The sequence below is a fragment of the Octopus bimaculoides genome, chromosome 4 (genome assembly GCF_046866305.1).
Source record: "Octopus bimaculoides isolate indiv1 chromosome 4, ASM4686630v1, whole genome shotgun sequence".
NCBI lineage: Eukaryota > Metazoa > Mollusca > Cephalopoda > Octopoda > Octopodidae > Octopus > Octopus bimaculoides.
In genome coordinates this window covers 15,704,117-15,826,012 of record NC_142931.1, presented here as the reverse complement: position 1 = coordinate 15,826,012, position 121,896 = coordinate 15,704,117, and the positions used below count along the sequence as shown (strand labels likewise).

At 35.0% G+C, this 121,896-nt stretch overlaps 1 protein-coding gene and 1 non-coding gene across 47 annotated transcripts; one reads left to right on the top strand and one right to left on the bottom strand.

Moving 5' to 3' along the window:
* Nucleotides 1–2,098: 2,098 nt before the first annotated feature.
* On the bottom strand, nt 2,099–2,170 carry Trnah-gug (transfer RNA histidin (anticodon GUG)). The gene has a single exon. It is a non-coding gene; the product is annotated as a tRNA-His (tRNA).
* Nucleotides 2,171–2,398: 228 nt separating this feature from the next.
* Nucleotides 2,399–109,635, top strand: LOC106877139 (dual specificity protein kinase CLK2). Of its 46 annotated transcripts, none has more exons than XM_089350332.1 (17): nt 25,309–25,390; nt 27,691–27,792; nt 50,782–50,912; nt 62,115–62,361; nt 76,927–77,023; nt 79,400–79,466; nt 85,549–85,587; nt 88,134–88,250; nt 89,402–89,492; nt 89,694–89,769; nt 90,675–90,769; nt 90,924–91,053; nt 92,781–92,863; nt 93,308–93,387; nt 95,755–95,845; nt 101,848–102,157; nt 108,730–109,635. In XM_089350332.1, the coding sequence occupies exons 2-17, from the start codon at nt 27,760–27,762 to the stop codon at nt 108,753–108,755; spliced, it is 1,713 nt and encodes a 570-aa protein (XP_089206458.1). In that variant the 5' UTR covers nt 25,309–25,390; nt 27,691–27,759; the 3' UTR covers nt 108,756–109,635. The 46 variants fall into 46 exon arrangements, 44 of the variants coding, with proteins under 44 accessions (XP_089206491.1, XP_089206460.1, XP_089206469.1 ...); XM_089350333.1 differs by lacking the exon at nt 95,755–95,845 and adding an exon at nt 94,651–94,738; XM_089350334.1 differs by lacking the exons at nt 25,309–25,390; nt 27,691–27,792 and adding an exon at nt 2,415–3,450.
* The last annotated feature ends 12,261 nt before the right edge of the window (nt 109,636–121,896 follow it).

Below are 121,896 nucleotides of genomic sequence, written 5' to 3'. Positions count from 1 at the left end.
AGGACACGGCAAAAACGATACCGTTTTTATTCCGAAAATTCCGCTAACCCCAACAGACTGCGCCAACCGTGTGCGGAAACTTCAGTTCCCTCTCAAACTCAGCTTCGCCATGGCAATTAACAAAGCACAAGGTCAATCGCTGAAAGTTGTCAGATTGAGCCTTCGAACGTCATGCTTTTCACATGGTTGTTCCAGAGTTGGCGATACAGACAACTTATTCATCTATGTTCATGAAGGAAAAACCAAAATTGTCGTCTATAAAGCAGCCCTATTGTAGTTACTCTTCTACTGCAATCTTGACATCTATGCCAAACTGTGGCTATTAGCAATCAGGCTTTCTACAAGCATTTCATTGATATATATGGGATGAAGTGGTGAGAGTGGATCTTCAGGTGTTGGGCTTCACAGAGGGAATAACAGGGGACACATGAAGCTAAGTAAAATCATGTCCTTGCATACAGGCATGTCCTTTGCATCCTTCTCCAGTTGAACATTCATAATTTTGTGGGTGCCGATAACACATAAAAAGCACCCATACTGGTACCACGTAAATGCAACGTAAAAGCACCCAGTACACTCTGTAAGGTGGTTGGTATTAGGAAGGGCATCTCATCATAGAAACCATGCCAAAACACACATGGAGCCTAGAGCGCTCTTCTGCTGACCAGCAACTGTCAAACCGTTGGAAAACAGACATTAAATGATGATGATATATATATAAAAACTTGCACTTCCTTTTCCGAGCTGAGATTCGAAACCGAATCTAAGGATTCTCGCTCGTCTGATCCACCACTGACCAAACAGGTACGAAAGAAATTTCTTTGTCCTGGCAAAAAAGTGATGGATGGATTTGTCTTCGATCTACCACCTGAGCTGTGTTATTTAAGGTTCAAGTGGACAGGAGGTGACTTACATAAGTAGAAATTACTCCTGTGGTATGTATGTCCTTCTAGCTGTCATGACCATTATAAATACAGTGAGATAGCCATCAAGCGGCAATCCGTCAAGAGACTGCAGATAGCCATCACCAAGTGAACTGTCAAGAGACAAGCAGACAGCCAGCAAGTAACTTGTGCCAGTCAAAGCAGCCAACATAGAACCATATATTCAGCATGAACGACCCAACACAGTCGCAGAACATAAACAGACACCACCGAATGACCAACGCACATACAGACACAAAACATGTCCGGTTCTACCTCATTTCATCGACACAGTATTTCTCCTGTTTATTTTCTTCTTCGCTATCTCGAAGCAAGTTGGTAATGTCATGTAGTGAATTTTTTGATGTATACAACAAGTAAATGCGAGTGTCTATTAAATAAATTATTTAAACCACAATCCGATGCTTTCCCATTGTTTTACTTTGATGTTGTCCACGTGCCTATTTCTTCTGCTACACTATCCCGCTACATATATGTGTACGTATGTCTTTGTGTTCGTCCCCTACTACCGCTTGACAACTGGTGTGTTTGTCCCCCGTAACTTAACGGTTCGGCCAAAAGAATTCGACAGAATAGGTAACAGGCTTTAAAAAATAATAAGTTAAGTGCTAGGGTTGATTCCGCTGAGGTCGACTTTGCCTTTCAGGGTTGATAAATTAAGTACCAGTTGCGTATTAGGGGTCGATCTAATCGACTGCCCCCCCCCCCCCACCTCCCCAAGAGTTTCGGGCCTTGTGCCTAGAGTAGAAAAGAGTATTAGTCTTCCTGCAATGGCGGCGAGCTGGAAGAATCAATAGCACGCCGGGCAAAATGCTTAGCGATATTTCATTTGTCGTAACATTCTGAGTTCAAATTCCGCCGAGGTCGATTTTTGCCTTTTATCCTTTCGGGGTTGATAAAGCAATACCAGTCGAGCACTGAGTCGATATAATCAGCTGGCCATTTGCCATAGCCAATATTGTTCTGCATCGCGACACAGTAAACCATTTATTAGCCCGATGGCAACCTAGACACCTTCAAATGACACTAATTACGATTGAAAATACAGTAGCAAAAAATCCTTTGAAAATCCAATTATAATATCGTGTGTCCCTTGATTTCTGCCATATGGAGAAAAAAAAATTATTTAAAAAAAGCTAAAATTATAGGGAGGCTGCCGTGACCAGGATTCGAACCTGGGTTACCACGGCCACAACGTGGGGTCCTAACCACTAGACGATCACGGCTATGAACCTCCCATCATCAAGCGCTTTACTTTTAATATATGAATTCATTTCCCTGAAGTAACGTCTTTGTGTTGATGTTTTTATATTTATTTTTTCAACTTTATCCTTTATGACAGAAACAAATTGCTTTTACTGTATAATTCAGTAAAATAACTAGATATGATTAGTTTTCTGATTGCTAGTTTTATTATAGTCATCGTACAAATCGTTAAATGTTTTTATATATCTTCTTTCGTTATGTATCAAGCTTCTTTTTTGCTTATCGTAAACGTTCATATTAAATTCCTTCGTGATATTTGCAGAAATATTGTTTGACTATTACTGTATAGAGCTTTCATAGTTCTTTTTGAAGTATTCAATCTTGTTTGACTTCTTCTAAAATTTGCGACATATGTATCAAATAATTTCCCAGTCAGTAAATCAATTTAACGATTTTAAACCATCTATTGTATACATAAACACACACACATTGAAACAGACACACACGTATATATATGTAGTTTCTCCTTTTTGAGTTCGCACGGTCGTCCCTTACATATATATATGTATATGAGAACTGCTGTCTATCAAGTATATAGGAACGAAGACGGAACTGTTTATATTATTCCAATGCTGTTTGACAGAATATGAACTAAAAGAACAATTATTTTTCTTCTGAATCAGTTTATCGGTTCATTCCGGACTAGAAATTTACAAACATTTTCCACTACTATTCCAAGATAATATTACAAATTTCAGTTAATATAATATCACATGTCTTTGGGCATTTTATATATTTTTCATTAATTTTTCCCCCAACATTCCTGTTGTTCGTTTCTGTAACTCTGTGGTGTTTATTTTATATATATTGCCTAAAATAGCGGTGTTTCAACATTTATATTATGATTGCGTATAAAATCTGGCTTCTATGAAGTTGGCCAAAAATATTGTCGCTGGAATATATATCTGTACCAATTTTGTTTCTTCTTCTTTTTACTGGCGTCAATCATTTGGGCTTGCGACCATTCTAGGACACTTCCTTACCGGATTATAATCGATCGATCGATAATATATCGAACACACCCTGTGCTTAATTTCAAATCTGATGCTTGATCTTTTTTTATCCCTCCTGTATGTGATTAGCCCACCAATGATTAGGGGTCATTTAGTATTTTGAGAAATACGAAGCAAAACATGCTAACGTCTGGTGTCCAAATAGAAAATCGGAATTAGATAAAAGATTAACCCTACCAAAAACCAGAAGCAAAGCATACAAAATTGCAAAAGGAACTCATGTGAAGGTAAGCAATACAAAAACTATTAAGGAATTTATTTGGGAGTTGTCTGTGTTCGCGGTAAAATCAAATGTAGTTTATATGGTTTATCATACTGGCACAACGCAACCAATCTGAAGAATCAAGGGCAATCTTTGACGAAATCCGTCTCAATTAAAATTAAAGCAACAATAATGTAGAGTGTCCAACATTATCTTGACCATCCTGAATGATCGAAATGATCAAGTAAATGGTTACGGTTATAAACTACTGTTTCATTTCTCAACACAGTCTAGGAAACCTATTCGACCAATATTGATGAAAATACAAAAAAGTAATGCATTTGGAAAACTAAACAAAATTGCGATTACGTTGGAAGTATATCTGAAGAGAAAGTTATAAATCGAAAAGTATGTTTTTCTTGGAAAGATGTAAACTTATTTCTTTTGAGTATTCGGGATAGCCAAGTTACTTCGGTAAATTTTCAGATTAATACCCGCACGATTACCTAACGCTAACCTTAAAACCCTAACCTTAACCCTAACACTAACCCTAAACCCTAACCCTAATCCTAATTCTAACCTTAACACCCTAATCCTGACCCTAAAACCCTAACACTAACACCCTAGGGAAAATCGTGCAAGTGTTAATCTGAAAATTTACCGTTACTTCTTTGGTACATTTTGCACTATTGTTTTTTTTTTTTGTTTGTTTTCTTTATTCAATTGACGCTGCTTCGATCACAGATTACCGAAATGGTCATATACCAATCGATTGAATCAGTCAAGTATGTCTTGCATTTATTTCATTGACAACAATGAACGGAGTTAGTCAACTTTGACAGCATTTGAACTCAGAACACGAGGAGAGGGTACGAAATATTGCCTCTGAAATGTATCTATCATAACATTAAAAAAAAAAAGAATTAAAGTTTTCTGTAAAACAATTTTTATTTTCATATATAAGTTGTAACAGTAAAAATTTGTAACGGTAGAGGTTGAGTTTGTGACTGTTGTGATTGATTTGCCAACAATAAGATGGATTTGGTATACATTAGGATGAAATGTTGGAGCCGTAATCAGTTTGTAAGGATTGGTTCTTTGTTGATTGCCATTATGTAAAGATGAAAGAACAGTGATTGAAGTTGGTAAGAAAATATTTATTTTTACTGTTACATTGAATACACCTTGCCTCGACGGGCAGGTGATAAAATCCTAGAGCATGCAAAGTAAAGTTAGATGTGGTAGATTTTCCTTATATAGTTTTGTGTACACGTTTTCTTAGCAGTAATCCATAGATAGCGATAGAATGATGTTGTAAGAGAACAGAATTTGAGCTAGTGAAAGTTGTAGGGTCGTGGGAGGTTGTCTCATAGTTGCTGACAGTAAATTTCATTTCTCCCTCTGACCATTGTCTTTAGTAGCTGTCTTGCTTGTGTTCATGATTCTAGTATTCCGCTCCCTAACTGATGGTAGCTGTCTCTGACTCGAGTTATAATTCATTAACTAACTGATTGAGTTTTCATGAGCCGACTAACTGAATTGTCACCAAGTAACTAACTTATTTCTTTATTTGTCAATGAATGACACACAGGAAGGGGACAATACAAAACATTTAGATTTGGGAGAGTTATGACTTAATGGAAATCGGAAAAATGAAATCGAGAATCATATAAAAATTTCTGTGATTATATTTTTGGTTTCTTTTCAAAGCCATTTGCAATCAAATATTCAGTTCACCAGGGCTGCCCTCTGTCCCCACTTCTGTATGCATTGGCTCTTGAGTCACTACTGTGGAGGTTGGAGGTGACGGGGGGGGGGGACACACACGTGATTTTTGTTACAGTAGGAAAGCGACGGCATATGTGGATGATGTCACCATCATTGTGTCTGATGAAGGGCAGCTACCTTGTGTAGAAGTAGCCATCAAAAGATACGAAGCGGTGACAGGAGCAAAAATTAACCAGGAAAAACCAGTCAGCTTGCAATTCGGCTACTGGAGGGGCAAGTTGAAGCCTCCCAACAGCATCATGGGACATTGGACAGAGGACCCAGTTAAACTGCTTGGAGTCTGGTTTGGTCCAGATCTCCAGTTGGAGAAAACTGGCGTGAAGTCACGGGTAAGGTGACGGCCATAACCCAGACTTGGTCTGGGAGGTCGCTATCCTTGCTAGGGAGGGCAGAGGTTGCGTAGATGTTTATAGCATCTGTGATAACCTACCGCCTAACCATTGTGCCTTGTCCTGGTTTGTGGCTGAACAAGTTGGAACGGATCCTTTTCCACTTTTTGTGGGAGGGGAAACCATCACTTGTGAGGCATTCCATCTGCTGCCAGAAACCACTAAAGGGTGGGTTAGGGATGCCTTGGCTGATGATGCGCATGTGTGCGCTGAGGCTGAGACACCTCTGGCTCTACCTGGATGGTGAACGTGTGTGGTCACTGCATGTCAAGTTCTTCCTGCCACATTTGACGTCCCTGTGGGTCGTAGGAGCATGGATCATGTGGAGACCAAAAACCAAGTGACTAACTGATTTTTGCTTGGGAGTTCTTGTTTTTATAATTATCTAGAAGGATAGACATATCATTGAGAACAATAGATTTAATTGGTAGTCTTGTTATCTTAATTCTAGCTTTTGTTGAAATAGAAGAGGTTAGAAGGGTCAAGTGGTGAAGACATTATTTCGGCTTAGCTAAGGCATCTGGCAAATGTAAACTGTCACAGAAAGAGAAAAGTTCTGTTGAAGTGTTAATTTAAATTTGGCTATCTAGGATTGAATCCACTTCATGCCTGCAAGATCTACTACAAATATATAAACATGTACATCTTTTAGAACTTTGTCATTTTATAAGGTTTTGCTGACAAATTTTAAAATTTATATAAACATTTATTTACATGAAGAAAATTACCGGAGAGCTTTTGTCAAATTCTTCCAAATATTGAAACCATTTGTGGGGAATTTTGTGTTTTTTATCACAGCGACTGGTTGCATACCAGAAGAAAAAGACAAAGTTACCATAGGCAGGATTTGATCTTAGAATGTAGGTGTCGTAATTAAATATTGTGTATGCATTTTGGCCAAGGTTCTGACTCTACCAGTTCAACGCTGTCCCCGTTGATTGTTGATCCTTCCAGTAACTGAATATTTTGACAGGTTTAGACAACAGGCAAATTTGTATTCCTGCAAGGTACCCAAGATGTGAATGGAATTATAACAAATTAACTGGATTGATTAAACACATCTCCTACAGAATATGTCCCCGTGGCAATCTTTGAAATCATCTTATTGTAGTTGAGTGACAGTAGCTGTCATTGAATATGTATCTGAACCACAAATGTAGAGTTGCCATTTCACTGTCATGAATGAAACCACACCATTTTCACATGAACAACCTATAAAATGATTGATCATTCAGCTTGAAATTATGTCATGAACAACATCTCAAATATTCTTGAGAGTCGTATCTTTTTTCACTAGTTAAAAAATTCAGCACCAAAATCATCCTAGAGTGTTGTTAGCATTTCAAGTAGGACAGATCTCAGTTTTTACCAAGCAAATCAAGAGAAAACCGTAACAAATTGTGGCAGACTCATAACTTTTTGTATCTCACTTTCCAGATTACAATTGGCCAAGCAATTATATAGTTAAGTCAATCCCTGTGACCTTGTCACGTTGTTTATGCATGCATACATGCTTAGCCTTCCTTTAATAAAGTCTGTTGTTAAATGTTCATGGACTTGCTTTTGTTGTAATTAGGACCAGTTTTAAGCCAATTAGACAAATTTGTTCAAATTAGGCCTGGCATGCATGCTTGAGTGGAGGACACCATGATGAATTTTTAGTACATCGTTGTGGCTAATGGTGGAGCCCCAAGCCCTCAATGTTTTTTGGTTGGGACTGGCGTAGTATATGAAGCATAAAACACAAGTCTTCAGCTTTTGTAGAGTGGAGGACCCCACTGACAATTCTCTGACACTGACACTTCCTAGCACTGGCCCTGGTTGTAATATCTGCTGCTAGCCTTATCTCACACCATGATTAATACAGCAACAATATTAACTTCGGTAATGATACCACATACTTCAATGCCGAAACAACAACACTGGTAACCCCTGCAACCAAAAACCACAGTAACACAAGCTCGTGAGTATTTCATTCTGTGTGGTGTGTGTATTTTTTTTTATCAATTAATTACTTGATGTATCAAACCATTATTGGGTCAACATGTTGTGGTGAAGTCAATACAGCTCATAAAACAAATAACGTAATTATAATGTCGTCATCATCACCACCACCAACATCATTAAACATTTCTTTACATACTGGTAGTTTGATAGGAGCTGGCAAGGCCAGAAGCATACTAGGCTCCATTGTCTGCTTTGGTATGATTTCTACAGCTGGGTGCCCTTCCTAATGCCAACCACTTTACAGAGTGTTTTTTTTTCTTGCCCTTAACCCTCCAACGCGGAGTATAGGCCACTTATAATTGAATTCCATGTCGCATAATTTTTCGTTTCTGTACTTATACTCTGCCATGAATGTCCCTCTTTCTCTAGTTCCTTTTGTGTTGATCTATGCCACAAGTTCTTAGGCCTACCTTTCTTTCTATATCCATCCGGATTCCACTGTAAAGCACTTTTCGCTACATTTGGTGTGTCTTTTCTGATTGTGCTACCAATCCACTTCCACTTTTTCTTAAATATTTGCTCCCTAATCGAAACTTGATTTGTTCTTTGCCGTAGCTCCATATTGCTTATGTGTTCGGGCTATCTAATTTTAAGTATACTACAGATTGTACTGGGTGCTTTTTATGTGGCACCAGCACTGGTGTTTTCTATGTGACACCATCACCAACAGGGTCACCAAGCACCTTGCAAGAGAAAATATCAGTTTTCAAATTCAAATCAAGCCAACCTTAGCTTTAGTTATTGTTCTTCTGTAAAACAGATACTACAAAAATTTAAATAATGGTTTAAATGAATAAAGACCTTCAAGAGGTGGAAAAAATACAGTAGAACCTCACAGTATAAGTGCACCATTGTACGAGTAATTTGCTGTACGAGCCGAGACTTGTATGAATTTTTTCTTGACGTACAAGTGGAAATCCACAAGACAAGCACACAAATAGTCCCATCTTTAAGGTAATTCAGTTAATAAAACCAGTTTACATATTTCTTTTGCATTCTCTTTTTTATAATTGTCAATTTACTTGTAACTACACCATTTCTGTTTTAAAACCCATAAAAAATTATTTTTGAGTGGTTTTTGGGGGCCGGAATGGATTAATTATATTTTAGTTAATTTCAATGGGGAGAATTGATTTGTAAAATGAATAAATTGTAAGATGAGCTTGGTTATGGAACGAATTAAACTCGTACTGCGAGGTATCACTGTATTAATAAATCAAAAATTTATGTTATCTGGTATTTAATATATTTGTATTTGATAAGGTGGTGAACTAGCAGAATCATTAGCATGCCGGGTGAATACTTAGAAGTTCTGAGTTCAAATTCTGCTGAGGTTGACTTTGCCTTTCATCCTTACTGGGGTCAATAAAATAAGTACCAGTTAAACACTGGGGTCAATGTAATTGACTTACCTCTTCCTCTGAAATTGCTGCTCTTGTGCCAAAATTTGTATTTGTTTATATTGTTCAAAAACATATCACTAGAGGAGATGACAAGGGACCGAGATCTCTGACAATTTCCTGTGCTTGAGAAAACACGTTGAGCCATGTAAAATTGGGGTCATACATAAAGGCATATCCCTACCATATATATATCATCATCATCATCGTTTAACATTTTCCATGCTAGCATGGATTGGATGATCTGACTGGGGACTGGCAAGCCAGAAGGCTGCACCAGGATCCAATCTGATCTGGCAGAGTTTCTACAGCTGGATGCCCTTCCTAACGCCAACCACTCTGAGAGTATAGTGGGTGCTTTTACGTGCTACCGGCACGGGGGCCAGTCACACGGTACTGGCAACGGCCATGCTCAAAAAGGTATTTTTTATGTGCCACCTGCACGGGAACCAGTCCAGCGGCACTGGCAACGACCTCGCTCAAATGATTTTCTAATGTGCCACCAGCACAAGTGCGAGAAGGCAACGCTGGTAACGATCATGCTCAAATGGTGCTATGTATATGCTACTGGCGCAGAAGCCAAACAGCTGCTCTGGCAACGATCACGCTCGGACAGTGCTGTTAGTGCTCCACTGGCGCAGGTGCCAGTCATCGAGTATGGTTCAATATATATATATATATATATATATATATATATATATATATATATATATATATATATATATATATATACTGGTGACATGAAAGGCATCTGGCTGTAGAAAACCTGCCTCTGTAAACTCTGTCTGATCCACGCAAGCAAGGAAAAGTGTCATTAAACAAGGACAATCATGATGATAATGATACATAATTAATAAACTTGTAGAAAACAACAAAGCATTTACTGATAGTTGGACTCTATAGATTTTGTTGAGTGAAAGTTATTGATAATATTCATTTAACTGGAACTTTGAATTTTGTTTTAAACAACTTACTCAACATGTCTACACACACACACACACACGTGTATATGTATATATGTGTGTATGAATACATTTGATTCTGTACCCAACAACTACTTTAACATACAGTACTGGGTATTTTTTCTTTCTCTTTTTTTCTTCTGTTCTTTGTTTTGTATCATCAGCACTAGAGAGGTATCATATCCTTAACAAGACTTCATCACCTCACACTTTACAGTGTGCAAGGGTCTTCACCACCTCACACTTTACAGAGGGCATTTTTCATGACATCTAGCCATGTCTTTGCTGTCTTTGCTCACTCATCACCCTTTTTACAGAATGAAAAGCATGAGTGATAGAGATATGAATGATAGTTATAAAAGATATCTGATAAAGGAGGAGTGGTAGGAGGGCTTAATGTTTTCACAGATATATGAACATTCAAGACAATGCAATGTTTCATGTATGAGTATGAATGTATATGTGTGCATGTGTGTATATATATATATATATATAAATATATATATACTCTCTTTACTCTTTTACTTGTTTCAGTCATTTGACTGTGGCCATGCTGGAGCACTGCCTTTAGTCGAGCAAATCGACCCAGGACTTATTCTTTGTAAGCCTAGTACTTATTCCATCGGTGTCTTTTGCTGAACCGCTAAGTTACGGGGACGTAAACACACCAGCATTGGTTGTCAAGCAATGTTGGAGGGGACAAACACTGACACACAAACACACATAGATTTATATACATATACATATATACGACGGGCTTCTTTCAGTTTCTGTCTACCAAATCTACTCACAAGGCTTTGGTCGGCCCGAGGCTATAGTAGAAGACACTTGCCTAAGGGGCCACGCAATGGGACTGAACCCGGAACCATGTGGTTGGTAAGTAAGCTACTTACCACACAGCCACTCCTGCGCCTATATATATATATATATATATATATATATATATATATATATATATATATATATATATATAGGTGCAGGAGTGGTAAGTAGCTTACTTACCAACCACATGGTTCCGGGTTCAGTCCCACTGTGTGGCACCTTCTACTATAGCCTCGGGCCAACCAAAGCTTTGTGAGTGGATTTGGTAGATGAAAACTGAAAAGAAGCTTGTATATATATATGAGTGTGTGTGTGTGTGTGTATGTTTCTGTGTCTGTGTTTGTGCCCCCACCATCGCTTGACAACCGATGTTGGTGTGTTTATGTCCCCATAGCTTAGCAGTTCGGCAAAAGAGACCAATAGAATAAGTACTAGGCTTACAATGACTAAGCCCTAGGGTTGATTTGTTTGACTAAAGATGGTGCTCCAGCATGGCCACAGTCAAATGACTGAAACAAATAAAAGAAAAAGACACACACCCACATATATATATATATATATATATATATATATATATATATATATATATATATATATATATATATATAAGACTTGAAGCATTGATTTAACCATGATACTCTCGTGGTCTGATGAGCTAGCTTTCTTTATCTGCACAGACTTGTAAATATTGCAGACATGTAAAATAGCTTATTATTACATGATAAATACTGTGAAATGGTTGTAATCCTAATGATGACAAGTGGTGAAATAAATATATTCACTTTTCATATTTCTTGACTCTTTATTCAATGTCTGTTTTTCATGGCGGCATAGCGTCTACTTATTCAAAATTTAGTTGCTACTTGGAGTTCTTTATTCTCGTTTGAAAACTGAGAATGAAAAACTCATGCATTTGAATTTTTTATGTGTGTGTGTGTGTGAGAGAGAGAGAGAGGGTGAGAGCTACTGAATAAATTATAACTATTTCCTGGTTTTTAGGTTCAAATGGATTCAATTCAGCTACTTTGTGTCCTATGACATATATGACCACATACATACAAATTGTGCTGACCTCCTTTTTACAATGGTAAAAAGCTCTTCTGTTTGGATAAGAATTTCCAAGTGTAGTATTTCTGTAATAACTGTTACAGTTATCTTTCTTCATTGTTCTGGGAAGTAATATCACTCGTTGAACAACAGGAGTAACATTTTCATATGTGATTGGTTATGTCTGAGAATCATACACATTTCATCTCCTTTGAGCAAATTTCTTATCCTGAATCCTTGTGGAAAATGATTTGCTTGATTTGTTTTTGATAAATAGTAGTTCTTTGCTTGGTAGATTCGATCATTTGCAAAATAATCCACGTTATTGCATCATTTCTAATTCTGTATAAATTACACATTTACTTTGTTTTGTTTTACTTTCGACTGATGTAGTGTCCAATGAACATACAAGTCAAAGAAGAACTTGACTCACCATATTCTCTTATTTTTAGTAGTATATCTTCAAGTAATTTTGCTTAGCTAAATCTAGTGTTATCTTGTCACCATGTTACACAATTTTTAATCCTTTACGGTTCAAAAGTTCATGTGTATGATTGAGTCTGGTAGGCTCAAGTTATCTCAAGTTGAACTTCAGCTAAGCACAGTTTAATGTTACTGTGGGAGTCAAGTAAGGTTGTATACTAGATATTCTCATTCTATTTGTATATTGGTGTTTATGGAAGTGTTCCACAATTCAATTGAAGGTATCTACATGCAGACAAAATCTGCAGCTAGCTTGTTTAAGGTGTTACATCTCAAAGTTATGGCTAAGACCACATGTTAATGAGAGAAATGTTTTTTTTTCTTTTGATAATTGTGTCCTTGTCTCCCAGAGTGTGAAGGATTGAAAAGCCTGGTGGATGCCTTTAACAAGGTGGTCCCAAAGTTTGGCTTAGATATTGATATCCAGAAGACTAAAGTTCTCTAATAACCAAGCCCTGATGTGTGTCAAATGTCACATCCTGTATTCATTATCATCAAAGGGACATTAGTTTATATATATATATCTCATGAACATCTGGACTCCTTCCTCTCCTTTGTCCAAACCTTCCATCCTGCCCTAAAATTCTCTTGCACTGTAACTCTTTCGTCAAATTTCTTGACATTTTTGTCAACATACACCACTCTGCTCTCACCACTTTCATCCTCTACAAACACACTGATTCACACTTCACACTCCTACCTTAACTTCTCTTCCTTCCACCCTACCCACATCAAGCTTTCCATCCACTTCTCCCAATTCCTCCATCTACGCAGGCTCTGCAGTGATGACTATAACTTTGAAACTCAGTGGATATCTTGTTACCATTATCTACACTCCTTGCCCAGGCACAATCTGTGGACCATACTTCTGCTCTTTCTCCTTGCACCCATCCCACCCTTACCTGTCTCCCATTCCCTTCATCTACCACTCCTCCACGCTACCCCTCCAATGACCCATTCTCCAAGCCTTCCGGCAACTCCAGTTCGATTCTTCCATCTCATACATCTTCCCTAACCTACACTTTCACTCCTTCAATTGAGCCCATAACCTGTGTGACCTTCTGGTCCACTATTTCTTCCTTACTCCTGCCTCCCAGCCTGGCTCCTTCCCCTGCTTTCACCCCTGCTGTCACACCTGCCCTTACCTCTCCAACACCACTATCCTCACTGGCACCCATCACTTTCCCTATCATGACACTGACTCCTTTACCTGCACTTCCAGTAATGTTATTTACTGCATCTCTTACTCTCTCTGTCCTTCCCTGTACATTGGTCAAAGGGGATGCCACTTGGCTGACTGGTTTGCAGAGCACCTTTGAGACATCAGACTCGCCAATGACACCCCAGTCTTGCGCCACTTCTGCTCTACTGGTCATTCACTATAACATCTGTCTGTGTTTGAACTATCTCTGCACAGGGGCCATCCGGACTTCCGCCTTTTCTGTGAACAGGAATTAATCTTCTCTCTTCATTCCTTTGCACCATATGACTCAACTCACTACCTCTCTTCATCTGACACCAACCCCACATGGATTCCCACATGCATCCCACATTCAACTGCTTCCCCTCCACCCACACACCTGCATTCCGCCTAGCTCAGTACCCTCACCACACACATGCCACTATACAAACACTTGTACACACTGTTCAACTCATTACTCACTTCACACACCATTACACACCCACCCACAAACATTTCCCACTCCACACACTAGCACCGGACACTTCTCAGCACCCATACCACACACCATTATCCACACATCCACACTCACTCTTCAATAGCAACACCACATATACCACTATACGAGCAGCCCCGCACACTGTTCAACTCAGTAGACACACCACACACCATCATGCAAACTCCCACACACACACACACACAACGCAACGCACATAATCACATGCAACACGCATAGAAACAGATAACTTTTGCCCAAACATACACTATACACATGCACACTATTTGGTCACAGACATGCACACACACACACACGTGCACACACCACCTGAACAAGCACACATCAAATGTTACACACAACACACACACACATTAGCCTCACACATATACACACGTCCATACACATTTACACACACATCCATACGCACACACCCACACTCACTGACACATGCATACTCACACACTCGACCCCATTCACACATACACACTCACACACACCATTCCCACATACACACATGTGCTTGTGTACCTTAGTTCGTTGTGGTCACCATTACCGTTATTATTCTTATCATTATTATTATCTCCCTTTCATTCAGCCTCTTTTTTCCAGTCATCTGTCCATGTTGGACCGTTGAACTCTGCACATTTTACTCTCTCTGTTCTTTTTATTTCCTCTCCATTTTTTTCATCTTAATCCTTTCTGTTGAAGAGCATAGGCTTGAAATGTAAAAGACTTTTCCATTCTACCAGAGTGTCACACTAATACGCCTGCTTGTTGTTCCTACACCTGTCTTTATCTTCTGTTTTCTGTAAGTTTGAACTCTCTCTCTGTCTCTCTTTCTCTCTCTGTCTCTATATATATATTACTCTTTTACATGTTTCAGTCATTTGACTGCGGCCATGCTGGAGCACCGCCTTTAGTTGAGCAAATCGACCCTAGGACTTATTCTTTGTAAGCCTAGTACTTATTCTATCGCCCCCTTTTGCCGAACCGCTAAGTTACGGGAACATTAACACACCAGCATCAGTTGTCAAGCGATGTTGGGAGGACAAACACAGACACACAAACATATATATATACATACATATATATGATGGCGTCTTTCAGTTTCTGTCTACCAAATCCACTCACAAGGCTTTGGTCGGCCCGAGGCTATAGTAGAAGACACTTGCCCAAAGTGCCATATAGTGGGACTGAACCCAGAACCATGTGGTATATATATATATATATATAATTTAAAAATGAACTAAGCAAAATAAATCAGGTAAAGTAGTGGTATGTATTTAAGCAACATAGACAAATACAGGTATATCAAATACCATACAACATCAATTCTTGATTTATTATAAGTATCTCTGCCTCTAGAGAATGTATCATAATTACCAAATGGAAACCAAAACCAGTGCAACCTGAGAAAGGAAGATAATCTCAAGATTCAAGATTTCTCCAAAGCTGACACGTCATTAAGAAACAGACAGGTTTATTGTCTGGAGATAAGAGGGTAGTTGTGGATACATGTTTCTAGCTCAATAGCTGTTATCATCTGCATGAAAATAGTTTATTAATCTTACGTCTGAATATATGTGTGGTGTATACATGTATATATATATATATATATATATATATATATATATATATATATATATATATATATATATATATACTCGGACCTTTGGAAATGTGCTGTGCGTGAGAAGACCCGGCAAGCCAAGTAAGATCGTTGCCAGTGCCCCTGGACTGGTTCTTGTGCGGGTGGCACATGAGATGCACCATTTTGAGCGTGGTCGTTGCCAGTACCGCCTGACTGGCTCCCGTAGGATTTTCGAGCGAGATCGTTGCCAGTGCCCCTGGACTGGCTTGTGCGGGTGGCACATAAAAGACACCATTTCGAGCGTGGCCGTTTTCGTGCAGGTGACACGTAAAAGCACCCACTACACTCTCTGAGTGGTTGGCGTTAGGAAGGGCATCCAGCTGTAGAAACTCTGCCAAATTAGACTGGAGCCTGGTGTTGCCATCCGGTTTCACCAGTCCTCAGTCAAATCGTCCAACCCATGCTAGCATGGAAAGCGGACGTTAAACGATGATGATGATGATGATGATGATGTATAAGGGATACTCGTGGCTTGATGTTGGTATAGGGTAACAGTTAGTTAGAAAATACAACATGGTGAACAGGAAATTGACCATGTGGAGGATAGGAATTTCCTGTTCACCATGTGGTATTTTCCAACTAACTGTTACCCATATACCAACATTGAGTCACGACATTGCATGACCTTCCTCGACTAATTGCAGCCCACGATCAACTTCTGTCATTCAAATTCAAAATTGTTGATGACTAGTATCACACTTGAAACTCAAGAGTACCAATGAATTTGAATCAAAATCAAACTGTTTCGATCCATACATGTAACTTCCAATAAATTTGTTGAGTGCCCTTCTTTGATTTGTCCACTCACTCGTATATATATATATATATATATATATATATATATATATATATATATATACATATATGTGTATGTGTGTGTGTGTGTATATCTGATGTGTATGAATATATGTATATGTATGTCATTATTACCACCAACAATGTGTTAACACCCACTTTTCCATGATTGCATAAGTCAGACCAGATTTGTTGGTTCTAGAAACAGCATCTAGCTGAAGAAAATCTGTCTCAATAATGGAAAAAAAATGAATGTTGAAGCAACGTGTGTATGTGTGTTTGTGTGTGTGTGTGTGTGTGTGCATGCATGCGTGTGTCTGACTTGAAATATTCACTTAAACAGTAGAACTTAGATAAGTGTGGTAATTGACTCTCAGAATTTCATAAGTACAAAAGCCATCAACAATAGGAAATGAATTTGTAGGAAAATGTTGATTCAGTTTTGAATACTGGCTCAGAATCTAAGAAGCTATTCATTAATATATATATATATATATATATATATATATATATATATATATAAAACAATGGAGTCATGAATTATAAAAATCAATGTGCTGCAATATGTTGTATTGTATAAATGAGAGCAGGACAATATTAATTGGTTACTAAGATGGTCTTTAATTTATGTTTACTATGTTGTTATATCTAGAAAACAACTTCTCTTGAGTCATTTGTGTACACAGCTTGTTTGTTGTTGCAGCAAACAAATTGTCTTTAGCTCCATGGTCCATTGTGTATAGCAATTAGCTTCATCTAAGTGACTACTTAAGAGAGAGAGAGGGGGGGGGGGGTAATAAAGTGTAGTTAGATAGAAAGAGTAAGGATTGTATTGTTCCAGGGATAATGAAGCTTTCTCCATCAGTCCCAGGAAGAAGGAGGAAGGAAAATTGATACTTTCTGATCAGAGGTTGGTTGACCCAAAGAAAAGGAACTTATTTGATGTTGCATATTTATATTCTTCCTAACCAAATCAGGCTAAACTAAACGTAAGATGTTTCCTCTGCATCAGGTTTGACTCATGAATGCCTTGGAAAGGTCTAAGAGGTTAGTTCATTCTAAGAAATGTCTTTGTGCAACAGGCAAGAACAATAGGCCATGGACTTGTAGGAGATTGGGAATTTGGTTTCAAATCCTGGTTTAGACATTTTGTAGCTGTTTGCTTTAAATGCTTGCGAAGACCTGTTGAGGCAAGTGAATTTGAAATCAAAATCAAACCAACTTCTCCTTCATTGGACACTAAACTCGGCTTGTGAAGACCTGTTGGGGCAAGTGAAATCGAAATCGTAATTGAACCATATTCGATGATTGGCACCTGTTCCAGTGGAGCACTAACAGCACTGTCCAAGCGTGATCATTGCCAGAGCAGCTGTCTGGCTTCCATGCTAGTGGCACATAAATAGGAATATTTGAGCATGATCGTTACCAGCGTCGCCTTACTGGCACTTGTGCCGGTGTTACGTTAGAAAATCATTTGAGTGAGGTCATTGCCAGTGCCGCTGGACTGGCTCCTGTGCAGGTGGCACATAAAAAACACCATTTTGAGCGTGGCCATTGTCAGTACCGTTGTGACTGGCCCTCGTGCCTGTGGCACGTAAAAGCATCCACTACACTCTCGGAGTGGTTGGCATTAGGAAGGGCATCCAGCTGTAGAAACTCTACCAGATCAGATTGGAGCCTGGTGCAGCCATCCAGTTCACCAGTCCTCAGTCAAATCGTCCAACCCATGCTAGCATGGAAAGCGCACGTTAAACAATGATGATGATGATATATATATATATATATATATATATATATATATATACACACACACACACACAAGTGTATTAGTTGTATGTACTCTTTATGGGTCTCTGTGACAACCATCAAAGTTGTGTCTTCTAAATATATATGCTTTTGCATATTGATTTAATTAACCTATTGGGGATTGCTGCTGTTGTGAAACTATCACCATTGTTCTCAGGAAAACTCTATAAAACATTAAACATGAGACTTTCTCATACAAAGGTACAGGAGTGGCTGTGTGGTAAGAAGCTTGCTTATCAACCACATGGTTCTGGGTTCAGTCCTACTGCGTGGCACCTTGGGCAAGTATCTTCTACTATTGCCTCAGGCTGACCAAAGCCTTGTGAGTGGATTTGGTAGACAGAAGCTGAAAGAAGCCCCTCGTATATATATATATGTGTGTGTGTGTGTGTGTGTGTGTGCGTGCGCACGTATGCTTGTGTGTCTGTGTTTGTCCCTCACAACATTGCTTGACAAATGATGCTGGTGTGTTTATGTCGCTGTAACTTAGTGGTTCGGCAAAAGAGACTGATAGAATAAGTACTAGGCTTACAAAGAATACGTCCTGGGGTTCGATTTGCTCGACTAAAGTCAAATGACTGAAGCAAATAAAAGAATAAAAGAAGAAATATTCTAATCTATGCCCAAGTGCAATATACATGATATAACATTTGTGATACTAAGAAGTGATTGTGAATAACTTTAAAGGGAGATAATATTTATGATGAGAAAAAATAGATTTGAAGCCATCTTGTAATATTTGATTGTAATAAATTAAATTATTTGATTATATACTAAAAATGTTCAGGAATGAAAATGAAATTCAATAATATTAATTGTATATTACTTGAAATTAGATTGTGTATAGGTTCTTTCCTTGCTGTATGGAATATCATAAGATGTGAACTGTTATACTTTGAAGTCACTATTCATCTCTTTCAGTTATTAATGTTTTTAAACAGGCTGTTAATCAGTATCAAAGTTGGTTTATGTAATTAATGCAACTGTGATCATCGCTTTGTTTGCAAAATTATCTCCCCTGAAATAATTTACTCTGGATCAGTGGTCTGCAGAGGTAGTACTGGTCCCTATCTCTCAGTCTCGCCGGTCGATTATGTGGTCATGGTCGCTTCTCCATCATGCGGCAATCGTTGGACACTCCTCCAGTCCTGTAGCTTGTTGCGCGTACAGTGAGCCCCATATCCCTGCAGCTCCATCGCAGGGCGGGGGACGGGCACTGACTGGACCCGTCCCCTGTCTCCTATCCAGTGAACTAAATTCATAATTTCATATATATCATCATCATCGTTTAACGTCCGCTTTCCATGCTAGCATGGGTTGGACGATTTGACTGAGGACTGGTGAAACCGGATGGCAACACCAGGCTCCAGTCTAATTTGGCAGAGTTTCTACAGCTGGATGCCCTTCCTAACGCCAACCACTCAGAGAGTGTAGTGGGTGCTTTTACGTGTCACCCGCACGAAAACGGCCACGCTCGAAATGGTGTCTTTTATGTGCCACCCGCACAAGCCAGTCCAGGGGCACTGGCAACGATCTCGCTCGAAAATCCTACGGGAGCCAGTCAGGCGGTACTGGCAACGGCCACGCTCAAAATGGTGCATCTCATGTGCCACCCGCACAAGAACCAGTCCAGGGGCACTGGCAACGATCTTACTTGGCTTGCCGGGTCTTCTCACGCACAGCACATTTCCAAAGGTCTCGGTCAGTAGTCATCGCCTCGGTGAGGCCCAATGTACGAAGGTCTTGCCTCACCACCTCAGCCCAGGTCTTCCTGGGCCTACCTCTTCCACGGGTTCCCTCAACTGTTAGGGTGTGGCACTTTTTCACGCAGCTATCCTCATCCATTCTCACCACATGTCCATACCAGCGCAATCGTCTCTCTTGCACGCCACAACTGATGCTTCTAATGTTCAGCTTTTCTCTCAAGATACTTACACTCTGACGGGTATTCACATTGACATTACACATCCAACGGAGCATACTGGCTTCATTCCTTGCGAGCTTACGTATGTCCTCGGCAGTTACAGCCCATGTTTCACTACCATGTAGCATGGCTGTTCGTACGCATGCGTCATACAGTCTGCCTTTTACTCTGAGTGAGAGTCCCTTTGTCGCCAGCAGGGGTAAGAGCTCTCTAAACTTTGCCCAGGCTATTCTTATTCTAGCAGCTACACTTTCAGCGCACCCACCCCCACTACTAACTTGGTCGCCCAGATAGCGGAAGCTATCGACTACCTCTAGTTTTTCACCCTGGAATGAGATAGAAGTTGTTTCCTGTTTGTTTACAGTCTTTATTACACCTGAACATCTGCCACAAACAAAAACTAACTTGCTAGTTAACCTGCCTTTGATGTTGCTGCACCTCTTATGTGTCCATAGCTTGCACCGGGTACGTCTTATAGAGTTACTACCTACTCCTTTTCTACATACTGAGCAGGGCCATCTACCTGAAGGGGTTTGTGTTTTATCTACCTTCCTACTTATTAGGATTTTGGTTTTAGCTAGGTTGACTCTAAGGCCCTTCAGTTCTAGACCTTGCTTCCACACCTGAAACTTCTCCTATATATATATATATATATATATATATATAGACACACACACACACACATTTGGATAAGCATATCAAAAGGGGTCTGTAGGAAAACTCATTTAAATAAAAGTGTTGGAAGCCACTGTTGGGAATCACTGCTCTAGACATATAAGATTACTGTGGCATCTTGTGAATGACTGGAATGAAAAATAAAACATACAAATATATACTGAATATGCAGTAGATCATATTCGATTATACTTGACTGATTGCATTTGTAAGTGAATTATCTAAGTTGATGTCATTCCTGTCAAACTCTTGTAAATTGTAATTTACTAGCATTATATTTCATAACAGATGCAGGTGTAGTTAAGAAGTTTACTTCCCAACCACATGGTTTCATGTTCAATCCCACAGTGTGGCACCTTTGGCTTCTACTATAGCCTTGGGCTGACCAAGCCTTCTGTATGGATTTGGCAGCCAGTAACCGAAAGAAGCTCTCATACGAAATATGTGGTATATATGTATGTGTTTGTGTGAGTGTGTATATGTTTGTCTCTTTGACCTGATATCATGTGATTGTTCTAGATGAATGTCATTCATTTCTAATATTTTGCAAGAACATATCTGGCCATGGAGAAATATTACTTTGAGTGTTAGAGATAGGAAAAGCACTCCATCTGACTTATGTAAGTTTTGAAAAGAGTATGTTAAAACTATGATGATGGTGATGTTTTTTTCTCTTTATTTTAATTAACTATTGCCAAAACTTAAGACAAAAGTTTGAGTTTTTTATAGATTGATGCTGTCTGCAGTTGATTTGATTGACTTTGTTATTGAGAAATCATTCTATCATAGTTCAATACCAACAATTGATTCCTCAATGTCTGAAGACTAGAATGATTTGTGAATGGATCTATGTAGATATCTTTTCAAAGAGTGATTTTATTTTCCTGTAAACTTCCCTACTTAATAATTTGCCATTTCCAATGTGAGAAATCTATAATTTATTGTTTTGTAAGCTAAAGTAGGATTATTGAATAGGAAGCATTTATTAAACACTTTATAGTTCATAATCATACATGCATGAGTGAGTCTATCTATCTATCTATCTATCTATCTATCTATCTATCTATCTATCTATCTATCTACCTATCTATCTATCTGTCTATCTATCTGTCTGTCTGTCTGCCTGCCTGCCTATCTATCTGTCTGTCTTTCATGATACTGTTGTTATAATAAACAAATGATAATAAATGGATCTTTATTTTCTGTATCTAAGTATTTTATTTAAAGAAAACATTATGCCTTTTCAAGTCTATTTGTACAGTCTTGAATTCCTATTCAGATTATCTAATTAGGTGGCTGGGTAATGGATTTGATTGAAGTTGTTATTCTTTGTGCTATAAGAACATTATTGCCATAATTATTGATTAATGTTATTATTACTCTGTTCATTTCTGGCACTTTACCAGTATATTTAGTTTATCTATCAGAATGCCAATAATGTATGTGCTTCCATCTCAAATTTTCTTAGTTCCCATTGTAATTTTTTGTCTGTAATGAAAAAAGCATTCCACATGGGCAAAATTGACCACTGTGGATTTTCAACTTGGAACTGAAAGGAGCCAAAATAACTACCACAAGGCATTTTGTCTGACACTAAATTTTTCCAATTGACCATTGTAACTATAAAGAACATTATAGCAATAGGTGTCTCCTTAATTTTATTGTAATCTATGTTATCCATGTTATAGTGGAAACGAAAAACCTTAAAATAACACTGGTTTAAGATGACAAAAGGTTTTAGATATTGAGTAGTCAATATTACTAAACAAACCTGAAAAATCAATGCTATCTCAAAGCTAGAAATATTAATATTTCTAAGTCTCTTTAAAGGAGACTTTGGTAGCAGTACTGGACATTAATAGTTATCGCCAAGCTAACATGGCAGTCCAGAAAAATAGGACGAATGCTGCCATTGATAAGCTCCAAGAGGCCATCGCCTCCAGCTAGCTATGTGACACACGAACCTGTGTCCATTGTCACCTAGCTAGCTATATAACACACGAACCTTTGTCCATTATAACCTTCGAACAGGGGAGGTCAGCTGCTTCCCCTTGCTGGTCTGGCATCTATAGACTAGTTTCAGGGTATTTGCCCCTCATCAATGTAGAGTAGCCAAACCCAGCAGGTGTCGCTACTGACCATCTGTTCGAAGGATTATTTACCTAAATTCAGTGGAATACATCCACTGGTTTTCAAAAATAGAAATATTAATGTTTCTAAGTCTCTCTAAAGGAGACTACGGCAGCAGTACTGGATATTAATAGTTATCGCCAAGCTAACATGGCAGTCCAGAAGAATTAGATGAATGCTACCGTTGCTTAGCTCCAAGAGGCCATCGCCTCTAGCTAGCTATGTGACACACAAATGGACACAGGTTCGTGTGTCACGTAGATAGCTAGAGGCGATGGCCTTTTTGAGCTAATCAACGGCGGTATTCGTCCTATTTTTCTGGACTACCATGTTAGCTTGGTGATCTTCATCATCATCATCATCGTTTAATGTCTGCTTTCCATGCTAGCATGGGTTGGACGATTTGACTGAGGACTGGTGAAACCCGATGGCTACACCAGGCTCCAATCTGATTTGGCAGAGTTTCTACAGCTGGATGCCCTTCCTAACGCCAACCACTCCAAGAGTGTAGTGGGTGCTTTTACGTGTCACCGGCACAAAGGCCAGTCAGGCGGTACTGGCAACGGCTATGCTCAAAATGGTGTCTTTTATGTGCCACCCGCACAAGAGCCAGTCCAGGGGCACTGGCAACGATCTCGCTTGAAAGTCCTTACACATGCTGCAGGCACAAGTGCCAGAAAGATGACGCTGGGCGCAGGTGCCATCGCGATTTCACTTGCCCCAACAGGTCTTTGCAAGCTGAGTTTCGTGTCCAATGAAGGAGACGACGTTGGCATGGGTGCCAGTCGTCGAATTTAGTTCGATTTCTATTTCACTTGCCTCAACAGGTCTTCGTAAGCGGAGTTTAGTGTCCAATGAAGGAAAGGTACGCGTAAGTGGGCTGGCTACACCCCTGGCAGAGGCCTTGGATTTAGGTCTCACTTGGCTTGCCGGGCCTTCTCACGCAAGCATTTTGATTCAATACCGAAAGTTTGATCTTCATTAGCACTAACTAAATTAGCCTGGAGCTTAACCAATTAGCTAACGAGAAAATATGTACATGGTCACTCAACCTACTTAGAAATGAAATGGAAATGTTCCACAAATAACATCCTAAGGAAAAGACACTGTGGGTAGAACATTCCAAAGCATGACAGCATAAAAGACAGGATGGCCACCGTTAGAATGCCTTAGCTCTTAGGCTGGGCTTTCAAGAGAAATTTTACAAAGCTGAAAAAGACTGGTTTCTTTTCCCTCGGGGTAGGAGGATCCCTCCAAAATTGAAAGATGTTTGAGTTTGTGTGTGTGTACTGTTAGGTATTCATGGATCCTGGCGCGATCAACCGGCTGAAACCACCTCCTATAAACCTGCGCGATCAAATTTGACCCAGAACTAAACAGTAGCAACTTAGAAATTAAAACAAATGCATAACTAATAATGGTTTATAGTAAATTGACTATACTAGTGATCCAAGTGCTACAGTATGCGTAAAGCGATGGCTGACGAAGTAACCACCTCCAAAACAAATTTAAAAGAAAAGAAAAAAATTCTCTAATTACAGATGTTGCAGTGTCTGATATAGCTTTACTGGCCATAAAAGTAGAGGTATAAATCATGCTTAAGATATTTATTGTGTGGGATACTTCACTGTTAAGCTGGCTCCATTATGACAGGTGCAAGCTTAAATTTGAATAATAAATCAAAAGCTCTAAATATTCTCTATATTTCGTCATTAAGAACATCGATCTGTAAATACAGTGAGGAAAGGAATTTTATAGGGAACGGAAACAAACAGTGCCAATGATAGTTATGCTCCTATCAGCAACCAGGGATCGATTTTCGGTTATAGCAATTTCACATGTCATCAATGCCCTTGAAAACGACACGAGCTTGACCCAATTTCGTTTTCTACACCCATATAAATTTAAAACTATGTTTTTACGAAAAGACCTAATGGACAAAGACAAGACATGAAGAAAGCTCCCTTTTCGTCTATGTATATTATATATGTATTTTAGTTTTACTCTTTAATCCAACACCTTTTCAATAACATTACACTGCATAACAAAAAAAAAACCCAGTAATTTTCTTAAATATGTATGCGATGAATGAAATAAATAAAATTAAAAAATGTTGCCTAATTAGTTATATAGAAATGATCTTTAAAAATATTGAGAAAAATTATATACATTTGCGTTAAGTGCTAGCACTGCTACTAGCTGGATTAATTAGTTTCTTCTTTATTTGATAGTGACGACGTTGATTATTTTTGTAAGAATGACACTGATTGGACCATTAACTGGGCCAATCGCGACTGCCGAGTCTTCCCGGCATATGGCTACGTTGAGTTCACTTTTATTGAAGTGTAGTAGAAAGGTTTATTTCAATCTTTTGCGAGGAAAAGCCGAAGACTTTCGGTCATTAAATGTAAGTAAACGGCTTATTACATCAGTCACACTTCTACGCAGAATTTTGTGTTAGCATTAGAAATAAAACAGACAGGCTAAGTGAGTTTGTTTAGCAACAATAAAGCGCCGAACATACACATCTTAGTCCCAATTATGTTTTAAGACAAATGCTTTCTCTCAATTATCACCTCTTACTACTTCCCTCGTATTTGTTCCATGCCAATCATTCTCTTTCTTATCAGTTTGATTGCTCGACAAGAGAATACAATTCTTTAGCATTTATAATAGCAGATGCATTTCTTCTTTGGAAAAGCTGCGTAATTATTTTCGAGACCATTTATTTATTTATTTATCAAGATTTCAATGTAACTTTGCTTCCGTCCTAGGCGCGCTTTTCCCCCTCCATTCAATCTTCTAAACTTGTTCAGCCATATTGCTGATCCCACGTCTTCCTTTACAGTTCTGTTGTTTTTTTACTTTTATAGTTCTTATTTCTGTATTAATTATTATTTCAAGTAGATTAAAACAATTTATTCTTGTCTCTTGCTATAGTTATAATAAAGAAGCTTACGATATACGTGTAATTTTCCCCCCTGTTTTTACTTCTCCTTAGCACTGACTGTTTCCCATTTTTCTTCTAATGTAAGTAAATGAATTTTCTTCCAAGAACACATTTACCTTATAAACTAGTAATTCAAATTACTCCCAAGTCCACGTGATAAATTCGATATAAATTTTAATTCTATCAAAACTAAAATATAATCGTGGAAGCAGTTAAATATGCTGTAGTTATTTATTCGGTGTCAAAAAGATTGAATTCGTGTCGCCCTTTTCCAGTTCGTATCTCGTGTTTTAATTCAGTCTTTACATTAAAATGAAAATAAACAAAAATATTAAGCCTTTTGTTAAGTGTATGATGTTTAAAGTATATATTATAAATACCCCCCCCCTCTTTTTATTTATAAAAATTATATACAAACCTATTTAAATGGACTAAGATTAGATGAAATGCACTGTGTTACATTAAGTATTATTTAATTAAATATATTTACGCTCTATTTCTGTTATTTTTTGGTCAGAAATCTATTTGATACTATTATAGACAGATATGTAAAAGGACTCTATTTAACTATTGCTTCCAATTCAGTAAGCTTAAAAACCGATATATCTATCACATTCCATCTTCGATCATATTTGATTAATTTAACCTTTTTAAAATGGCCTCCAACATACTTAATAATTCTTTTTCATATCTTATTTAGTTCAATAGTTTGTGCAATTTCTCACTATAGCTTGATTTATGTTGCAAATTATTATTTTATTTTCCCAATCATTGCAGCATTTTCCCGTACACGCCATTAAGTATTTTTGATCTGATGTTAGTGCGTGAAATTTATTATTTTTTTTCCTCTCCTGTTTAAAGGTCGAATCACATAGTTTTTATTTTCTACTTAAAATCAAAGAATATCTGACAAAATCGCTTTTAAAATAATTTCTTACACCTTCATTTCTGTTATAATTGGATTATAAGTAATGCTAATTATATATCAGTAAAACGTCTTGGTCAAGCACACGACGAATGTTATTGCTTTCATAACGGGTTTTCTCTATTATATTTTTGATGAACGGACGGACATTATTAGATTTAATCAGGTTTTCTTATTATATTTAACAACTCATTTAAATATGATTCTCCCTAAATTCACAGCCAACTTGGAACTTTGTCTAAACTCACTTAAAACTGCTTTGCAGGTGGTTTGTAGATTTTAAGCTTTACTGATTTATTTAAGGAGTTATAAATCGATTAAAATATTGTCTTCACTTCTGAACGTAAAGGCTATTTCTTTTTAAAAACTAGTAACGAAAATTAATACTTAAATATTATTTGATCGTGAATATTTCAATTACCACCAGTCTGATCTAACTATATGCCACTCTCTAATAATGCATTTTATTCCCTGAATCGAACAAATCTAGACATTATTTCTTTAATTTTGGAAATAAATCCTTTTGAAAATTTCAAAAATTATATTTATTACGTATATAAACTTGTATTATAGAAAATAACGTAAACTATTGTATAAATATATTTTTCAGTTTGTATACATTCACAAACGGGAAAATATCTTTGGCCTAGTTATTCACAAATGAAGACATTTTATTGCCAATCACTTCACAAAGCTTTGCCGTTGAAGTATGCAAATAACTAGCTTAGCACTTGAACATAATCAATATTTTAAATCTGAAATAAAGTTCAATTTTAATATTTAAACTTAGATGGCTTTCAAATATTTTTTTTCTATCAAATTTGTCTTTTAGAGTGCTCTGATCTTCCTGCGCTTCCTGTTCAAACACTTAAGGCATCTTTACATGAGAACGTAACTTACTATGTCAATGCTTCACAAGGAAGAACCTTTAACGGTATCTAAAAAATATTACATTTTTATTTCGCGAGGCTTTAATCTCATTAGCCTAATAAAAGTAATAGTTTAGAAAAAGCTTAACTTTTATCGGTGAATGGAAAACCTCTTTTTACAGGGCTTTTGTTTGTCCCACGTGATGTTTTCAACATACAAGGACCACAATTCAATCATCTTGAAATTGTCCTTCATTGCTTTCCAGTACTCCATCAGGGCGGATAAATCCGTAACAAAGCATCTTCCCAAGTAGTCCAAGTCTGTGCTCAGTGCGTGAGATCCACACACTGAGCACGGATTTAATAATTTTCCCTTTTGTTTACAAAAAACACCACCAAAAGTATATGTGAGGTCTTCTTTATAACTCACAGATACTCTATAATTCTAATTTAAAGCACCTTTACACTTCATGCAATCATCCATTCATATTTTTTGTCTGTATTAACTCCTCTTTCCTGCATAATTTGCAAAGCTCTTTGCTGACCAGTTCTATGATCACCTCGCACAAAACCTTTCTAGTAAGTTTAATATTTCAAATCCACATTTGTGCATTCTTAGATGTCATTTCACTACCCATGATTCATTGACATAGCATCATCATCATCATAACCCTTTTTACATCTGCTTTCTGCACTGACATTGGGTGGCCAGTTTGTTTCAATCCAGTCAATTCTTATTTGGGTTTACTAGCCTCTAACAAGAATTTGCAGACCACAGCTTCACAAGCATGACTGTAGGAATAAGTTTGCTTCCCAGCCACATGGTTTCAGCTTCAGTGCCACTAATCCCGGGTTAAGTAAAGCCTTGTGAGTGGATTTGGAGATGGAAACTAAAAGAAGCCTAATGTGTGTGTATGCATGCATTTTGTTCTCTTTGACATCATGTGATAGTTGTAAATGAGCATCACTGTCATATAATCAGTGTTGTTCATTTCCAGTCTTCTATGGAAATGTATCTGGCCAAGGGGAAATATTACCTAATTTGAAAATGGGTGAGGGTTGGCAATAGGAAGGGTATCTGGCCATAGCACATCTACCTCAATGAATTCCTTTTGACTTATGCACAGATGGAAGAGTGAATGTTAAAAAGATGATCATGATAAGAGTTCATAGAAGAGTTAAATAAGTTATTTGCAATGAAATTATTAAACTCTTCTCTGAACTTACCTATGCACTAATTGTTACCTAAGGAGACTAACTCCAATTTCCTCAAATTCTACATTTTTACCTTACGCTCTATATGGCCTACTTGTAGACCATCAATGAAACTAAGCATTCAAACATTGCCACCAACTTTCCAAATCCTGCTGCATCTCATGGGATTTTTGATCCTCCATCCTACCATTTTTGTCTAAATTTTTATCTGAAAAATTTGGTTTGTGTGCCAGAAAATATGGTATTTTGTTTTAGTCAACAATAATACTTCAACGTTTTCTATCCTCTTCTTTGATTCCATCACTATACATCAATAATTTATTTATTGCTGAGTATCATAGCTTTTGTTCTGTGAATACTCAAGCTATTGAGTTGAATACATTATATTTTTATTCCTAGATGGGAAAGATCAATGTAGGATTGTTCAGTTTGAACTTTAACTGGTTGATCCCTGGTGGGAGTTTTCGTAAAGAAAGTTAGGATTGTGAATGACTTTTGGGGTGCAGTGACATACTGTAAAGAGGAAAGATAGGTGCATTAGTCAGTTCAAAAGAACAGGAACTGTAGTAGAGTTGGTAGAAGTGACGGGGTGTATGGTACATTTTTAGAATTGTGCCTAAGTTGCATTGTGACAGATATAAGAACAGTATTTTGGGTTGTAGAATATCAGAAAATATTTCTTATCCTGAGAGAATATGTAATGTTTGATTGTCATGAAAGATCAGCCAATTTAATATTGTGAGTAATGATGTTGAGGCTGTTGAATTAAACTAAATGGTCATGGATTCATTGGTGGATATTTGCATCAGAGTTTGCACAGTTTTGGTGGGATGTGTCATTGATGCCAGTGTGGAATATTGTTCAGAGTAAATAGTTAAATCACCTACACAAGAGTGTATGTGATTAAAATCTTAGCAATGTATAATGCATAGTAAAGTGCCAAGCAGCACTAAGCTTTCAGGAAATTGTGAGACTGTTGCACCTAACTGAATTTTTTCAAACATGCATGTCTTTACCCTAAGGTATGATATACCACTGGTTTGGTTGCCTGATTGCAAGCTGATCGGTTGGACATCAGTCTCTGATTTGTGGAAAATGATTGCTAATTGAATCAAATTTCATACTCTCATATTCTTTTATGCGTTTCAGCTCAAAGGCTGTGACCATGTTGGGGCACCACCAGTGTTATTACCATTTTCAATGGCCATTCTTATGTGATTGGCTTTTGGTGAAAGAAGGAATTTGATATTGTTGTCCTCTTTGAGTTTCTTGCTGTGATGTAGGTTCATTTTGGACCTTGGACAGCAGAAAATCAAATTGTTTCTTGAAAATATCTACCCCTACTCCATGTAGAGCCTCTCAGATGTATTTGGCAAGGTATTAAATAATCATGGACTCTTGAATTCCAAGCTATTGCGGTACATTATCCTCACTCTAGATGGGTTGGCTGAGACCTTTGAAACAGTGTGACGTCCATTTTGAGGGTTGGTATAGCTCTCAATGCCAAAGTTTAATCTCAACCCTTCAAGGATCTTCCTTACATATATCACTGTGTATCTCTCCTATCAGCTCTTTCAGTCTCTCCCAGTCGCTCAACTGTTCTATTGATGCAATCATCCTGTCTCAAGTCCTGCTATTAGTTTGACCACAGTAGAGAGCAGTAGTCAAGATGGTTGAGGACAAATGTCCTCCATAGAACCAGCATAGTTTCCTGGTCCCTTGTTCTGAAAGTTCTCAATCCATCTGGTCATTTGCCTGCATATTATCACCATCATGTGAAACGAGGTGTTGCTCATATCACTCCTCAGATCACAAAACTGTTAGCACAAGCTTGCTAATTAATAGTGGAGGACTTAGAACTGCGTGTTGTTTTATTCAGCTCATTTATATATGGCACATAGCATCTAGGTCTTTCTGCAGCAGATTGTCAAACACAACTTCATAATACTAATTTCATTGTTTTAACAATTTATGCACATGTGCATTAAATTTACATTGATAAATTTTTCATACTAATTGAATGTGATAATTTAATCTAATCAGTGACTTGGTTTTAAGAGAAAAAAAAGTTAAATTTTAAATAATTGTTTAATTTAGGTTTTTAAATATATATAAATTGTTATAGAGTACATTTAAAAGCCACAAAAGGAAAATGTACTTTTAAAATTGTTTTTAATTCAGTGAACATAGTGTAATCTAAAGAGTATTTTAAAAAAGCATAAAGCAGTAATAGCAGTTCAATTCTTATTTAAATATCGTAGACTGAGAAATATCTTGAATTTGCTGGTAAATTGTTAGAGCCTAGGTTGAATCTGATTGAGCATCCCAGCCATAACCATTCATCTTAGATGTAAGATTAATGTAACCTTTCTTTATACCTAAGCTGGTAGGTTGTGCTTTAAGGGATTTTGATTATTATATATAGCAGATTAAGCAACTGCATAAAGCTTTCTTTGTACTTAGTGACATAGTGAGGGTGAAACTAAATGACTAAGATGGATGAGATTTATGGAACTGTTAGCTTTGTTGTGAGTATCAAAACCTGTTCTTTAGGTATAAGGTGTAAAGTTCTGTAAATGTCTTTAAGTTTAGAGATATGTCACTAAACTTAGGTATTCCAGGGGACATATTCTTATCCTAGATGTGTGTGTTACAGGTACAATCTTTCTTTAATTGCATAGTGTTGATTTTCTATCTGTTCTAAAGCATGATGCTGTATGGGTTACAACAAATTCAACATGGGTTAAGCTGACTCATACAGTTTTACTCCAGAGGATTAGTTCCATACCACTGTAGAGGTGCATCAGTACTGCCTCCTCTCCCCACTCTTTATCTTTCTGAATCAGATCATGAGCAATGCCCTTGAAGACATTTGAGGGAGGAATATCACAAATTTAAGATTTACTGATGATATTTAATGGGTGTTAAATGATGATGATTGAGGTTTGACAAAATCTCTGTTAACTGTATGATGGAAATCTGTGCTATAAGGCTGCAGTCTAATGACTGAAAAAGTAAAAAATGAAAGATCACAAAATCACACTTATAACAAGTACTAATGGTACCTTTTCATTTGAAGTTTCTGAACAAAGAAGCTATTAATTTCTGTCCTTGTTCAGGACAGTTCAAATACCGCAAAATACTTTACTAATGATAAAAGATCAAGACCTAAAATCCTTGCGAGAATTGTACAGACACTGACTGCATTAACCAAACTTGAGTGAACATGTAGAGATAGGGATGTTACTATGAAAAGCAGTTAGGCTTCCTGCATGCACAAGTGTTTTCCATTACTCTGTATGCATTACAAAACCTGGACATTTGTAGAGTAACAAACTCTGGATCCACAACCAACCATCATCATACTGGCCCAAAGGAAAGACCAGATAGCTTGACTATGCAAAGATTATTCTTGAAGGAACTATGGAGAGAAAAGAGATGGACAGGCAAATCAGCAAAGACCTGATTTCTGGCAGAATAACCAGGATTGAGAAAACTGGTGTACAGTATATTTTGAAGGCTCCTTCAGAAGTTGAGAGGGCCATGCAAGCAATATCAAACAAATATTCCAAAGATTTTGCTGTGAATGTGTAATTTCTTTTAAAAATTACTTTCCATAATAATTTGTTGTGTGAGATTTTGCAAAATTACATAATTGTAAATAATTGGTTGGCCTTGTAATAACTAATCATTTCAACAATGAAGTAGGAAGGAGAAAAGGCTACTGAAGCAGCCAGATATAGATATTTTGTCCTGGAGCATAATTTGATATGGTTAATGAGGTTTGAAAACATGACCATGAGGTCAGTAGTTGTTGCAGGCATTCACACTTTTTTTTTTTTTTTTTTCAAGATAAATTTCAATTGGTTATATGGATAATAATCATTTTGGATTGTTGCAATTTAGTTAAATGAAAGGAGAGAATATGCATTTGACTTGTTCTGTAATAAGTAGGAACAGAAGTAGTAGACTAGGAACAGCTTAGTAGTGCCACCTTTTGTTTTATTAAGGTGAAAGTTCCTCTCAGAGCAAGGTTTATAAACATTGGGGTGAGGTTAATATGTTAAAGATTATGTTCCAGTTTGGAATTTTAATCAGTGAAGGGCAAAAATAGGAAACAAGTTCCAGGGGAATGTTTAACACCAGGTTATATATATATATATATATGTGTGTGTGTGTGTGTAGTGTTAGGTGTGATGTACATATATATAAATAACACATTTCTAAATCTCTCTGAGATTTATGCAGTAGTGATGCGATAATGCTGTCAACTTAATGTGACAGTCACATGAAGGGAATAATACTACTGCTATTGAGCTCTAGGATGCAGCACTGCTTCCTGTCGTCCTTGACGCATTTCGTTCCCCCTTGTAAACATAAGGACGCAAGAAATGTGTCAAGGCCGACAGGAAGCGGTGCTGCTTCCTAGGGCTAAATAGCAGTAGTATTATTCCCTTCATGGGACTGTCACATTAAGTTGATAGCATACAACTACTTTATCGCATCACTACTGCATAAATCTCTAAGAGATTTAGAACTGTATTATTTCTAATTTTGAAATCAGTGAATGTGTTTCACTAGAATTATATGTTTACGAGAGCTTGACAGGTGTCTCCAACTAGCAGGCCATTGCTACTCCAGACTGATGACGAGCAAAGACTCAGAAATATGTGTCTGGGTGCAGGCTTAACTAAGTGGAAGTGCTTGTCTTCCCCTTGTAAACATAAGGACACAGGAAATGTCTCCAGGTTGACAGGAAGCTGTGCTGCATCCGAGGGCTAAATAGCAGTAGTATTATTCCCATCGTAGGACTGTCATATTAAGTTGACAGCATACAACTACTTTATATATATATATATACACACACACACATACATACTGTATTTGATGACATAAGACACAGGCATATTCAGGAAGTTTTAGTTCAATTTGGGCAAAAATTACCTTATGGGAGGTCCAACTTCATGTATAGATAGGACCTAGGGTGTTTTTTTTTTGAACAAAAGTTCATTTTATATGCCTTGAAATATGGTAACATAAAAGGTAATTGAGACGCAGTGGGTTAAAGTAAGTTATATTGCTGGTAAGTTTTAGTAGTGGAAGAAAAACTGTATATTCATACTGTGTTTACGTGTTGAATACATTGACTCAATATCAACAGTGTTTTAGAGTCAGCTATACAAGGATAATATATTTTCCATAGTTGCAGAGAAAATGATTCCCTTATAATTGCAAATATTGTTATATCTTGTGGTTGGTTGCCATAAAGGTCATCGATTGTAAAGGCCTGTAATTTGTTGAGATTATAAAGATTTTAGCTGTGTTGTGAGAAGAGAGGATTATTTTGCAGTGCTGGTGTGTGAAAAAAAAAAAAAAGTTAACATTGTAATGCAGCATGTTCTCAAGGTCTCTGTTCATAGAGGATATTTATATCTGGTGACATGTATTGTAATTATGTAGAATGTGAAGGTGGTATATAGATTAGCGATTTCTGCAATGAGTAGGAATGTAAGCGATATAGTGAGCCAGAGGTGAGGGATTTGATGTACTTTAAGGGAGTTTCTTATCTAAATGAGTTAAGCCCATGGGCTGTGTAAACTATATTAGTGATCACTTAGTGGAAAGAAATTGAGTTAGTGAAGAAGATATTTTCATCAACATGGAGATGTTAGGAAATTGAGACAATCTGCTAGTTGGCAGAATCAAATTCTCTTTTGGGAAGAATTGGAAATGTGCAGTGATATATCAGTATCTTTGAATAAATACCGATTTCGCGTAATGGGTGTACAGAGAAAATAATTGAGTGATCTGCTTAGGATGGCTGATCCTATTTATTTGCATTTTTTTTAAACTAAAATATTTCTGTATCTGAGTGTGAACACAAGTAAGGATTAGTGAAAGTGGATTTGCTGCAAGTGTATATGGTGGAGTGGGGGGGGGATGTAAAGCAAGCAGTGAATTAACCCTTTTGTTAACATATTTTCTTTGAAATACACTGTATTTATTTCAAATAAATTTTAAAATATTGAAGAATTTAGAATAACTCTGCCATTATTAAAGCTGGTATTTGAAACATAAACTAACATAAAAATTCTAAGGTTTTAATTCTAATCATTTTAAAGTATTGATTTTGTGTCACAGAATCAAGGGTGATCTCTTGCAGGTTGGTATCAAAAGGGTTAAGTGGTTTTGAGGTGTTTTGTTTGCAATGCCATTTATGTAGAAGGTAAACTATTCAGCAGATTTGAAATTCCTTCTGATCAGAAAAGAGACTAGAATGTTCTTTATTAATTTAGTGAATTGAAGATCCTTTGAATGGTTAACTTGCAGATAAATGATATTTATGGTATGATTTCTTCCTGACTATTTTTGCGTTACATTTTGCATTTCAAAATTAAACCTTTTATTTTCCTGATATTTTTTTTTCTTATTGAAATTACTTTCACACTTTTTGACATTTATATTGTCTTTCTCATGATCCCTTACTGAAGCTTGTGCAACCTTATTTTGAATATTGTCATTATCTGGAGCTGTTTCTCCATGCTTTCGTGTTGCACTAACCTCTTGACTCCTTAGTTTGGAAACGCAGCTAAAACATTGCGCAAATGTTTGAAAAAAGTTTGCTCTTGTAAATTTCAACTTCCACATATAGAGTTATAGAGTGATAACTTTGTACATAAGTATGATTGGTTGGAAAGAGTTTTTCATAGTTGAATTCTCTTCCTAATGCTGAACTGTGTCACATGAGTTAGTGGTGTTCATGTCCTAAATAAAAAATAATGTGCCTCAGTACAGATTCCGTTCAAATGTATAAACTAAATTGTCCATATCACACTTGCCATTAAATTCTAAGTAGCTTTAAGAAATAAGAAAGCTAATCCAATTGGAAATATGCAAATTAAATTTGTGAGAAGTGTAGGACTGGTGTAATATTTGATACTTGTTTTGAGATTTTACTATGAGGCATTTAGTAATGGACAATGTAATTACAAATAATTTCATTATTTGAACATTCATGCTCGCACGAGTGGGGGTGGGGTAATGAAACCAGTGTTAAATTACCTAGTTGACAATTTGACAATCATTTGAAATACAAAGAATTCTATTTTTCACAGTGTTTTAGATACAATGAAAACCAGATTGGGCTGTTGTCACTGTATTTTGATGTAACAATCAATTAGTTACGCTTTAATATTTTGAATGTGGTGTTTGTAGTTAGTGTAAGGATAGATTTTGTTGTGTTACATTTATGCTTGAATTAACCTTTTATGACTATATTTCTAATGAAATACACAGCCTATATATTTCAATTAATTTTAGATATAATCAGCAATTTAGATGGATTATTTTTCATTATTAAACAGGTATTTGGATTAAAAGTTTAACAAAAGTTTCTTACATTATGATAGTGAAAGTTTTTCATTTGAATAAAAACATTTTACAATAAGTTTTTTGAAACATACAAACTGAGGCACTCTGAAGTGGATCATTATTAAAAAGCTTAAAATGGCTTAATGTATTTTATTTTTATCATGAAATAACTTCGAAAATTTAATCTCACAGATTAACAATGTTAGCTTCATACCTCACATTCTAATAAGCACTATTTTGATCTACAAATTCCTGGTAGAATCCAATATAAAATAGAAAATAAGGTTCTAAAAATCAATGTTAATATCAGCTTAGGTATTTAACAAAGAGATCAATGTCAATATCTCAATTGAACATTATGCAGCTATTATGTGCAGGTTTGGTGGTGTGGTGAGAAGTTTGCTTCCCAACCACATGGTTTCAGGTTCAGTCCAATTGTGTGGCATCTTGGGCAAGTGTCTTCTACTGTAGCCCCAGGCTGACTCAAGCCTTGTGAGTGGATTTGATAGACAAAAACCTGCCTTGACATTGTGATAATTGTAAATGAGTGTCACTGTTACTCAAGCAGTGTCCTTTGTTTCCAACCTTCTGTGTGATACATCTGGCCATGGGGGAAATATTACTTTACTTGGAAACAGATGAGGATTGGCAACAGGAAGGGCATCCGGCTGTAGAAAATCCGCCTTAACAGAGTCTGTCCAACCTATGCAAGCAGAGTAAAGTAGACATGAAAGTGATGATAATAATGATGATAGAAATTAACCCATTTGATTCCAACACACCTAGAGCTCTTTTTTTAATTTTTTTTTTTTTAACAAAAGTTATTTACTAAATTTAGTGTTTTCAAAATTAATTGAAATAAAAGCAGTGAATTTCAATAGAAATTGAGGAACAAAACTGTTAAGCACTCAATTTTTGAAAATATGAGGCCAACTTAATGCTCTTACCAATTCTGCTTACAAGAATAACTGTACTATTAGAATGCTATGAATCCAGTGGAATATTTTTTATATTGTGAAAATAATGCTGCTAGTTACTGGTTTCCAACAGACCAATCACAATGATGGGATCTATTTTAAAACGGGGGCGCCAGTATTTTCTTAACGAAACACTTTGAAACTTGGGACACTGGTAGAATGTGTCATATAAAACATCTTTTACTCTTAGTCTTCTTAACAAAAAAAAAAGGAATTCGCAAGTTATTCCATGTTAAAGTTGTCGTATTTCTGTAATTTCAACCAATCACTGACGTCTATTCAGCTGAATAGAGTTACTGCTGGGCGGTCATAAAAATGTTATTCCCTGTGACATATTTCATCTGGTTTAATCGTAATTTATATGCATATATTGTTTATATAATAAATTACGCTGTGCGTATCTATGTGTGTAACAATTTTAGAGTTTGGATTCTCAAGTTAGGGTTACGGTTACGGTTAACAGTCTAGTTAGGGTTAGTGTTAGGGTTAGGGGATTAATACGATATACACCGTTAGAGCGCTAACTGTTTTCAACTGAATAGACGTCAGTGATTAGTAGAAATTATCGAAATAAGACAATTTTTTACATGAAATAAATATGAATACAAAAATATTTTTCTGTTCTATAACACAAAATAGATAAGTATACGAAGTTTGAAAGTCTTTCCGTACCAAAAACACTACATAAAACATAAATGAAAACTGGCGCCCCCGTTTTAAAATAGATCCCAATGATGTAACAAGAAAATGTTAAACTGGACACAGAACAAATATTGTAAGAGACTTCGTACAAACAACACTTAGTCATTGGTTTCCTGCAGCTGTAGAAACTCTGCCAGGTCAGATTGGAGCCAGGTGCAGCCATCTGGTTCACCAGTCCTCAAATCATCCAACCCTTGCTAACATGGAAAGCGGATGTTAAACGATGATGATGGTGATTTTATATTTTATGATCCAAATGGCCAACAATATACATTTTACTCTCTTTTACTCTTTTACTTGTTTCAGTCATTTGACTGTGGCCATGCTGGAGCATCGCCTTTATAGTCGAGCAAATCGACCCCAGGACTTATTCTTTTGTAAGCCTAGTACTTATTCTGTCGGTCTCTTTTGCCAAACCACTAAGTTACGGGGAGTAAGCACACCAGCATCAGTTGTTAAGCAATGCTGGCGGGGACAAACAGTCACACAAGCACACACATACACATATATATACATATACGACAGGCTTCTTCCAGTTTCCGTCTACTAAATCCACTCACAAGGCTTTGATCGGCCTGAGGCTATAGTAGAAGACACTTGCCCAAGGTGCCATGCAGTGGGACTGAACCTGGGGCCATGTGGTTGGTAAGCAAGCTACTTACCACACAGCCACTCCTGCGCCTATATATTAGTATTCCAAAAAAAGTCAGTATGAACATAAATGGATGGAGGGGATCATCATCATTATTATCACCATTTAACATCCATTTTCTATGCTGGCATGGGTTGGACGGTTTGACAGGAGCTGGCAGGCTGGAGAGCTGCACTAGGCTCTAGTGTCTGTTTTGGCAAGTTTTCTACAGCTAGATGCCCTTCCTAACACCAACCACTTTACAGAGTGTAGTGAGTGCCCTTTACGAGGAACCAGCATGGGTGCTTTTTCCATGGCACCTTCCAAAAACAAAAGATTAACAGATTCATATTTATTCATAATTTAGGAAATTTCTTAACACATTTAAGCATAATTCTGTTATCTATGAGTACAAATATAACAATGAAATTTACAATTTGAAAATTGTATATTTGTGTTCATTTAGATCAATTGCGTTTTTATTCCCATCATTTAGGTGATATGATATTACACCATTTGATAAATAAAAGCTATGAATTTATGAGTCCAAATACCAGTAGTGTATTTGATACAAATCCCTAGTTTGAGTTCTTTTAAGAATATATTGCCGTTGTATTAAGTTTTAAATTAATGAATTATGTAAGAGCTTAATAAAATAGCTTTTTTATATTTTGATATATCAAAATGTTAAAAGAAAAAAAAGGAAGATTTGGATTGAGATTTGAATTACATTTGAACATTCTCTTCCATTTACAGTTGGGTTGGTGTTTAAAGTGTTTAAGAAAGAATGTATGCAGATACAATTACTACATAATTTGCCTTCTGCAGCTTCACTAAATTCCAGGTTAAAGTTATTGCATATTCATCTGTCTCATAGACCTGATCACTTGTTGGGTGTATGAATGAAGTTATTTTGGCCAGGCTTTGGAATGAAATTAGTATTCCTAGATGCAGTTGGCATTCCTAAAAAAAAAAAAAAATCACTATAGGTGTAGGAGTGGCTGTGTAGTAAGTAGCTTGCTTCCAAACCACATGGTTCCGGGTTCAGTCCTACTGCATGGCATCTTTGGCAAGTGTCTTCTGGTATAGCCTCGGGCCAACCAAAGCCTTGTGAGTGGATTTGGTAGATGGAAACTGAAAGAAGCCTGTCATCTATATATTTATATATTTCTATATATATATGTATATATATGTATATGTTTGTGTCTGTGTTTGTCCCTCCAACATCCCTTGACAGCCGATGCTGGTGTCCCCTTAACTTAGTGGTCCGGCAAAAGAGACCAATAGAATAAGTACTAGGCTTACAAAGAATAAGTCCTGGGGTCGATTTGCCTGACTAAAGACAGTGCTCCAGCATGGCCGCAGTCAAATGACTGAAACAAATAAAAGGACACTGAACAAAACCGTGCTATATAGGATCCTTTTAACATAGCATACCTAGAGACACGACTATCTTTAACAGTGATGTGAGCTCAAACAAAGGTGATTTAATCTTAACCCTTTTGTTCCCATATTTTTTTTTGAAAAGTGTTACCTTTGTTGCAATAAAATTTGAAAATATGGATGAATTTAGTTAAAATAACTTCATCATTATTAAGCTGGTGATTGGAACATAAATTAACATGAAATTTTGATGGAAGTTGTAAATTTAGAGCACTTTAAAAGGAAGATTTTGCATTATAGAACCAAAGTTGATCTCTGGCAGTTGGGTATCAAAAGGGTTAAATTGCACATACAAAGGCTACTCATTACTTCAGATGAAAAGCAGCAATGTGAAATTGAAGTGAGGATCTAAAGTATTGTTCTTTCTCGTTTATTAATTAAAAAAAAAAATGCATCTAATGCAGTCTGCACTTCTTTAATCTTACGTCACAATGCAATTCACAGTACCAGGCTATCATACCCAGATCATTTCCTTGTTATTGTATTTGGGTTGACTGAAACTATAAAATCCTTTCAGATGGGTTAGGTCCAGCCTTTACACTTGAGTGTGGGTGGGGTGTAATGGTCAAGTCCATAAGCTTGATGAGTGTGCTTTTAGTTCACTTCTTTCAAGTGAAGATGTAGCCGACAGGGATCTGCACAGTTCTGAAACATACTAATAGCAATTTGCTGTGCTTGCTATTTCTGTTGTATTTTTGTTGAAAGTGAAGAGTGAACTTATAGGCTTTAGCTGAGCATTAAACTTTCCATTGAGAGAAGTTAATGTGCCAGGATTGCACTGTTTGGTGGACAATCCTTGATAGAATTACTCAACACCTATTTCTGGGAGTTTGTTGCATGGGTTATATAGCAGAAGAGAACAGTGGTTGTTGAGTTTCTCAACAGGATAACCCTCATGATATTCCCAGTACATTTCTCAGCATTCACACACACACACACACACACACACACACACACACACACCTCTACCTACCTACCTACCTACCTACCTACCTACCTACCTACCACTCAATGCTGCCTGTCTTGAAAATAGAATGTAAACATGGCAACTTAGAATTCCTGCTTCATAAAATTATCAACCATAAAGAACAAAGTCACGTGTGTATACACGTCTAACAAAAATAATGTTGTAACAACTTCTTTTATCGGTCAAATATAAAGAAAATTAATAATTCATGGGAAGAGAGAGACTCACAAGGAAGCGAGAAACACCTGCAGAACTTGTCTTTTCTTCTCCAACACCACTTTCCCACCTGAGCCAACCATTACTTTTCCCATATAATTGACTCCTGCTCCAATTCCTCTTATTTTTTTAAAATCCTCCTGCTGCAACTCCTTGTATATTGAACAGACTGCATGACACTTGTCTGGCTGCTTCATTGAACACTTGCAGGGACATTTGCCTGTGTTATGAACTCCACCCCTACTTTCATTGCTTACCATTTTTGTCCAAGTTCTGCAGATCACTGAAGCTGATGTCTCAAACCAATTCATGTTAACCTATGCAACAATTTACCAGACACATTACTAACATGAGCTGGAATGCATTCTAACTCATCAAGCTTTCACACCTTATGGACTTGACCATTACACCCCACCCACACATACTTGACATATTTATACATCCAGACCATCATGCACCCAAAGACAACCAAAAAAACATGACACAAAAAGTCACACTTGTTCTACCCACATATTTAACGCAAGATTAAAACAAACTTTCACACACACTATTATCTCATTCTCTGGACTCAACCATAATCACACTAATCAAAATACATAGACACATCCAAACTTATTCATACATGTAATAGACACACGCACGCACACACACACATGCACATATACTGGAGGCTCTATCAACACATTACAACACCTGTCATTTTCACTAAGGTCGATAAACACCAGTCAAACACATGCTTGGCTGTAAGCCAATTACCTTCACATTTGTGGCATAGATACTCATCATGATGAATATTGTACTCCCATTACCTCACAGTAACACCCAGAGCACACACTCCACACACTTTGAGGTTGAAATGATATGTTCATGACTTGTAGTCAGGAAGAAAATGTAAACATTCGCAGAAACACACATACATGTACATTTAAGACAATCTTCACAGAGCTTTCACTATCAAAACACTACAGTAGAGCTGTAGAAGACTATTGCTCAAGATGCAGTGTAGTGAGTCTGAACTTGAAGTCATGTAGTTGACAAGCAGGTTTCTTTACCATAATGCCATGACTGTGCGTGTGATTCTGTCTATCTCTATAATTACAGTCAGTAAGTGTTGGTTGATTTCTCCAGTCATGCTTTACATTGTATGGTGAGAAAGAGAATTAATATGAGGTGATGGATGAGTGTTCATACTTGGCTAAGTGACAGGCAATGAGTAAATGAATACATGCTGGGAAATGTAATAAATTTGAATTGTTGTATGTATGCCTTATTTCCTGATATTAACCATGGTTTCAAAAGTATATTTCCAGGATTACCACTCATATGATAGTAACTTTGGAAGTAGCGTGTGTATGTGTACATTACCTTTTTTAATTTTTTTACTTGTTTCAGTCATTAGACTGTGGTCATGCTGGGGCACCACCTTAAAGAATTTCTTAGTTGAATGAATTGACCTCAATACTTATTTTAAGCCTGGTACTTATTCTATCAGTCTCTTTGCCAAGCTGCTATGTGATGGGGATGTAAACAAACCAACTCCAGTTGTCAAGTGATGGTGGGGGGACAAATGTAGGCACACACACATGCGCACACAAGACATCTTTCAGTTTCTGTCTACCAAATTCATTTACTAGGCTTGGGTTGACCTGACACTATAGAAAACACTTGCCCAAGATGTCACACAGTGGGGCTGAACCTGGAGCCATGTAGATAGAAAGCAATCTTCTTACCACACAACCACATCTATGCTTATGTGTGTGTATGTATTGTCAACATTTTTATATATATATATATATATATATATGCATGGGTTAGATAAGATTATATTGAGGCAGAGTTTTCTACAGCTAGACGTTCTTCCTGATGCCAACCCTTGCCTGTTTCGAGATGATCTGTTAATCTCTCGGTCTGTTGAACAACAAACATCCCAGATATGCTTTCTGCAAGAAATGAATGTACATGCATATGATGGGCTTCTTTCGGTTTCCATCTATCAATCCAGCCATAAGGCCTTGATTGGCCCAGGGCTTATAATAGAAGACACTTGCCTAAGATGCCCCACAATATAACTGAATCTGAAACCTCAAGGCTGGGAAGTAAACTTTATCCTCACAATCCTCCACAATCTGTTCCTGGTAGGCAATAGATCCCCAGTCACTCTATTACAGACAGGGAAGTATGCTTATACGCAAGCACATGCCATTATTTAATAATGCTAAGAAACAGTTGCAAATAAGGACTCAGACTGGTAACAATACATACATGCATGCATGTACACACATGCTCATCATAACTATATGCTAACACATACAGCTTCATAGAGACTGAGCTCACAATAGGCAGAGCAAGGCTTCATACATAGACATGATGTACAAGCATAATTAAAATGCAAATACTTTACCTGTTAGTCTTATGTGAATGTAACCTGCATTCTGTTGTAATGATATATGTATACATATGTGTATATGTGTATTTATGCGTGTGTGTGTGTGTGTATATATATATATATGTATATATATCATTGTTTAATGTCTTCCATGCCAGTGTGTGTGTGTGTATGCATATAGACACACAAAAATAAAGCCTCCCCTCACTTTGGTCATGAATGACCATGGGATTGCACCTAGAAAGTTCTCCTCCATGAAGGCACATGACTCAGTGGTTAGAGCATCTGGCTTACAATCTTGTGGTTGTGAGTTTGATTCCCAGACCGGGCTGTGTGTTGTGTTCTTGAGCAAGACACTTTATTTCACATTGCTGCAATCCATTCAGCTGTACAAATGAGTTACAGCGTCACTGGTTCTGAGCTATATCAGCCTTGGACAACATTGGGGGGCATGAAGAGGGGAGACTGGTATGCATGGGTGACTGCTGGTCTTTCACAAACAACCTTGCCTGGACTTGTACTTCAGAGGGGAACTTCCTTGGTGCAATCCCATGGTCATTTGTGACCAAAAGGTGTCTTTACCCTTATCCTATACATATATAATCATCGTCGTCGTTTAACATCTGCCTTTCATGCTGGCATGGGTGGAGGGTTTGACAGAAGCTTGCACCAGACTTGTTTAGCTGTTTTGGCAGGGTTTTTACAGCTGAGTGCTAACACCAGCCACTCAGCAGAGTTGACTGAGTGCTTTTTATGTGGCACAAGCACATATATAAATACATATATAAGCATATGAGAAATTCTTGGCTGCGAAATTATAATTGCAATTATATAAATTAAGTATAATTTGTAGAAAAAAGGTGTCTTCCCGTGGCACATTTTCACAGTTAGCTGATCATCACAGGATGTATCCTTTGACTTTTCTCTTAAATGTTAGCATTAAAGATTTACTTACATAAGGTTAACTTATGAACCTGTCTGACTATGCTTTTAGATGGCCCATCATTAATTAGGCAATATATATTTATGCTCAACACTGTGTGTATTGTATTCATCTAATGTTCACTTTTCATTGCTTGCATGGATAAGAGGGAATTTGTCAAGGCAGATATCGTTTACTTGTTTCAGTCATCAGAGGAACCACCTTAAACTTTTAGCCAAATGAATTGAGCCTGGTACTTATTCTATTGGTCTTGCACTGCTAAGTTATGGGTATATAAACGCCAATGCCTGTGTGTGTGTGTGTGTGTGTATATATATATATAATACAAACACGTTGGGCTTCTTTAAGTTTCTGTCCACGAAATCTGCTCACAAGGCTTTGATAGGCCTGAGGCTATAGTAGAAGACTAGATGGTATGTAGTGGGATTGAACCTGGAACTATGTGGTTGGGAAGCAAACTTTTACTTCACGGCTATACCATATATGTATATACCAGCCCTCAGTCAAACCATTTAACTCATGCCAGCATGGAAAGCGGACGTTAAACGACAACAACAATGACGACGACAATGATGATGATATATATTTGTGTGTCTTTATGTGTATATATTTATCCATGGTTGTAGGAAGGGCATCCAGTCATAAATTCCTTGCCAAAACAGACACAGTAGCCTAGGGTAATTTTTCTACTTAGCTGGCTCCTGTCAATCATCCTACCCATGCATGCATGGAAGATGGACGTTAAACAATGATGATGATATTATGTAGATATGGTTAAAATCTAAGCTGTGTCTTCTTGGAGCACATTGGCTTTATCATTGTGTGAGGTATGCATAAGAGTTGACAATACTGGAAAATATTTTCTGCAGAGTAATAGCAAAACAAGAGATTAGAAAATTTGTTGGTATTATTTATTCATTACATGTGAATAATATCAAATAATATTATTTGATTCTTTGACTGAAGAATTTCTAATAGGAGATTACATATACATTTTTGTAACTCCTTTTAGCAAATGAAACATGTGTAATGATGAATAAATAATACCAAAAATTTTCCAGTCTCCTGTTTGGGATATATATATATATATATATACAAGATATATGCAGGTGCTGGTGCCACATAGAATGCAGCCATGCTGGCATGTTGATACCACGTAAAGGGCATCCTACTGTAGAAATCTTGCCAAAACAACAATTGGAACCTGGCCAGGTCCACGTCAAACCGTCCATGGAAAATGGACATTAAACAATCATGGTTATGATAAACACACACTTATGTGTATGTATGAAGTGTGTGTATATGTGTGTATGTACCACGAGGCATATGTGTATATAATTGTATAGCATGTATGAGTACATGTGAACTTATCTGTTCTCTGTACAAGTGTAGATGAAACCATTTTAACAAGAGCCAAAAATGTAACTTGATACTCTTCAGCCTTGTCTCTGAGTTGTCACAATCTGCAAAGAACCATCTGATTTCTATCTAGTTATATCAACAAATGCAATTGACTGGTCTTTTTGTCTTGTTGAAATATATATGTAGGCGTCTTTATATACAGGGTGATTGAAAAGTAACTCCTTATTTTAAAACAACTTATAAATTATTTATTAATTGTTATTTTTACAACTAAAGCCTTGGGGTGAATTTGGTAGACAGAAACTGAAAGAAGCACGCGTATATATATATCTGTATGTGATAGTTGTAAATGACTCGCTATCACACAAGCAGTGGTCTTTATTTACAATATTCTGTGAAAGCTTGTCTGGTCATGAAAAATATTACTTTAGTTGGAAGTGGGTGAGAGTTGGCAAAAGAATGGCATCTGGCTGTAGAAAATCCGCTTCAACAAATTCTGTTCAACCCATCTGAGCATGGAAATGTGGTCAGTAAAACGATGGTTATGATATCTATATGTATCTATGTGTGCGTGTGCGCACGTATATACGCATTTTTATATATTTTTTTTTGTGTCTCCTTGTTTTGTAAATAACTGCTACCAACATACGAACATTTTCAATCCTTTACGCAAACATGTCTGATCATGGAAAAATATTACTTTGCTTGGAATCAAGTGAAGTTGGTGACAAGAAGGAGAATCCAGGTGCAGAAAATCTGACTCTAAGAGATTTTTCTGACCTACGCTTGGATGTGTATGTGTACAGGTTTATGTTGAATCAAAGAGCCTTACAGTTAATTTAAAAACCAAGGTTTTAGTTAGCAGGGCAGACAGGCAAGATGTTAATCTCTTCAGGCAAGTGACTCTGTTCAATATGTGGAAGAGCTGTTGGTAGAAATACCATATGTTGTACTTACAGCAAATTCTGTAAAAAAAAAAAATAGTGCAGTAGATTAAGTAGGCTTTGTTTGTGGCAGATGCATAGCTGCAGTAAATACTAAGAGCATATAGGATATAAATTTTCTGCAATGCCCAGGATGATCCTCAGAGGTAGTACATAGTTTGTTACTTTGGTGACCTAATTAGGTGTCGGGATACTGTAAGCAAAGAACTATTACTTCCTGTTCATAACAAAAGGTCTCTCTCTGTGAAAAGCAGGTTGCTCAGCCCTGTGTATGAACAGCAATACTATACGGTTGTAAAATTTGGGCTGTGAATGCAGAGGACATAGAAAGACTAGAAAGAAATGCTTGGCTGAATGTGCAATGTAAGTGTTCATGTACGACAAAGTACAAATGTTTCGAGAGAAAAATTGAGCATAAGATGCATCAGATGTGGTGTGTGGGAGAGAACATTGCGCTGGTATAGTAATATGATAAAGATGGATGAGGACAGCTGTATAAAGAAGTGCTGATTACAGAACATTGAAGGAGCCTGTGGAAGACATGAAGACACCTCAAGATATTAGTCCTCTTGGAAGAGATAACGGGACTGAGATTAATGACATAATGTGCTGTGTTTAAGAAGACATGTCCACCTTGGCAACATTGTGGTCAAGCCTCCCTCATAACTTGTCTTCTAACACCCATCCTAACAATCTCCTGTAGTACTACTCTGGTACTGTAAACAATACGACCTATCCCCACTACACTTTGTATTGTATCCCCACTACTGTCCCTCGCTACCTCCCTGATCCACTCATCCTTTCCTTCACTCCTTCTCTCCGAACTGATTTTCACTGTAGTACACTTACCAACCCACCTTTGCTGTTCCTCTATCCTACTTCTCTTTCTCTCTCTCTCATTAACATTGTACTTTTACCTCACATCTCTTCTCAGATAGGGAAGCCATGTATTCACCTTTTCAGCAAAACATTAGCTCCTGCCCCTCACTTTGATATCCTTCTATACTCTACTCAGTTGAAGGATCTTGTTCTTTGGGTACATGGTAACCCCACTGATGCTGGTACCTTGGAAAAAGCATTCAGTACACTCTGAAGTAGTTGGTGTTAGGAGAAGGCATCCAGCTGTAGAAACTGCCAAAGCTGACATGGAGCACAATACAGCCGTGTGTCAAACTGTCCAGCCCATGCTAACATGTTAAATGATGATATATACAATACAAAAAATATATATATATTTACATATATATGCATCTACACACTGGTATACATACATACACATATATATGACTAGACAAACGTGTATACATATGTTTGTGTGTGTGTGTGTGTTGGATAGTTGTTTGCATCCATGGAGGTTTCCTCTTTCTGTTTGCATGCATACTCAGCTGGAAACGACCCAGTATGATTCAATGATTGGATGATATGACTTCAAAAGAGTTAAATACTTTACACATGTCTGCTATTGATCAATTTTTTATTGATAATGATGTAATCGAGATGAGCCAGCACTGTTTGTTGTACATATACGAGTCCATAACTTTCCATTCAACTTCTGAAACTGAGTGTCAAGACAACAACCAGCTATTTTTAATCAGAAAATGCTCGAAATATGTGCCATTTCCATAGGTTCCTTCATGAAAGGAATGCTTGTGACATTTGCTGATTACTTATTGTGCTTTCATATCGTCACTAATGATTTGGACATTGTGCTTTGGTATTGCATGAACTATGAATGATAGTTCATAGAAGAGGTATACATCATGCTCATCAGATATACTTGTGGATTGTAGCATGAAATCAGTGGTTTGCATGTTTTCATTGAAGGTAGCAATAGAAGATCTGAAGGGAGCTCTTGATATTGATCTGTATTGAAAGTGAACCGAGTAGCATTCCTACACCTATCTTATTATTTGTTCTTTTAGGAGGATGCTTCAACCAATATTCATCCTTTTCTCAGGTCAATGATCAGTAGCTAATGCTATGAGTTCCAATGACTAACATTGTGTGTAGAGTGCAAATATTGAAGTTTGATACTGACATTGACTTCTTGTATTTCAAGAGTGTATGCTTTAGGTTTGTATCACTACAGAAAGTGCTCCTTGTTCACTTGAACAATGAGCAATGCAATTTAAGCATTTTAGTAGATTTAAAATCCTTATTTGTCTGTTGATAGCTGAAAGTATAAATCTACATACAACACTGCAGATGTGAGCAGTACTTCTCTAACTGAACCAGTTTATCTTGACTATTACCTATTTTTAGTTGCTCCACCCAACATTGTGTGATTATACACCATAGGCTTGAACGATTTCACCATTTCATGTGTGTTGTGTGTTGTTCTGAACAAATCATGAAATCTATTATGTTTGACAAAAGAAAAACTTCGTGGAAATATCACCCAACATATCTTCAATCATTGAAGAGCAGAGGACATGGTATGCTGTTCACTGCTATTGAAGGAAAGTTGTATTACTGAATGTGTTCCTTCTGGATCCCAAACCATGGGAATTCTCAGATCAGATGACCCAGAATGGTGTACATTGATCGATCTTATGGAATTTCGAGTTAGAAATAGAAGACCTCAAAAATGTCATGGAAGATAGGGATGCTTGGAGAGAAAGAGTGGTTTTGGTCTGGGCAACTTACATGAAATGTTAGATAGGTAGATGTGTGTGTGTTTATGTTTATGCATGTGTGTGTGTGTGTTTGTGTGTTTGTATATATGCTTATGTTTATTTTACATTTTACATATATGTTTATATATGCACATATATTTGTATATGATGTCAATACACATGTATCTGTACTTCTGTATAAAATTTAAACAGCATTGTTACTTTGTTTGCATTTAAATATTTTTCAATTAATAATGCAGTGCTTCTCATATATTGCCCTGTGGCAGTAATGGATATTGTTAGATAGTCTATGAGCATTTATAAATATATAGTGGTAGAAGATAAAAATATATTCTAGTGTCTCTTGATACACCTGTAATTATTATTTTTGTTACATACATGTATGATAAATTTGCATACTGTTTGTTGATTTTGTAAAATTACAAATTATTTTAATACTTTCCATGTAAGTGTATCATCAGTTTTTTTTTGTGTTTCTACTCTTTTGCTGCGTGAAGAGAAAAAAAGGTAGAGAACTTATGCATGGGACATAATTCTGATCTACTTGTAGTTGAATTACTTTTCTGTCAGACACTGACAGCTTTATAAGTATTCATGAAGCTAACATCATTAGATATTTTACTACACTTAATTAATGAAGAAATGAAGTTATATATATATAGGACAGGTTTTTCTTTATATTTTAGAATAATTGATTGAATCATTTTCACAATAAGATATGGTGGATTATGTAAAAATTAATTTAGGATCCTCCCAAACCTTCTGTATCTATTTACCAGACGAAAGATCAGATTTCAGAGGCTCGTTCTATTTTGCAAATTGGCAACTAAATGATTTTGATGCTGTGATGTATCTTACAGAAGCAAAGAAGTCTTTGATGGAATGTTGAGATAGACGTTTTCAATCAGTAAGGAAATTTATATGCAAAATGCCCATGTAACTGACACTTCTCTTCCTATTGCTTGGTTCACTTATCAATAGGGACCAATAAATGGGTGATTGTGAAGTGCATTCAATTTTGGAGTGTTCGTTGACTTTCAGTACTCTGTTGAAATAGTGTTGTGTGTGTGTGTAGTCTGGGAAAATATCTGACCTCAGCAATGCTAATCACATAATGATCAATTGTTTATGTTCATCTGATTTGGGGAAATCAAAGAATTGATTATCTAACACTTGCATATTCATTGATATTTAAAGTAACTGAAAACCATTGTGAAGTAGCATACTGCAGCATTTTTAACGCTGATTGTTTTTGTTCCAGATGCCAAAATCACGTCGAAGGCGCAGATCTCCTAGTCGAGATTCTCCTTATGATGATGACGCATATGGATATTGCAAATCAAAAAGAAGAAAAGCCACTAGAGATTATGATTATCAGAAGCATTCCAGAAGGTATGTTTGTACATAATTTGTAGCTGTTGTTTTGTAATTAATTGTATTATCAAAAAAAAAATTGCTACTTCGATATAATGTTGTTTTTACATGTTTTGTATGCTTATGCAATATTTAAAATTGGCTTTATCATTGCTAATTACCCTTCTATTATCTAACATCACTAAAAGTTCTGTAACAAAAATAAAGAATACATTTTGGACTATTCTTTGTCAGCAAATTATTTATATTCTCATTTTACATTCAAAATTTGCTTTATAAATTACGAATTGGCTTTCTATGTAACATAAGTGAAAGTTTCTCAATGTAAAATAAGGGACAAATACCGGAGTATTCTTTGTCTTATTTTCAATTGCAGTTTTAGAATCCACATAAGCGGGAATATTTTTGCTGCTCATGCAGCATTATCACATCTGAACTAGAATAGATATTGTTAATGCTTTTTGTTTGCATTGGTTTTAGTATCTGTTTTTCTGAATTAACAAAAGGAAGGGTGTCTTTATTGTGTATTGCTTACTTGCCATTACATTTGTGAGCTTCTTCATGGTCTGATTTAACTTCCTCAACGCAAATTTTTATTTGCTTTACACACCCATGCTATTGTCCCAGAGACTTATAGCCGGCTGAGTCATTATGATATCATCTTGCTTTGTTGCTGATAAAAAGAGTAATACTCAATAAACAAGTTAACCTAGATATGCCTAGTTATTGGGAGGTACAGCTGGCTGCAGTAGCAGTGAGTCACTCCATAACTAATGAGTCATTTGTGAGTTTTCAATTAGTGCACCTAGCAAGATTTACAATAGGTTGTATTCATGAAGTCAAACTTCAAAAAACACCATGTCCTAAATAGGTCCGAATAAGCAGTATTTTTCCCTACGTGAGCTATGGACTCAGAATTAAAGAGTTGGCAGCAATTATTGGGTTGCTGGAGTTAGTTGGTAGTTTTACCAACTCTGACTAACTGTAAAATGTAATATTTGTCAAAATTTTTAATTTCACAGATATGAAAGTAATCAAATCAAATCAGATTTAAGGGTTTCAATGAGGCAGAGGATCTGTTTGAAGCAAGTTTGTTTCTGCAAACTGATGTTAATAAATTTTAGACTTGGTTTTTTGATCTAACTCACTATTTTATAGATACATTTTAATTTTGATGGAGATGAAAAAAATTTTTTCTTTTGCTTGAAACTTTTTAAATAATATAGAAAGGCTGCTATATCCTAACCCCTGGAGACTAAAATGTAGCCTGGTGATCCACATTGGCCATATGTATGTTATATATATATTTATTTCATTTTTATGTCCATTTTCCCATGCTAGCAGATATGCTGGCATGGGTTGGACGGTTTGACTGAGGACTGGCAAGCCAGGAGGCTGCCTAAGCTCATCTGGCAAGGTTTCTACAGCTAGATGCCCTTCCTAACGCCAACTACTCCAAGAATGTAGTGGGTGCTTTTTACGTGCCACTGGCATGGGGGCCAGTCTGGCATTACTGGCATCGGCCATGCTCAAATGTTGCTTTTTACATGTCACTGGCATGGGAGCCAGTCAGGCAGCACTGATAATGACCACGCTTGAATGGTGCTTGTTATGTGCCACTGGCACAGGAGCCAGTCAGGTGGCATTGGCAACAACCATGCTCAAAAGATGCTTTTTACGTCCCACCGGCATGGGATCAGTCATGTGGCACTGGCATGTGACGGAATCTGTTTTCTGCACATCTTTGGTGTTTATTGTTGCTGTGCATTTGCCACACACACAATCTATCTTCCCAGTTAACCTTTTGATATTGCTGCACCTCTTTTGTGTCCATAGCTTATACTGGATACATCTTATGGAGATTCTACTTACACCTTTTCTACAGATCGAGCAAGGCCATCTACCTGAAGAGATTTGTGATTTGTCTGCCCTCTTACGTACTAAGACTGATTTTTGCTAGATTGACTCTTTAAGCCCCTTCAATTCTAGACCTTGCTTCCACACCTGAAACTTCTTCTCTCAGCTATTTGAGCAAGGTCATCAGCATGGAGCTCCCAGGGGCATCCTGTCTTGAATTCCTCTGTTATTGCATGGAGGACTATGATGAATTAGGACTGATTCTTCACGAGCCCCTACTTCTACCCAGAATTCTTCACTATACTTGTTGCCAACCCTCACCTTACTGACAGCATCCCCGTACATGGCTTGTACACTTCTCTCACCAACCACTCATCTATCCCTAGTTTCCACATTGACCACCAGATAAGGGATTGGGAGACCCTGTCGAGGGCTTTCTCCATGTCAACGAAAGCGAAGTACAGAGGTTTATCTTTGGTTAGGAATTTCTCCTGCAGCTGCCTTACCAGAAATATAGTGTCAGTGGTGCTTCTCCTTGGCACAAACCCAAACTGCATCTCATCTAAAGTAACTCTTTCCCTAATTAGTTGAGCTAAGACCCTCTCATGTCTTTCACATGATCCTCTCTGTGACTCTCATGTGACTGTCGCCATACACACGCACGCGCGCACACACACACACACATATAAGGCATGATGATTATTTTGCCAATCTCCATTTTCTTTTTCTGATATATATATGTTTACTTATTGCAAGTTACTTGGTGATGGTGTCATGTAAGAAGCAACCAGTACCCTCTGTAAACTTGTTGGCATTGGGATGGGCATCCAGCAGTAGAAATCATGCTGAAGCAGACATTGGAACCTGGTATGGCTCCCAGCCTTGTTACCACAACCTTGCAACCCACACCAGCATGGAAAGAGGATGTTAAATGATATATATATATATATTTATTTGCTCACACATATATATAGCAGATTTCTTTTCAGTTTCTGTCTACCAAATCCTCTCACAAAACTTTGCTTGGTCCATGACTATATTAGAAGACACTTGCCCAAGGTGCCATGCAATAGGGCTGAACCAGAAACCATGTGATTGAAAAGCAAACTTTTTATACTACACAGCCATGTCAGTGTCATGTATGTTATATCCGATTAGTCTTATTGCAGATAAAGTAATCTGTACCACTGGTATAATAAATGGATGAGTCAAACAAAAATTTTGTCTATCGACTGTCCAACCCATGCTAGCATGGAAAGCGGACGTTAAACGATGATGATGTAAGAATACTTTCTGTGTATTAGTTCACCATTACATGCATTAGACCTGAAGTACTGATTGGCTAAAATTCGGTTAAACATCTTGTTCCAGTTCATCAGATGATAAAGTCAAGTACACACTTGACTAGAAATAATAAGTCTATTTTTAAAGTAAAATATAACAATAAAACTAAGAATACAGTTTTGTTTGTAAGTACCCTACAACCACTTGCAAAATGCAGTTATATCTTCCCCCTTGTTTTAAATTTAATTACAAGTCTTCCTGTCTTACCTTGTTTTTTTGCTTCCTCTCATTGTCTCTGGAATCATTTGCCAAACATGTCACCCAATCCTTCCTCTTCAGATATCTAGAACTAATTCTTTGGAATATCCACCCTACTGTCCTCTCTTCTAGGCTAAAATTTGAAAGTAAATGAAGTAAACACTTCTCAGCTTTTTTTTTTGGGGTCAATTTGTTTCAATTGTGCTTATATTTTGCTTCATTTTCTGCCATATTTTTAAGATAATCATTTCCGAGGACTGCTAAATCCAAGGACACTGCACCCTAGAATTAAATGCAAACCTCAGTTCACTGGCTGTACATATTCAGTGTTCTCTTTATCTAACAATTACTTATCTCTATTATTTATTGTTTGATGATGCTTTTGATTGTGCTATCAATTACCATTAATTCTGTATATAATTAAGCTGTTTTTTGAATATGTCAATGGTTCTTACTTGACATTTCTATTTTCCAACAGTAGGAATCTTCACTATCTTTTAAAATCATCCGACAGTGTTGTAACCCTTCAAAATACCAAAAATGTTTAGCAGTGAACTTCGTCCCATCACACTGTGCCAAATCTTACCATCGCTTGTGAATCTTTTACAATCTTCATAATCACTGTCACAATTGCACTATAGAGATGCTGTTTTCTTTTTCTTTGGTGCCGTGAAATGTTTCTGCTTTGAATAGCAATAGATTCTTTAAAAGGTCTTTTGGAATTGTCTTCAATATAAAATTTTCTGTAACTGGCTTCCATTAGAGAGAGTGAGAGAGTGTGTGTGTGTGTACATACACTGGTTCTTGTGCTATGTATGTGATTTAAAGATTTGTTTAACGGCATTACCAACTTAGTATAAAATTATGTACCTCCATGTTCTTATAATTCTACTGAAAAATTCAAAAGCTTTTTTCCTTGAAAATTTGTCTGAACAACGTCTAGGGCAGTCGTTTTCAACCTTTTTAATATTTCAGCCAAATCTCAAACCTGGAATTTTTTTTAACCCTCCCCTCCCCCAAAGTTAAACACAGATTTAAGTAAAATTATCTTTCCCAGGGAACACCGTCGCCCTGGGGTCGCTGGTTTAGAGAGATTCCTATGAAATTAGTCATTAAAACCTCTTTCTGTTCTTTACTTCAGTGTTGTGTTCCAAATATATCGTTTCCCATGAATCCTAATTCTATTTTCTTAAAAGCATTTCTTCACATTTTTAAAATGCAGTTCATTTAGTTTTCAATGAAAAATTTTGATGTTTTATTATTAAAAAGATTTTTTTTTACTTCATTAAATTCTGTAAGCTACCTCTGTTATTTGCCAGTTAACGAAAAAAGTTAATTTAAGCTGTATTTCTATTTGTTAATATAAACATTCTGTTAATTTGAAAAGAACTGAAGATCACTCCTCACTTTGAATCATTGTTCTAATTTAGTTTTCGTGTATCAGGGGAAAGCACTTGAAGTGAGTTGTGTACCTTGAGACTCGCTATAATGTTATTAAAGCAATATATTTAAAATTGTAATTTTGAATTTTAACAGCAATTCATACAAAGGCTCCACATTTAATTTAGAAGATAAGAAGTGGAGATTGCTTCTCTTCGACATTTATTACTGTTATCACTGATCAAGCAAGCCTAATCAAACCGTTTTAGCTGTGACCTTCCATTCCATCATTTTGTACATCCAAGTCTATACTGATCTACGTGTCTTCACTTTAAAACGGCACGGTGTAATTCCACAGGAATTTGACTGGTCAACTTGAAATACTTATACATATGTACTCAAGTGCGTAGTGTTAAGGGCTAGCGCCTCCCCTAATTGTCGAAGGGAGTTAATTTATTCTAATTAAAACAAATTGGCATAACTACAGATATGTACCCCCTCCCCCATTTTGTTGCTTCATAACTTCTAGAAAAATGGATATTTTTTTAACGAAATTTTCAACAAATACCGCTGAGATGCTGTAGATTCAGAATATGTAGGGATTTGTTGGAATGAATTTTTGTGAAGGGTTGATATAAGGAGTTTTGGAAAATTCATACGACCAGACCCCCCCCCCCCCCCCCATAACTGTCAGGAAAATGCGTATCTTTTAATGAAACTTTATACAGTTACCTTTCAAACAGCTAACTGAGGTTAATAAGAAATTTGTGGGACAAATTTTTTCCGAGGGGTTGAGGAGGAGTTTCACCACAACCTTCGAAATGATGAGGTGTGGGCATCTTTCTATTAAAAAAACGTTTCGGATATATATGACACCCCCCCCCCCCTCGATTTTGGCCAATTTTTGCACTTAGAAGCCTTTTCGGTAAAAAGAAAGAAAAAAAGTAAATATTTTCAGTGATTTAAGGGAGAATTGGCTGTTGTTTCTAGCACATCCCAAGACCACCCTCTTCATTTCTTTCTCACTTTCGCATGTATATATTGAAAAATAACAGATTCTGAACATGCTATACACTTGGCAACTCATTAAATAATTAACTAGCCTGTTCTTCGTGTTGTTTTAAGGAGATATTTAGTATTTTCTTTATAAGTGAGGGCAGGAAACAGTCAAAACGTTTGCTAATGTTAACTTGTTGCTTTTAAGTTTCATGTTTTTTGTCGATAGTTAGTAGTGTGGTGATAATGTAGTGACTAAATCCATATTGTGAATAGAAAAAGGGAATGTGTAAGCCGAGTTTTTTTTATTTTTATTTTTAAAAAAAATTCCTTTGTTTAGAGTGTACTTAAAAAGTCTTGATGAAGATGCCTTGATTTAATTTTTTTTTAGGTTTTAGAACCATATTTTTCCCCAGTTTCCAAATTCTGGGAGTTTGGCAATTTTGGTATGAGATGATTTTACCAGTCAAGAATGTTATTATGTTATATACCTTGTATGTTGGTATGAGCAACACACATTTTAAATGTATGCTTCTCATTGATAATTAATATAATTATCATAATTTGCTCTGTTGCTATAAATGCTTAGATGCTTGAGGCTGAATATTATTTCGGTTAAGTGTAATAATGTTGGTTTGTGTTTGAAGTGGTTTTAAGTTTGAAAAGTTATTTTAGTTGTACAGTTAAGTTTGTATTTTATGTTGTCATAAATATTTTTTTGGTTGGAACTTGTAAACTAAATTACCTCTTGATGGAAGTTGTTTTCCATAACTTTTCTGAAACTTGTGAAAGTATTGTTGTTACTTAACCTCAGATCATCTCTGGAGCAGACCTATGGAACATTAGTAATCAATCAAAGAATTTAGTTTGATCTTTAGCCCCACTGTTCCACCTGTACCATACCTTTGCTTTGTGGGAGACCATACTGTGCATTTCACCAAGTAGTGGTTAGACACCCTTGTTGTATACCAATAGGTTTTGGTGGTTTGGGGCTAGGCTTTGTTTTCTTTCAAGCAAGCCTACGATAAAAGGTATTTCAGCCAAGGCTATCTTGTCCATGTAGTTAGGAGTCTATTCAATGTTTCTTTCTTATTTTAAAATGATAGGATGAGATTTGAAGGCAGTTTGATTATTTCTTGTAGGTCAAGTGATTGCATAGAGTCATCCTTGTTGGTTAAGAAACCAATAAAACCATCTGTACTTTGGGAGGCTTCTGGTCTGTAATGCATGGAAGCATCTTTCATGATTTGGTTGATGGTCTTGCAGGAACAATCTGTATAGTTGGATAATTTTCTCCAAGTGTTTTTTCACCTACTTAATCTCTCTCTTCTTCCCCCTCCCTCTGGCTAAGGTAGCCATATATCTTCTGTTTTTGTCATTCTGTTCATACTCTAACTTTTCATTACCTGGCACAAAGCCACCTCCTTCATACTACTCCCCACTAAGGAGGGGGTCTTGTCTCAAGTTACCTGGTGACCTCACTGCTGCTAGTGTCACGAAAAAAAAAAAAAGAAAACACCCAGTACATTTTGTAAAGTGGTTGTTGTTAGAAAGGGCATCCAACCGAAGAAACCACACCAAAGCAGACAGTAGAGCTTGGCATAATTTCCCAGTTCCTGTCAAAATGTCCTAGCTATGCCAGCATGGAAAGAGGACTAAATGATGATATACAAGCTGCCTATGGGTTTACTTTTAATTGGTGATTATCCAAGTCTAAAACTTAATTGTTAAATAAGTGGTTACTACTCTTAGAATATATATATGCAATGTTTCAGCATTGGCTCTAAACACTGCAATTTGATAAAATTTTCTATTCAAAAGTCTCCTCAAATAGCTTTCAGGTTATCTCCCTTGAATATGCTACTTCACTGTTTTGAAGTGAGATAGTCTTACCTCTTCTAATTCGACCGCAATTTAGCTGGTTTTTAATAATTTTTTAAAATTAAAATTTTAATTTGTTGGTAAAACAATACCTAAATTGTCATTACTTCAGCCACCATAATTTTTTTAATGTTAATTTGCTAGCGTAAATTGATCTTTCACTAAATATACAGGAACTGTTAGTAGTAGTGGTACTCGAAGTCCACAAGATGGCTTTGGTAGATAGCATATATATTATTTTAAATGGGTGAGTAATCAGCGCTAGAGATGGTTTTAGTGAAAGTATAAGTAGAGTAAAATAGTGAAAGAACTTCAGGGCACCACTACTTTAGTTAGTGACAAAGAGTGTTTCCCTTAGTACAAAATGTAGACCTTATAACATCAGTGAAGAGTGTGATACTGCACAGTGGTGAGACATTGGTACTGAATATTGAAAACCTACTGTGAACTAAATACAAGCCATTGGATCTGATGTGTTAATTTGTAGGAAATCCAGAGTGCAAGTTTAAAGAGCTGCTTATCATGAAATTACCAGCTTTTGAGCATAAGCAGTTGCATGAATATAGACCTGACTCAGTTGGAAAATATCTGAGTAAAAACAAAAATGGTGTATGCTGAGTATGGAAAGTACCTGTAGTAGTGAAAGACTTAAGGAAAAGCCATGTACTTCAAATAAAAGATGACATAGAACCAAGAAGAATTGATGCATAGTGTTTAACCTATGTCGACAAAGTAAAATGATTAAAATTATGAAAATGTAGTCTAGAGTCACTGTGATTTTGATGCCTTGCCTTTGGGAAAAGATGGTCAATCCAACATCTGCTTGTGGACTAGGAATAACTTTTGGATTGGTGCATCATTAATCCTTGGAAAATCCATGGAGATGGTCGTGTCTTATGTAGATATCGCTGTGTGAGATTGTAAAAGTTTTGAAGTGGATTGATTTGTAAGTCAATAGCAGCCAAAAACCTAGATCTTTACAAGCAAGAAATCTGCTTACACTTGGTGCTATTGACAGATTGAGGAATTTCTTCCTATCAGCCTGACAATCCAAAAATAAAAATGGTGAGGCACATTTCATTATCTAATGCTGCCTTCATGTGACTAACACTCAGTTTATAGTTCCTAAAGAAATTCAGTTTCATAGGAAAATCCAAGTATTTCACTCATTCTTTTCTACACTTTGATTGCTAGTTCTGTTTTCTGGACCTGATATTTAGTTCCTAAGACCTTTTATCTCTAGTTTGGATGTATTTCACAAATGGTGACTGATCTCCTATGCATTTACTTTGTCAAAGTATTATCCATATGCACATTTCTCAATGAAACTACTGGTTTTGGTCATACAATGTCCATTCCAATCCATGCCAATATGGAAAGTGGATGTAAAAATGATGTTGATGTTAATGCCTATAAATCAGCTTTGTCTAAAAACTGCCATTTATTTTCTTTTTGCTGAGCTATCTTGCTGGTACGTAGATCAATTTGGTAGACATCGTCATTTTAGGAATATATAGGACCATATTAAGCGCTGTCTTTTCCTTTCTTAGATGGCAAAGTGTAATTAGACGGGTATTTAGCTGTTATTTCTAACAAATTGGGTTCTCTTATCGGTTCATCACCACTAGTTGTTTGCTGTGTAAGTTTATCTAGAAAAACCAGCTAAGCATGAAGATAAACACTAATAGATGCACAAAAATATTGAGGAAAGCCATTTCTGTTTTGCTGTTAAACTTTAGTAGACTCTGCCACCCATTACTGTCTTTGTTGTCATCATTACCTAAGCCTTTGCGATATCAAAAGTTGTTGTTTCATAGTTCTTATGGGGGCTAGATTGATGGACATTAAACTTTGCACTGAGCTCAATGCTAATTAGATTCTACTTTTAATTTCTTTGTGTTTTGGAGACAGTGAGTGAGGTGGGTCATAATAAACGATATAAAATACTCTTTCTTCCTTGTGAAATATCATTCTTTCATATATTGTACCATAAATACAATCTCTGATACCATGTCTTAGTATAAGCATTATATCTTTGCAACCTCCTTAATAGCTCTTCTATTGTTTCTATCATTTTAAATAACATGGGAAACTTGATAATATTTACCAAATATTTCTTTGCATTTTAAAATTGCTTAGCAGTCTTTTAAATAAATTGCTGCCGAAATAATTAATGTCCCCAAAATTTGGAGCAGATATTACATTGTTTCTGTAAATTACTAATTGCTAATAAAGACAATTGCTGTTTTATCCAATGAGGTTTAATCTCAGACTAATTATATTAATATAGAGCAGTTAAAGAAATGTCATTTTATTTTCGTCTGTCAAAGAACTATGAAGAAGAAAAGAAAAAAAAAACAAAACAAACACAGCTCTGATGCAAATGTATTTTTTCTTGTATTTTTAAAACCATGAAATGTATAAATTGAAACAGAGAGACAAAGTAACTACTTACCTTTTATTTTCTAGTCTGTAATTTTATACGTTTTCAGGGTGATGACATGCTAGAAGGGTGATTTTTATATAACCTTATAAGATTTTCTCATTGGCACAAGACCGCAAATTTGCGGTATGGGATTATATTATAGAACAATCCAATTACAGTACATGACAGTATTTTATTGACACTAGGGATAAAAGGCAATCAAGCCTAGTGGCATTTTAATTCATGTATGGATAAAATTGAATCTGACCTGAACTTTTTTGTTCCTTTAGAGTTCTGAATATTATATTGAAATAAAGCCTTGTAGCAGGTAAAGAGTTAATAGAATTAAATACTGGATGGTATGTTTGTTATATATATTTATACATAGATGTGTATAAAATACATGTATGTGTGTATGTACAAACGAATATGCATCCACAAGAAAATGGGAACAGGAAGAAGTCAATGGGTTGGGATGTGGGGGAAAAAAAAAGTACAGCTAAGGAAAGAGGAGAATTATCAGGTGTTAATAAAGTGAAGGGATAGGATCATAGAAGCAGGCAGGTGGCAGCACATGCATGTGTGCATGCAACCAACAGGCTCCAAAAGGAGAAAGTGAATGAATAGAGGATTGTAATTGTGTTTGTTGTATGTAATGTTGTGTATAATGAATAGAGCATTGTAAAAGTTATGTTAATTCTTTGAGTAGTAGTAGTACTAAGGGTGAATATGAAATACTTTGCTTTCTGTTTACAAATGTGAGGTCCGTGGTGTAAGATAGTACAACAAACAAAGTGGTAGCCTGATGAATTGAAATGTATGCCTATAGATTTGGAAATGTTCTAGGTATTGTGTCCCCAGGAGTGCTCACACAGACATCACCCTATTTCATTTCTATAGTGTAATTACAGAGTTTATGGCCAACATGGACAGAGTGGATGCAATTAAAGTGATTATGGAGCTATAATTGAGAGTTGGGGCAAATTCACTGGTATGGGAGTTAAGGGGGCACATGTGGGGTCTTGAAAGGGAAAAGAGGAAGATCAAGGCAGTTTAAGGATTGGAGCTTAAAAACTAGAAGATTGTATGTTGTAAAGTTGTAATAACTCCAAATATACCTTGTTTTTCTTTTATTCCAGTCCTGATCGAAGAAGAAGACGGCACCATCATCATTATCATCATCATCGTGACAGGGCCCATTCTGATGAAAATTCCTATAGTCCAGATCGTACAAATTATTCAAGTCGCCACAGCTACCATGATTCTGATCACAGCAGTCATTACCATTCACACGAAAGCAGTGGCCATAGCAGATCTTACAAGCGAAAGAAGTATCGTAGAAGCTACCGGCACCATCGGCCATCTTACAGTTCTCAGTCAAGTCGGGTGAGTAGACTTATTGGGTATTTTCAATTATTTATTATAGGTAATCGACATTGATCAGGAAAACAAATCTTACTCTACCTTGGCCCTAACCGCTCCCTTGGCTCTTTACTATTAAGAGCCTTTTCTATTTATTTTATATATTCATTCTCTGTCCAGTCCCCATCTGCAATCTATGTTTCTGATATTTACTATTTCCAACTTTAATTTCATTAAAAATCTAGTTCATTCTTAAAAATGATTTTAAAAAAAAAAAAAAAAAAATCAAAAGGAAAAAAAAACATAAAATAAGCCCCTGCAAAATGGACTGAACTTAACAGTTAAGTGGTTAGTTCCATTTTGCATCATATAGCAGGTAAGAATACCTAGACCCCCCCCCCCATGTTTTTTTTTTTTTTAAACTCCTATTTTTTCTCCCCCTTATAACCATTAGTCGTGTTGTACAATTGTTAGAAACCAATTTTAAATGAAAGGGTTGAGTAGAAAAAGATTTACCCTATTTGAATATCACTCAATTCTGTAAGAATTAATAAAGTAAGCAACCCCACTAAGTATTCTGAGAACCTTTATATATAAACCCCCATTGCAAAGTTCTTATAATGAACAATAATAATTAGTGTTATTTTATTAGATTTAAAGTTCTGTTGGTTTCTTAATTCTACAATGCTGGCTACATTTATAATATATATATACATATATATATATTTAGCCTGACTAAGAGAATCTACCTAATTTAATTGAAAGCGGTGCATGCGAAGATTTAAACCTGACTTTGTCTGTTAGGTTTGAGTCTTAATTAAAGAAAAAAAAAAAAGTCATAAACATTTTGTTTTTACTTCTCTGTGCTGGATGATGATAGTAGCAAGCTAAAGTTTGCTTGCTACTATCTAAATATACGGGAGCAGGTAAGATGCATCTTCATATTCACTAAAAAAATATATATAAAAAAAAGTTAAAATTAAAAAAAAAAAAAAGGAAAAATATATTCAAGAGACATTATTCCTTGCTCTTTACTTCAAATGACACTTTCTCAGATAAATGGGGATCAGCTTTTTAAATTTTCTCTTCATCAGTTATTGATAATTATCCTTTCAATATGATATTAAGCTTAATTAACTATCCTTTTCTAGTTTCAATTGTTGTCTATTTTCAATAATAAAAAAAAAAAAAATGATTTCTGACTGTTTTTTTCTTCTCAGTTCATTGATTAATAAGAATTGCTATTAAAATGTCTTACAATTGAAATCAGCATCAACATGAATGATAGTAATATTATTTTGCTCTACTTAATATTAATGATATTTACTTTTGATGTTTCAGTTGAATAATTTGATAAATTTCTGATTTTCAGTGAAAAATTCAACACAATTCTTGTTGCAATGATTATGGATTTTGAATGCCAGTGTTTTTTCAGCCTTTTCTCACTTCCTTTAGCAGCTGCTGATTTTGGAGTCATCAATGTCATCTTTATTCTATGGTAGTGGGAGTAGCAGCAGCAGCAGCAGTAGTAGTAGTAGTAGTAGAAATTTTAGCAGCAGCTACCATTACTTTATTTACAGTAGTCTGCTTTGTCAATAACCACCATAATACATTGGTAGTAGGACTAACGATAACAGTAGTAGTAGTAATAGTAGTAGTAGTAGTAGTAAGAGTGGTTGGTTGGCTGGCTAGCTGCTGCTTCTGTAACTACTTGCTTTGTAGCTCTCTTGTCATCTTCCTGGCTTTTCGCGTAATGTTTTCCTCTTTCCTCAGAGAATGATCAGACTGTATGTGTTTGGAAGAGATGAAAAAAGCTACTTACTTGGATTTGGAGATCTACTGATTTTATTTGCCTGAATCAGCTAAGGGGTCAACGGTATCAGTATTAAAGCTTTTGTTGTCCTACAGCTGCAACAGCACACCACCATCCAATGATGGTGGTAGAGCTTGATTGCATTTTCTCTTTTAACATCAATTTACAGAACTGCTTTATATGTGGGAGAGCCATTGACCTGAAACATGGCTGCATAAAAGACTGCAACAACTGGTTATCAGGCTGCAGCTACTGTGAACAACCGATCAAATCAAGCAATGTATATGGTGGCATTTTCCCTGATAAGCCACCCATTGTCTTCCATTTGCTTCGAAATTTCAGTGACAGTAGCTACAAAATTGACAACAATTATGGTGGCATTTTGTCCTTGTGTTTTGAAAAACTTTCAATACGCTTCACCAAATTTACCAATCTAGTTCCTGTTAATTATTTTCTTCTTTAGCTGTGTGATGATAAAATTTTGGTTAATGTTTTAAGATAGAACTGAAATAATTTGCTGTTCCCTTCCAAAAAAACAAAAAAAAAAAAAAAAAAACACTATTTTAAAAATTCTTTGTTTTTAATTAAAATTATGTCTATTATTTTTAATAACACTTACTTATCCCTTTGCCAAAAAGCATTTCTTAATTCTCTTTTTGAATTAACTGATACATTTCGGTAGATATTGAATATTTTCTTTAGCTTTCAACTTTTGTTATTGTCAACAAGTCTTTAAATTCGTTTAAATTTTTATAGCTATTTTAGATAACAACATTTCTGTCTTTGTTTTATTGACTTCTAATTTTTCTGTTTCTATTTGGTTGTCTTATTCTAGGGAAAAAATAATCTTATCTTTTGCTTAGTAATTAATCTTCATTTTATTTACTATTCATAGTAAAATATCTTGTAGTTCATATCTTTTTGACATTCATTACATTTGAAACAAGCAAACCGATTTATGTGCAATGTTCATTAATTTCAATACCATATTTACAAAATATTATCAAATATCATGATGTAATTATGATTTATATTTTAATGACTTTTCATAGATTTTCTTGGTGACTTAAAAACTAATAACTTGTAAACCATCCATGTTTTTAATAATTAAAATAGATATCCTGTGATATTTTATAGAATAATGCCAATATATCCCATATTGAAATTGCTGCCTGGTACTAAGTCTATGCAACTGTATTTGGTACGAACAAAATCCAGCTGTGATAATAACATTTATTTAAAATAACTTTTTTTTTTATTACACTTGATGTATTAACTTATCAAAAAATTAAATACGATCAAGGTTAACGAATTTATTAATGCATTTAGAGTAATTGTAAAGACTTGTTCCAGAAGGAAAAATGGCATTTAAATCTTATTAAGTTGAAAAGAAATTCATAAAATTAGTTTATTTTACCTCTTACTATTCCAATTGTGTCCCAAGAAAGTATTGAATCCTGGAGAAATTGTTTCTTTTAGGGCCAAATACCAATATTTTTCAAAATCATGCTGGCAGCATAGAGTAGAAAAAAAAGTGAATTCTTTCTGCGTCATATCAGTCGCTCGGCTTGTGGTGGAATGTAGACTTTAGGTTGGCTCACTAAAGGTTATGGAGCTTCTATCCAGCATCAGTAGCACATGTTTGTGATAAGGGATGAAATTCAAGCTGATACCAGGGCTGACTACTAAATATACATTTACACTTGAGAGAGAAAGAGAGTGAGTGAGTGTATATGCAATGGGAGTGTCTATTACTGCCTCTCTTTGTATGTATGTGTATGTATGTGTTTCACCAACTTTTTAGTCTTTTGTGCCCCCTCCTGTTTTAGCAGAGAATTATTGGTGTTCTGCAATTCTAATAGTGCCTGAATCGACTAAGCTAGCTACCTCACTTGCTACCAGTCTATCTTTGCCTCTTGCCCAGTCAAGACTGTAGAACTTATAAGAAACTCCATTAACCAGTGGAGGAGGGGGCAATAAGAAACTTAATTTTCATCTGTTCAGGAAGCTGCCCCCCTCCCCTTCTATTTCCTTTTGGAACATCTGCATGCTGGCCCTTACATTCACAAACATATGTACATGTACACACACATTCTCTCCGTTTATTTTGCCTTTTGAGTACTGTTCAACAGTTATTCCTATTTTGGGTTACTGTGGTTCCATATATTTAGGAAGGACAAAATAAAACTTATCGAAAAAAAAAAGAAAAGAAAGAAAACATTTTTTCAGTTAGTTGTTGGAATACATTATACTTGCTGAAAGAATTTCGTAGTCACAGATGTGGAATTTTTGTATAAAATGAAAGTTGATGTCCTTACGGCATACAAAGAATGGGCAAATATGCCTACTTCTTCTACGGATAGCCCGACTACATCTCTAAATAATAACTCTATTACTGCTACCACTACAACCACTACTTCAACAACTACAGATTCTATAACTGCTATCAATAATAATAACAACAACGACACTTCTCTATCAACTACTAACTCATCAAAAAAGGTAGGTATAGGATATTTTCAAGTTTCACTTAATTTTGAATAAAATTATAAGATCTGTTTGTGTGTGTGTGTGTGTGTGGTTTGCATGTGTGTGTGTTTGAAAAGAGTGCATTGCTATATTTTAGATTCATGAACTTTCTTAGAATAAGCTGTGATATTAGATAAATTTTTGAAATGGTATCTAAGGGAATGTAAAAGTTCTGGTTGCCTTCTTCTCAACTGACAATAACCCCCTACCTCCAACTGAAAACTTTTTCTATTTCCATGCCCCAATGACAGTTACAAGTTTATTTCTGATAAATCAAGATAGTTTCTATTAAATTATTTGAAAGTGTAATTTGTTAATTTTCGACTATTATATGTTTTTTATATTTATTTATTTTTTGGTGGGGGATGGATAATTTGACCACATATATATATGTATATAGACCTGTATACATTTTCATTGCATTCTACCATTTTTAGCTTTGTAAAAATTTGTATATCTGCTTTAATCTTTCACTGTTGTTAGCTATGCTTTCTGCACATATTTTTCATAATTGCTAGCTAGCTTTTTTTCATGCCTTGTTGCTTAAATTAATATTTTTTCTTTTTGCACATAGTTTACAAAAAAGAAAAAGTATATTATCTTAATGCTTCTCTTTCACTAGATGAACTACAATCTCGTACGGAAGTACGAAGTCCCCAGCTATAAGTATAATTTCATAACTAACCATAACATTAACCAAGAAACATCTAAGTTCAAATTAGGGATGCCTACTGTGACTGAGTTATCTACCAAAATAGGGAATACTTCATTAATTGGCAAGAATACAATGCATAGGAAACTTTACAAGGAATGTTGCAAAATACTTGTCTTGCTTTTTTGAATGAGTGATTGTGCATTTGGTTATTATTGTCCATAACATTGTTTTTGGCTCATTAACTGCAAAATAATTCATTTACTAATATATTTTAATTAGCTGTCCATATTAAAAAGAAATAATAAAACTAGGTTATTTATCAAGTTTACAGCATGCTGACATAACTTGAGCAATTAAAAAGCAAACAAAAAAAAAAAGATGCTCCCTTGTTGTGTGGCAATCACTAATTTTGAAGAAAAATTTCAATAGTCTTAACACTAGAGAAAAGTTTTGCGTGTGTGAGTGTGTGTGTGAGATAATATGGGATGCTTCATGGACATTATTTGTCTTTTCCTATGTTCTTAATCAATTGTGCTTCTGAGGTGCCTATGGTTGGGTTAGCATATTTCCAACAAAAATATAACATTATATATATATATATATATATATATATATATATATATGCTGAGTGTACATAGCCATTAGGAATAGTTATCTCATCAGGTTTGCTTTATACTAGTTAGATTTCACTTAATTCCTTAAAATATTAGTCCTTCGTATTAAAAGAAATCGATAATATCCCCCCTTCCCCTCCCACCCCTTCTGAAATTGAAAAAAGTTCAATTAAAACTGTTTTCGAATTCTTCTCTTAACTTTCCCTCTTTACTCCTCTTGAAAGCAGGTGTGCAATTGTCTGTTTTGATTGGAGTCACCAGCATCTTGTTGTTCTACCTTTCTTTGCTTTCTCACAAGATCTTGAAACATTTTAGTTTGGAATCTTTTTTCATGTTTGTTTATACTTTCAGTAATTTAGTGGAATAGTATTGTCACGGTCATTATTACTTTCTTTGTTATGGTTATTGCTTTTCTCTCAGTGTGTTAACGTTGGACTTGAGGTGTTATTAGTGTTGATTACATTAAGGTTACAATGTTATTGATAACAATTTCCAAGTATGGACAAAACTTTTTAGAAGTATTCATTTACAAATTTCAGTCTTAGAGATTGCACTACTGCCTTCCATAGTTTAGTCAATTATAAATTCCGGTACTTATTTCAGTCTAGTACACTTTGGTTTCTATTTTCTGGTTTGAAATATATTTTTTTATTATTTGTTTACTTTTTTAACATTTTTATAAAATGTTTGAAATTAACTTTTCCATTTAGTCCCCCCCCCCCCCACCTCCCTTAAAAAAATAAAATTGCATCTTAGCAGTCTCGGTACAACCTGTAGGTATCTAGAATATGTTGATCTTAGAGACTTGGTTTTACATTTCAATTTTTAAAATGCGTAGAATTTCTAACATACAAGACTCAAGATAAAAGTCAAAACAAAAAATTTATGCAATGCTGTAAAACAAAACCCTGTGTTTTAGTTTTGTTTTAGAACATCACACAACTTTTTTGTTCCAACTTCCAATAGAAAAGGTTATTCATGTTATTGTTGATTTGCATAATTTCTTAAGAACAGTGTTAGGTAAAACCAAAATATTAAAATTTTATTTAATTGATGTTTTGGTGCTGGTGGATGATGTTAGTTCTTGTGATTACAACTTTGCAATCTATCCTAGAAACTTCATTTTCTTGAATTCCTATGTTTCTACTTGCTCCACTTATCTGCTATTCTGCTATTCTTATAAACACTAGTATAAGATTACGGCCTTTACTGTCTGGCTACTATTAAAGTATCTTCTCCAAGATAGTTAACTACACAAGCTTATGCCTAATGTTTTTATCGTAAACTATAGCTAGACTTGTTTATTATAGTTTTTAACTTATCAAATGGCTTGAATTGTTTCAATTTCAGTTCAGGTTATTTAAATATTGGTTTCTTTTTGATTAGGCACAGCTGCCCTACATTTCAAGGGTGTAGAGAAAGAGAAATTGTGACATACCTTTCCCAAGGGCATTAGTGGCATAAGTGAGATGAAATGTCATTAAACTGGGAATCAAAAGTGAATCATAAACACAACTTGCTAGAATTTGTTTCTTGCTCTGCAATATTCACCCAGATATTATTTAAGTATGTATATCATCCATGTAAACTTAATCACTAGTTTTTGTTTTTATTTATGTGGAAAGGTGTTAAACACTCTAAAGTTTATTATAGCTTTCTTCGAGTAACAAATATTAGAATGATTGTAAAAGAAATTCATTTAAATATAGTTGTCATTCTTAATTCAAGTATATATTTAACACTTTTATAAGAAAAGAGGTGTCAATCACTTCTATGTTTTGGCCTGCCAGCCTTAGTTTGGACTATCTATTTGAAGGCTTCCAGATTGAAACTTTGAATTCACTGTTACTCTACTTCTTGTAAAATAAATTGATACTGTACAAAAAGTATTGAGTAATTCTTTTGTTTAATTGATTTTATTATAACTCAATATAAAAACAAACAGATATAAATGTAAAGATGTGTCTGTGTGTGTGTGTGTGTGTGTATATATATATATATATATATATATATATATATATTAAATTACTATTTTGCTTGTATTACCTTAAAACATAATATGATCTTTGTTGTTTCCATACGTGTAAAGATTGCCATTACTTGAAGAATCGGATATAGGTGTAGCTTGTTAAAAAGCTAGTGCTAAAGTAGCAGTACTTTTAATATCTCATTTTGCTACTATACAAATTAGCTTGCGTCTGCTTCCTAGGCTACTTAATGTATAAATATTCTCAGTGTACCCTATATTATGTGGGTGTGACCTAGAGTAGTTTAGAAGGGAAGTATTAAATGTGTAAAAGGTTATCTGTTTAACATTACTTGGTTGATAGGATGAGGTTTGAAGATATGTAACAATGCTTAAATTCACTAAATTTAGATAAATTTTTCTGTGTGAGAAATGAATTAATGGCATTGTTGTCTTACAAGATCCTCAAGTTATCTTGTGCATTATTCATGATGTTAATTTTTTGCAAGTTTTCCAAATAGCAACTGAGACTTATAGTTAGGGTTTTAAGGAAATGAGAGAGAGATTGTGTGTGTGCATGAATGAATGAATGTGTGTTGGGTTGGGAAGAAAACATATTTTATCTTGCACTGATTTTAAGCAACTACTGCTTTCATTTGATTAATAAAGTAATTTCTTTTTTTCTAATGATGGCTCATGCCCCACATAATTTTTTCTGTGGCACATCTGGTTAATTTTTTGTTCGAATGTTTCAAATTTTAATTTAATCCTTGTGGTGGGTTACCGTTATAAATCTGGCACTTTCTGGCGCCAATCTCAAAAATGAATGCTGCAACAGATTGAAAAGCAAACAATAGACAAATAAATGTCCACTATTGAGATAGATTGTTTTGTGTAGCTATTGATTTTCAAATAAAGTGAGTTTCCCCATTGTTTCGAATCGCTGTAGTTTAGGGCTAATATTATTGTATTGGATGGGTAGCATAGAAGACAGGTAGGCTTTTAGCAAAGTCAATGAATCACTCAATTTTGATTACTGATTGTACACAATTTGTTATTTTTCATGGTAAAATATGGTCTGCAACATCTTAAGCTTCTGCTAATAAAATATCAGACTGTACTCGTGCTTAAAATCAACATTTGTTTATTTAGATAAAAATTATTCTTTTTAAGTTCTCTCTATTCTTCCTATTATAAAGGGGAAAAAGTTACGTACCTACTCCACAATCACATTTCCTTTAAAGAAATCCTTAGTGTAAGAAATAATATTAAAAAAGAAATCCTTGAGAAAAATAAAATCCATGTTTGTTGCATTTCTTCTGCATTGGCCTTCCTGACCTTGAGAAATATGAAAATACTTTGAAATGAAATTTAATTGCAGTAAAACTAATCCCAGTTCTTGAGAATTTCTAACTTGTTTTAATGTGTTTGTGTGTGGCACAAATTTGTCTTTTGGAATATTTAGTATCAAGGCTCTGAGATCAAAATATAGCTTTTACTAAAGCCAGCTAGAATTTAACTTCTATGAGTCATATAGTTGATATCAAAACCATTATAGTTGTCAAAGTTTGTTGGCATTTGATCTCTGAATGATGAAGCAATGAAGCTTTGAACTGAAAAGAACCATCAAGGTTTCACCAGTCCTCAGTCAAATCGTCCAACCCATGCTAGCATGGAAAGCGGACGTTAAACGATGATGATGATGATGAAGCCTGACTCATACTATTTCCAGATTCAATTGTGAACTCTTGGCCACTATGTTTTCAATTTGGCAGACTTCTTTTCATTTGCATTATGTCTCACTATTTTCATTTCCACTCCTAAACTTTGCAAAAAGTCATTTTCTGCTTTACTTAAATTAATTTTCTCCCAATCCCAATCTAGCTTTTATCATCCCATCCATTGAAAATTTTGTTTTTTGCTCACAAACTTTGTATCTCTGGCTGTGTGACTCTCTCTGTCTCTCAACATATACACATTCTTTTTCAAACTACTTCAGACTTTTTTCTGCTTTTATGTTTCTACACAACAGGAAATAGTAAGTCCATTGATTTAACTAAGGGTCTCTTTCCATTTTAATTTGGAATTAGAATCTTTCCTTAGAGCAAATAGAAATTTAAACACTTTAGAAGCTCAAACTTATGGCTGAGTTCTCCAAATTTTAATCTTAGTATGGTAATTTCTGTGTGTTTAATTGTTAAGCTACTGGAAATTCTTGAAGATATCATCATTGGTTAATAAGGACCTAATTTTGACCTTTTGGTATGCTGTCAAATTTTTATTAACTGAAATAGTTCTCACTTTGTTTCGATCTAACAAATCATTTGTTTCTGCTAGAGAAACATTTAGTAGTTTTCTCAGTTGCTTTCATAATGCTTGCTTATTACATAATTGTAAGTGGTTTATTGTAAGTGTTTTTTTTTTTTTAATTGTATTTAAAACACATTTATTTAGTTTTCTATCCAGTATTTTCTGTGACTATGATACAGCTCTAGAAACATTGTAACTATATTAGAAATTCTATTTTCTTTCAAACTTTTCTGATAATATTGGGAACATAATCAGGATTAAGATGTTCATGTATTTAAAGTTAAAATTTTAAAAAGTTGTATTTGCAGTCATGTAAATAAATAATTCCAATTTGAATTATTTGTCTTAATTAATTCTGTAAATTATTTAGAGTAATGTAAATTTTTTATATTCCCAAGGATTTGTGGATATATAAAAAGGAAAAGTCTGAATGAATGAGCTATTTAGGTGTTGGATAATTGTTCATTTGTCCCGTTCAGGCGATGGGGAGGACTTTGTGATCCTCTAGGGTCACAATTCTTCATTCTTTTCTGTTGTTAATCTAACTCTTGGGGGTTGACACCAAGATTTTCTGACATTAGCATCTTATTCAGATGTAACTTTGAGAAAATATTTTTAAAATTGTCTTTAGCCTTTGTGGTAGGGGATGTTGAAATCCGTTGCATCAGGTGGGCTGAGACAGATTGCATGCAGCCAACTGCTTCAGTTGAGCAGGGGCTTTGACAAAAGATGATCCTGGTAGATCCTATTTGAACTAGTGATTATAATGTATTAGTGAATGAGTCAATGCCATTGGCCACGTAAGTCTCTTTTGTCTGCCTACAGCAGAGGTTCTCAAACTTTTTGGGCCACCACCCCACTCAGCACCCCCATTCATATTTTTAATGTATAAATATTTTACTAATTTATATATACTATGATTCATTTGATATTTAATATGATATATAATTTATATACAATACTATAATAATATAAACTCCTAGCATCAACTTAATCCATTGCCTTTCTCCCAATGGCCCCTTTTTCTCTACCACTCCCATAGACACTAGTGCTTACTTGGACCTCCTCAATACCCACATTTAGTGCCCAATTTGAGAACCTATGGTCTACAGTGTTTGAATGTGTAAAAACAGCACATTTGTTTTTTACTTTTAGATGTGTAGGTAGTACTTTAGTGAAAATTTCAATTGATTTTTGGCTCTTTAAGGAAGGGAACCTTGTGCGTGTTGCAGTTTTCTGTCTGATGTTGAAGAGAAGCTAGATCACAGTGCCTCTCCACTATTTGATGACATTCTCAATGTATATATTCATGGAAGTAGTGCATAACTGATGCCGGGTGTCCAGTTTAACAAGTGGATGACATTTATGTACAGAAATTTAAATGGGAATGAAGGGTGTTGCCGTGTGCATAAGCGGTATGTCTGTCTGAATTAACAAGTCCATTATTAAACCAGAAGAAAGTGTGTGTATGTCATAACTGCACTCTGGTGTATAACCAAGTGTTGATATGGGAGCTGGAAACAGCAGTTTGTCCTTAGGACATGCTGCAATGGAGGTAGTCTAATAAGAAACTTTTAATACAAGAGTTGAGACAGGCAAAAACCTTAATCAACTAAAGTTGTGTTGCTTAGGTGAGGAACAGTAGCATTGGTTTTGGCTACTTTCATCACTTCTCCGTTGGTGGAGGAAGTGAAGGAAATAAAGCAGAGTTGTCAGTGAATTGGCAACACTGTAGTTCATTTCCATAGATTTTGGTTGGATCCATGAAGATATTTTGAAGGGTAGTATAAAAGGGAGTGGATTTAAGTGGTGTTGCTATAATAGGAAAAATTACTTTGTATATATCTGTTTGTGTGTATGTGCACACATAATGTGTATTGGGTCAACACAGTTATGTGTGGGTGGCAAAAACCGTTTATAACTAAAGTGGGGGTAAAAAAAAAAGGGAAAAAATTGACAGGACAGCAGCCAGACATTGTTTTGATACCAGTGTGGTCTGCTGGTTTGACATGTCAATGTGATGACACACATCAACAAAATAAAAAAAAAAGATGGAAAAAGAGAACTACACAAAAGAATAATAGAGCAAGTATTACCTCTCCCTCCCCTACCATCTATAATTTAACTTTTGGGAAGGCATCATCAACACAATGAGACTGTGCATTGCAGGGGTTTATTAGGAAGTTAGACCAAATGTGAACTGTACAGGAGAGATGGATATGTGGAGGTACATTTTAGGTACTATAGAACAAAGAAAGTTTGTATCCTGTAGTCAGTTCCATTTATTCAGATTTCAGATCATCTGAAGATGAGTTATAACTCAAAAACACTACACAGAACAAATATGCTGTGGAAAAACAGTTCCCCTCCCCTTCACGCAGTCATTGGTTGGACAATGACTTATTGGGACAGTAATTTATTGCTGGATGCCTTTTCTGTCATCAACCTTTACTTCTTTTTCAAGTATTTATTCAACTAGTTTTTAAAATCACAGCTACAGCATGTATTTTTTTTTTTTTAAAAGATATAAACAGGATATCACTAGCTTGCTCGAATGGTGCCAAAGATGCAAAAGTAAACACACACACACACACACACACACACACACACGGCTTTCATATAGTTTCCCCCCTACCAATTACATTTACAAAACATTGGTCAACCAGTACTTTTGTTGATACTAGGCCAAGATACCTTGCATTGGGATAGACCCTGAAATCACATAGTTACAAAGTGAACCTTGTAAACTCTACAGCTGTGTGTGTGTGTGTGTATGTGTGCGCGCGCTTATGGGGATATGGCTACATACATTTATACATACTTTAGTGTGTATATGTTTAGACATATTTGAATGTATGTTTATGTGTATGTGTGCATTACTAGTAATTTAATACAAAATGCCAAGCTTGAAATTGGTAGCATTACACTAGAGCTAAAAATAATTTCGAAATTATGAGTATATTACTGAGTTTGGGGTTTAAAATGGTGGGGGAACTCTCAGAATCACCTTTTACTTATGGTACATATATATATGTGCCAATGTAAATTACAAACGCGAGCACGCATGCACACACACACACGCACACACTGCTCATAACTACACATAGCTAATATAGACAAAAAGCCATTATTGCTTCCCTGAATCATTCATTCTGATAAAAGTTGGGTCCTTAGTTAAGACAATACTCGTTTCCCCGCCATCTCCAATATCATTTTTATTTTTGGCACAATGTTAGTTTTCCTTTTAGCTAAAGTTCACATTTTCAACACTTTACTTCTATCTTGTGCTTCTTCCATAAACTATGTTACCATACTTTTTCCCTAATTTTTATCTCTAGTTTTAAGTGCTTTTGATAATATCTGTTACTGGTGGTTAACATATGGTTAAACATAGGCAAAATAAGTTGATATTGCACTTTTTCTTCTTTATTTTGTATCCTCATGGAAGCTGGTAAACTAAATTTGTGGCTGGCCATCATTTACACATGTTTGTGCTGATGCAACGAAAATGAAAATTTAATTTACTTACACTTTCTATAACAAGATTGTAATGCTTTTTTTCTGCATGTTTCACTTCATTCTTCACTACATCTATTTCTTTCCTTATATATATATATGTGTATGTGAGAGAGGGAGAAAGAATGAGGGTGCAGTTAGTGTAGGATCAAAATTTTGAGCATACTTGGAATTATATAAAGCATGGTTTTTTTCTTTCTTTTTTTTTTAAAAATTAAATATACTGTTAGGGACTGGCTATTGATTGTGTGTGTGTGTGTGTGTGTGTGTGTGTGTGTGTGTGTGTGTGTGTGTGTGTGTGTGTAAGTAATCAAGGTCTTTTTGGAATGTTTTTATTTCTCTTTTCATTAGGGAAGGTATTTCCATAAATACTTCCATGTTGAGGGTCAACCATGAACTGAACCTTAAATACCTGACAGCCCTGCATTTGTGATTTAACTAAATTTAATGTCATTGAGATATATATTTTTAACTTGTAATTCAATATGATTGTCAGTGTTATTTTTATTTATTTATTTTTTTTGCTAAAATTGCATCATTGATATAACTTTTTTTTGTATATTTATATGTATTCTTTGAAGCTATTCTATACAATTAAATATTCATTTTTATTTCTTTAGTTCATTTTGTAATATTTAATTCTATTGCTACATTGTTTTGTTAAATATATATACATTCTTGCCTTTTAATTTTGTCATAATGATATTTAAATGCTTTATTAATATATTAGTAAATAGCTTTTATTCAATTATGCTGATTTCAGTTGTATGATAAATATTTTTGGTGTAAAAAACAATCCATAGATAAGCAATTTAATAATTTATTGATACTGCATGAAAAATTAAATTCTTAAAATATTGATCCCCACTTGGCTTTAAAGTGATCTTACATGTCTCTTATCTCTCAATATATATATAAATATATCTATATACATTTGTTTTTTTGAAATCTTTTGTTGCTTGTATGTGACACTATCTTTACTTGGCCTTGCCTACCCTTGTTTATCTCATATGTACCCTGAATTGGCTGGCCTCACTGTTGCGGCATTGAAAAATTCGGTGCTACGGATGTGAACGAACTCTACTGCTGCTCACCCATCTGATTGATACGTTCGCTTGCTGGGGAATGATATGTGCTGCTGAATGAATGAATGGGGGATGAAATACGTTGGGGCGGACACAAACAGCAGGACCACCCTGAACTCATTGCTGGAGCGCCCTGCATCGAGGACGACGAAGATGGTCACCTGATCTATCACCCGGGAGACGTTCTTCAGGCTCGATGTACTCATCATTTCGTAACGTTTAGCCTAGGATATTATTTGACTTCTTTTTTTTTTTTTCATTTTTTTTTTTTCCATTTTTTCCTGAATTTTTTTTTCTCCAATTTTTCCCAAAAATGTATTAATGTTTTTGTTTATCTTTGTTTCTTTTACCCCTTCCCCCAATTTTCTTCTTAAATCCTAAAATTCAACTTTCTTTATTTCTCTCTTTAACATTTCCTTATCTCTAATCTAATTTCCCCTTCTATTGTCATTTTTATTCTTTCTATAAGAATTTAAAATTAAAAAATTTGGGTTGGGGGATATCCAAAATTACACATTTTTCTTGATTTAAATTTATCCTAAGTTTTTTTTAATGCCTATTGTATATATGATTGTTTTTATCTTGGTCTTCTAACTATTGGAAGATCAACTATATTTGAACCATGCCATCTTTTGTAGGCATTAGTTCTATTATTTTTAATTGAAATATAAACTGCTGAAAAATGAATGCATTTTTCATTCTTTCTTATAAACACATTCCTATAAAATACACTTAAATTTAATATTTTAGTATTTTATGGATTAATTTTTAAAATATAAAAAAAAAAAAAATTTAATTACTCTTTGAATATGCATTAAAATAAAATAAATGGAAAGATATAAATAAATGGCAATAACCGAAAGCTTAGTGAAATTTTGATTTCATAATGTTAATTTAAAAGATGGGGTAATAATTGCTAAGTTTTATCTTGAAATACAATTAGGACAAATTGATTTTTTAATATAGTAATTGTTTGGATAGAGTTAGCAAATTTTAGTTACAATCAATGAGTAGTTGGTTTAAATTTTTTTTTTAATTCTCATATTTTCAATGCCCTTTTTTAGATTTAAACTGTGTTGTAGAAGATGTAAACTTGAAATAATGTTAGTTTTAATACTAAATAATTAATTAATTTAATGATGTTCAGTGGATTTAAATTATACTGAAGATATTTCCATATTATTTTTTGTTATTATAAACACTTGAAACAAGAATTTGCGTCTTCCACGTCTGCAGTGTAGCTTAAAAATCAAGTGTTGTATACTAGACTACTCTTGACATATATATATATATATATATATATATATATATATACATATATATATATTTCATATCCCTGTATGAAATATCTAGCATATTTTTGTTTCTAAATCAACTGGGGCGATAGCTTTTTTATTTTCAATTTCTCCAAAACATAATTTGTCTCATAAAATTTTTTTTTTGCGTTTCATTAAATTCTCCCACCTTTTGATAAATTTAATTATTTATTTTGATTTTAAGAAATTTATTAATTGAGGTTTGGGTCCATTTGAGTATCTTAAAATTCTTGTAGTCTCCCCCCCCCCCACTCCCTTTTTTTTTTTTCATTTTCCTCTTTAATGCTTTTTTGAAACTGTATAGGTAAATTAAATTGTATTGGCAAATGGATGATTCCCTGTCCCTCTTCCATCCAACAAACTACTGTTCTTGTATATTCTTAAACTGTGTGTGTGTATGTATATATATATATATATATATATATATTTATTTTTATTTATATATATATATATATATATATATATATATATATATATATATATATATATATATATATATATATATATTAAATTTTCAGTCCTTAATGTTTTACATGCCTTAGAAACATATCTGATACATTGAACTGAATATAACTACGAAAATTAGAATTTGTTTCATTAGATATGTCAAAATCTTTAAGGACACATCTGACATTTTCATATAATATTGGAAGATACTGTGATGTGTACAGATAAATACACACCTTAGACATTTTTTAACGAAGACTTTAATGTATTCATTATACTTTTCAACATCATTTCAGAACAACAATACTAGCTTTTATTTAAAAAAAAAATACTTTTGCATTTTTATATGTCCATACATATATATAGCTTATAGCTTTAAGAAGCTAGTTGAAAAGCAATCACTAGTTGAAATATATTAGGATACATTAAAGCATTTACTATGAAAAACTATTTTAAAGTTCTCTGACCTCTCATATATGAGGTACTTTATTTGGATGCTTCAGTGCATATTTGATAGCTTAAAATATATTTGTCATAAGTCTTATTCATTTACCCCAAGTATGAAGCTAATTTGTCTACTTCAAAAGTGTGTTAAATCTATCCTAATGGATGAAAACTATATTGCTGTAAAACTGTAACTTACTCTCATCCATTGAGCCTTTCAGTTTTCAAAATAAGATAAATACTGTTTTTATGTAGTTTCGCTGCCAGCCTCTTGTTGCATTGCTATGAAGTGTTTTTCTAAACTGGTAATTAACCAGTACCATTTGTCATATACTAGGGATTATTTGAGCATTATATTTAATTTCAGATGAAATTATTCAGACCCTTGGTGAAGGCACCTTTGGGAAATGTGTTGAGGTGAAGGATGTTGCGAGGTAGGTTCTTTAGACTAAGGGAATTGTCTTCATATCTAATATCTTTCTCTTTTTGCAGCAACAAAGTTCGATTTTAAATGTTAGCATGGTCTTCTTGTTTATTATTTGCTATTTATGAAAAGTTTATGCTTAAACGCCCATTATTCTTTGCACAACTTTTTCTTTCCTGCACTTCATTTATATTTCTCACATGAAAATAAGACCATTTCTTGTTATGGTCTTTGGCTAAAATTCGCTCTATTTTATTTTATTTTTGGCTGTAGAAATGCTTTTTTAGCTGGGGGAAAAAAAAAAGTTGGATATATTAAATGAAGATATCTTCTCTATTTTGTGTCATAAAAGCATTTTCATTCAGTTCCATAAGAATCTCCCTCATTCTGATATGTTGCAACAATCTATAAACGGTGCAGAAAAATGTATCTTGTTTTTCATTGTGTTGCTGAAGCTAGACTAAAGAGTCCTTCCTTAATTGTATTGGTGAATTATGTTTTTCTGAGTGAAAGTATTTGTAAACTATCAGATAACTGCAGGATCATTGAGCATGAACAATGCTGATTGGATATTAGCAGACTAGCTTCCACTATTTATCCTTTTTTAAAAACCCTTTAGCATTTATTGTCAACTGTAATGCTTGTTTATTCACATTGCATTGAATTAATCAAGCTTGAGGAGTGTCAGGAAACGCGAGAAAATAGAATAATAAATGTTCAGTTACAATTGAATTATCTAGCTCATCTGATAATTGGAGAGTCTTTATGTAGCTACTTGACTGTCTAGAAGAAATGACCAAATTGCCTTAAAGCAAAATGCCAAGATGTGAAACCAGGATAATATTGAATGATGCTGTCCTTGATGTTAAAGGCTGAATGATGATGGCTTGAATGCCTTTGACTGTAACTCTACTTGACCAAGGCTGATTTGATACTAAACAGCACCAACTATAATGTCATTTTGTTAAATTTTCCACCCTATGGTGTTAGTATTTCATTATGGTTGTTATTGATGTATAGTTAAATGTTACAAGTATTCTTAGCTGGCTCAGAGCAAGAAGGAAGAAATTGGAAATGCTCTGTTATGTAAATGAAGAGCTATTGTTATTGTAAAAGTTGACACAGTTCAATAGTCATGTAGCAATGTAGTTGATATAATGTTCATAAAAATAGATTTGCAATTGCTGAACTTCTGAATTTTTTCATCGACTATTTTCCATTTTAGCTCACAAATTTTTTTTATCATGTGTGTATATAAGAGGTATAACCTTAAGGATAATTTAGGAATTTATTTTGGTAATTGCTTCTTTGATAATATCTACACAAGTATTTTGTTTCTTGTGTATGTGTAGCTTTGTTTGTATAGATACCATTTACAAATTCACTTTCTTAATTCATGACTGTGAAAGTGAACCTGTTTATTTGCAATATACATTGCTGACACAGTTTGAAGTTTGTTGCAGCAGAGCATATATTGATATACATTTTCTTAACTACCACTATTGCTGCAGCTGATTTAAGTTTTCAAGATGTCAAATTAAAGGATATTTCTCTTGGATCTCCCATAGTTTGCTTATGAAAGAAATTTGAAAATAGTGCTGCTTGTTAATCACGATACGACTGTCAATTGAAGTGCCTCTTGTTTCCTTCAGTGAATTATGTATACTTCATTTTTGGTAGCTATTTGCAGATTATTAGTTTGGACCATTGAGAGTTAATTGTCTTTGACATAAAAACATGTGTGACCAGATACCGGTGGATAATAATTCAGCTTGTTGGTCATTTGTTTACTCTCAATTTTATGCTCTTTATAATAGCTTTAGATACAAATACTGCACCATTTGAACTGTTCTTGCTTGATAGTTTCTACAATTCTACTTTGCAGCCAATATCTGTAAGAAACAGTAGACAAGCAGTCATTACTTGTATAGTTCATGGCTGTATAGCCAAGCCTATTTTTATTTAATTTAATGAGCTACTATCTTTACTCAGTAGATGGAACACTGTTATCTGTCTATTAGATCTTGAGTCATGTGATGTGTTGTTTCTCAAACCAAAACACTTAATTCTACTTAGTTTATTGAGATAAAAGATACCAGGTCTTATACTCACTATTCAGCACAGCTGATATTTCTTTCTCATTTGCTTATTGTTACAGAAATTAGATGAGCATCAAAGGGCGTTTTACTTCCTTTTTTTAATTTAAGCTAAGCCTAAACTCATTAAAATTTCCCCTTCTTCCTGCTATTGTTTGCTAGGGTTGTTGCTTTGCACTTTGTAGGTTTTCAAACATATCTTTAAACGATTTTGTGCTTCAGTTTTAATAACTCCCGTACATTTTGCTATTTTCTATTGATTTTTATTGAAAAAATTAAAGGTTGTGCGAGTGTATGTTTGCAGCATAGGATCTCTTTTGTCAATTCCCAGTTTTGCAAAACTATTGTATGCTTACAAAAGGAAGCCTTGGTAGTTTCTAAAAATGCATTTCCACTTGCTTGTACACATGAGAGAGAGAAATTATAATCTTTAATAAAAAACAGTTCTTCAAACAGGCCAAGATTTTGCTTATCTAATGTGTATATTCTTTAACTTGTTTTACTCATGCTGGAATATCACCTTCAGAGGTTTTTTCTTAAATCGCTAAATTACAGGACAAGTAGACAACATGTGCATATACACATGCTGCAGGATTGTGCCCGTTTTCATTCTGCCAAATTTCATAGATGTCTTTCTGTTATAAGTTGAATTTGCATACAAGTCACTTGCCAAAACTGCTGTGTAGTGGAGGTCAAACCCAGAATCACATTTGCACAATAAACTATTTAACTATGCTGGCATGGGCATATGTGTTGTTATTCTCGAAATGTAATTATTTCATTGGAAATTGAAAAAGTTTCATCTGCCAAAGAATGATTCTTACTACACACACACACACACACATATATGTATGTATGTATATATATATGTATGTATGTATATATATATATATATATATAAAAAATATATTTTGTTTCTAAACTTAAGTTACATCCTTTAACCAAAGAATCAGAATCTCTTTCGTAACAAAATTCCTATAACAATGCACAAAGTACTGATAGTCAGGCTGTCTATTTAGGTCACAAAAGGTCAGGATGTATAGTAAGATACTTGCTTTGTAACAATCTACTTGTAATAATGTGATAAAATGTTTAGAAGTAAAGATGAGGCTAAATAGCAAAGTGTGAAAAATAATGTACAAGTGCATTGTTTTTGTTTCATATACATTTTTTTTTGTATTTTTTTAAATGCTCATCTCTGTAATTCTGTTTACTCTGCATTTTATGAGCATCACTTCACAATACCATAAACTTTTTACTTAAATACTGCCTTTCTTATAACTGAGTTCTTTTCTCTCTCTTTCACACTCACACTATGAATTTTAGAATTGCCTGAGTTAATGGCTTCTCAAATAATGATTTTATTGTTTATTAAATAGTTTATTAAATAGTTTATTAAATTGTTTATTAAATAGTTTTATTAGCGTGGTAACTGATACTATATACTAAGTAAGATTATACTATATAAGAAGAAGCTATATATATATATATATATATATATATATATAAATTTAATGGCTGATTCCTCATAGTGGCCTGGGTTGAAAGGTTTGACAGGATGTGGTGAGTTGGAGGACTGCATCATGCTCCAGCATCTACTTTGGCATGTTTTCTACTCTTGGGCGCCCTTCCTAACACCAACCACTTGACATTGTATAGAATTTTTTTCATGGTACTGGACTAGTGAAGATCACCTTGTAGTTTCAAGGCTAAAGTGGCCCCTATAATCAAGGAGGGATAGGAGATAGAGTAGAGCAGTGATTCTAGGTAAAGGGATAAGGTCACACACACACACACACACACACACACACACACACACACACACACACACACACACACACACACACACACACACACACACACACACTGTGCTGAATTCACAGAGTTCTTTGAATCACTGTTTGTTCTGGCCTTCTGCCCTCTGAGTTCAAATCCCAACCAGGTCACCGTTGCCATCCATACTTCTGGGCTCGTTAAATGTATAGCAGCAATTTAGGGTGATGAACTGGTGGATTGTTAGAGCATTGGCACAATGCTTTGGGGGTATCCATTTGGTACCATGCATTCTGCATTCGGTTCTCCTCCCTTTAATATATATGGGTTCTTGGAGACCAGGCAAAAAGCCAAGCTATATATAGTTATGATTCATTCTGTTGTTAATTGTGATAATTCAAGTGAGTAAAAAAATAACAACATATGCAACAACTGAAAATGAATAAGCATTGAGTAGTTACACCTTAGCCTTTCCATTTAAACTCTGTTACATGTATTGAGTACTCTCTTGTTTGTAATCCTCAAACATGTGTGAATTGTTCTCATAATTATGCTTCCTTTGTAATTTTGATTTTTTAATATTATCTACTGACTTACCCTGCATAATTGTTAGTAATACATGCTAATCCCTGAAGAATTTATTATGTTTATTGAGTTCTGTTACAGATGTTTGTGAAAGAAACTTTTACACATTTATGTTTGCTTTTGTATCAGATAATAACAATAGGATGGAAACTTTGCTGACTACCATTCATTAAGTTGCAATCTCTAAATTTCTAGCTAAACATTAAAAAAAAAAATTTAATGAATGTAGAATCATCAAAAAACCTGCTTTGTTATTTAAATTTATATAACAATAATTTCATAAAATTTAATGCAATATACTTGGAAATTAGAAAGTTTATTACCTGATGGAAAGTAAAGATGTACCGAGAAATCTGCATATCGATTCTCCCTCCCATGAGATATGCCATTAGAAAAAAAAAAGTTTTGACTTTCTTCAACCCCCCCCCACCCCCCCAGTAATGTGTTATTTATACAATTTTGGTTTTATGTAGTGAATATTTTGTTTATTTTTCTTAGGTTTTTCTCTTTTTGCTGTGATTTGATATACTACCAGCTTTAAAGAACCAATGTTTCAATTATTCATTCTAGTAGTACCTATTTATAGAGAGTATTTTTCCTTTGCCTTGTTATCTTGTCTGTATTCTTTTGTAATACTGTAATGAACTTAGCTAATAGGTTACTAAGCCTAACTACATCGGCCACATGATTGAAGGTTATTTCAGTTAATTTTCTGATAACATAAATATTCCCGTTGTCTAAGCAGTTTTTACCACCAGAGCCATTTTCAACAAGCTGTACAGCTACTTCAGTTCTCTCCTGCTAAGTGCCTCTATCCCCTCTCCATATACAATATATTTAGGCTGGCAGAGGGAACTAAGCTGTACACATATTACTCACCATAATAGGAGATAGTGACAAGTACTTCCCTTAGTCCTTACACTTCATATAATTTTTAGTCCCCCCCCCCCCCTCGCCGCCACCACCACCATCTCTTCCTCTTGTCTAGAAATTTGAGCTAGATTACTCTTTCCTTTTTATATGAACGTAACTAACTCATTTTAATAGTAAATGTTGTTAGATGTCTTATTTTCCCTTGTTTTGACTTAGTAAGATTGTATTTAAAAAGTAAATAAACAAAATACTGACATCTATTTTTGATAATTGATTTCTTCAATGTATAAAGTCCTAAAGATTGAGTAGCTGATGAAGAACATTTTGTTCATGCCTTTTTCAGAATAATTAATGGTGTTAAGGAATGGGAATCAAATTCTGATCTTAGTTAAATTAATATTTGGTTATAGATAATTTGTATATAATTATCATTTTGAACATTTACACAGCAAATAGCAAAAATTCTCAAGATGTTTAAAGATGATTAAATTGTTGAGATTTCACCCACTTTGCAACATTCATGTAGGTCTCCATTTACTAAGGTTAATTTTCTAACTCTCATTTTAGGTTTTAAATTAATAATCTTTTAAATTATTGGTACGTGTTCTAATAAAGCAGTTACTCTTACAACTAGTTTCTCCAACTTTTCTCCAAGTTATGGACATTAAATTTACTCAGTCACTCTCTTCACAAGCTTTCCATAAATGCATGTGCTGCAATTAATTTTGTTTGTGAAAAAGCTTTGAATTTTTGTTTTTTTGCAAGCCGACGTTCAAGATATTCCAGGCAACGCTCTCGTGGGCCGTAAGTAGTTCTATGCTGATGCAAATGGTTGTGTTAATGCTGCCAATCACACTCCATTACCCATTTCCAGCCATATCTCACAGGAATTATTTACCTGTTGTACTAATATTCTATGAGACTAATTCAAACAATTATTTTGTAATATATCTTCTTGAATGGTGTTAACAAAGTGTTATTTAGTTTCTTGTGTATTTCTACAAACTTAGAATTCTAATATTAGAACAGATTGAAATATATATTTTGTGTGAATTAAAAAAAAAAAAAAAAGTATATAAATGAAGTTGAAATCAAGTAAGTTTTGGTGAATTGTGGCCTATTTTCTCTCTCTTCTCTTGAAATATTTTATCAACATTTTACTGCATATTACAATGAGGGATATATGTTTAAGATTACTCCCTTTCTTAATACATCCTTTTATGGGTGTATTGAAATGTCTATATCAATTACATTTAGCATGGGGGAATTATACGCAATACAACATTAAAATAATTTTTTGTACCTTAATTTTGATTTCAATAATTAGTAAATACATTTGTGGATATTGCATGTTTTTCTGTTCCTTGCCTTAGTAACATTTTAATATTCTCTTCCAATTATTTAATATTTCAAAATTAAGTACATTCCTTGCTTTTCCTCCTCCTTCTGATAAAACAAGCAGTTTTATGGGATTAATCATGATGATCATACAATGTGATCCATTCTCTGGATTTTGAGTTGATTAAAAGTGCATGAACAATGAAATTTTATGTGGGGTCTCTAGTATAAAAATATTGGTTAGTATGTCATCCAGATTATTCTTTTACTGGTTTCAGTCTTTAAACTGCGACCATTCTAGGGCACTTTATTGGTTTTTGTCAATTATATTAATGTCCTTACTTATTCTTGTACTTCTTTTATAGATGTCTTTATTTAAACATCTAAATTCACCTATTGAGTTAAACTCACTAAAGGTGGATATAAATACCACATGGTACCTGCACTGATGTACACATTTGTAATTTGTTTTTTTTTTCCTTGCAAAAAAGATGCATTAGTTGTATGTAGAGGTTGGTATAATTGCATGTAGGTAAGGCAGATGATTTCCTCATACATAAAAGTTTTGTATGCTTGACTTTATATCAACAATACTTATCAGCAAGTCTAGAATAATCTACAATTATCTTTGGCTCTGACAAGCAGTGTTGGCTTGTCACTCAAGCAACCCACATGCAATTACATACACCTACAACTTCTGCAGTTTCCACCCACCAAATTTCACTCCTAGTGCATTGGTTAACCTGAAGCTAGAAGTAATTCTGTTCAAAGTGTTGAACAGTGGGTCAAACCTGGAAACATGTGGCTATGAAGTGACGCTCTTAACTGCACAACCATGCTTGATAGCTTTCTGTCATATATTTTTTTTTATCTAAATGAATGGCTTCTCTGCATTAATTAGTGGAAAATAAATTGAAAATTCAGTTAAATGTTCACATATATAAAACTATAATTTGATTGCAGTAGATTAGGCTGGGATAAATTATTTTACCACCCAATGAAGAATGTTTATGAAATTTAAAAGTTTTTGTCTTCTAATGATTTTTATTGTCAATAAAATTATTTGATAATTTGTCAGTGTGTGAAAACAAAATGTGTTGATTGTGAAGACTTGAACGAAGAATTAATTCCTTCATAGTTTGGATTTCAGTTCTAGAAATGTTAAAAGTAGACAGTTTAGTATTATATATTCTTGAATGGGCTCTATCTGGGTATTTATTGAGTATACTAGTTTCCTTGTTATATAGGATGTTTATCTTGTTGTTTGACCCCCGAGTCAGCTTTGATTGAGAAGGCTTATGATCAAAAATCTACTCAATCAAGATTGAAGCATTCTAAACATAACTATCCTATTGTTTTCTATGCACAGTGTACCTAGGACCATACTGTTTAATGTGTTGTCTAAGGTGGTATGGTGGAATTTGAGAGTGATTTAGCTGCTAATTCTTAGCCTCCTGGATAACCAGTCTCCATCATTTTTCTTCAACTAAACAGCCTGATGTTGATGGACGTGTCCACAGGATGTATTATTTTCTGTTCATTTCCAAAGAGATGAAATTATATCAATGTTCTCATTCATTTTTAGTGTTAGCATGTTCTACAGTACCAGTTACGCTGATGTGATTAATCAGCTTGTAATTTCCTGAACATGTTATCCTCATGGTATTACTGGTATTCAGTTCAAGAGATGTTGTTGTGGTCTGGCATTTCAGTCATCATTTTGTATATCTAGAACTATGTTGCCCAGTGTGTCCTTCTTTCTTAAGGCAGTATGGTGTGATTAAAGAAATGGTTGCTATTTTTAGCACATTGAGAATGACCACACAACCATTGAAGTGTTGTTGGTGATTGTTATTAATAAGAGCTTTTCATTATGAGATTTTTCTGCTCATTTTTCCAAAAGAATTTTCTTATGGGACATGTATTTTATGAGAGTTTCGTCCCCCCCTCCCCCAAATCCCACCTCTATTGTTGGCAACTTTTATTCATAATTGTTTCACGTTTCTTTTCAGAAATGGTCAAATAGCTGCTTTGAAAATTATAAAAAATGTTGAAAAATATCGAGAGGCTGCAAAGTTAGAGATCAATGTTCTTGAGAAGTTAAAAGAAAAGGATCCAGAAGGCAAATAGTTAGTACTTTCTGTCTGTCTTTCTCTCTCTCTCTTTCTCTCTCTCTCTCTCTCTCTCTCTCTCTCTCTCTCTCTCTCTCTCTCTCTGTCGTCTCTTACTCTCTCTGTCTTTCTTTGTGTGTGTGTGTGTGTGTATCCAAATACACTGCAAGGTAATGACTAAATTTGTGTTTCATTTAGAAAATTACTGTTTGAAGGGAAAATGATGTTCAAGATAGATTAGTAGTGGGGTGGTGGTGTATGGGGGATATATGTGACTTTCTTCATCTCTCTGGCAAAGCAAGTCATAGCAGGAGGAGAATAGCTTGAAGTAAGATTAAGGTAGAAAATTCCAAGTAGCAGAGTATTGGTGTAATTGTAGTAAACTTAGGTAAACTGAAAGAGAAACAGCTGGAAGAATTAGTTGGTACAAGGTGGGGATACGTTTTTTTTTCTTTAATCCTAGTTTTATTATCTATTAGTAATTTTAATATTTAAAAAAAAACAAAAAAACAAGTCACAGTTCAACCCAGACCATTAATCTGATTCCATAAGTAAAATGTCAGCTGAACAATATAGAATAAATCAATACAAGTCTTGTATTTAATGGATTGGCATCAACTCAATTTGCATGTGTGTGTATATGTGTGTATGTATATACACACGCACACGTACACGCGCACACACACACACACACACACATTTTATTATTATTTTTTTTTGTAACTGTTTAAAGTTAGATTTTAACCAGAGGTGAACCTTCAGCTTCTCTTTGTACATAGATGCATTATGCATCATGGTAAACTCCCTGCTACTTATGTCAGAGCATATTTTAAAAATCAAAGCTGTAAACAGAATACATACAGTATGTATATACTCTCCTTTTAACAGTCCCATACAAAATGTAAAATTTATATTATTATTTAATTTATTTATGCTCAATTATGTCTTAAACATGCAGTTCATGCGTTGCATTCATGCAGGAAACATTGCAACTTGTTTGCATGTGCATACATAAATATGAAAGAGTTGAATCTGAAATGTAAAATTTTCCAAAAACTTTTGAAATAAAGGTCTGGGGAGTGAATAGGATTATTGCATAAGGATTTTTTCTTCTTTTTCTCTTTGTCTAGACACAGTTTGTAAGTTTAAATTTATAATTTCTTTTTCAGTTTGTGTGTACGGATGCTGGATTGGTTCGATTATCATGGGCATATGTGTATAGCATTTGATATGCTTGGTCTTAGTGTATTTGATTTTTTGGTAAGTTACAGAAAAATGAGTTCTTTTACCAAATTTAATTTGCTATGTTTAATATTTAAATTTTTTTTTTTTTTTTTTTAATCTTTTAATTTTAATTGGTGGTGGTGTGGGTAATATGCCTAAGATGTGAGATTTATATTATTAGTCTGCATACGTCTGCACATGTTACTTAATGCAATTTTAAAAACTTTTCTTCTGCAGAAAGACAACACTTATTATCCATATCCTCTCGATCAAGTTCGAAATATCTCCTATCAGTTGTGCTATGCAGTAAATTGTAAGTTTCAATAAATTTCTGTTTTTATAATCCATGAACCTTTTCATTTTTCATGTAGTCAGGGGAACAAGGTGTATCTGTGACTTTTGTAATGCTTTGCAAGACTGAAATTGATATGATTGCTGTTTAGCTTGAATAACTGTCAGTTGATATCCATAGGGAAAACATTGGTGAGCTGGCTGAATTGTTACCATATTGGACAAAATGCTAAGCATTTCTTGTGGTTCGCTACATTTTGAGTTCAAATCTCACCAAGGCCAACTTTATCTTTCATCCCCTTGGGGGGGGGGGGGGGGGGGCTGATAAAATAAAATACCAGACTAGTACTGGGTCAATGTAATTGACTTCCTCTTTTCTCAAAAAAATTGCCGGCCTTGAGCCCCTACCATGGACTGGCGTCCCATTCAGGGAGAGTATTGTAATCTCAGTTACTCATGTGCCATTGAAACCAGCTAACTGGACTTGTGAGTCCTGAGGCTCAAGGCGGGGTTGAAGGCATAGGTAGGAAGGGTTGCTGTTCTGGGAAGATAAGGTTAGTTGGATGAGAAATGGTGGGGGTGGGATATGCACCCAGGTGTCTCTGTAGGGTACTAGCGGTTGTAGTGGTGGCAGAAAGGACAGATTGATGAGAAAGGTTTGATTAACGTAGACTTATTCCTGGAGTTTTACTTTGATGAATACATTTATTTTACATCTTACCAATTGAATTAGTTTTCATTCTTAGATTATAATTTAACAATAAAATTTTCCCATATGGGTCTTTTCTTTATTTCAGTAAGCAAATATTTAATTCGTTCAAACTAAAATGGTTAGAATTATTAAATGGTTAGTTTATTTTGATTATAAAGTTATAATCTCTGTGTGTTTGTACAAAACAGTAAATAGCCTTTTCCCCTCTTTTTTAGTCCTCCATGAGAACCAGCTCACGCATACAGACTTGAAACCAGAAAACATACTTTTCGTTAACTCCGATTTTGAAGTATCATATAATGCTAAAAAGGTAATATTGTTTTTATCTGCATCTATATAATAATAATAATAATAATAATAATAATAATAATCAATCTGTACATAATTGAGAGCATGTGCTTGATTGTAATTATTTTCTCATGAAATATGTTTTTCATCTTTGTTTCGTATTTTACATTTTCTAGAGGCGAGATATGCGGAGAGTAAAAAATACAGATATAAGATTAATAGACTTTGGATCTGCAACATTTGATCATGAACACCACAGCACTATTGTATCAACGAGGCATTATAGAGCTCCTGAAGTTATTTTGGGTAAGTGTATTATGGTTTTCTTTTACTTGGGAATTGCTAGCCTTGTTTACATTTATTGCAGTTTTATAGATAGTTTCTCAGACGATACAAAAGGAATTAATTTGTAACAGCTGGAGAAGTATCGATCGAAAATGATGAGCTTGATAAATGAACTCAACTTCAGACACAATTCAATTGCCAGTACATGACTGATTCATCATTGATACTCTATCCATCCATTCAGAAACTTAGAACTTAAAAAGAATTAAATGGTGAAAGTTTGGAAAATGGGTCTTGGACATTTTGAAAATATAAAAATGTTTTATCACCACCACCCACTTATATGAAGTGTTAGTCTTTATTGCTTGTTATTTTAATTGTACTTTCTGGAGTGTTGTGGTTTCTCCAGTAGAAGTTCCATATTACAGTTGAAGTAGTGAAATTACTTTAATTTGAATGGGTTTAGATTTGAAACTTTTGGAATAAAACTTAGTTAGTTTGGTAAAAGCAATACACATTCACTTTGGAATGTGGTTGGTTCCCTATTGAAAATGTTGCCCTGCTGGAGCCCACATTCTGGATTCACCAGATGCTGATGTAATGATTCTAATGATACTTGAGCATTAAAGTTGTTATGAATCATTTACCTTTTTTTGTGAGCATAAATGGGACAACTTGCTGACGAGTTCAGTGCAACTGTAAGTCTTGTTTCTGAGATCAATACACTTAGCTCTCAACAGATAGATTTACCTGGTTTTAAGTATTGCAGCTTTGGTGATTCATCATCATCATCATCATCATCGTTGTTTAATGTTCGTGTTCCATGCTAGCATGGGTGGGATGATTTCACAAGAGCCGGCCAGGCAGAAGCCTGCACCGGACTTCTGTGACTGTTTTGGCAGGAATTTTACAGCTGGTTGTCCTTCCTAACACCATCCACTCAGCAGAGTGGACTTAGTGCTTTTTACGTGGCACAAGTACAGTTAAGGTCAGTTTTGGCAAGGTTTTTACAGCTGGATGCCCTTCCAAACACCAACCACTTTACAGTGTGGACTGGGTGCTTTTAAGTAGCACCTGCACTGATAGGGTCACCAAGTACTTGCAAGACAAAAAAAAAAAAAAACACTTTCAAGAGGAAGTGATCTTGTGTCGGATGATGAAAGGCTATAGTGAGACAGAGACACAGAAACAGGTTTCTTGCTGTTGAAGAAGTACAAGGTTACCTGGCTGAAGAGAGAGAGAGATCTGTGTACCAACTTAGATTCTTCACCTGGGTTAAGTTGCTACAATAACTGGAAGTGAACATCAACTATATGTATACTTGAGGTTTTGAGAACAAATGTAGCCTGATGAGCTAGGACGTCATAGTAGCTGTAGAAACCATGCCAAAGCAGTCACTGGAGCAAGTTCTGTCAAACCACCCAACCCATGCCAGCATGGAATACGAACATTAAATGATGTTAGTTTTAAATTCCATAAATCTTGGTTGAAACCTTTCAATGAAATTTTCTTTGCTGACTTTGTCTCATACAAAGACTGACCTTGATCTTAAATAAGAAGTAAAGCTAGATTTAATCAGCCCTTACATTAAGAATTTTTTTTCTTGCAATGATTTGTATTTATCTATCAATACTTCTTTGTATTTATATGTATGCCAACATGGAAGGCAGACATTAAAAAAAGATGATATCTCTGTGTCTCTGCAATAATTTTCTGCATAACTGATATTTTTCTCTTTGTAATTTTAGAATTAGGTTGGTCTCAACCCTGTGATGTGTGGAGTATAGGTTGTATCATGTTTGAGCTATACACAGGATACACATTATTTCAGGTAAATTGCTTTAATGCTTATTTTTTTAATGTTTATTAAATTATATAATAGTATGATGTTTATTAATTAAACTTTTTGCCTGTCAAAGTTACACTTACTTGCTATTTGCTATTTTGCGAGTATTCTTTTCAGCCTCTATATGAATTTTATCCTGAATTTGATTTTACTGTAATTCTTGCAAACCATTATGACTATTACTGTTGTTCTATAGTCAATAGAATAGGCAACATTATTGATTTAGTTTTGTATATTTTCTTGAAATTATACATAGACATGCTGACATGTATTTTTGTTTTTTAATTCTACTTCTTAGCAAAATGTTATTTTTTTAAAATATATATTATACTTGTTAATCTTTGTATTTTGTCTTAAATATATTTAGTGTGAACACACAATTAACCTTGTATTGGCTGCTTTGACATTTACTTTTTTGTTTTGGGTTAGACACATGACAATAAGGAGCATTTGGCAATGATGGAACGGATACTGGGCAGTATACCATATCGGATGGCAAAAAGATCTCGGTAAGCTTATTGACTTAAAGTTAATAATATTGGACATTAGAAAGGATGGTTATAGAACAAAAATCTAACTTAAATAGGTGAAATAATATTTTAATTGATAAACTGTGATTATTTTATAAATATATTTTTTCTAACTTTAAATTTGACAGTAATATTGGGTGGGGTGGGGTGTTGCATAATGAATCATTAACATTTATTACAACATATATTACTTTAATTGTTAAGCAATTATATTTTCAAAAGTGTATCATGACATTTCATATTGGTGTTTCTTTTTATTATCTTTCTCCCTAATTTAATTAGTCCAAATTTCATAAAGAAATTTTCCTGTAATTGATATTTATGTTTGATGTGCAGCAGAAATACATAGGTATTTATTTCTAAAAGTAGTTCAGTGAACTCTTGGAATCAGTCCAACTTTAGAATATTAATATTGTAAATTATTGTTAAAGTGTATATATATATATATATATATATATGCTACATCAGTGCATAAATGCTAGGAGATAAAAGCATGCTAGATTTTTTTAGGGTATTAATTTCTTATATAATTCAATAGGGTTAGATACAATTAATAATGTAGGGATAGAATATAGCAATGTAATTACCTGCTTATTAAAAGAATGCAGAAATGTTGAAATGTACACAAGATGTCAATAAAAGTTGTATTGACAATATGATAAAATGATTTCATAAATTAGTTTATAAGGTAGTGTCATGGCTCAAATATGATAAAATGTAATTACTTGCATATCAAACAACTTCAAGCAAATTTTTTGTTTTTATAACAAAGTCCTGTTATAACCGATCTTTTAAACTTTAAATTGCATTTTATGAACTGTAGCATTGTTGGTTACAGTTTTCCAGTGGGATAATCATTGGTTCACTGTCTGTGAGAGTGACAAGAGGCTGTCAGTGGAACTTTGGCTGAACAAATAAATACAAATTATTTTTGTGTAAAAGCACCAGTTTATTTGTTTCTTCAAAGTGCAATTAACAAAAAAAAAAAAGAAAAGAAAAGACAATTTACATGGAATGTATTTTGTATTCCTGTTGTAATATTTAGTAGATTTAAAATGATTCTGTGGCATCTTGTGCAATTTACATTGAGTAAATATTACATGAGTCAAAGACATTGTTGATTTTGAAACACAAGTTTAAAGAAAATTCATAAATGATGATTTATTTTCAAATTATAATAACCCTGAAGTAAACTTTAATTATAATAAAATTCACTTGTCATTTTGTTCCTATTGTTTTAAGAACAAATTACTTCTGGCATGGTCGCCTTGATTGGGACTCGACTACTTCTGCTGGGAGATATGTAAGGGAGAACTGTAAACCACTTTATGTAAGTACATGCTCAGCCTTCTCTGTAACTACTACCATAAGTGCACTATAGTGCATGACTTACTATTTTCCAACTGTAAGAAACCACTGAAGTGTATGATGTTTGGGCAATGTGCCAGCAGGTAACAACTAATTTGTTCACAACACTTTTGGTGTGTTGTCTTGTAGGTAATAAATACATTTCTAAACTTAAACTCTTTCTAATGTAAAATCTCTTCGTTGAAAACAAGCTTCGTTTTTTGGGGGATAAACAAAATTGCCAAGTTTCATTTATTTATGTGTCAACTTAATAAAAAAAATGTCCTAAAATATACAAATTATTTTCTCAAGGTGATCTTTTCCAAAATTTTCTAAGGTTATATCTGAAGAAGTAAAAATCTTATCTTGTAAGCCTTCTTTGGGAGGTGACACTGATATTTCTAGAATAGTTATATTTTGGTTTAACTCTATTTTAATCCATTCCTGACTAGATAGTTTTCCATGTACTCTTTCAATAATCTTAATTCACAATTTTTTTATTTAAGCTCAGCACTTAAAATCTTTTCACTGGGGACTAATGTTGTTTACTTGCTTGTTCAAATTTCCTTTCAATTGTTTCTTCAGTTAGCCATTTAAATTTGGTAGTAGTTGCCAGTGGGGCAATGCATGTGTTTTGTGGATCCTTGAATCTGCCTGCAAGTTCTGTTTGTATTTTTATTCTTCTGACCAAACTTCTAATTTGTTATTTATTAATCTCCCAGCATATTTAGTACAAGCTCTTGGTAACAACCCAAGTTCCCACCCCATAAATTTTTGTCTCTTTAGTTGATTAGTTTACCACTTTTCTTTTTGCTGCCAGCATTCATAATTTGTTTCAATACTAATATAACTTACCTTTTATTAGTTGTTTCCATTGAACTGAATGTAGTTTGACTTGGGTAGCATGCTGCATGGCTATTCTCATTAGCTCATACGGCTTTGTTTGTTTGTTTGTTTTTCTAATCCCTAACCCCACACTCCCCATATTTATCTCCAAAGAAAAAGCAAGTATTTCTACCATGGGAAACTGGACTGGGATGAAAAAAACTCATCTGGGCGGTATATTCGGGAAAATTGCAAACCACTTAAGGTGAGTAACAAGTTATTTAGCTGATTCCTTTTCAAAATGTGTTTAACCTATGGGAGGAGGAGGAGGAGGGGAATCAAAGTTAATATTTTACAATTTTTGTAAACATAGTGGATTTGTAATTTACAAATCTCCTTTTAACATTCGATTGTTCCAGATAGTGGATTGGCAGAAATTAGATGAGTTTAAGACAAATGCCTTGTGGTATATTGTTATGATTCTTTACAAAGCCTGCCGAGTCTTCTGGGACTGATAAAATGGTATCAGTCAAGTAACATGGGTCATTTATAAACCTCACTAGGATTTGTGTTTATGTTAGGAATGAAGGCAACAACTTAATATGTAAACAGAATACACACACTCACACACACACACTTATGTGTATGTATATATATATATATATATATATATATATATATATAGTTGAAATTTATGGAAAAACAAAAGACAAAGATAGGTGTATGAACAACAAGCAGGTGTATTAGTTTGGCGCTTGGGAAAGTGAGAAAGTCTTTTACGCTTTGAGCCTATGCTTTTCAACAGAAAGGAATAAGAGGAAAGAAACAGAGAGAGAATAAAAAAAAGCTTGTGGATTTAGCGATCAATTATATATATATATATATATATATATATATATATATATATATATATATATATATATATATGTATGTACATGTACAGCCGCAGAATGTGTTTGTGCAAGTGCATATAATGAGCAAAACACTAGAGCTTGTTGCACAATCAATACTTCTATTGTTTTTAGCTCTAATGTTAATAACATATGTAACACTTGTATCAATACAATTAGACTAGTAATTCTACTTTTTAATTATCTCATGTCTTTTAGCTCTGCCAGCAGCAATAACAGCAACTTAATATGCATTTTTCCATACTTCTGTGGGCTGGGAGGATATGCATATTAGCATACTTCTCGATTTTTTTTTTTGCCCTGTTTTATTTTTCTTTTCTTAGCATGCATAATCTATACACATCATATCCTTGTCTTTATTGCAACAACTAATCCTCTTGGATGTAGTTACTTCCTCAATCCACTTTCATTTTGGTTCTAGTTTGTGTTCATATCCAATGAATTATAGGTTGTTCCTCCCTTTTTATATTGTAAGAAAAAGTTGTCTTTGTTGATTTGAAATTACTCCAGTATCTAACAGGTTTTGTTATCAATAAAACTACTATCCGCTTACTGCAACAGACATTGAGCTATTATTTACTCTGCCCCTAAGACATACTAGTATTTCTCAAGGCCTATTCAGACAATCTTTGGTCCTTAACCAATTGGACTGTTGGTTGTACTAATGCAAGAGGTAGATTTTAAAATTGTTTGTAGCATTAATCAAGCTATTCTATATCCATTGAATATATTTGCATACATAATATTGAGCCCCTTTCAGTTTTTAATAATGAATCTGAATGTTTTTCTAATTAACGTTTGTAACATTCTACTCGTTACTTATGCTCTAATTTTCACTATATTCACCTTGAGTTAGTATCTGGAACTTAAACCCTTCTGTTTCAACTTCATGTTTTTGGTTGATCTTAATTGACTGTGACAAGGTTTTCATTGCTTACAAAGGAGGCTTATTTCAACTTAGAACTTTTAATTCCATCCTAATATCCCCCACACCTCATTAACCCATTAATTACTAGTATAACAAATCTGCTTTCCCCCAACAATTTCTCTTGTATTGTTTATTTTGGAGGTAAGGCTTACTCCTGTATTTCAAATTGTCTTAACATTATAAACATCCTTCCCAGACTACATTCAGGAAAGAGCCACCTGATTGATTGGCATAAAGTTATTCACTCTAGCCTCTGGCCCACATGTGTACTGTCGCCTCTCTGCCTCACTCAGGCACTCCCATCTCACTCACCTCTCCTTTTCCCATCATCCTTGCTGTGCTCTGTCCTTTCTGTCCCCTTAAAGTTAACCCTCTGGAACTTGCAGCTTGATTATGTTTCTCACAGGTGTTGGCATCAATTCCACTATTCTAGGAACTCGTGTGCCTTGTTCCTTCCTCCAGATCCAACAAGTTAAAAACCAATAGATTCAGGCCCCTCCGAATGTTGGACTCGTTTCTGAAAAACTAGTTTTTTTTTGTCTAACATCTCCTGCTCCCAGAAAATTCAAGATTTTAAACAGGAGGAAAAATTAGATTATTGGATGAAAATTGCTTATTAAATTAGGTCTAAAATTTAAAAAAAAGACAAAAAACAAAATTGACTTTTATTACACATTTTTCCACAATAAATTTTTTCTTTGGCATGTTTCTGTTTATTTCAAAAAGCATGGGGGCTAAATGAAAAATTTTTTTTACATTATTTTCTTCTTGCACAGAAATCAAATTAAAAATTTTTGTGTGATTTTATTTTTTAGACCTTTCTCTTGTTTTTTTTTTGTCTCTTTTATATACATGTATTTTTACTGTTTTATGTTATAACGTGTTTTTAAATAACTTCATTGTATGTAATCACCCAATTGTCTTTTTAAATGAATTTTGTTCCATTGTTTTGCATATTTAGAAGCTATTTTTATTTTCAAATGATTAATAATTTGCCATTTTCGCATGGCTACTGCTTTTACTTTTCACAAGCTAGCGGCTTAAACTTTGTTTCGAGTTAATATATAATTAAACAGAATACCTTATATTTTTTGCAACATTGACAACTTCTGAACTTGTGTATGGCAAACAATAACAGTAAATCATTTATTTAACAAAAATCGTCTTTTATGTGAGGATAAATGTTTTTACTGTCAAATAGCATGACTCGTCTCGTCACTTATATTTTTGACATTCCATTTAAAATTCATTATACAGAGCCCATTTACAGATTCATAAAACTTTTTCTTTGCATCCATTTGTCTTTTTTTAAAAATATTAATTGCCCCACAGGAAGACAATTTAGAATATTTCATGATTAAAAGAAATTTTTCCTTTGATTAGAATACTTAAAATGTAAAGATTATGTGTTTTGTGCAACTTATAAATCCTATATGACTGATGGAACAAATGATGTAATAAGCAAAAGATGAATCAAACACTATTTTTCATGGGGTACCTTCTCTCTAGTCTGTTTTTTTTCTTTTTCTTCCCTTCTTCTAAATAGTTAGAATTTACGTACCTGAAAGCTCTTGTTTAACTCGCCAAACATACAGGCTCTCTTGTCCATTTGTATTCATTTTGTACTTCTTTATCTAAATGTCCATTTTTCTTGGGTGTCGATATTTAGAAGGATATAACATTAGAATCCTTATAAAGTTATTAGAAACAGCTATACTCATGATAGTTAAATATTTTCATTTCAAATTAGTGTGAAGATTATTTTGATACTAATATAGATTGCAATTATGATTGTAATACTGTAGTCAATATTTCTGTACTTGTAGGTTTTATGTCAATTTACCTGTTATATTGAGCCATACATTGCCATTTAGCATTATTAAACTAGTCATACGTATATTTGTGATGTCGATTCTTATTTAAATAATATGGCTTAATTTATTATTGTAATGGTAGCCTGTATATTTCAGGTCACCAAGACTATGTTAATCTTTGAACATCTCCATTCTTTCTGGTGACCATCCATATCGTTCTGTCACTGCCCTTTTTATCATAGCCTTTACTGATTCAGTTGAAAAATTTAAGAGAACATGATTTTATTTAATTGAATCTGAAAATTCTGAAGTTTAATTTTCTGTTTGCAGTATGCAACCAAATTAGCATGTTTTTGATAAGTAATTCCTTTCATTCTCAAATTTGTTGTTCACCCTGCTCAATATATATATATATATATATATATATATATATTGTATGGTTCATTTGAATAATGTCTTTCTGTTAACTGATCCTAGAGTTAAGATGTCTAAAGTTTTCTCTAGAAAAAATGTTTATTTCAAAAATTTGAATGCAAAAATTGTTGGCGTTCTTTCTGCAAAGGGTAAATTCCCTTCTCTTCTTTCATGCTAAACTTCTCAATTTACATTCCCCAGTCTATCCACATGCATTGTTCTCTTTTATTTTTATCTCACTGTTGAATCTTTGTTGTCCCCAGGTTTGCTTATTACATCACATATATAGATGTAATATGTTTTAGCAATATCAAAATCTTTATACCAGAAGAACTTATCGACCTCCTTAGGATCAGGTCATGTTTGAACTCCCCCTCCTCCATATATGTTTTCATATTTTCAGTTAGAGAAACATTCCTTTACTAGTATCATATTCTTTTGTGTCTATATTATATTTAACTATATATATATAGTGCACCCACGGTGGTGCACCAGCATGACCGCAGCCACTTGGCTGAAACACATAAATAAATATATATATATATATATATATATATATATATATATATATATATATATATATATATATATATATATAATAATATTAGGGACAAAATCCAAAATTGAACCTTGGTTCTTTTCCCTATATATATATATATATATATATATATATATATATATATATATATATATCCATCCATCCATCCATCCATCCTGTTCATGATTATTTTGTTGTTGTTTTTTTTAAACCTTTCTTGTAGAAATTTCATTTGAGTCTTTCTTGGGAGAAAGTATCATTTGTGTTTCTGTCAAGGATTATATCAGAGTAACATTTGAGATGCATTGTTCATAATAATAATAAAAAAAGAATGATGAACTTATTCTGTAGATACACTTCTGTTTCATTATGGTAGTTAATGCAAGAAGCAAAGATGTAGAGCCATTATTACTAGTCAATTTATATATACTGACATACATACCATAAAACCATTTAAACCCATTTTTGAAGTGAGCATGTGTGTCCTTTTTGTATGCTTATTAGCAGTGTCTATCTTTAATGTCCCCTTCATTTTTCATGGGAAAATATTGTAAACTATGTGGATATGTTGCTTGGAAAACAAAACCTTGCCTAGACTAATATTTCATTTGCTATGTCCGTCCTTTGAAGTTTTCATATTTGTACCAATGTGATGAAGGTATATAAAAAGTGAAAAAAGAAAACTGATTGTTGTGGTATTAGTTGAGATGAAATGATATTCCAAGTTACTAATATTCAGGTACTAATGTGATTGTGCGCATGAATAGTAAAATATTGATGACTGAAATAATACTATTTGCTTATTTACACCTTCCCTCCTTCCATATTAGTTTAGTACACCTTGAAAACAAATGTAACCAAGTGTATTTAGTAGCTAGCTCTAGGAATCAGTAATTCCAAAACCATGTGTGTAGATATTATTACATCTTGCAGCTTTTCTAAGTGGTTCTAAAAATATCATACCTGGATAACTGTTGCTACGGCCAAGGAAAGCAAACATGCTCCCAAAAGTTTTAGTTATGTTAGCTATTTCTCTATTAGATAAAGAATAAATAAATTGGATGGGTGGAAATAATGTTCTTTTTCATCTAGAATATTAAAAATTTACATGTTTATTAGAAATTTATTCTTATTACAGTTAAAGGTAATATTTGAGAAAACTATTATTAGAAAGAGCAGATTTTCACAGAATATTTTTTATTGTGATATGTTTTTTAGAGTTAGCTAACTTCTGCTCAACTTTTATTTTTTTCTTTGTAAAATTAGTATTATTATTATTATTATTTTTTTTTGTAAAAATTTTTTTTTTTTACACCTTAGTTCTTGTCAGTCTTGATTTTTGTAGAAAACCATTTTATATTTATTTCTAAATAAAATAGAAATCTTTTAAGATGTATAAATTTTAACATATCATCTCAGTGTTTAAAGAATACTGTCAAAGCTATTTACACCAATTGCTATTTCAGGGAAATTTTATTAACAGCCTGCTTTCATCATTTTGGTAGTGTCACACTAATTTAAAATAGCTTGGATGTTTTTAATGATTGATGTAAACTGACCTATTACAGCTTTGCAGAATGGGCAACATCACCAAGTTTAGATACAATAACCTTTTACCAATCCCCTCTATGTGACGTGTGCCTCCCTCTTTCTTCCTTACAGCACTATTTAAGAGACAAAGGGATCCAACATCTTCAGCTCTTTGATCTCATTGAAAAGATGCTTGAGTATGAGCCTCATTACAGGATAACTCTTGCGGAAACACTTGCTCACCCTTTCTTCAAACCCTTATTAAAAGAGCAACCACATCTAGAGCACAAGCCATCCGTGCCGAAGGAACCAAGGATGCTGGACCGGCGCAAAAGTTACCAGGGCAGTGAGTTATCATCTGAAAACCATGGTGACCGTGACTGTGTGAAAACAAAGAGTGAGGGTCCAGGCAAATCTGATGTCAGCTACAGCTACTTGCCAGGTGATCATCTCCAACATTAATAGTTGCATGGGACTTTAAACTTGAGCATGTTATTCTCCCATTTTCACCCAACCCACCACTTGTATTCACTTCACTTCACATTTCATGGTAATGACAGCAGCTATCTCTTCCACTAGTATCACTATTACCTCTAATTATCTCTACTAACAGTGAAAAATAATCTGTTGGAGGGGTGGGGTGTAGGTTGTCATTTCAAGTTGTTTGTGTTGCTACTATATTTATTGTCTTTCTTTTATTACTGTAACAATTCAGAATACAGATAATAATAATAATAATAATAATATTTACTTCAGTTTTACATTGGATATCTTAACTTTTAATCAAATTCGTGTATCAATAAATGATTAGAACTATTGGCCCCAGGAGATTGCCTGAGGTTTGAGTTTGGAACTATTGGCAGAGTATTTGAGGGTACAGACTTCTTACTGCTTACAGCAGTGAGATGTATCTCTTCATGGTGTCTACATACAGCTCAGTGGCTTGGACTGGCTGGAGTTGAGTGTCATAGACATAATAACAGTTTGTAAATAGATAACTGTCAACAAACTGTGACGCCTTTAACCCCCTCATATTGATCTGATGGTCAGTTGCTTGACCTTTCATTAACGGAGGATCAGCCATTTTGACTCTAACCCAGAAAATCAGGTATCTCTTAATGACAATAAGGTGGATGGAGCAAAGAAAGTTCCTTACTTAGAAGCACTTGGGAACAACCTGAATTTGAAGTTATGACTTAGGAGCTTGTAACAGTGCATTACTTAATTCCACCCAACCATTTTTTTCTTCTTTCATCTTTGCATACATCCACACGCTTTGCTTTCACTCATTTCTACACCAGACTAGATACACATGTAGTTCACCTAATTATCACACACTTAAAGATACTCATTTAGATTTCTCTTTCTTAATATTGAAGTATCTCTATTCGCACAGGTATTCAAATTAATATGGTAAAATGGAGTCAAAACTATTAAACTATTCCATCCATTGTATTACAGTCAGTTGTTGCAAACTGAATTAAAAGCATAATTCCAGTTTAATATTTACATACGCACACACACAGTCGAAAATAATTTTTTTTTATTAATTTGACGAAAGTTATGCTAATCAACCTAAAATGTTCTTATTCTAAACTTAGTCTGTAAAAATATTTTCTTGTACATTATCAACAGTTGGAAGATTGTGATTTTGATTCTTATTACAATTTTGTTGGCAACCAATCCACCTAAAGTCTGTATTGAGCTGTGACATTCAATAATTTTTAAATGAGAAGTCTCAAAATATAAGTTCTAGCAAATGGTTGATGCTCGCAAGAATAGAAATCATAATCTCACTGTTAATGATTTTGTGCTTTCTTTAAAACTTTGGCACCAATAATTCTCTCAGGGTGACCAAGACTATTTTCCACATACCAACTTTATATATAAACTGTGTGATGTTTTCTATAATCAGTTTCAATGTAATTTTACTGTCATTGTTGTCTCTTGTGTTTCGCTTTCATAATTGCCTTGCATTGCTGAAATACAATGAGTTGCTTGAACATTAAGATGGTCAATATGTTGTTGATCATCTGAGTGGTGCATTATGAAGTATACAACTTTCACAAGACTACATCTGTGAAAAGGATAAATTCAAATTCACACATTATTCATTGATTTCCCCACCATGGCTAGGACTTGTTCAAGCATCAAGTCTTGATTGGGTTATTTGCTTGGTGGTGTACAAAAACAAGAATTTTGTTTTGATAGAGAACACAGAACATCTGCTGTCATAAACTAGTAAAAAGTAATGTACAGGTACAGTGAGCAATATGGCTTATTCCTTTTAAATCATTCTCATAGAATAGCCAATTTGAAAGTCAAGTGATTTTCAGATTAACTAATCACTGGTTCACCACATTTTTGAGGGCGTGAGTGACATGGGAGTGCCTTTAACTCACTGCTGAACCATATATCACAAAAGACTTTAACAAGTACTGCTTCTTGGGATTTTGCTGTCACATACATATTGGTGAAAGGTATACACGTGTGTGTATAACGCACAAAACTCTTGGCCATTAAGTCACTCTGTTACTTCTGCCAAATATTAATTTTACACACACATTTACAGCAGTTTCTGTTTAACAAATTCCATTTGCAGTGTTAGCCAGCTCATGGCAATGATAAAAGACATACTTGCCCATGAAGACAGGCAGTGGAGTTGAACCTGGAACTGCATGGTTGCGACGTAAACACCTTATCCACACAACTATTACTGTTGTCTTTATTTATTGGTTGATAGTGGTAGGAATAGTATTTATGCTACAAAAGCAGCTGCCTTAACCTATGGAAACTTTACACATTTACAGAATCATCCTCTTTGAGAAAAAACAAAAAACAAACAGGAAATAGCATCTAGAGTAGTTTCCTTATGGAATTTCAAGTGATTTTGGCAATAAAGAGATCTGTTGTATTGTAGAATTAGATATCTTAAGCTATATTGGGGGTGGGTGAGAGTTTGAAATGCTTGACAAATGTCAAGATTTACCTTTAATTTTATTATGAATAGAATCATATAGAAATTGCCATCTTTGTAAAGTGACATATGAAGACTAGGATGTAATCAATATTTTACAAATGAATGATTTAATGATATTGCGGGTGACACGTAAAAGCACCCACTACACTCTCTGAGTGGTTGGCATTAGGAAGGGCATCCAGCTGTAGAAACTCTGCCAAATTAGATTGGAGCCTGGTGTTGCCATCAGGTTTCACCAGTCCTCAATCAAATTGTCCAACCCATGCTAGCATGGAAAGCGGACGTTAAACGATGATGATGATGATGATGATGATGATCATCATCATAAGAAATAGCTTCAGGATTAGCCAGATGTCATCATTGTTTTAACATTAACTTTTCCATGTTCATATGTGCTGGACAGAATTTGTTAGACCTTTAGCAGTTAAACTGGTCATATCCAGCCCAGATGTTCTACCTGTTTTATAACGAAATCCAGCCTCTTACATCTACTCTACAATGTTATTCTTGACATCTCAAAGCTATGAGATAATACATGATTAATTCAAAACAATGTGAATATGTAAGCAATACATCTCACAGAGTAATCAGAATGCTAAAGGCAGATTTTACTTCGGTTGGATTCCTTTCCTGTCACCAACCTATGCATTTTCATGGATGGTTGGAAAGAAATGACACCAATTACATGATGGTGACACCCATACAGTCTCCATCTACCAAATCCTTTTGCAAGGCTTTGGTTGACCTGGGGCTATAGTAGAAGGCACTTGGCCAAGGCACTATGCATTGGTACTGAACTTGAAACCATGTGGTTGGGAAGCAAACTTGTTGCCACTCAGCCATGATTACATAAATACTTTCTTATCACTTCGAACATCATTTACTGTAATAGTCAACTATGTTGTTTAGGAACATTATTTATTCAATATGCCATATTTCTTATCAGTTTATCTCAGACTAGTTGCTGTGAATACATTAGTACTTTGCAGGTAGCCATTGTAATTTTACTTGCAATTGCAAATTTTCATAGCTAAATATGCATGCCAAATTAGAAGAATTTCTCATTTAAAATATTATGAATAAATATTGTATAATTTTTCTGTTTTGTTTTCCAAGGAAAGCAAGCAAAGTTCTCGACATCGAGATGTTCAGCGATAACTTTCCTTATTTATGTGTATTAGATTATTTGTATTATTTATTTAAGATTTTTTTTTTTTTTTTTTTGTTTAAAAAGGTTTATTTTATATTTTTCATGAATTATAAATAATGTGTGATGTCTTCAGCACAAATTATTTATTTCTAACTTCAATGTTTCAGTGTTTTGACCTGAGTTAAAAAAAAAAAAAAAAAGAAAACTTTAAAATATATTTATTACACTAAGCACTAAATAATATTTGAATTGTCGTTTTCCCTCTCTCTTTGTATATATATATATATATATATATATATATATATATATATATATATATATATATATATATAATGTATTTGCCAAAAGTATCGATTACTCAAATATCCTATATTACCAGTTGCTAAATCTTGGTAGAACCTAATTCGCTCTATCATTTTTCAAGGCAGTGCTCCAACATGGCCTTAGTCAGATGGCTAAGGCAAGTAAAATATAAGAAATAAATAATTTTTGCTGATGCTAGCCACAACTATTTTTCCTGACATTCTGTTTATTCTTAATTGATTAAACTCTGGTTTTTCAAGAATTCTAACTTTTTTAAATAATGAGGAAAGTTCATGAAAACAAAGGTTTCCTGTAAAGCATTTCTTATTCATTTTTGTTCGAAGAAGTGTTTTTTTTTTGTTCATTTTTATTCAAAACAACTTTTTCTTTATCTTTTTACCCCATCATTTTGTTCTTAAACTCTTATTAAAACAGCACTAAACATTGTTTTTGGAGTTGAAGGAGCTTATAGCTGCTGGATACTGTTCTTTTTAGCATTTGGATGCACAGTTTAACCAAGAAAAAAAGACCCCAGTAAAATTAAATTTAATTTTATATGACTGTGATTGATTGAGTCAACGAAACGTCATTGTTTTCTATTTAAACAGTGTAATATAGCAAGTACATAGCTGGGATAACTGAATCCTCATACAAATTTGGATTCCTCATTGGAATTAATGCATTAATAATACTTCAGTAAATGCTTCAATGTACCAACTTAATTTACTCCATAGATTTGACTGAATTAAAAAAACAAAAGAAAATTGATTCCAGCCTTTGCAAGTGTGTGTTTGTGCGTTAAAAAAAAAAAAGGGATTTGTTCTGTTAGTTTGTACAGTTTAGCTTAGTAGATCACGGCAATCCACTCGCTTTTCCTATCAAGTCCATCCCTGATGAGTGACATGTTTCCAGTAGATCTGGATTTATGAATTTCTGTCATTCATTAAAGAGGGGAAAAGATTCAAGGTGTTAGAGAAGGTGGTTGTTTATGGTTATCTCCATCACCTTTGAGGTAACGAGTGTAGTAGGATAGTAGCTGTCTCAAATGGGGACAACATGTGTGCTGAGTTGTATGAAGGTTAGGTTGACTGAATATAGGTTGAGAGATTTGTCTATGGGGAATAGGATGTATGGTTTGTGAATTAGATGTGATGTTTGGATCAGAGTCCACAGATGTTAGAAAAGAGGAAGAAGGATTGTCCTGCGAGTTGAGATTGGTCATTTACTTATAGGAAGATTTAGAGGGTGCCAGTGACATAAGGTGATGATAACTGCTACTGGAAGCATGGCTTGGTCTAAATATTTGCAATGAATCAAGGGCTGCTCAGGTAGTGGCGTTAAATTGATTACCACCCAAAGAAAGAGGAGATGGCTCTGTGGCATATGCACAGGAACTACATTAGATGAATTTCAACTTGGTCAGTCATATGAACACCTGTGTTAGCTACCAATAAAATATACCATTGCTTTACAATTATACATAGTAGATAATGGTGAATACATACAATCTCATAAATACTAAACTGTAAGACAAAAGAAAATAAACAAAACAGTGGTCAGAGGATCACTGTGAAACTGCGTGCTTGGAAGCAGTACTAAGTATCCGCAGTGCCAGTTGATTCCACGGCTGCTGCATATATTCAGTTTCAAACTTTCGGGAACCATTTAGACAATTCACTGGTTTTTGTGCCTGTGTCTGCCTCAGTTTTGCTTTTTGGGTGGATTTGGTAGATGGAAACTGAAAGAAGCCCATCATATACCTTTGTGTATGTGCCTGTGTTTGCCCTTTCTCCACCGCTTGACAATCGGTGTTTTTATGTTTACATCCCTGTTACTTAGCAGTTCAGCAAAGGAGACTGATAGAATAAGTGCCAGGCTTTAAAAAAAATAAGCACTGAGGTTGATTCATTTGTCTATAAACTCTTCAAGGTGGTGCTCCAGCATGGCCACAGTCTAATGACTGAAACCAGTAAAAGATAAAAGATGTGTTTGTTTATTGTTTAGGAAGGAACAATTGTATTGCAATAGAAAGAAAACCTTTTACATGGGTTTTATAAGAGTACAAGATTTTAGAGTTGAAATAATTTTCACTTTTTTCTTTTCTTTTCTTTTTCTCTTTGTCTTTTTCTTTGTTTCTTCCATAATGTTTATCAAATCAAATCCAGAACTGAATGATTTTATCCCCTTTTTTCTCTTCTTCTCTTCTTCAATATTAATGGTTATGACCTCATGACTTGACTTCTCTGAAGATATATTTCATGTTAATTTCTTTTCTCTTTTCTTTCTTAATGATGGGGGGAAAAAAAAAAAAAAACTCTATTCAGTAAAACGTATTCTTTAAAATATCAAGCTTGATAAATAAATGCAAGTTCCCTTTATATTTTGATATCCTACAATTGCATATAAAATTTAATCTGTTTGGACAACAGTTTCTCTTTTTTTTTCTCTTTTTATTGTAGTCTCTATTTCATTCTTCAAAATATTGAAACTCAATAATAATATTTTCAGAAAATTGCCTGTATGGCCATATGCTTATTTACTTACATTAATAATGTCTACTTTTCGTTTTTTTTTAATCCAGCGGTACATAATGGAGCCCAACAATGAGGACCACGTGCTTCTGTTTGATTTGATTTGGAAGATGCTACGATATGATCCCCTGGCGCGAATAACACTAAAAGAAGCTTTGAAGGATCCATTTTTTAAAAAGTCCTGCTTTTTGGGTGGACGTGCTAGGTCACATAGTTTAAGTAGATAATGGACAAAGTAATTCTCCCCAACATTAAGCACCTCTGACTTGGCATTGTCTTCTAATGGTAACAACCACCTTTGGTTTTCTCTTCTTCCCTCTGTCTTTCTTCCTGATGAACAACAGTTGTAATACAATGCTAATTGTGTTTGCTAATTTGTTCTGTAAGGTACACGTTAACAGCTATTTAGTGGTCAGGTTTTAATTTCATCTCAAACTGTTAAGATAGCTATTAACATTTACAAAAAAAATTTTTTTTTTAATTAACCCTTTCAACTAAAATGTGGAGGATGAGTTTGAAATGTAAAAAGAAGACCGTTTTCCTCCTTTGTACAGTACAAAATAATGAGAGAGAGAGAGAAATGTCCTCTCTACACCACATCTTTCCCATCATAGGCTCCAAGAAAAAAAATTCACAATGAAAAAAGAAAAAAAAAACGTGCATACATAGACATTATTAAATATAGAGTGGGTCGAGGCTTGAGCAGAAAACTGGACTGGACTAATTTTATTTATATTTTTTTTTTTTTTTTATGATGACAAACAGTATTGACAGAATGTGAGAATAAAATTTCTTGTTGAGTATGCTGAGTTCAAAATGAGAAATCTCACTTAAAAAAAAAAAAAAAAGTTAAACTCTTGCTTCTCAATTAGTATGCAGTGGAAACCATACTAATACAGGTACAGTACGATAAAATTAAAATGTTAATAAAACACTTGTACATGAAGTTTATCACATTCACATTTTCCTTTTTTTTTCTTCCACCCTGTTGTTGTTGTTGTAAAGGTGGTGAGCTGGTAAACAAAATGCTTGGTGACAGGTTTGCTTCCAGCTCTTTATGTTCTGGGTTCAAATTCACCAAGACCAGTTTTACTTTTCGCCCTTTTTAGGTTGCTATAATCGACTTATCTCTTCCCTACAAAATTCCTGGCCTTGTGCCAAAATTATTATTGCTGCTGCTGCTGCTGTTATTGAGGCGATCTGGCAAAATGCTTAGCAACATTTTGTCCATCTTTGCATTCTGAGTTCAAATCCTGCCGGAGTTGGCTTTGCCTTTCATCCTTTTGATGTTGATAAAGAAAGTACTTGTTGAGAACTGAGGTGGATGTAATCGATCCCCCCTCCAAAATTGCTGGCTTTGTGCTGAAATTTGAAACCATTATTATTAAGGCAGTGTGCTAGCAGAATTGATAGCACTTCAAACAAAATGCATGGTGGCATTTCGTCTGACTCTTTATGTTGCGAGTTCAATCTTTACCTTTCATCTTTTCAGGGTCGATAAAATAAATATGAGTTTAGTACTAGGGTTGATGTAATTGAGTCCTTCTGCCCTAAGATTGCTGGCCTTCTGCCAGAATTTGAAAGAATTCTTGTGTATTGTATTTATTTGTATATTCTTTTTTTAAAACTGAACTTTGTTTTTAGTAACATTATTTGAACAGGAAGAAAAGAAAGTAAACAAATTTAAAGTAGAGTTCTATATTTAAGAGATGAGGAATTATGTACATTATTTACATTTGATGGCTATTTGTCCTCGTCTTGTTTGTTGTTAACACGTTGCGGCTGATACACTCTCCAGCTTTCATCAGGTGTCTTGGGGAAATTTCGAACCTGGGTTCTCATTCCTAAGGTACTTTTCAATGTTGTTGTTGTTGTTATTATTATTATTCAGGTCACTGCCTGGAATCAAACTTGGAATCTTGGGGTTAGTAGCCCGCGCTCTTAAACACTACGCCATATGCCCATGGCCATATGGGATAGTGGTTAAGAGCATGGGCTACTAACCCCAAGATTCCGAGTTTGATTCCAAGCAGTGGCCTGAATAATAGTATTAACATCGAAAAATACCTTAGGAATGAGAACCCAGGTTCGAAATTTTCCCCAAGACACCTGATGAAGGATGGCGAAACATGTTAACAACAAACGATGAGGACAAATGTCCGTCAAATGTAAATAATCTACATTAAAAGCATATATATATATATATATATATATATAATATGGGAAAACAGCCCATAACTCACCAAGGAAACAAATGTGGGAAAAAGTGTGGTGGGGGGAGAGTAGCAGGTTGTATACAGAATTAAGTGGCATATTTAGCTTTGCCTTGCAGATATTTGCAAAGGTATTGCTATGGAGAATGGTTAGTGACACTGACTGCAGCAGTCACTCCATTTTGCGGGGCTCATTTCTCATATGGGCTGCAGTTATCCTGATTTTCCTGGAGAAAATCAGCTCTGTGGGGTCTAAGAACACCCAATTCTCGATGGTGACTGGCACAAAGTGATGGCGGCCGGTCAGATTCTTGTACTTGTGTGAACCAATTTTGGTGGAACTGAAAAATATCAGAAAAATATATCTTGTATATATATATATATGTATATTATAATAAGCTCTGGCTTTTCTTAAGAGTAATAGGAGCACTCCGTTGGTTACGACGAGGGTCCCAGCTGATACGATCAACGGAACAGCTTGCTCGTGAAATTAACGTGCAAGTGACTGCAGACACGTGTACCCTTAATGTAGTTAGTTCTCTGGGAGATACAGGATGTGACAAAGTTGGCTCTTTGAAATACAGGTACTACTCATTTTTGCCAGCTGAGTGGACTGGAGCAACGTGAAATAAAGTGTCTTGCTCAAGGACAGAACATGTCGCCAGGAATCGAACTCACGACCTTACAATTGTGAGCCGAATGCCCTAACCACTAAGCCACGTGCCTTCACTCTTAAGAGTAATCTATGAGGAAGGCAGTATAATTATAAATGAAACTAGCAATAACAGGAAATGTAAACCTCATTGTCGACACCACACCCATAAAACTTGGCTTCACTGAATTACTGAAGTGAATAAGTAAATGCTTCAGAATAATTGGAACATGCTTCACTTTCTCTAACTTGTTTTATCTTTCATCATTTGTTTCAAAATGGAATCTGCGACACTCTAAAAGAGACCATAGTCATTATTACAACTGTTTTGATCTTGACTACATTTGTCTCGGGGGGTACACTTGCACCTCGATTCATAATTACTTTATTTATTTTGCACAAACTTTGAAGTAAATTGCATTTTTTGTTTTATTTTTCATGAATTACTTTATATATGTCGTATTCGTATTCGGTTTGCAAGATTCTTGATGTGAATTTGTGTATTGAAAGAAATACTATCGAACCTTGGGATGGGCATTATGCCAGTAATAATAAACACACGCACTGGTTTGGTCCTTTATTGCTACTGTTAGTTGATGGGTTAGTTACTCTGCTAACAAATCTAACAACTTATTCATAGATTTATTAGTGGATTAACTAACAATAGCAATAAAGGACCGAACCAGTGCATGTGTTTATTATTACCGGCATAATACCTCACCCAAGGTTTAGTAGTATTTATGACTTCTGTTGGCAATTGCTAGTGTAATAAAATTAACTGTTTTTAATGAAGCAACTGATAAATGAAAGCAGTACAGGAAAGATTCTCTTAACCTTTTGTTTCATCTGGTAAGGTAGCTTTTGTATATTAGATACAGGGGATTGTGAATTTTTTTAAAAACGAAAATATCAAAAAATTTACTTATGCAATGTATATATCATTATTTAATGTCCATTTACCATGCTGGCATGGGTTGGATGGTTTGACAGGAGCTGGCAAAGCAGAGATCTGCACCATACTCCAGTTATCTGTTGTGGCATGGTTTCTATGACTAGATGCCTTTCCTAACGCCAACCATTTTTTTTTTTTTTTTGACTTGTTTCAGTTATTTGATTGTGGCCATGCTGGAGCACCGCCTTTAGTCGAGCAAATCAACCCCAGGACTTGTTCCTTGAAAGCCTAGTGCTTATTCTATCGGTCTATTTTCCTGAACCGCAAAGTTACGGGGACGGAAACACACCATCGGTTGTCAAACGATGTTGGGGGGGCAAACACACATATACACACACATACATATATATGACGGGCTTCTTTCAGTTTCCGTCTACCAAATGCACTCACAGGGCTTTGGTCGGCCCGAGGCTATAGTACAAGACACTTGCCCAAGGTGCCACACAGTGAGACTGAATCCGGAACCATGTGTTTGGTAAGCAAGCTACTTACCACACAGCCACTCCTTTTTTAAAAAAAATCTTTTACTTTTGTGTCATAACATTGCGGCCATGGTGGGACACCATCTTCAAAAATTTTTAGTCGAATTAATTGGTATTTATTCTATCGTTTCTTTTTGCCGAGCCGCTAGATTATGGGGACGTAAACACACCAACACCGGTTAAGTAGTGGTGGGAGATAAGCACAAAGGTGCACACACATACCAATACACATATGACGAGCTTTGTTTCCGTCTTCTACAAAAGCAAAATTTTCATATATATATATATATATATATATATATATACATACATACATATGCATGCATACATATATACATAGAAGTGACGACAAAAGAATAAACGATCTTCTAAGCGCTCAGTCCAGAAACATACGTATATTGAGTTCTAAACCAGGATATTAATATCGTAAGGCTTATGCGATATATATATACACTGTACTTTCTGTGATAGAAGATTCAACAAGAAAAGTACTCCATCTGGTGAGATAAATATTATTTATTTAAAGGACACAATACATTTCTTTGAGTGTTACTAATAGCTCTATATGTTAAAAAATATCTAACATATTCATCAGCCACAAACCACATATAACGAACTAAAAAAAATTGAATAAGAAACGCAAAAAAAGAAAACTGAGAAGGCAGCATATAGGTTTGTGCCTGATGAATATGTTTGAGATATTTCTCAACATATGAAACTATTAGTAGCACTTAAAGACGTATTGTGCCCGTTAAATAAATGATATATATGTATATGCTAATATCGAACTGAATGACTTGGTAATCGTCTTCATTTTGGAGTCGATTGCAAATGTCCCAATGTGATAAGCTTGATAAGTGTTAAGAGTCTTATCTTCATGAAACCATTGGTTGCTTTGTTAACCTACAAATAAGGTGTTTGTCTCGGAGTGGTTGGTGTTAGGAAGGGCATCCAGCTGTAGAAACTCTGCCAGATCAGATTGGAGCCTGGTGCAGCCATCTGGTTCGCCAGTCCTGTCAAATCGTCCAACCGATGCTAGCATGGAAAGTGGACGTTAAGCGATGATGATATATAGTAAAATGTGGAAAATTTCTAACATTCTTCGAAAATCTGTATACTGATCTGAAATCTAATTACTTTCTGTCTGCAATTGTTATGTGTTATTCAATATTTTCAACATTTCAATTTCATGAAAAAAAACGGTATAAAAGGTAATTATGAATTATGACCAGTTTTTTTAACGCTGTTAAATTAAATGTTATGTATTTTAATTTACCCAAGTGTTATATATTAAAATCGATTTTACTAATTTCTCCTGCAAGAATATTCTTAGGCTCTGGCATGGCTGTGTGGTTAAGTTCACTTCGGTTTCAGATTCAGTCCTGCTGCGCGGGACCTCGGCCAATTGTCTACTTTATCCTTGGGCATTCCGATGCCTTGTGAGTGAATTTGGTGGATGGAAATTGAAAGAAGCTCATCGCGTGTGTGGACAGTGTGTTGGTATTGCCTTCCAAAACTCCGCAACTTAGCGTTTCAGCAAAGAGAGACGCATACAATAAATGCCAGACTTAAGAATAAGTCGTTTTGTTCAATCTTCAAGGTGTTGCCCCAGCATGGCCACAGTTGAATAAAACACATGATTGAGGACACCCGAATAAATCCTGCAGCAATGACGAGAGTAACTCTCCAAGGTTTTTTTTTTTTTCTTTTTTTCATTCTTAGCTAGAAACCTGCCTGCCATAACTGATTTTCTATCGAACATTGTGAAGGCATGTAGCTTATTGGTTTTGGTATTCGGCTCACGGTCTTAAAACTGAGTTCGATTTCTGGTGGCACAATATATCCTTGAGCAAGACACTTTATTTCACGTTGCTCCAGTTCACTCAGCTGGTGAAAATGAGTTGCGCCTGATATTCGCAGGGGCCATCCTCGTCACGCTGAATCTCCCTGAGAACTAACTAAGCTTCGAGTACGGGTGTTTGTGGAGTGCTCAACCACTTGCACGCTAATTCCACGAGCAGGCTGTTCCATTCATTGGATCAACTGGAAACCCCGTTATCATAACCGATGGAGTGGCAGTTATATCGAATACTACTTGTCCACTCAGTTGCGGTGTTTTGTCCTGCAAGCTAATTGGCACTTGGGTACCGCCCAACCCTGAAGGTTTTAATCATTGGACTCTGGTCGCTCTGAAGGGTTTTAGTCGAACAGATCGACCCCTGTACGTTTTTTTAAGTGTCTTATTCTGTAGTTCTCTTGTAGAATCGCTGTTACAGGGACGTAAATGATACTTCAGCGGTTGTCTGAAGGGCAAAGATGCATCAATACAAGGGTTTTCCATACAGCCATCTTCTCCTAAATTTACTCAGAAGGCATTGGTGGCCCGGGACTGCTGTAAAAGCGCAGTGGAACTGAACCCGAGACCATTTAGTTGCAAAGCGAGCTTGTTAACTATAGAGCCATTCCTGCGCAGGCATATGAGGATGATGATGATGATGGTGGTGGTGATGATAGGCATAAAAACAAATGCACCAAATGATGAAATTGAATTATTTTGGAAAATTCGAAAGTGATCTCATAACGAATTCTTTTCGCTTACTCAGTTTGTGTAATTCTTCGCCATTGTTGGCTACTTTGAATGCGACGGCCTATTGCGGGATTTTTTCCCCCTTCTTCTATAAATATGTATTTTCATTGAAAGATACCCAATACGGTGTATTGGAAACAAAAACTGGTCAGCTGTCTTAGATTTTGAATAAAAAAAAAAAAAAACAATGTGGCAAGAAGTGTTGCTTCTCAGCCGCATGGTTCGTGATATCTTGGGCGAGTGTTTTATATTTTAATATCCTTGGGTGACCAAAGCCTTGTGAGTGGATTTGGGAGACGGAAACTGAAAGAAGTCTGTCGTGTGTCTTTCAGTCTGTTCGTTCATGACAACCGGTGTTAGTGTGTTTACGTCCCCGTAATGTAGTGGTTCGGTTAAAGAGACCAATAGAATAAGTTCTAGGCTTAAAAGAAATAAAAGTCGATTCATTCGACTAAAAATTTTTCGAAGCATTCTCTAGCATGGCCGCAGTCAAATGACAGTAAAAGATAGATTAAACGCGGAATATTTTTGAGTTCTACATTCAACGAATGTGTGTTTGTATATTTATACGTACAGCATCTATGATCTTTGTACCGATTGACACGAGGTCGTTTTTCAAAAATGGTTTTATTTATAAATTATGAAGGTTTGAACCATCTGGCATATTTCGCTAAATTCTTTGGTTGTTTATAATTCATGGCGTGCACGTAGAAACGCGATAATCTGAACAGTAACGTATCTGTCTATTATTAATACGTTCTGGCAGGATTGGAACATGATCGTGTGAACACACATCGGCTAAAATGGGGAGGGTCTTCGATAATGAGAAGCAATAGTGATCAGATATTCAAGTTCGAATCTACCTAAATGTATTAAGAATGAATCGATACATTATTGCTTAGTCGTTTCTCTATTTTGGAAAATGGAATAAGCCAGATTTTCCACTGGTGTGCATAGATTTTCTGAATAACAAAAGTGCTATATAGGAAAATAAAAACTGGCGCTCCGTCGGTTACGACGACGAGTGTTCCAGTTAATCGTGAAATTAACGTGCAAGTGGCCGAGACAGGCATACACATCACGAAGTTCTCACGGAGATTCAGTGTTACACAGAATGTAACAATGCTGGCCCTTTGAAATCGTCATCGTCGTCGTTTAATGTCCGCTTTCCATGCTGGGTTTGACTGAGTGCTGGCTAGCCAGAAGGCTGCACCAGGCTCCAATCCGATCTGGCAAAGTTTCTACAGCTGAATGCCCTTCCTAATGCCAACCACTCCGAGAGTGTAGTGGGTGCTTTTTGCGTGCCACCGGCACGAAGGCCAGTCAGGCAGTACTGGCAACGACCACGCTCGAATGGTGCTTCTTACGTGCCACCGGCACGGGTGCCAATCAGACGGTACTGTCATCGGCCACGACAACGACTTCACATGTCTCAACAGGTCTTCGCTATTTGTTTTTGCCCACTGACTAGATTGGAGCAACATGAAATAAAGTGTCTTGCTCAAGGACACAGCGCGCCGTTGAAAATAGAACTCACGACCTTACGATCATCAGCTGCATACGCTAACCACTTAGCCACGCGCCTCCGCAGACAAGAAAATTGCCAAGAACACTTAGCGGCAATATTGTTATGTAGATATAGCTGCGTATAATTTTTTTATTCCTTTAACTTGTTTGTCATTAGACCGCGACCAGGCTGGGGCAGCACCTTAGAGAATTTTTAGTCGTATGAATGGACCCCAGTATTTTCTTTTAAGCCTGGTACTCATTCTGTCGGTCATTTTGCCGAACCGCTAAGTTACGGGGACGTAAACTCAAATTCAGTTGTCAAGCAATGTTGGGGGACAAAGACACGTGTGTGTGTATATATATATATATATATATTTACACGACGGGCTTCTTTCAGTTTCCGTCTACCAAATCCACTCACAAGGCTTTGGTCAGCCCATTGCAGAAGACACTTGCCCAAGGTGCTACGCAGTGGGACTGAACCAAGATCCATGTGGTTGGGAAACAAACTTCTTACGACGCACCCACGCTATGTAGTTTTGTTGTATGGTAAAAGTTTACTGAGGAATGTTATTTGAAAAAGTGTGTATAATTTTTACGTTTGAGATTTGAATATATAATTACTTAATTTGCATAGTTAACTAAAAACAGCTTGGCACAAGTAACTAGCAAACTTTGTTTGAATCCCACTTGACGAAATTGAGATATTTCCTTTATGCATATTAACTAACTGAACCTAATCACTTTAAACCATCTCACAATGTGGTTAATTACCTTCCCAACAATGTGGTCACGGGTTTAGCCCTTCTTCGCGGCAGGCACTTTGGGCAAGTCTTTTCTACTACAGCCCCGGGTTGATCAAAACCATGTGAGTGGATTTGGTAAACGAAAGTGAAAGGTCTCTGGGTGTGTACGTGCATATTTTAGATATTTACTAGAAGCAACAGAGTGAGTCAAGGACTGAGATTTTCGAGCGTTAGCACCTACCAAACTAGTTACAAATCAAGAAGTTATAAATTTATGTTGGCACTCCGTCGCTTACGACGACGAGGGTTCCAGTTGATCCGATCAACGGAACAGCCTGCTCGTGAAATTAACGTGCAAGTGGCTGAGCACTCCACAGAAACGTGTACCCTTAACGTAGTTCTCGGAGATATTCAGCGTGACAAGGCTGGCCCTTTGAAATATAGGTACAACAGAAACAGGAAGAAAGAGTGAGAGAAAGTTGTGGTGAAAGAGTACAGCAGGGTTCGCCACCATCCCCTGCCGGAGCCCCGTGGAGCTTTAGGTGTTTTCGCTCAATAAACACTCACAACGCCTGGTCTGGGAATCGAAACCGCGAGTCCGCTGCCCTAACCACTGGGCCATTGCGCCTCCACTGTAAATTTATATACCAGCGATAATGGTATTTTCCTGGATCGTTCTGGAACAAATACACCGGTATATAAATATTTAACCCCTTCATCTGTAACCAGTTTGATCAGTACTGATGCACGAAACTGTCGGCTTTTGAGTCACTCTGTGCTTCTACTAAATATTAAAAAAAAAAAATGTGGTAAGTAGCTTGCTTACCAACCACATAGTTCTGAGTTCAGTCCCACTGCGTGGCACCTTGGGCAAGTGTCTTCTACTATAGCCTCGGGCCGACCAAAGCCTTGTGAGTGGATGGATTTAGTAGACGGAAACTGAAAGAAGCGCGTCGTATATACATGTAAATATGTGTTTGTTCCACCAACATCGCTTGACAACCGATGCTGGTGTGTTAAGGTCCCCGTAACATAGCGGTTCGGCAAAAGAGACCGATAGAATAAGTACTAGGCTTACAAAGAATAAGTCCTGGGGTCGATTTGCTCGACCAAAGGCGGTGCTCCAGCATGGCCGCAGTCAAATGACTGAAACAAGTAAAAGAGTATATACTTATGTTTTGAGTGCCATTTTTTCTGTTTGCATCGCTCCCCCTCCCCCGGCCAATGTAATTTAGGAAAACGAAACAATAAAAAAAATGGAAGAATTCGTGTGTATATTCAGTTTTATTCCTCCTCCTCTACAATGTTTAAGTTCATTACTGACATTACTTTATTTAATTGCTGACTGGATAATATGTGGATATATAGAAGCTCTTTCTATTGTCTCCTTTTCTCAGGAGTATTTTAAACCTGGTAACTTTGCTTGTTTGTAACCGGAAAGGAATCTAGCATCAACTGAAAGACGTGTTGAAAAAATATGCAGCTGTTAGAACTTTCTAAATATGATTCAAATTCCTTGCTGCTAGTCTAGTTATATAATCACGTAATACAATTGTTTATGTTGTTATTTTTGTATTTCTTTATTTCACCTTCTGCTGATAATATTTACTTCCTTCCTACGCAGCCTAGCTAGATAGGAAGAACCTAGGGATATAAAGAAAATTTTAAAATAAATCTTGAAACGGGAAGAGACAACATAAACACTAACGGCATCTTCATGATGATAATTCTAGCATTTTCTTGTACTGAAGCTTAGCAATGATGTAGACGGGCAGTGTGTTGTGTTGGATAAATAACTGTTAACTCATCACAGTCTATCCAACTGAGAAAGGAAATCCTATGATAATATAATATACTAACTTGAAAAATTCATACAAAAGTTGAAAGTCCATCATGTGATGAATAATAATAAATGTTTATATTTTATACACATGATTTTTCTCTCTGTCAATTAATTAATAATAGCTATTGTGTCAATTACATAGCTGATATTGTTACTGTTGTGTGAGTGTGGAAGGACTGGTTGTCGATGCAACCAAAATTATTTTTCCATTACGTAGTAATTGTTTTATAGTAACTAACTAAAGCATTGAAATTTTAATCTCTTTGAAATACGAATGCACTTGAATGTGTCAAATATGACTGTACACGTATATTTTTTTTATTCAACGCTGCTTCGTGCAGCATCATTTATTTAATTCTAGCTTAACTAAGCTTTACAGACACCAACATACTTACCATATGCTGTTTTAGAAGGAATAATTTTATTCTCATCAGGCTATGAGTGACAGAGTTGGTTTTCGTTGCTGACGAAGCGAGAAAACGCGGAAACACATGCGTCCTACGATCCATGGCGTCATTCACAGCCCAGAAATGTATCTTCACATGTCTAAAAGGAGAATTTTCTCTCGGGACTATTTCCACAGCGGAATGTCTTATCACGTCCGAATGTACTTGAACACGTCAAACATGACTTTACACAAATACTTGTCTTCTTTTTTTTTTTTTTGTCCATAAATTTCAATTTTCATAGCAAGTGTCCAATAATAGTCCTGTTAGTTCCGTTCTGATTAAAGACGGGAGGTGTGAATACTTAACATCAACTATTACAGTTTTTTTGTTGAATAATGCAAGCAACAATATCGAGTTACAGTCAGAATTGGTTTGCTTCACGCAAGTATGAGTTCATCTCGTGTAATCTATTTCAGATTACAATGATTAATATTTCCACAACAACAGGTACGAATGTAAATCTAGGTTAATTTTGTATCGACGTCTTCAGTATCATGAAAATAGTTAAGCGCTAAATTTTATTTGGTGAGATGAAAAAATATCGTTTAAAATGTAATTTTTGAGAATCTTCTTAATCTCTTCTCTATCTATTTATTTCGCCACTTATTAATCCAAACGATGACATAGTTGTAAGTATTTTTATCCTTTCTGTAAATTTGGCTTTTAAGATGTAAGTTTTAACTCCGGATGCTTTATAAGCCTGAGAGATTTTATCCACAAGAAATATTGTAAAGAGAGTATATGTTCCATAAGGTGGTGGTGTGAGGTTATGTACTGAATGACAAGTGCAAAAATACTTTTCATGTGAAATTTTCCTCTTAGTTGGAGAAAGAAAACTAAAACCTAGTGGTAAATGTTAGTGACTTTCTCAAAGAAAAAGAAATAACTTTGATAAATTAAGAATTAAGGCTGAACTATGCAGGCAAGAGGACATTTATGAAAGAGCTTCTCTATTATTGGACATTACTTGCATAGCTTAACAAGATCTGCTTCGAGCAGGTTTTAATACAATGAAAAATAGTTACAAAGAATTTGGGCCAGTACAAGTTTGAATAATTGATAATCAAAGTGAACATTTAGGCGTTTCCCATCCACACAGTCTCAGGTTCAGTCCTACTGCATGGCACCTTGGGAAAGTGTTTTCTATTATTCCATGCCAACCAAAGTTTTGCAAGTAAACTTGGTAGATGGAAACTGTAAGAAGCCCATCGTGTAAATAAATATATACGTCTCCTTGTCTTGACATGGTGTGGTAGTTGTAAATAAGTGTAATTTCCAGTATTCTGCGAGAATGTGTTTGGCCATGGGGATACATATATATATATATACATATATATATTTATTTATTTATTTATTTATGTGTTTCAGCCAAGTGGACGACGTATGAGGGTTCGACAATTTCTTTACTGAACAAACACACACAGGATTTGTTTATAGTAATCAAATAAATATTTGTGTAGACATAAGCTCACTCCTTCCATCAAATCGACATTACCTGTACAAGTGGAACGGGGTGCCACATGTCAGATGTCGAAATGATCGCAGAGCAACGTCAAATAAAGTGCTTTGCTCAAGAACACAACACGACGCCCTGTCTGGGAATCGAACCCACGATCTCGCAATCGTGAGTGCAACACCCAAACCACTAAGCCATGCGCCTTCACGAATATATATATATATAAACATATACTCACACATATACATATAAACATGTATACACACACACATATATATATACATACATACATACACAGATATATAAATATATACATACATATATGTGT

Bases quoted from the DNA above. Each gene is read 5' to 3' on its own strand.
- LOC106877139 (XM_089350323.1), top strand. From the start codon at position 25,241: ATGACACTGATTGGACCATTAACTGGGCCAATCGCGACTGCCGAGTCT. The intron at 25,391-50,781 runs GTAAGTAAACGG...TTTTTGTTCCAG, and splicing joins AAGACTTTCGGTCATTAAAT to ATGCCAAAATCACGTCGAAG. The intron at 91,054-92,780 runs GTAAGTGTATTA...TTGTAATTTTAG, and splicing joins AGCTCCTGAAGTTATTTTGG to AATTAGGTTGGTCTCAACCC.